Genomic DNA, 129,352 nt, shown 5'->3' on the forward strand with positions numbered 1-129,352 from the left:
ACAGAAAAAACAGTATTAGTATTGGCCAGGCATAGTTATACTGACCATCACATTCCTCTTCTCTTCATCGGCCAGTTGCCCTTCCAGATTTTTCAGCTCACGCCTGCTGTTCATCTTCTCAAGGTGGAACTGAGACTCTGGGAGCTCACGGTTTTGGCCCACCTCTGACAGCTTTGCCCGAATATCAGACAGAAGATAGAGGACCCGCCTTTGGAATTCTGAAAGTCAAATTGGATTGAAAAACATTTGTCCCATTTGCAAAAACATTACTTTCAGTTAGAATATGAGGTGGTTTACTTACTTCCATCATCTAATGGAAATAGCTCTCCACCCCTCTGTGCTGGTTCCCCCTACCTGGTCTTTGGGACCACTCATAAGAAGAGCTGGAGCGCTGATGTGGAGAGCTGTCCTGTGGGCGTGAAGAGCTGTGGCATGGAGTGTGGGACCGCTAGCGTGGAGTGTGGAACTGCTGGTGTGGGGTGCTGTGGGTTGGAGATTGGGACCGGTGGCGTGAAGTGCTTTGGCGCGGAGTGTGGGGCACCTGGCATGGAGTGTGGGACATCTCGCGTGAAGTGCTGTGGTGCGGAGTGTGGGACCGTTGGTGTACAGTGCTGTGGCGCAGAGTGTGGGACCGCTGGCATGGAGAGCGAGAACTTTGGAGCAGAAAGTGAGAATCATGGAGTGGACTGCCGGACCTGGATTTAGAATTATTTTCTTCTGATCCAGATACTTGGCTAGACATTTCTCGAATCCTTGGTGGTGTTGGAAAGGACAGACCTGAGGGATGAAAGTCAACCAAATGTAACAATAAGATGAAGGATTGGCAGCAAATATATACACTGTTTTGGATCTGGATATTGCTAATTATACCACACGTCTGTTGAGTGCTTCATTCTGATTGGTTGACAAACGTTCTATGGGTATGGCTGGGCAATGTGACAATGTTATCGTATATCGCCGATGTCTTGCAAATATCCCGATGCCGATTACAACAGAGAGATACCAGACGATAATTGATAATAATGGAAAATACGCGTTATAACATTATCATGCGATATAGGCTTTAGCGTGAACGTTAATGTTCATATGCCCAGGCAGTCAGTAACAGTGGCAGAATTCAGGAAACGCTGTTTTGTTGAATGTGCTGCTGTTTTCTGCCGGTTGCCGCAGAGATAGACCAAGAGAAAGACGAGCTGTGTCGGCAACAAAACCTCACACTCGCGTGGGCTGTACCGGTGTTCGAATTGTCTACCCTGTCAGATTTTCCTACCGCAGGCAAAACTTTAATCTAATCTACATCGACAAAATAAACAGGTAGGATGATTTCACAATGCAAAATACCCTGTCAGATAGTCCTACCATCTTAAAATACAAAAAAATTAACTCAACTCTCAACTCAACTTTATTTATATAGCGCTTTTACAATTTTCATTGTTACAAAGCAGCTGTACATGAGACACATTGACTACAAGCAAAACAATCAAAGTTGTACCTGCAAAAACAAGAAAAGGTTGAAAACACAGAAGACAGACACACCCACACACAAAACACTCCACACACACAACACGCACACACACCAACACACACAGACACACACACACACACACACACACACACACACGTACGTACACAGACAAGTACGACACACACACACACGCTCAGTGAGAGCACACATTTAGGATAAAGGAGAGAGAAGCACACAATTAACATTGTAAATAACTGTCAGATTATCCTACCAGCATAAAGAAACATGTAGACTCATTTACAGCGCAACACAAATCAAATTTACATAGTATAAATAATAGTAGAATGATTTAACAACAAATACACAATCAGGGGGCGTGGCGATGCAGGCAACCGAGTAGCGGTGTTTGAGTTAGGCTCCGGCTTAATTGTTGAAAGTTATCCTGATCTAAATTGATTAACAGTCATTGTTTTTCATAAAATCACGTTATATAATATTTTCATGTCACTCGAAAACTTTTGGGGATCGTCTTTGGTTAAAATGCCAGAAAAAAGCGCAAGGAAGATTGCAGAGAAAAAAGATGGCGCGGCTCCCCATGAAGACGACCAGAGTGGTGATCAAGCTGCCTTAACTTCGCGAGTTGCCACTGATTTAAGTCCGGAAGCTAGTAAAGTTGTGGAATCTTTGACGGCTAACATCGCAAAGATGATTGATTCTAAACTAGAACTGATTTTAGAGAAAATACAGGATGTTTCCAAAGAAGTGCAAAGCACTAATAACAGGGTGGAAGAAGCGGAGCAGCGAATCTCAGGTCTTGAAAACGTGGCTACCGGAATTGAGAGTCGAGTTACGCAGATTGAGAAAACGATTGCTTCTTTAACTGAGCGACTGGACGATCAGGAAAACAGGGGGCGACGTCGCAACCTGAGGATCATCGGCCTTCCAGAGAAGACAGAGGGCCAGGCTGCGGTAAATTTCATGGAGAAATGGATTCCTGACATACTCTGCCTAAAGACGAAGAACGGACGAGTGAAGTTGGAACGAGCACACAGGATCGGCGCTCCGGGCTCCGAGAGGTACACCCGTTCTATAATTGTTCGATTTCACAACTTTGTAGATCGTCAGCGGGTGATGGATGCAGCGAGGCAGCTAAAAGAGGTGCGCTTCGAGGGGAAAAGAATCTACTTTTTTCAGGACTTCTCTGCAGAGACACAGAGGAAACGCCGTGGATTTGACGAGGCCCGTAAAAGGCTTCGGGACATGGGACTTCGCTACTCCTTGACCTATCCGGCTGCTTTGAGGATAACCGCTGACAACTCTGTTAAGGTATTTAACAGCCCGGAAAAAGCCATGGCATTTATTGACGCTTTGCGCTGCCCAGCTGCTGATGCGAGCGATGTTTCGGTGGCTTGAACACTGGATTCATATTTATCTTCGAAAGTGGCTATGCTCATAGTGTCTACTAGTTAAGATACTTTAGTAATGCGGCTGTTCTTACTTATCTGAATGCCGGAGCAGGAACAATGTACCTGCATACACAATCAGGTTTGGTGTCTTTTGACACCATGACAACCGGATGATTACTCCCCTTCTTTTCTTTTCCTCTTGGTTTCGGCTTATGTACTTTGTTTTTTTCCGTTATGTATGTTTGTGTTGTTGGGAAAAATATCAGTCTTGTAGTTCAAAAAATCTCTCAGACAAAGAAGGTCCGGGTGTCAGGGAGTTAACTTTATTTGCTCGAGCCAAACAAAGTGAGATGTTCCAAGTCATCTAAAAACCAAGTGTTTTCAGTCTACAGTTATAGTAAAATTCTGAAAGTGGTCCTTTCTAAAACCAATCAGGTAGATTCCCGTTATCTCTTATTTTTATTAACCAATTGTTATTTTCTGCCACCAATATATCCCAGGCAACAAGGTGCGTATTTATTCGTGGTAGGCTGGCTATTACCTAATTTTTAAAATATATTTTTATATATCCTCGCCCACCACAATTATGTAATGGTCATCATGACCTGTTTCCCCTTCTTCACCTCCTGTGGTAAAACTGTGGCCTTGCTCAATGTAGATTATAGTCATAGTAACGGGGCGGAACATGCCCAGATTTGGTCATACTGTAGGGTTGGGGCCGGAAAAAGTCCCCAGATTTATAAACACTGCCAGACATCAAAAACACAGCTGTGCAGGGTGCTTTTCAGAATCTCATACAAATGTGTTTAAAACGAAGAGCAATACATAGGTGAATAATGATCAAAAACATAAAGACAGATCAAAAACATAAAGACATATCATGAAATTCCTCCATATTATTCAGTTAGCACAATATCAAAAATTAAATAGTATGGTTATTTCCTTAGATGCGGAAAAAGCATTTGACCGGGTTGAATGGGAGTTTTTGTTTTATACACTGAATTTATTTCAATTGGGGAATAATTTTATTCGATGGGTAAAGATAATGTATGATAGTCCAATAGCTGCAGTTATTACGAATGGTAGGAGTTCAAAGAATTTCAGTTTAGAGAGGGGCACCAGGCAGGGCTGCCCTCTGTCGCCCTTGCTTTTTGCAATGGTTATTGAACCCCTGGCTGAGGCAGTGAGATGCAATCCACATATTTCTGGCATTCTAGTTAATGGTAAACACCATAAAATCGCTTTGTACGCTGATGATATTCTTATGTTTGTTACCCGACCGGAGGAGTCTGTTCCAATGATTATGGAGGTCATCGAACAATTTAGTGAGATTTCGGGTTATAAAATTAATTTTTCCAAATCAGAGGCTATGCCTCTAGGGAAGCAAAGGTCTCTTACCCCTGCAGCCTCTTTTCCTTTTAAATGGGTGAAAAAGGGCTTTACCTATCTTGGAATATTTGTCACTCCGATGTTACAGCAAATGTATAAGACTAATTACGACCCGTTCCTACGACGAGTACATGAGGATCTGGATAGATGGTCTCCCCTGCCGATGTCCATGTTAGGAAGAATAGCTCTTATTAAGATGATAATCCTGCCCCGTTTTCTGTATTTATTTAAAATGATCCCAATTCTCCTAAACTCAATCACGGTCAAACACATAAATGGCTGGTTCAGCTCGTTTATTTGGAGTCGGAGGAAACCAAGATTGAAATTTGCTAAAATGCAACTACCTGGTAACAAGGGGGGCTTTGCGGTTCCGGATGTTAGGTTGTATCAGCTTGCCTCCCAGTTTCGCTATATTTTTGAGTGGGTGAGAAATGACCCGGAGTCAGTATGGTTAGACATTGAATCACTCAACTTAGTTGATGGGCTGCCAATCTCACTGGCCTCTCTTCCCTTTGCTCTAGATGTTAAAAGAATATCTGGCTTAGGGCAGAACAGAATTGTCAGTAATACTTTACGAGCGTGGAAATTAATCAGGAGTTGGGAGGGAAAAGCTAAAACTCTGTCGTCTATTACTCCGGTGCAAGGAAATTTTGATTTTCAGCCAGGGATAATGGATAATGGTTATATTTTGTGGAGGGGTCTTGGTATAACCACTATAAAAGATCTGTTTGAAAAAGAGGTGCTATTATCATTTGAACAGTTGCGAGCTAAGTTTAAATTACCCCAAAATATTTTTTTCAGATATTTACAAATTAGGAGTTTTGTGATGAAGAACATCAGCCCTGAATTTTCCAGCTGCCCAACCCCAACAGAACAGGTGCTCCTGAACAATAGCTCAAGGAGGTCAATAATAAAGCAGTGATATGAAGCCCTCCTACAAGGAGCAAAAGTCAATACTGAAACAACCCAAACTACTTGGGAGCAGGATTTGGGGATTTCAATTGATGCAGATAGTTGGACACAAATTTGGCAGCATGCTGGCAATATATCAATCTGTAATAGAACTAAAGAACTGCAGTACAAACTTCTACATCGACTTCAAATTACTCCTCTGCGTAGACATAAGTTCAACTCAAATAATTCACCTTATTGTCTAAAGTGCAAGGTCGAAGAGGGTGACTTTGTTCACTGCACATGGAAATGTAGATATATTGGAGCTTACTGGGTACAGATTTGTAGGAGACTAAGTCTGATATTTAATACAGAATGTGACTTCAATCCACTGTATTTCTTGTTAGGTATTACTGATAATAATATAAAGAGTACTCCAAGCAGAAGGTTATTTAATGTCCTTACTTATGCTGCCCGTAAGAGCATTTTTCTTAAATGGATCTCTGATAAACCACCGACAGTTTCAGAGTGGCATAAAGTGATATTTGACTCACTACCACTGGAATATATTACCTATTGGTCAAAAGGGAAAATAGATATGTTTTACCAAATATGGACCCCCTTTTTTAATTATATAGGTCCCAGGAACTCACACATCATCTTGCAAAGTATTGGCAGGTCAACATAAACCTAAATTGTTTGGTTGTGAACTTTTATTATTATTATCTTTTTATTTTTTTCTCGAGAATGTATGCATTTATGATGTATATTGGAATGCACTTGTGATCTGTGGTCGTTGTTCTATTGTTCTATTGTATTATGTTCAAGAATAAAAGGAAAAAAAGTAAAAAACTAACAATCATATTCCCGTAGCAGTATAAAATAAACAGGTAGAATGATTGTATAGCGCAAAAAAATGACGTAGGATGAAATTTCAGGACACCTGCAAAATTTTTCTACTGCATAAAAGCTATGGTTTATCTACGTGCTTTACCTGACGAAAGAAGTCATTGCAACACTGGTTTGTGCGCGTGCCGAGCCTGTGTGTGTGTGTGTTGTGTGTGTGTGATTGTAGTGCTCCTCTGCCCACACTTCAGGACCTGTACGATTCCAGAGTGAAAAACAGGGCAAGAAAAATCATCATTGACTCCACACACCCAGCACACAAACTCTTTGATCTGCTGCCCTCTGGCCGGCGCTTTAGAGCACCAAACACCAGGACTTCCAGACACAGAAGCAGCTTCTTCCCCCAGGCAATCTCCCTCCTAAACAGATAACTGCTCCTTAAGAGCAATATTCCACTTCCACTACTCCTATAGTGTGCACTATAGTGCCTTATTATATCTACATCTTATGTATACATGATATAACACTACCTCTACTTACTAAATTATCCATTTGCACAAGTGTACATACAATATGTTTATTCTACTATATACTACCCTGTACAATGTCTCTTATATGTTATTATCCCCCATTTTCTGTAAAATAGTCTTTATTTTATATATGCACAATTTAGAATCTTTTGACTGTAAATCGTATTATATTGTATTGTCATTGTGTTGAATGTCTGTACTAGAAGCTTCCAACACCAAAGAAAATTCCTTGTGTGTGCAAGCACACTTGGCAATAAAGCTCTTCTGATTCTGATTCTGATTGTAGAAATGGAAACTACTATGCAAGTCAATGTAGACTCGATGGAAGCTGGTGCACTTCTTCCAGCCAATTAGAATAGAGTATTCAGAGAGATCATGGTATAAGTAAGGAATAATTGATGACGGGCCGTTCAATTATACTCATATAATGCACACTCGAGGTGGTAATGCTGCCACGACGCACATCGAGTGTGCATTTTAAGTATAATTGAACGGACAGGAGTCAATTATTCTTCATATACCATGGTTGCCACACCACAGGACATTGTTCAAGTGTTTAATTTCAGCGTTTGTCCGGTTATCGTCTTTAAAATGCTCTTAACGGTAGGACTACTTTCTTGTGCGTCTCATCTAAAGCGTCCGTGAGAGCGTAACGGACTCTGCTTGAGCCATTGATACGCGGTGTGAGTGAGAGACCGCACGTGCACCTGCGTGTTTGCAGTAATGTGACAGAAAGCCAGTGATAATGTTTATTTATTCCTCGTATTGTTGCAACCTTTTTTAAGAGCAGGTCCATCAAAACATATTTGTGACCCTGGATCACAAAACCAGTCTTAAGTAGCACGGGAACATTTTTAGTAAAAAACAAAAATACATTGTGTGGGTCAAAATTATCGATTTTTCTTTTATGTCAAAAATCATTAGGATATTAAGTAAAGATCATGTTCCATGAAGATATTTTGTAAATTAGGGTTAGGGTTAGGGTTAACCCTAACCCTAAGGTCAATGTAGACTCGCTGTCACCGGAAGCTGCTGATTTGAGTTTGTAACTTTTGAAATATGAATATTTTTGTTACAAAAACCCACCGATCCACTTCATCCTGCTTTCATCCTCATCTGTGTATGAGGAGAAACAACAGTATAATTACCATACATAGTATCACAACATATATTATCCTCCAGCACCAGAAACTATGGTCCTGTCAAAATGGGCAATTATTCTGTACCTAAAATAAACCCTGGATAATTTTTTTTCTTTGATACCCTCTTGACAGGACCACATTCTTCCTCACTGAGCTCTGCAGTACTTGTTTGGTCTAATGTCTCACACACTTCCTGATTATCTGAAGTAAATAGAAAACAAACAAGCTTTTAATACCTTCATTGACTTGATTAGTAGAAAAAACGTAATTTTGCTTTTAAAAATGGATGTTAACTCACTTGACTTGAATTTGATTTTCAGCAGTGGAAACATTTTCCAGCTACTTGCTGGCGTTCGCATCTCTATAGCTGCTTTAGTTACATTAGCCCCTGGTGGCCAGTGTACCATGTTGTCCTTCACCCAAACCTCTGGGATGACTCCCTCCTCCTCTCCATTTGGCTCTTTCCAAACCGCCCTGACCCACATCATGAGACCTATACAAAAATCAAAACAAATCAGTAGTAATTGAGAAGTGTTTTTATTGCAGTTGTAACAACTAGGCAGCTTAATCATTCTCTGAACATGCTGCATGCAATCTATATAAGGGCAGCATTTTCCCCTCCACTCTCAGAACAAGCATCATATACAACCTCCACACCCTCACAAAGATAATGGAAAAGCAGTTAGAAACATTAGTTGATACCAGTGATATACTTACAATTCAGTTACGTTCTATTTCATGCAACATGGGGAACAAAATGAATCCTGTGTCAGCTTCACCAGGGTTGGCTGGCAGGCAGACAACTTTACGAATTAACTGATGTTTACTGATCAGTCGACGTGTAGTTCTACTGATATCTCTAACACGGATGATGTTGAGCAGTTTAGAATCACACGGATCAGTGAAGAAACTCTCTGTGTTGCATTGGCGTAGCACATCGCAAACCAAGGTGCCTTCTTCATGCATTTCCTTCACAAAGACATAGTCCTTGTTCTGAAGGATGAAACAACAATCTCTTGGCCTTGTGGATATGCGAGTAAAGCTCTCTTTGGTAAAAGGCCTAGATTTTGTAGAATGTTCTAGTTCTGCTAGACGCTTGGCAACTTGGGCTATAGGATTGCGAGATTGTCTGACCATTTTCTTTAGAGTCTGCAGGTAGTTCTCAAATGGAAAGCATGAAATCCCATTCAGTGAACAGTTGAAGTGTTCCACATCATCTGGTAAGTGAATTAGTGAGTGTACGTTGTATACAGCGAAGGTGTTTCCATATATAGCCTCACACTTCTTCAAATAGTACATGAGTAGCTCTCGGGCATAGTCTAAGTGTTCCTTACGCTCTGCATCATCTGAATTCAACAGGACTGACACCCCAACCATCAAGGAAAGAAAGTGATTGTATATAGCATGTGAAACCACTTTTCTTAGAACCACTGGTCCAGTATAAAGGAGAAACTGTCTAAGTTCTGTAGCCTTCCATCTGTCTAATTCCAGTAAAGTCCTAGGTTGCCGTGCAAACTCACTAGGTAGTTCTCCATTCAATGCCTTCAGTTTATCTGAAATGTCACTCCTTTGCTGAAATGACAGTCTGCATGTGTGGGGTCCTCTCTGCATGTAGTGAAGCATTCTCCTAACTACACCCAAACACACCAAGTGCATGTAGTCCAATGCAAATGGCCGAACACGTGGAATTCCAGCTAGTGTCAGTGGGGATTTCCTAATTTGATGGTCTTTGTAGGCAAGTCCTACTGAATTTTGCTTCAGACCTTGCAACAACACCAGGCGCTGTAGCACCAAGAACAACTCGTCCCACATAGGTGCCTTTAACTGTGCAGCGCTCACAAGCGAAGTAGCTATTGTGATTCTTTATGCATTTCAGGAATGATCGAGCTGGTGCATCACAAACAAAGGCTTTTACAGTCACTTGCAGTGCTTTCTCTACTATGGACTATGCCATCTTGCATAAGTTGCTGCAACTCCTATAGAAAATCAGAAAGGTAATCTTCAACTGGGCTGGGTTTTGCTTTTCCACAATAGAGTGCCACAATGAAGGGTGCAAAATCATGGAAACTGCACAGGATTGGCCACATTTGCAGACTTGATGATTTAAACAGTGGAATACCATCAATGTTGAAGCACATATCTATTCGGTCTTCAGGGAAAACAGGATTCTGGGATAAAACCTTCAGAACTCCTGATGCAATACCAAAGTAGGCATATTGTCCACCACACAGTTCAACTACTTCCACTCTTTTAGGGGTTTTCAGCAGGGTTCTGGCATCCTTGGGGAGGCGATGTCCTTGGCGCCTTAGAATATCTAGTAGTTCATTTAGTGCAGACCGCTTGCATTTGTTGGTAGCTGCCCAAGCTGCAATTTCCTCACCCAGATCAGGAGCAGTTTCCTCTGCAGAATCATCGCACAAATTGTCAGCAACCTCAGAGTCAGTGTCAGAAGACAGCACTAACGCATCAGAGTGATAATCTGAAATGTTGCCATCTGCTGAAGGTGACAAAGAGGCAGTTTCATCCTCACTGAACTGAGCCCTCAGTAATCCATCTGTATCACTGCTATTTGAATCATCAGCTGCAAGAGACAGCACTTCAGCATGACGTTTCCTCCAGTTTCTGTGGTATGTCATCATTTAGCGTCACAAGTAGCTGCAAAATAGGAGGAGTCCATATGCATCTCTAAAACATTTACATATATTTACAAAAATGTTGTGGAATAATGACATGCATGGGCTTTTGTTATATTGTTAAACATGAAAACAAATTCTCATGCATTTCAGCAGTAAGGAATACCATTATTCATCATTCACCATAATCGTAATCGTATTTATGGGTTTGGTGAGGGGAAAGATGTGGAACTCGGTCCATTGTTACGCTAAACAGCACATATAGGCTGATCACATTGTATCTGTGTTTTATGTGTTTTTATTTAGGCGATAACTGTCTGTGCTGTTTAGCTTGTTGCGTTTCTTTGTCTTTTGTAAACGTGATGAGCATTACTTGGGAAATAACAGTAGATACATTACCTAACATTACTGTGGTGTGGTTTTTTTGGAGGGGGGGGATAGGGTTGTCGGGGCACGCACGTCATACTGGTCATACTTGGTCATACTTTCAGGTCTCACATCAGACGAATTTATACTGTAAAATATTACTGATAGGCTTTAAAAAGGCTTACATCTTTTAAAACTGGCCTTAGACGAGTCATATTACATTCATAAGGTGTATTCTCAGGGTTTTTCCTGGCTCAAAATGAGGCGGAGGTGGTGCCATCCTGATCTTGGCTTGTGTACACACACACACACATACGTAGGCCTACCGTACCTTTAAATGGCTTAACCAAAGTGACTTCAACATATTATAAGTTATAATAAAATTAGATGAAAATGACAATTATTAAGTTATATAAAACATTACTTTTATTCAACCAAACAGGAATGTTTTTTTAATCAAATAAAGCTTTTTATCACTTCAACAAACTTTTCAGCCCACAATGGCCAACTTTAAATGATTCAATGATCTCTTATATTCGCTAGTGACTGAAAAGTTCAATAGTTTAAATGAATCGGTTCAAATGAGTCATTCGTGTGCGAGTCGTTCTGAACGCAATGTGCGTTCACACTGGCTTACTCGCTGTGTACAGTATACGCTGATTCAACGATCTAACTGCACTGATAAAGACATTACAATTATGTATGTCATGTTAATTTGAGAAATTTCAAGAAATTAAACGTACTTGGAAGCAAAACAAACAGCCGTGAAACACAACAAGCTCTTGTTCTGCAACTCTTTTTAGCTCCTCAGTGAGCTGATAACGAAATAGCGCCACCACTGTGGCGTAATGCCACAACTGCAGTTACAAATGACAGTCTTGTGAAGACACCCGACATAATTTTGGCGAGAGTCTGAGACGGCACGACATTTGACGGAGGAGGCCGCCTTCAATTTCTCGATGCAGGAAAAACCCTGATTCTGATTTGTGAAATATTTCACAGGTCCGTTTTGCCTACTGATCTTTCTCAATGATCAAATTACGTGCTTGCAAATTTGCAGCGTTTTGCTCCCCCTTTAGGTGACCTTTGCAACTGTTTATGAGGAAATTTACTGTAGCTCATGGTTAAATTTCACTTTTTCGCGATGGGGTGCGACAAACCAATAAGAACAATATGTATTTGTCGCGTCGCATCAGAGTGGACAAAATTTTGAATTATAATGGGTTATGTTGCGTTTTGTCGCATTCAAATGAGGGCATTTTTATTAGTCCGAACAAAAATTGTAAAACTAACATTACTCGCGACATTTCAAAATCGTTAGCTCAACAATAGTTACATGCTTAATGGATCTAACTTAACTCTGTTAATATTACCTCAGAAACCTTCGCAGTACTATAACTGGCGGGAAATTTCAATTCACCAAAAAGAACAAAATACTCATTGCAACGTCAAATATTTCATCAAAACACAATCTTCTAAGTTTTCAAAGTTACCCAATATAACTTATGTTTTATTTCATGAGATGTTACTCACCTGATAAAAAAGCGCCAACCTTCTCGAGCTGCTTCGACTTCACCGCACAGAGCGCACTGGCCTTTACGCAAGACGTGATGACGTGCGTTTCAACGGTCATCAACGTCGTAAATCCTCCAAATATTGTTTTCTTAAATTTTTTACGTGTATACATGTATAACATTATGTCATACTACATTTGCATCAAATTACACACAAAAAAAGAAATTAATTGTTGTAGTCCATTCACTAACTTCAGTTGCTGAGAAACCCGGAAATGTGAAAAAGCTCATGGCGCCATCTACAGGTGGTATTAAGAAATAGAGAATATGAATGGGCATTGTAGGCCCTACATTTTTTATAATTAAAAATTAAGAAAAAATGGAATTTGTGAAAAATAAATTAGATTTTTTTTAGAGCCCTAGCATTGCATCTATCAGTTAAAACCAAGAAAATCTAAATAATTTTAAAATTTGTAGCCTGTTCACTGTGAAAAATTTAGACTAATGAAAACTTTACATAAATGAACATGTAGTTGTAATACTGTATATATGGTACTTACATTATAGGGTATTACAATTTTATTATCAATTACAGCAAATATATTTTAATTTTACAGTATATAATATCACTATAAATAAAAAATAAGGATGGGGTTACAGCAAAAATGCTGCATAAGTTTTTCATTTTTTAATTGTAAGCACATCAGTATATTTTTTGTAAAATATAATAATTACTGTTTACCTCTTATTTCATTATCAGTAATGAACATACTTTAAATAGTTTTTTGTTTATTTGTTTTTAACCACAGAAGTCCATTTTCATGCAGAAATCCAACAACTACATATGATTCAAAAGATGTGCCAAATGGATGCATTTTGAGGCCCCAGTTAAGAAAAAAAAGCTATTTAAACTTAACATATTTTTAATTTACATTGATATCAATGTGATGTCAATATGACATCAACTGAACGCCTATAACACGAAGTTGATTTGACGTCAACTCAATATCAAACATATTGGCCTATACTTACATTAATCAATTTCAGTATGGGATAAACCTCATATTTTCACCAATTAACCACCGGAAGAACTTGATGTATGATCTGAATTTGAAATGATGCTTTGCAGCATCATGATCAAATCTCGTCTAATATTTGACGTCAAATTGACATCAAGGTGCCCGCTGGGTTACCAATGATATTTACTAATGATATGTCTGGATTGATTGCTGATGGAATTCTTAATTAGCAGCACAAGGTTAAGTCAACGACCTATCTCCAAACTCAATAGGATGTCAGTGACTGGTGGTCAATACTGAGTTATCAATTGAAAAGAATTATATTAAGGACCCATTTCTGTAATAGGAAGAGTGCAGCTACATGTGCAGAAGTCCTTTTTTGTCTGCGTGTAGGTTTTGCATGCTTGGTTTCGGCTACATGTACTCTGCTCGCCTCTTCAACCGGCTTCTAAATCGTGATTGGTTGTATTTCTGTTATTTATTTCGTTTTGTTCCTTTTATACTGTTTTTGTTGCACTTATAGGCCATATATTAAAACATACACACAGATATTGCATCCAGTATTTGTGCCTTTTCATGATATTAAATTAAAAGGGATATAGTCTTTTTAACTGTATTTTATATTCCTTAATGCATTACTTTACCCAAAAAATTGCTCTCCAGTACATCGAGATGTGGGTGGCATTGTTTTTTCAAGAATATATTTCTGAAGATATTTGGTTGAATTAATTAAAGTTAAATCAATAAAAGTCAAAAACGCAAATACATTCAACACAAAAGTAATCCCTGCCCCTTGTGACATTAAATTCGCATCTTATAAAGCGAGTCAATTGATCTGTGCAAGAAACTGAACGCTATTATCACATCTTCGGGTGAATTCCGATCGCATTCATGTGCCCCACGCACTTATAGGGCAGATCCTTTGTATAGTGCGAGTTCTGGGGGAGATGAACAGCTGTTTTTCGTAAATATAGCCATTATACATAATGAATGCAGTAATAAAAGATAACCGTTCACGTGGTGTACCCTTCCTACAGTTAGCCTACTTTCAAGGGCACAAAACGCGTTTTAGATCGCGACCCATCGCGTGCGCAAACCGATTGCCTGTGGCTGTGCAATGCATTACTGATTATAACGTTGTAAATAACGTTACGTTTCTTGGACTGACCGATCAAATCGCTTTATAAGACGTAAATCATTATGAGCCGCGGGAATTACTTTCGTTTTGAATGTAGCAGCGTGTTGGGCTTTTAAAGATGTGGCGTCTCAGGAGGACGTGCATTAAAGCACACCGTTCTGTGTATTAACTTGAGCAGCGCGCGTCCCTTCCCCCCGCACCAGGTGACCGCTCAGAGAAAGACAAAAGTAATCGACCCGGATCAACTGATCCAAAACACTCAGTAAGTTACCCTCTGTATTCATTGTCAACATATTAGAACTTACACAACATAACATACATGGAAAAATATTGTATTACTTTAGTATTTACTTAATATACATAATATAATTTCTCCTCTGTTACACAACTCAACATTATGTTTTCCTTTTTTTCTCATTCTCTTATGACCACCACAAGAACGCTTAACGTGATATTCACTTTATCCGCGGACCAAGAGCTCGTTCTTTTGACAGCAGCATGTGTTTATTAGAAGTAAAATTTGACAGAAACTTGGTTTTCCTTTATCGCTGTTTAGGTACGTTAAGCGTTTTTCACGTTAAGCGTTTTAGAATGTCCTACTAAAGGTCGTCAGGATTAACAAAAACACCTATGTTTGCTCCAAGGTAAGAGCACGCTAATGTTAGCTAGCTAGCTATCTCAGCACATCATTGCTTGGAAATAATGACGGTTCTTTGTTCATAATGCATATATTTGAACGTAAAATAAGATGATTAAAGGCAAAAATTACTAATTATCTCCTTGGGAATGTCTGACACCGGTGCATACTGTAATACACTTGCCAGGCGTGAAAGCTTGACAGGCGTAGCAACAGTAACTAAGGAGGGCTGGGCTTAGCGAAGGGTAAATTTTAACCCAGCTGGCTGGGTTGTTACAGAAATGACCCAATGAACGTCAGAAATAACCCAACAAAACGACCCAACATCTCTAACCCAACTATTGGGTTACAAAAATAACCCAACGTTTTTTAGATAGTATAAATAAACACCTGAATAAGAAGAAAAGTGCTTTTCACATTTGTTCGTGTGATGCTGTTAAAAAAGAAGAGTATTTACAGTAAGCATGGACTGTATTTCAGTGCAGTACTTTAAAAAACACACAAACTCGCCTCATACGACAAAAACTAAAACCATGAAAGCCGTGAGCTCTATCACCGAGCTACAGACACGTGAAGAACACACGAAACATGACAGCACTCAATGTGTTGATTTATGGCGCCTCCCATCGGTTAGTTTTACTCATGACATCTAACAGCAGAACAGCCGAGGTGACTTTCTTTTGCTGTCTTATTTGATATTTTCGAAAGATCTAGCATTAGATAGAGAGTTGGTGCGTTTAAAGGCTTTATAATAACACATGTGAATAAACTTCTCTTCATCAGCACAGTCATGAGTACAGCACTACAGAGAGTCACAGGCGTATAGATGCATTGGCCACAAAAGACTGAGAGGACTTTCAGGGGACAACATTTATTTTCTAGCAGTGCTTTTGTTTGTTTCTTCTGAGTGATTGCACATCACTGAGCACACAAGCTGAAAGCTTGACGCTATTTTTTGACGCCTTATTTGTTATTTGCCTTAAGTAAAATAAAACTCCAGTGTCAGATTAATATGTTTTCTTATCTTGTGTAGACCTTCCTTTTTACACTGGGATTAGTTACCCTATACATTTTTATTGTATGTGTTCCCTTGGATACAGCGTTTGCACTGCTAGTGTAATGCTCTACCACTGAGCTATACAGGTTACTTAGGTTATTACTACAGCTTATGGGGAGTTGTTACAAGAAATAACAAGGAAAATACACATAGCCTATTATGTGCCTAAATTCTTTAATTTACATTTCCAATTGACATTCATGGGGATTACAAACTTCCATAAAAATAGCATGCTATTCACGTGACAGGTGCTTGCTGCATCTATGAATTAGAAGTGCAAATAAAACAGTAGTCTATATCAATACCCTATTGCAATTTGAGTAAATAAGCCATTTAAATAAGTTTTTTAAACGTCTCGTTGATGTGTTTTGCATGATTATATTACATTTGTATGGACCTTCAAATTCGCACGGTTCAGCTGACAGGCAGAACGGTGCCGCCATATTGGACCGGGCAAGGGTGTCCTTTAAACACACAGAAGTGACTTATGATTACAACTCTCAGCCGATTATCTACCTGAGCTACAAAAACGTTCGAATAATGGCATTAAAATACTTACTGTCACGAGTAATTGTGAGAACTTGTCAAGCACTTAGATCGGTCGAGAAATGCAGACAATAGGTTGATTTTTTTTATCCAGTAAAACCGCATCACCCCGTTCACTTATTGCCCGGTCCAATATGGCGGTGACATTTAGTAATTACCGTAGATTTATGAAATATACGATCTCGACGTGTCAAAAGCTTCAAGTAGACCTGCTTCGAATGGAACGTGATGTCATTTCGAAACTTTACGGTAATTACGATACGGTTTCAACGCAGCAAAGTGGTTACAAGGTGAAGGAAGTGAGAGAGAGAGAGAGAGAGAGAGAGAGAGAGAGAGAGAGAGAGAGAGAGAGTAAGGCAGATTTTACTGTTAGCTTTGCGAACAGCATCTTTTATTATAAGTCACAGGAGTTGCTTTGGGTTTAGTTTTTAACTTTAGTGAATATTTGCACGTATTTCTTTCAGTCTCGTCTGAAGGGTAAAGCGGTTTTAGACTGATCCGTTGAGACAGCGGAAATGAACTCGCTGTGAAGGACTTTCGTGTAGAAATTGAATGTTTATTCTGTGTGTTTTTATTTCTTTATCGGTATCATCAAGACTTCAGGATGAGTGAAGAGAGACCAGAGGTCGAGCTGTTTGTGAAAGTGAGTTTCATCATCACACACGAGTTAAAAACAGCGCTTATAACAACACTGCTGCTACGTTAAAAAGAGCATCACGTTTATTAATACGTTTTATAAAGTATCGTTTAGAGCTAAAAAGAGGGAATCAAGATTCGGTACGTGTCGTAATAAATAGATGTACACAGCGTATATAGTTATAAATAGGCGTGATTCATTCAGTCATGTATATGTGATATATTTGAGTGTAGTTTATGAAAATAAAGAAGACTTGAGGGCGTTGTCCCTCGAGCCTTCCGCTTTGTGACTAACGGTGCAAATTTACAGTTTTACATGAGTTAAATGAATTATTATTTTGTTTTCGTGTTTTTGATTACATTTTGAATTTTTGATAAAGTTGGTTTTGACTTGAAAGCATGAAAGCTGCTTTTGTTTGCACGGTTTACTTCCGTTAAGGCGCGTTCGTGTAACCTGTTGCTTCCGCGCGCTCCATGCAGGAGTGAGTGAGTGAGTGAAATGGATGGAACTTTTGTATGCGTCTAACAGTATCGTGTGTGTGTGTGTGTGTGTGTGCGTGTGTGTGTGTGTGCGTGCGTGCGTGTGTGTGTGTGCGTGCGTGCGTGCGTGCGTGTGTGTGTGCGTGCGTGTGTGTGTGTGCAGGCAGGGAGTGATGGTCAGAGTATCGGGAACTGTCCGTTCTCTCAGCGGCTCTTCATGGTTCTGTGGCTCAAAGGAGTGACGTTTAATGTCACCACAGTTGACATGAAGAGGTTTGTGTTGTGTAGTTTATACGCAGAATACGTGCTCACGTGTTTCTGACTGAAGGAAGTAGTGACTTCCTCTCTTCTATGTTTTGTAGGAAGCCAGATATTCTGAAAGATTTGGCTCCGGGCGCTCAGCCTCCGTTCCTGCTGTACGGCAGTGAGGTGAAGACAGACACCAACAAGATTGAAGAGTTTCTGGAGGAAACCCTCAGCCCTCCAAAGTACCTCATCCCTCCATCACTTCATACTGTATCCATCCATCCGTCTGTGATGTCGGTTTAACCGTCTCTTTCTCCCGCTCATTCATCACAGATATCCACGACTGGCTGCGCGTAACCCAGAATCCAACACTGCAGGACTTGATGTGTTCTCCAAGTTCTCAGCATACATAAAAAATTCCAACCCTCAGATGAATGACAGTGAGTGTGCTTTCTCATTTTCACCTTCAGGATTGTTTATTTGCCACGAATAATGCTCATTTTCACTCAGATTCTCATTACAGTAAAACAAATCCCAGAGACAGGCGTTTCAGCTAAAAACTCAACCGTTTACACTACGGCGACATTTTGGGGGACTCAAAACTGTCACGGTTTTGAAAACGACAGTTCTTGTTTCCATGTAAATTGTGAAAACACAAAACGATGACAACACTGTTCATGTGTATTACATGTTCAGTCTGTAGGCATGCATGAGTATTCACAAGATACGTTACATTCACATTTATGCATTTGGCTGATGCTTTTATCTCAGCGACTTACAGATCATTTAGACTATACCTTTAATCTGTTCCCTGGGTAACAAACTCACAACCTTTGCACTACTAACACAACGCTTTACCCACTGAGCCGCAGGAACACTAGCAATGACAGCATCCAGTGCTCAAACTGAGAGCTACTTCATGGGTACCGAGTCATACGAAGGGCTACCAGTTTGATACGCTCTTCTGAAATAACAAATTTGCTCAGTTTGCCTTTAGTTATACATTATTAATAATACTCATCTATGTGAAGACACTAATCATGTAAATGATTTCTCACAATAATTAGCAACAATGACAATAAGGAGGGAAACAGATATCATTATTCAGCACTTTAATCTCAGTAATTGTTACATTTTTAGATGATGACTTACATCACTACATTTCATAGGAAAAATGTCCCATTTTCACTAGCCACGGACAATCCCTTTTAACAAATCATGAACTATGTTGTTTCAAAAAGTTATCAATTATGTAATGTTAGAAAAATCAATTTACATATTTTTAAATAAATCTTGTCACATTTTGAACTAATGACCAAATCTGTGGCATTTTTTAAAACACTTTTTAAATTGAACACAATTCTTCATTATTTTAATTCAACTTCGCCATGGCACTGCCATGTTGCCACTGACAACATCTGGTATCTGTTTCTTTTTTAGTGGGAAGACTGGCATTGCATGCTGTTCACCAGTGTATTGTAATCTGGTGTGTAACTTGACACTGCAACTGCGAGTGAGTCTTTCAGATGTGCATCAGTGAGGCGTGTTCTGTGTTTGTTCTTGATGTAGTTCATGTCAGAAAACGCTGATTCACAGAGATAGGTTGAACCAAACAGGCTAGCAACCTTCATAGCTGCTGTGCATACTCCTCTGTACTTCTCTGTGTCAACAAGGGACCAAAAGTTCGGTGCAGCCTGGTAGGCTTTGAGGTGGAGCTCATTTTGCAATGTTATGATTTCAATCTCCACCTGTCCACCATCCAAGTTGAACGTTGCACTTAGTTGCTCAGCAAACCATGTTGTGTCCACATTCATGAAAGGATTGGAAATGAACGACACACATGGCTCAAGCTGATGAAGGTCACAAAACCTATTCTCAAACTCTTGCCCAAGTCTGTTTATGACTTCGCAGTACTTTTCTGCAACTTTGTCAAATGTCTCACTCAGGAAAGTGCAGCACCTTTTTTCTCTGTAAATCCACAGAGAACACGTAGTGAAGTGTCTCTCCACATTGTGCCGCTTTGCCGTCGCCACAGTCGCCCCGCAAATGAGACACGCAGGTTTCTTTCACAGTCGTAAAAAAGAATTCCTCCTCCCATTCGTTGTGAAAGTGATACGTTTTCTTCCTTTTTTCTGTCATGTTTTTGCGGCAAGAAACTGCATTCAGCTACCATCTTCGTCGCGCGCCCGCTAGCTTACTCTCCACGAGCACAGGTTTTGTCTCGCGCAAAATACTTTTGAACTAGAGTAGGCCAGAGTTCACCTAAACTTATCTAAACTCATGTATAATGAACATATTTTTAAGATATTGTCATTTTTAAATATATATAAATGCAAGTGTGATTAAAAAAGAATAGCAACAGAATAAAATTTAATTTCAGACACAGCTCACAAGTGCTATTTTTAGAACAGGCCTGCGGGCGACTCGTGTGGTCCTTGGGGGCGACCTGGTGCCCGCGGGCACCGTGTTGGTGACCCCTGGTGTAGATGTTCTACACCACCACGACTCTAAACACACACGTACACCAACAGAGGCTGTTAAAAAGCACTTTTGACTTAAAACTGGGAATGTGTATGTGCGCAGACACGTTGTGTTTCTTGAAAAGCGACATCACCATCCGCTGGCCTGGCATGCATAATACAGCTTTTTGCTTGGTTTGTGTGCAAACACAGATCGTTTTGACAACTTTTAAAAACCCCAAACGAAAGACTTTTCCATTTTCTACTCCATGGTTATCGTGTAAACGAGACGTCATTCTCTTTCATGGGAGAAAGCATTTATTTACTAGTACTACCATAATACATACAATTTGAGCTTTTTTATACGTCATAGTAATATGCGTTTTATTGTCTTTAGTTTATGTGATGCCAAAAATCATCTTTAAATGTTCTGTTATTACTTTCATGATTGTTGTGTACAAGCTGAATGAGCCGCTGGGGTTCTTGAACACATTGTTAAAGAGGGAAGAAAAGGTGTTTGGTGTGAAGTGAAGGCGTGTGTTGTGCGTTCAGATTTGGAGAAGGGTTTACTGAAGGCCCTGAAGAAGTTAGATGATTACCTGAACTCGCCTCTCCCGGATGAGATCGACGAGAACAGCTCTGATGATGTCACTTCCTCTAGCCGCCCCTTTCTGGACGGTCAGGAGCTCACGCTGGCCGACTGTAACCTGCTGCCCAAACTGCACATCGTGAAGGTAAGAGCGTTAAAGCACATAAACCTCTAGAAGTGTGTGTTTGAGTTTGATGATGTGTGTGTCGCGTACAGGTGGTGTGTCAGAAGTTCCGAGGTTTCTCCATCCCTCGCTCTCTCGCGGCTCTCTGGAGATATCTGGATGCAGCGTATGCACGCGAGGAGTTCTCCTCCACCTGCCCCAGCGATGAGGAGATCCACATGGCTTACTCCACTGTTGTGAAGGCTCTTAAGTAGAAAAACGCACACACACACACACACACACACTCTCTGTCCACATTGTCCCGTGTGTTTCAATAGTTGCTTGCATTTCTTCAGCACCTGAGGCTTTATGCATTGGTGAGGTCCTGACGTCTTATATCGACTGAAAGTTTTGTATTCCCTAGTTTTTGCACACAGAATTATGGTGAGCATGATGTGTTCTTCAGACCACACACACACATCATCTGTACACGTGAAAACATGCAGCAATCGTTTATAGTGTTTTTCTTTCATGATGTGAATCAGCTGGTCTGGGATTGGCAGAGAGAAATGGCCTCTATCCCTTTTTTAATTATGACCGTATTTTTCTCTTCTAGGCCTCTTACAGCCAAAATTCTTCCAATTAAAACTGTATTGACTTCATGTAGGTATTTGACATGCTAAGTGTTTAATGTGGTCAGATAAAGGGAAATGATGCCCCGATGAAGTATTGGCACTTTTTAACAGATATAAACCTGGTTTCTGCATCTCTGTGTCTCATTCTGCTGCACAAGCCCATGTTTTTCATACATAAACATCGCTCCATATGACCTCATATGTGCTATATTTGATATAAATATGATAAAACACATGAGGCTTTGTGTGAGAAACAGCCCTGAGTTCTAAATCTGTAACATGTGCAAATCTCTGCATATCACTCTTCACTTCAAGCCTTTTAATGTGTGAGATGGTGTTTGCAAAAGATAAAGTCAGTAGCAGGCAGAAAACCGCATGGGTTGGTTGATATTTAACACAGGAACATTTCACAGTGACTTTATAAACTCCTGTACATCAAACTGATCGTGTCTTTACTGTCTGAGTGCTTTTACAGGCCAGGTCAATATCTGACAAGACGTCTGACAGAGATTATTTTATAAGGGACCATAACCGTTAGATTGAAGTGTTTCTTATGTTTCTTGCTGTTTAAAGTTCTTGATGAGGTCTGATTCCAAGATGACAAGCTTTCTAAATGTTTCTCAACAGTTTTTCTATGTTTTTTACATTCGGTATATCGTGTCCTGTATTTTTCTGGTTTCATACATTTCATAACACAACTGTTACTATATATATTCAAGTGTTTATGTGGAATAGAATAAATTCAGGGTCAGTAGAGTAATGATATGCTCAAGTAAACATGTTTATTCATTTGCACTTAATGAGAAGCACAACACAATGTTTGTATTGATTTTTTTATAGATTGGATGAAGGGTTGACAATAAAATATTTAAGGTCTTGTTAGTGTTTTAATTTCTTAAATTGTTACCCAGCAATAAAAAGAACATAATAAAGAATAAATGGGCAATAAATGCTGAGTAGTTGTCTTCAAAATACTTGTGATGTATTTCAGCACTTCTTATTCAAAGTAAAATGTAAAAACTGGAAGAAAAAAGGAGAGAGTTAACTGTCTGTCTGTGGATACAGGTTGAAGTCTGTTGATGTGATCATGTGACCTGTTGTGCTGTTTGGATATTAAACAGTTCTATTTGAAAAAGTTAATGACACAAGAGTCGCACAAATAAAAATAAATGTTCAACAAATAATAATAATAATAATCGATAATGTTATACCATTGTGTGTTTGAATACTGTATTCTGATTGGTTGGAAGGTGTGCATTAAAACCATTTGATCGACGTGTGAAATTAACTGACAAAAATAACTCATTTTCACCTGTCTGATCAAAAATTACACTATAAACATCAATAACAGCTTTAACTTGGCAAATGACCATGGTATAAGCGCGATAATCCACGGCTAGCTGAGCATTCGGTTCTTGGCACGGCCCCTTCCGAGTTAGCCTCGGGGGGGGGGGGATGGGGGCCAAAACACATTGGCTGCCCCACCGGAAGCCATTCATCTCTACCTAGAGCTGTGAACATGACAGAGGAGAAGATGAATATTTGTACTCGCTGCTTACACAAAGTTCGCCGGATTACAATAAACTACAATAGACTGTCAGCTTCCCCCCTGTCTTGTAAAATGGAGAAGTACTTTAAACTATACGTTTGAAAATACATGGACAGCTTGGATACGATTGCTATTAGCATGTAGCACGTAACGTTAAGGCTGGATAACACTGAATGACATCATCTTTATACCGAGTTTATCAACGATTTTCATCCCTTAAAAACCTTTACCTTTAAACAACAAATTTGTATGAATCTGACCAGATATCAAACACACAGTTCCCGGTAAGACACATTTGTTTACATCGGTCATATGGCTCTAATATGCAGGTTTGCTGTAAAGAAACAGACATCGCTTGGCTTTTAAAAGGTATACAGTAAATAGTGTTTAAATACTGAATCGGTTTTTAATTTGTTGTGTTAAGGTTAATTCTCCTTTAGTTGATGACATTGAAGTTTTTTTAAATAAATTATAACGTTCTCACTTACCTCCCATTGTTATGTTATGAGTGTGATTTTCAAATCATTAATACTAGGCTATATGTATATTCTCAGCTCCCAGTCAGAATCAGATGACAGAGAAGATCAGGGAGAAGATGACATGTTTCAGAATTATGATGAAGTCAGAGAAGACACAAAGGCCAAGAGCAGAGATTTGAATTGGATGTGAGTGACTATAGGGAGCCAGTGCAACCTAACAAAGAGAGGAGTGACGTGCGCTCTATTCGGCTCGTTGACGACCACTCTTGCAGGCTGCATTATGGAACATCTGAAGAGGTCTGGTTGTACAAGCTGGAAGACCAGTCAGTAGAGCATTGCAATAGTCCAGTCTGGACAGGACAAGAGCCTGCATAAGAACTTGCATAGCATGCTTTGACAGGAAAGGTTTAATTCTCCTAATATTGTAGAGGATGAATCTACAGGACCAGGTGCTGCTGGCAACATGGTCTGCGAAGTTCAGCTTCCTCCTCAATTTCTGGCCGTTCTGGAAGTAGTAATGGTTGATGAACCTAGAGCACCTTTCCACCATCGCGCCGAATCGTTCTCGTTGCTTAATCGTTCCACTCCGTGCCGATCCATGCCAGCCGGTACGTAAATGGTTTCATTTTCCACCGCAGGGCTGATAATGGACATTTTTAGAATGTAAACCCAAATGCGTCCGCGCTGCCTCGGTAACACAAGAGACTGAGCTATAACAGCTCTGCGCGCATTCATTAACACGATCCGTGCTGAAAATTCCGAGCCGAGAACAGTTTGTAATCGTGTCGTGTCGAACCAGGCTCACGTGGAAAATAACTGTAACCGTTTCAGACTGTGCTTAGAACGATTCGGCGTGATGGTGGAAAAGCGCTCCTAATTGGATGGAAAGGTCGTGCTAAATTTTTGGGTCAGCCGGGATCACGAGCAGTTCAGTTTTTGCAAGTTTCAGCTGCAGGTGATGGTCCTTCATCCAGAGTGAGATGTCATTCAGGCATGCCGAGATGTGCTCAGAAACCGTAGGATCATTAGGCTGAAATAACTGGTTGAGCTGTGTGTCATCCGCATAGCAGTGATAGGAAAGCCATGTTTCTGAATGACGGAACCTAGGGATGTTGTGTATATGGAGAAGAGCAGTGGTCCAAGCACTGAGCCCTGCGGCACCCCTGTACTGAGATGCTGGGACTCAGAGACCTCACCTCCCCAGGATACTCTGAGTAACCTATCAGAAAGGTAAGACTCAAACCACCGTAGCGCCGCTTCAGAGACACCCATAGTCTTGAGGGTCGACAGGAGGATGTGGTGGTTGACAGTGTCAAAAGCAGTAGATAGATCCAGGAGGATGAGCACAGATGATTTAGAGGCCGCCCTCAGGGTTTCGATGACAGAGCAGTGCAGTCTCGGTGGAATGACTGCTCTTGAAACCAGACTGGTTGCAGTCCAAGAGGTTGTTCTGTGTGAGAAATGAGGAGAGCTGGTCAGCTACCACACACTCAAGGGTTTTTGCAATGAAGGGAAAGAGAGATACTGGTCTGTAGTTTCCTAGCAGTGCAGGATAAAGGGTGGGTTTCTTCAGCAGAGGGGTTATACAGGCCTCCTTAAAAACAGAGGGAAATGTACCAGTGGTGAGAGAAGAGTTGATAATGTAGGTCAGAGCAGGGACAACCGATGGAGAGATGGCCTGAAGTAGATGGGTGGGAACGGGATCTAGCGGGCAGGTAGTCGGGTGATTAGATGCAATGACCTTGGAAATGTCAGCTTCAGACAGGAGAGAGAAAGAGGGGAGCGAGCAGGCTTTGGGAGTTCGTGCATGTTTAGGCGGCGGCGGCGCAGTGAACTGACTGCTGATGGTTGTAGTTTTCTCTGCAAAGAAAGATGCTAAATCATTTGCTGTTAAGTCCGATGAAGGTGGGGGGCAGGCGGGCAAAGAAGAGCAGAGAAGATTTTAAAGAGGGTACGAGGTTTGGGAGAGCTGTTGATTTTTGAGTGGTAGTAGTGAGTTTTGGCAGAGGTGACGTCAGCGGAAAAAGAAGAGAGGAGAGACTGTTAGAGACAGAGGTCAGCAGGATTATTTGATTTGCACCACTTCCTCTCAGCAAATCTGAGTTTGGCGCGATGCTCTCGGAAAACATCGGATAACCAGGAGTAGGGTTGGGAATCGAAAATCAATTCCAATTTGGAATCGGAATCGAAAGGCTAGGAATTGGATACTGGAGATTAAAATTTGAATTCCTCTCATCAATTCCTGTGTGCATATTTTCAGAAAAGTACATGCGTTGCATGATCTGCTGATATCTCAATAAAAGCCCTTATGAAAAGTATCGATATTTTTTACTATAGTAAGCATAGTTTAGCTATAGAATTTGCATTAAAGCACAGGAATCACAAATTAACCATAGTTGCATTATAGTAACTGCAGTTTAACCATGATGTAGTTCAACTATGATAATACAAATTGTAATAAATCAGAAAAAGTGTGTTTGTATGTGTAAATATACACAAAACTCTTCTCATAAATATATAAATATATATTGCAAACAAGTCAATAAGCAGGCTAAATGACCATACAGGTTGATATCTAAATGTTTTACTGCAACTGTGGAATCAAAACTGGGAATCGATAAGAATGGAAATCGATAAGCAGAATTGGAATCGGAATCGATAAAATTGAAACGATTCCCAAGCCTAACCAGGAGGCAGATGGGCTAGCACGGGCTTTGTCTAGATGTAAGTGGGCATAAGCTGTCCAAGCAGGATGTTAGATTGTAGCATATAGTGTCGGTGGCGCTGTTCATATTCAGTAGAGAGAGCTGTTCAGGGGGGAGGGAGCATGGAGGAGACCTCTGAGGATAAGCGAGAAGGAGAAAGTATGTGTAGGTTGCGTCGGAATGCGACCAGTGGGGAAGGGTATGTTACATCTGGTGAATTTAGGTTGAGATACAAAGTGATGAGGAATTGATCCGATGTGTGCAGCGGGGTAACCTGGGCGTGATGAGTGGAGCAGTGGCGTGAGTAGATAAGATCCTGCTGATTACCAGTCTTGTGGGTTGATGAAGTGAGTATAGTCCATGCGTCTCAATTTGAAGGCTGCGTTTGTTGGGCACATACGTCATTATTTCAGGTTTTATTTCAGAAAGGCAACCATTACATTTCAAGGTAAGAATTAAACTACAATGATTACGTCTTAGGAGAAAAAAAAATTCATTTTAAAATGTTAATTTTAAATGAGACAACCTCGATGACGTATGCGGTAGACGGTGCGTTCCAAACAGGATAGGGAGAGCGCACCGAGCTCGAATCCAGAGCGCACCCCAAAATGCATTTTACGCAGGACAGCAGCCGGTTGACGTATACCCCCCAACGTTAGGCTTAAGGCTGTGGAGGTGGAAGGAGAGTTAAGTCTCTGAGGGAGTGGAGGGCAGAGATGCAGGTTCTTGCTGACGAAGGCTAGGCTGCGGTAACTGAGGTGCGGGTTCCTGCTGGAACTGTGCTTGCTGCGGTCAATGGAGATCGGGTTTCTGCTGAGCGTTTTCTACTGGGGCAGCAAAGATGAGATGCGGGCTCTTGCTGGAGCGGTGTTTGCTGAGGCTGTGATTATAGAGATGCGGGCTTTGGCTGAAGCTGTGTTTGCTGAGGCTGTGGGAATAGCTATGCGGACTCCTGCTGGAGTAGTGCTTGCTGGGGCTGCGGTGATAGAAAAGCAGGCCCTTGTTGGGGCGGTGCTGTTGAGGCTTATGGTAATGGGGGTACCGATTTGCTGTTGGAAAGGTGGCTGCTGGTGTAGCGTAGAGGGTGTGGATGGTTTCGTTGTGGTGGTACTGGCTTCTGGAAGAGAGGTGTCTGCTGCGGCAGAGGGAGATGGAAGCGCAGGCCCCTGGGGGGGGGGCAGTCACTGCGGCGATACTGGCTTCTGGAGGGGAGCTTTCTGCTGCGGCAGAGAGGAGAAGGATGCGCTGCTCCTGTGGAGGTGGTTGCTGCAATGAAGTTGGCTTCTTGAGGAGAGGTGTATGTGGTGGAAGAGGAAGATGGAAGCGCTCGCTGCGGCGATACTGGCTTCTTGAGAAGAGCTGTCTGCTGCGGCAGAGAGGAGATGAAGGCATGGGCCCCTGTGGGTGGTTGCTGGGCGATTCTGGCTTCTGTAGGGAGGGGGGGTGTCTGCTGCGGCAGAGAGGAGATGGAGGTACGGGCTCCTTTGGAGTCAGTTGTTGCAGTGAAGGGGTACGTGTTGGAAGCATGGGCCCCTGCGGAGGCGGTCGCTGCGGCGATACTGAGGAGAGAGGGAATGGCGGCCGCTGGAGCTGCCCGCGGAGGCAGCCTCACGCTGGTGGCGGCTTCCAGGGCGGGGGCTATAGGGAAGTAATATGGGCTGTGGCCGGGGGGAGGTTGGCCGTGGGCCTGGGGGAGGGTGGGTAAACCGGAGGCCGGGGCCTGAGTCGCTAGTGGAGGCAGCCTCACGCTAGTGGTCGACTGTGGTGCCGCTGGCCAAGGGCCTGGTTTGGGAAAAGCAGGGGGGTAGGAGTATGAGTAATCCGGGGCCTGCAGAGGAGATGTACTTGTTCCGACGGGGCGGCCGAGTGTGGATTGTAAGTCCGGGGTGGCGCCATCGTGGGCTGTGAGCTGGCCCGTTGAGGAGTCCGGGGTGTGGCCTAGACTCGCCGAAGGCTTTGGGCGTCGACATGGCGACAACCCGCCTCGTCACGTGGAGGTGGCGGATTGCCCGGGCCTGGGCATATGGAGAGCCGGGAGCTGGGCACGGTTTGGTGGCAGCAATCAGCTGCGGAGAGAACCTCGGCAGAGGAACTCCGGACTGGAGCGAAGCGTAAAGTCCGTAAAGTTCTGCTTTGTTCATCTTTCGGCTGAAATGGCCTGGTTGGTGAGGGCCTGCCTTAGGCTCGCGACTGTCCACTTTGTGATGTCCGGGATGGTGGGGAGAACTGAAGCGTATGAAGACGCTGGAGAAGAGTGTTGGTTGCAAGGCGGTGTTTTGCCTCGGCGCTTTGTGGCGCGAGTTGCAGAGCGGAGAGCCAGGCGGCCTCGTAGCTGAGCCGCAGTCTCGAGTTCTGCATCCTTTTCGGGGCTGGAACTGTGGGACGCACTTGATGACGTTGAAAAATCCTTGGCGGTATGCCTGTCGTTTTTTGGAGTCTCTGACATTCTTAGCTTGTAGAGATGGTGCAGGTAAGACGGCTTGTCTATTTATAGGAACGCTGCTTTGAGCTGGTAGGTCGGATGCAGTGATTGCTGATTACGGATCAGCCGGGCTGATTATCTTCTCCGGCTCCTCCCGAACTTTGTTAAATTAAACATATTAAGAGATACAATTGCGTTGTTCCTTCTAGAGTTTACACATCAAGAGCTTAACTCTTCGAAGGGAGTATGGCATAGGGATGATCACTTCTGAATGGAACGCAGGGGTGACCTCCGGAGGACGAGACGCAGCTCTTGGCTGTTTCCCAATATGCGTTCTTGTCTGTATCTGTGGACTTGTGAAATGTCATCAGTTGCAGCACAAGTACTGTTCCAATTCAAAGTTCACATCTAGACAAGAATGGTTTAAATCCCTGGATGTGTCCTTGATCCGCCCCTTTTATTGAGGATGCATTGGGAGACATCAAGGTTTCTTTCATTTCACCTTTGATTCCCAGAGCTGTGCTGACGAGACATCACTGTCCTGCGGGACATTCCTGAGGAAACTTCAGACAGTCTAACGGAGAGATGGCCGGGAACACACACGTGTAACATGTCAAAGACAACACTGAGAGAGTCAGAGAGAGAGAGAGAGAGAGAGTCTGGTGAATTTTCAATGTGTTTTTAATTCTGTTTTAATATGAGTCTGATTCAATGTGAGTCTGGTTCAATGTGACCCTGGTTCAATGTGAGTCTTGTTCAATGTGAGTCTGGTTCAATGTGAGTCTGGTTCTATGTGAGTCTGCTTCAATGTGAGTCTGGTTCAATGTGAGTCTGGTTCAATGTGACCCTGGTTCAATGTGAGTCTGGTTCAATGTGACCCTGGTTCAATGTGAGTCTTGTTCAATGTGAGTCTGGTTCAATGTGAGTCTGGTTCTATGTGAGTCTGCTTCAATGTGAGTCTGGTTCAATGTGAGTCTGGTTCAATGTGACCCTGGTTCAATGTGAGTCTGGTTCAATGTGACCCTGGTTCAATGTGAGTCTTGTTCAATGTGAGTCTGGTTCAATGTGAGTCTGGTTCTATGTGAGTCTGCTTCAATGTGAGTCTGGTTCAATGTGAGTCTGGTTCAATGTGACCCTGGCTCAATGTGAGTCTGGTTCAATGTGAGTCTGGTTCAATGTGAGTCTGGTTCAATGTGAGTCTGGTTCAATGTGAGTCTGGTTCAATGTGAGTCTGGTTCAGTGTGAGTCTGGTTCAATGTGAGTCTGGTTCAATGTGAGTCTGGTTCAATGTGATTCTTGTTCAATGTGAGTCTGGTTTAATGTGAGTCATGTTCAATGTGAGTCTGGTTCATGTGAATATGGTTCAGTGTGATTCTGGTTTAATGTGAGTCTGGTCCAATGTGAGTCTTGTTCAATGTGAGTCTGGTTTAATGTGAGTCTGGTTCAATGTGAGTCTTGTTCAATGTGAGTCTGGTTTAATGTGAGTCTGGTTCAATGTGAGTCTGGTTTAATGTGAGTCTGGTTCAATGTGAGTCTTGTTCAATGTGAGTCTGGTTTAATGTGAGTCATGTTTAGGGCTGAACGATTAATCGAATCGCAATCGCGATGTGAGACGTTGCGATCTGCTAATCGCAAGAGGCTGCGATGTGGAAACGATGTGAAATATAGGAAACGGGTCTGTTCCAAGCCCGCTTTGAGTGGCATTCTTGCTAACCAACAGAGTGAGCGCACCTCCGTTATGCCTAATCAAAAAAAAAAAAAAGCGGGAGAGAGAGAGAGTGTGTTATTATGGCATCTGCAGAGTCAGATCGATCATGTTAGGCAAATAAATACTAAAGAACCATCCAATTCAGAAGACCGCACACACAGCCTGTGTTATACTCGCTCTCTTCCCCGCGTTGCGCGTCTTGCGGACGAGCCGTTTAAACTTGATCCGCACACATAGCCTGTTTCATACTCGCGCGACTCTTCCCCGTGTTGCGCGTCTCGCGGACGAGCCGTTTAAACTTGATGCGCACACATAGCCTGTTTCATACTCGCGCGACTCTTCCCCGTGTTGCGCGTCTCGCGGACGAGCCGTTTAAACTTGATGCGCACACATAGCCTGTTTCATACTCGCGCGACTCTTCCCCGTGTTGCGTGTCTCGCGGACGAGCCGTTTAAACTTGATGCGCACACATAGCCTGTTTCATACTCGCGCGACTCTTCCCCGCGTTGCGCGTCTCGCGGACGAGCCGTTTAAACTTGATGCGCACACAGCCTGTTTCATACTCGCACGTCTCTGCCCCGCGTTGCGCGTCTCGTGGACGAGCCGTTTAAACTTGATGCGCACACACAGCCTGTTGCCTTGACGCACGCACCCTGTGTCAACTCACGCCTAGCTCCGTGTTTCAAACAAATGTAAATTCTATCTAACTGTTTTGCTAATTTCACTTGGATGAAATTAAACATTCAGCACATTTTCTACTTGTTTTAAAAAATCACACATACTTAAAAAATAGTAAATCAGCCTATGTAACCTATGAACTATTTTAATAATTCACTAACACAATAGAAAATGTTATGGATTTAAGGGTTACAATGGGAGTTGTATTTGTTTTAATGGAAACTATAATAGTGTACACTGGTATTTGGATTCTATTGGTGTGATGTAATCTTGAAGCTGGGAACCAATTGAACAACAGTAAGCCCGATTTGAATAATGCCCAAAACACACTACAAAAATGAATTTTGTAATGGTTTTAATGGAAACAATTAAAATTTCTGTAATGTTTTTTTGTTGTTTTCTTTCAGCAGGGTAATTATACCCATACTGTGCTCCACACAACAGCATTGAGCTGAAGCTTGAATTAGAAAAGTTAAAATCGCAAATCAAATCGCAATCGCAATGTCTGTCAAAAAAATCGCAATTAGATATTTTCCCCAAATCGCACAGCCCTAGTCATGTTCAATGTGAGTCTGGTTCATGTGAATATGGTTCAGTGTGATTCTGGTTTAATGTGAGTCTGGTCCAATGTGAGTCTGGTTCAGTGTGAGTCTGGTTTAATGTGAGTCTGGTTTAATGTGAGTCTGGTTCAATGTGAGTCTGGTTCAATGTGAGTCTGGTTCAATGTGAGTCTGGTTCAATGTGAGTCTTGTTCAATGTGAGTCTGGTTCAATGTGAGTCTGGTTTAATGTGAGTCTTGTTCAATGTGAGTCTGGTTCATGTGAATATGGTTCAATGTGAGTCTGGTTCATGTGAGTCTTGATGGTGGATGTTTTACCTGTTGAAGGCAGACAGCAGAGGAGGATGAGCAGGAGTCCATTAGACTTCATCACGATGACAGTTTTCTCTTCTTGAGCTCAGTTGTTTTATGTTTTATGCTTCAGTTGTTTTATCTGATGCTTCAGTTCACTCAGCAGCACACATCAAGCAAAGTGTTGTGGTTTTTAACACCTGTCACTGAATATTATTGAGTGAAATGAATCAGAAATTTGTTTTTGCTGTACTGTTATCCGGAGCTGAAAACACTATGATACTGAGTGAGCTTTGACTCTCCACCCTAACACTTTCATTTCATTTAGTAGTGAGCACATGAGGGCTGAGCTGGAATCAATGCTGCTGTCACACTGAATTAAATAACAGCAATCTTGTGACACAAGTGTGACACAGTAAACACAAATGCTTCACCGGTGATTATAACACATACACACACACACACGCTTTGGTTGACTATCCCTGTGGGGACAGTCCATAGGCGTAATGTTTTTTATACTGTACAAACTGTATATTCTATCCCCTATCCCTAAACCTAAAGATCATAGAACACTTTTTGCATTTTTAGATTTGTAAAAAATATTGTTCTGTACAATTTATAAGCTTTTGTGCCCATGAGGACCTCAATTTTGGTCCCCACGGTGACACGAGTCCCCATGTGTTGGTGTGTATTCAGGTTTAGGTCGCCACCGGGATATACAAACATGAACACACACACAGGATGGGGACTTGTCATAGACTTAAATTGTTTTTATACTGAGCTAAATCATTGGTATTTTCCACCCTCTACCCCTACACTTACATGTGGTTTTAACACAAATAATACTATGGTTACTGTAGTAAAATTATGTTTTTACCAATGGTAATCTACTGTATATGCCAAAAACATGGTTCCTTCGCAAATAAACTCATGGGGTAAACCAAAAGCCTGACACAGACCTTACTGCACACATATAAACAGTGATGCTTGTTGTGTTTTTATTTTTGTTAGAGAAAAGATTAACAGATGGTCTGTTCTTAATTCTCTCTCTCTCGTCGAATGTTAAACTCATTGTGAAAGACACTCGAAAACGGAGGTAGTTTTACACATTTATGTTTGTAATTGTAACTGTAAATTGAGTTCACTCATGCGCTTTTGGTGCTGTTCCTCGTGAGAGGTGGAGACAAACTTCAATGCTGTAGTGTAGAGGGCACTTTAACATCTGTGTTTTCACTCTGATCATTCATCACGTGTGTGTGTGCGCGTGCGCGGTTGACCCACATATCAAACGGGAGGATTAGCGAACAGATGCAGGACTGGATTAATTTATTTATTCTCTCTTTAACTCTAGAGTGAGGAGAGAGATAAAAGGCCTGAGGCGCTGCGCAGGACAATCGGTTTATGATACCAAAGTATCGCGAGAGAGATTCGAAGGCTGAGTTCTTTCCGATCGCTCTCGCGATACTTTGATGTCATTGGCCGATCGATTTGCTCATCGCCAAACTCCGTGAAGAGCGAGAGAGATGGAGGTGTGGCAGTGAGAACAGGACGGGTGAGTGAGTGGAAACACCCTGTTAGACGCGACTCAAGTGTGTATGAGAGTTTAGTTGTGATATCACAGAATAGTGTTGAGGTAAACAGCAGAGTGAATTAAACTCGCGGTGAATGTGTGTATGTGACGTTTAACGCGAAGAGTTCGTCCACAGACACGCGCAGGACGCACGCGGGGGGGAGGGGAAGAGTTTTAGTCGAGTGGAATAACGGCGGATAACGAGAGAAGAAAACAGTCGAATCAAGCGATAAAAGTGAAGTAAAACTGAGTTCACTCAAATCGTGAGGTAAGACATCTACATTTGCGACTTATTTCAACAGGTCGTCCACTTTAGCCTGACCGAAACTCGACTTTCTCCAACAATGATTTCACAAAAGATGATCTGTTTTAACTTATTCGCTGATGTGATGTCAGTCAGACGTTAAATGAAATACCCTGAAAAATACGATTTTGTGGCTTTTAAAGATTTATATCCTCAATATGCGCGTAAATAAACCAGGATTGAGAGAGAGAAGTAAGTAAGAGTTTGCCGCGGTAAATCTGATGTTCGACAGTTTGTTCACGTTAATGTTTCATCAAATGTGTTTTTAGTGGAACTGACGGAAGTCAAAGGGTCTTCAGCTGTCGAGAGCTCAATGGTGTGTTTGGGGTTATTTGGGATTTCTAGGGTTCCAGAAAGAAACAAACACATGACCCTCACAAAAACACGTTTGGCGTTTTTTAGTACGGATGAAGCTAATATGAGTGTCATGTCTTTGCATTTGAATTGTTTGTGGTTCTGGGCCTGTGTACTCCAGAAAATATCGTGGAATTGTATTTTTGATCAGATTTGTCCTCGCTTAAGTATTTACTCTCAGTTAGGACGTATTCTTTGTGCAGCAGTCTAATATTTAGCCTCCTTTATCACTTAAAGGGACAGTTCATCCAAAAATCACTCTTTCTTCAGTAGAACACAAAATAATATATTTTGAGAAATGTCTCAGACACACACACATTACTGTTGTGTGTATGTTTTCAGGTTGATCCTCTCTCATGTCAGTTGCTCTGTGATGATGCAGCGCTCTTTAAAGGGTTACTCCAGCGTAAAATGAAAATTCTGTCATGGATTACTCACCCTGAAGTGGTACGATTACCCTACGACCTCCGTTCATCTTCAGAACACAAATTAATATTTATTCAAGTTATCCATATTTCTCCTGTTTCAGCTGCTGGTCCTGTAACTCTGCACAAACGCTTATGATGTTAATCTCCATAAGATAATAAAAACACACATAATGGTAAATAAATGTATAGATTAAATGCACTGTAAAATGTTTGGATAAAAGTATCTGCATACATAAAGATTTTACTGTGGTTTAAAAATGTCACCATAACGAAGAAAAGAATGATGCAAACATAAAAGCACAGCAGAGAGTATTATACTGAACATCAGGGGTTTGGACCTCTGAGCCGGTTTAGGTGCTTCACCAGGTAGGTTTAGGATTAGTTTGCGCTTTAATCTCTTACACGAGCAGCAGATCTGATGTAGATGAGCGCAGAAACACTGTTACTCTGTGCATGAAATACATTTTTGTATTCTTCATATTTACACATGATTATTTCCTGAGAAACAGAACTATCTATCCATGTTGAACGTGATTAGTTGTATGATGTGCTGATGTCACTCGTTCATGTGCACACAGTTTAATCGTAGCTTTAGGATGACAGTCTGAGTTGATTCATGGTACAAACAGTCAAAACTAATCCTGTAAGCCTGAGAGTCAAGCTTCACTCATGGTACAGGCCCCAGATCAGCACTATCAGACACAACAGTGGTTAACATTCATTTTATGAAGTGATGACGAGAACACGTGTCTTCATTTGTTTTCTGAAGACGAATGGTCGAACGACAGGGTGAGTAATTCATGACAGCATTTTTATTCTACAGCATTTTTATTCTGCAGTGAACTATGCCTTTAAATTGTAGAGAATTTTCAACATCCACCTCAGATTAGACAATAAACAGGAAAACTGATGACGGAAGAAATGATGTTTTCTCCTCTTGTCATCTGTAAGAGTCAAGTGTTTATTAATTGTTCTTATTGAGTAACGTCTCGAGTGTTTTACTGTCAGCTGCTGCTGAATCCATCACAACCTTCAAGAATCAACTGAAAACACACACACACACCTGTTCCACATTCACCTGTCTGTCTTCTTCTTTCTCTAGCGTCAGCTTTAAGGGCTCAGCATACTACATTCGAAATCGAAAAACGACTGTCTGTGACCTGATTTCGAACAAAATCTGGTCCAAACAACAATTCGATTCACTAGTTCGCCGCAGCAAACCAAACAGAACTCTCCGGGAAAGTTCGTGTTGGCCAGTAAAGACCCTCGAGCCACCATTGGTCCATGCTCATTACGTAATAGGTGGGTGTGCTGTTTGTGTGGCCACGTGCGCAGAAGCTATTTGGATACGTCATGTAAACCCCACCTCCAGAAACAAAGGGGTGTTGGATTGTTCGAAAACACTATACCGTCTCTCAACGTTTTTAAGCTTCGTTTTACCCCAAAATGCAGAACGAAAGCACAATTCGCCTGGACTATGCTGAGCCCTTTAGTCCTTCAGGAAAACATCTTTGTAAACGTTTGTCTCTCTCTCTCTGGGGCACTAATAAAGGAAATAATGTTTTAGTGGATTCTGGAAGGACTGAAAAGATTTGCTGACAGTAACTTGCCGTCCCTTCCACTCAAAGTGTGACTCAAGCGCTCTTGTTTTGCTAGTTTCTGATTCAGACACGCACAGTAAAACAGCTATACACAGTCATCATGGCCAACATTCATCCGTATGGCTGCTTCACTCATGCCGTGGTCAGAGCTATCCCAGAATCCTTTGGGAAGTTGTCCGAGGGTGGAGATGGAGTTGAGATGGATCTTGCGAAGGCTCAGCGTCAGATGGGGGTTCTTACGGGAACGCTGAGACAGAAGGTGGGACTCCAGCTCATCGAGATCCCTGCAGATTCAGAGCTGCCCGAGAGCTGGAGGATGGAGGACATGGCTGTGATTCAGGGCGACACGGCGCTCATCACTCGACCCTTTAAACAGCAGAGACGCAGTGAGGTAAGAGACTCGCTCACACGCGTGCAGGAGACCTTGAGTTCATTTACACTCGTGTGTGCTTGTTTGTGTTTCAGGCCGAGGCGGTGCGGCGGGTCATGAGCGATTTGGGTCTGACGGTGGTTGAGATGGGTGATGAGGAGGGAGGGTCTGGCGGGGCGACTCTAGAGGGAAGTGACGTGCTCTTCACAGGAAAAGAATTCTTTGTGGGCATTTCTAAACACACAAATCACCGGGGAGCTGAAGTTCTGGCCGACACCTTCAGGGTGAGTCCAACCCATCACACCTGAACAAACACACACATTAGAGGTCTGCACGGCCTTTTAACGGAAGCCTCAACGCGACGCTTCTTGTCTGGTGTCCTACTCCATTAACTTACATGCCGCTTTGTTTGTTTACGTTGCACTGAAAGCTCAACTGTCACCGCTACAGCCTTGATGGTGAATGTACATGTAAGATTGGCTGTTTGGTCTCTCTGCCAGAGTTAATCTAGTGTGTGTCGTGGCCTCTGTGTCTCTGATAAGCACGGCTCTTTAAGCTGGTGCACTGCTGGTGTAACTTTGTTTTCAGTTTGTGCAAGTTGCAACGTTTCTGTTCCGTGCAATAGAAACATGCGGTGTAACGGAGCCTTTACACTTAATTAACCGTGACATTTTTAGGCGTGGTAAATAGTGAAACTCTGTAATCGCTGCATCCCCAGTCACAACACAGCAAACATGCAAGCGCACGCAAACTATATATTTTTTAGTTACAAACCCGAGGCTATTCATTAAACATTAACCAGACCTCTAATACACATGCACACAGACTGACTGATTTCTTTGTTTTTTATTTTTCATTTATTGCACTGGATTTAGTCTGAGATACAGTCCCTTGCGGAGCTGAGCGGTGAGAATTTCCGCTCACGTGGGTGTTCGCTCCCCACGCTCAACCGCTCAAAGTCGCACCAGACCGCTTTGCTCAATTCCGCTCCCCGCTCAGCTACAATTTCATCCCGCTCCGGTGAAATCGCTCCACGTTTGCTCCAATTAAAAATTCCTCTGCATACCTAACATGGTTTTCAACCGAAGCCTTACCCCTCGTTTACATTGCACGCATCTGCGGCAAGTAGTGTTGTCACGGTACCAAAATTTCAGTAGTCTGTACCAATACCAGTAAAATTCCACGGTTCTCGGTACCAATTTCGGTACCAAAGCAAAACACCAGTACATGCTAATTGAAAGACAATTTTATTAATAAAGCTCATTATTCATATAAATGTATAGAAAGCAATGCCATTTTGTATACATGAAGTAAACAAGTTAATTGTTGCTGAAACGGTTGTGTGCTCACTGGGGTCTTTCAATTCAATTCAATTTTATTTATATAGCGCTTTTCACAATATGCATTGTTCCAAAGCAGCTTTACAAGAGCAAATTAGAAAAACACAGAAAGGTAAAACACAGCACAGTGCATGGTGTTTATAGACCAAGCAAGATCATTATAATAAATAATATCTAATAAATAAATGAATAAATAAATGCAGTCTCCCGGTGAGCAAGCCAACACTGCACTGCTCTGCTGTGGCGAGGAACCCAAACTCCAATGCTGAATAATGGAGAAAAAAAAAACTCGGGAGAAACCAGGCTCAGCCGGGAGGGCCAGATCTCCTCTGACGTGTCATGGCTGCACTCAGTGACCCCGACCAAAGCCACCGAGCAACGTCCACGAAGAACAGGGAGAGCCCACGAGCCGCGACCCAGGAAGCCCCACCCGCCGAAACCGTGCAGGTCCAACCCGGTCTCATTCCGCGATCAACAACAGACAACAGAGGAACAACCAGGGAAAAGTAGTAATGGCATAATTAACTTTATTCCTCTGTTGTCCGACATCGACCACAAAACAAGACCAACCAGACCAGACCCACACAGTCCCAACAAATGAAACGCCCCGAACCACAACCAACAAGCCCCCCCACTCCCCACAACACCCACCCAGCTACCTCCAATCAAAGTCACTGAGTGCAGCCATAACTTCAAACTGCTGTCATGTGATGTAAGTTTAGCATTAAATACCAAGTATTGTAAATTTAGCATTTATGTGACAGGTAGTCCGTCTTTGCTCTCGGTTGGGGATGGAATTGTCTGAGCTGGGCCGGCCAGATGGTCGCCTTTTTCTTGGGTGGTGATGGAATTGCCTTGGATGGAGCTGGGATGGTCAGTCAGTCCGCAGGCTCTCGCAGGAGGATGGCACGGGATTTTCCGATGTAGCTGGCGTAATCTCTAGTTGTGGATGGGCATATGACGTTCATCTGGGCCTGGCGGAATCTCTCCCTACCTCGGGATGGGCATCCCGAGGCGAGGGCAGAAACAGAAAGAGAATAATTAGCGTAGCTGCTGTTCATTAGCTATGTATTAGTGAATGCTTGGCTGAAAAGATGTGTCTTTAATCTAGATTTAAATTGGGAGAGTGTGTCTGACCCTCGAATAGTATCGGGGAGGCTATTCCAGAGTTTAGGTGCTACGTATGAGAAAGCTCTACCCCCTTTGGTGGATTTAGTTATTCTAGGTGTTATCAAAAGTCTGGAGTTTTGAGATCTTAGAGAGCGTGATGGGTTGTAGTGTGGTAGAAGCTCTGTTATGTAGGTAGGGGCTAAACCGTTTAAGGCTTTATAAGTAATTAAAAGAACTTTAAAGTCAATACGATACTTAATGGGTAACCAGTGAAGGGTTGATAACATTGGGGTTATGTGATCGTATTTTCTGGACCTGGTTAGAACTCTGGCAGCTGCATTCTGAACTAACTGTAGTTTGTTTATTGATGATGCAGGACAACCACTAAGCAGTGCATTACAGTAATCAAGTCTTGAGGTCACAAATGCATGAATGAGCTTCTCTGCATCAGCCACACATAAAATATTTCGCAATTTGGCAACATTTCTAAGGTGGAAGAAGGCTGTTTTTGTGACATTTGAGATGTGATTTTTAAATGACAGGTTGCTGTCTAATATAACGCCAAGGTCTTTAACTGTATTTGTTGGAGTAACAGTGCAGCCTTCAATTTGCAGGTCATAATCCGAAATATTCTGCTCACGTGTCTTTGGTCCGATAAGTAATATTTCTGTTTTATTAGAATTTAAAAGAAGGAAATTACAAGTCATCCAATGCTTTATATCGTCGATGCACTCTGCCAATTTGGATAGTTGGAAGGAATCATCTGGTCTTGATGAGATATATAGCTGAGTATCATCTGCATAACAGTGGAAGCTAATTCCATGTTTTCTAATAATGTTTCCAAGGGGCAGCATGTATATGGAGAATAGCAAGGGTCCTAAAACCGATCCCTGAGGTAATCCATAATTTACTTGCGTTAGATTTGATGATTCCCCATTTAAATGGACAAATTGATGTCTGTCTGATAAGTAAGATCTGAACCATTGTAGTGCCTGTCCCTGAATACCGGTATAATTGTGTAAGCGATCTAGAAGTATTTTATGGTCTACAGTTAGGGGGCGATATGGCAAAAAAGTAAACTAGATAGTTTTTTTCTATATTGATCGATAACGATATTTATTTCGATATATATTTAATTAAAAAACTGTATTAAAAGAATCTATTTTAAATACAGTTTATTAACAAAAGTTAACCTTTATCCAGTTAAAATTCAATTAAATTAATGCACTGTTGCAACACAGAGGATATTAGGCCATAAACAACATGTACCAGTTCATTCAGTCTCATTTTGACTCAATTGACTCGTTAAGTAAAGGGAGTGTTCATTCAGTACATTCAACCAATGAAAGGGCTCCGTTACTGTGTACATTCGAACGCTATTGGCTCAGCACCTGCGCACATACATAACGCTGCAATAATGTCTTGCTCGAGTAGTGGGATTCATTCAATGCATTCAGTGAACCTTAGTCTTTCAAAAAGACATCTCACATAAACTGTAGTACATTTCTTTAATCATGCAAGCATCTTACATACAAGGTTCAATATTTTAATGTGCACACAAACTCACTTCATTACATCTCTATCTGTACAGGGCAGCGCTGGTTTGTTTCATAAGCACCAGCTCATGTTAGCAGATATGTTAACGATGGATATAAAAACGTTTGTGCTTGAGTTTCGAAGTAACTCGCTTGCAATTGCGCCTCAAGTTTGTTTTGTTTAACCGGCGATTGCGAAAAAAAATAAGACACTTGATAAACCGCGTGATGACAATTCGAGGTTAGTTTCACTTTCGTTTCCGCTTCCAGTAATGTTTTCCTCCTCATGTCGAGTTTTCTTTGCCAAGTGCAGTATGAAATGGACTTTGTACTTTGACGCGCATGATAAAAGCTGCACGCTGACGCGTTGTTGCGTTTATTTCTGCTTTCTGTTAGACTGTATGATTAATCCATATCGAGTCAAAATGCCAATAGTTTATCATCGTTTTTGAAATACATTTTATCGCGATTCGATATGATATCGTTTATCGGCACAGCCCTAGTCTACAGTATTGAACGCAGCACTAAGGTCAAGCAGGACTATGAGTGAGATGTTACCTTTATCTGATGCTATAAGCAGGTCGTTTGTAATTTTAACGAGCACAGTTTCAGTACTATGATGCGGTCTAAAGCCTGACTGGAATTTTTCGTGTATGTCATTATTTTGTAAGAAAGAGCACAACTGAGTGGTCACTACTTTTTCTAGTATTTTAGACAGGTAAGGGAGATTTGAAATCGGTCTATAGTTTCCTAGTTCATTGGGGTCTAAGTTTGGTTTCTTGATAAGAGGCTTAATGACGGCCAGTTTAAAGGCTCCTGGGACATGGCCTAGATTAATTGACGAGTTGATAATGTTATAAATGGGCTCAATTGCAACGGGTAATAACTCTTTTAATAATTTAGTTGGTATGGGTTCTAATAAGCAAGTTGCTGATGAACATCCTCCTCAGTCTGCTGCTGTAGAAGACAAATAGAATAAACTTCAGTAAGTCAACTGACTGAACAAACATGCATATGCAATATTAAAACAAACCTCAGTTTTTATACTGCATTTACACAAGATTACTTACATTAAGGTAACTGTATATTAAAATAATAAATGCAACAGATATATTTTTCTTTAGTTTAATTGTGGCTTTTTAAACCTAATAGAGTTATCTATCCAAGACATACACATTGCTAGTCATACAGTTAGTATGACAGTTTTCTAGCACATCGATTTCAGATAGGCCTATATAAAATGGGTACTGTAAACCCCATCCTGTCCTCCCATTTATTTTACCCCATTACAGTTATAAAAGCATTAAATGGTTAATAAGGACACTTGACTGGATTAGCATTGGCGCTAACAAATTAACACGCAAACAGGGACGTTTGTTTTAACGTAACCTTTAACTTAACATATGCTACAACATTCATAATGCAAACGCGAACAGAATTTGAAACTTACCGCTTGAACTTGTTCAAATAAATCCGGACGTTTTCTCATTTCACCACAAAACTCTGTTCGTTTTCTTCGTGATACGACTTTAATCTGAAGTATTTCTGTGCGCATCTCTTGTGGATCGGAGCCGCGCTTATCCGCTCATCACGTCTTATTGCGTCTATAAAAAGTTTCTGACTAACAACCTGTCAGACAGAGCATCAGTACCTGGTTTACCCGGTACTTCGGTACTACCGGGTCTTATGAAAATTAGGTACCGACAACTTTTTTATTTTTAGGTACCGACTTGGACCCGAATTACCGGTACTTTTGACAACACTAGCGGCACGTTACGGCTCCGACGCGGCTACCGGAACTGATCGCTGTCATTCTAGTCTATGCTTCAGCTGCGATCGGTGCCTCCTCTTCAGGGGAAGCTGGAATTCAAAATACGTGTTCAGCGCTTCACGTGAACCTATGTGCATCATGTCAAAATACGTGCCTGCTGCAGACGCGTGGAAAGGGTTTATGATAAATGAGACGCAAAGTAGACTTACTTAATGGCCTGCGTTCGATGAGGGTGGTCTGACGCATGCCAGGCGTAACACCTGAAGTTGAAGCTCCAACAAATGAATGCTTTGCGTTAAGATGATACTTAAGGCTCGAGGTGCTTCGGTGAAACGAAAAGTCCTTCCTGCAGTGTGAGCAAACCACAACATGTGTGTTTACTGTTCCATCTTTGTTTTTTTTATACTCGAACTGTCCATCCAGAGGGCCAACGGGTCCTCCATCTCGCTCGTGTCAGCCATGCTGTTTATGCGACGAGGAATGAACGCGGCGGGGGTTGAATTGTGGGTAAAACAGGGCGGGAATGCGTTAAAAAAATTATCGCCTTTAATTCCAGAAATTAATCATCTCGCGTTAACGCGTTAATTTTGACAGCCCTATTAAAAACCCTTTCGACGCGTCTGCAGCAGGCACATATTTTGATATGACGCGCCACACACATGACAGGGCTAAATAAATGTTTTGCTGAGCTTCGCGCATTACTGCTTCCCCTGAAGAGGAGTCACGGATCGCCACTGCTATGCTTGTGTTTACACCAGACATCTCTCCTTCACAACAAACGATTTTTGAAGTGTAGGCTGACAGTTTTGTTAATTGTTGAAGGCACAGGTGAATTCTGGGTGGATTTGTGCATGTCCTAGACTCGTGGTGTGAGCGGCATCGGAGCGGCCTTTGGATAAAAACCTGCTCCGACTATATTTCACTCGCCCGCTCCGCTCACATGCTCTGGTCCCTTGGCAGGTCACCGTTCACAACCTCTCACACAAATAATTCATGATTGATATAAAAAATATACACTCATACTTGTCAGAGCAATAATAAACGAATACATTTTATAAAGCATCTTTTCTCACTAGTTCGTCTGTCCATTCAGTCTTAAAACTTAATGGTAAACAAACTTAGCTTGCTGTCCTCGAAGGGGGCTCGAACCCAAGGCTCCAAGTTTAATCCCCCTTGTAATAGAACTGCACAGAGGAAGAATAACAGGGCTTCCGCGGATCCTTAAAATGTCTTAAAAAGTCTTAAATTCCACAATAAGGCCATTCAAATGTCTTAAATCTGCGTTTCCAAGGTCTTAGAAATGCAGTCGAACCGACACCGTAAAGAAGATTTTATTTTTGTTTTAAAATCATGTACGTCTATTTGTCACGCAGAACAAAATAGGCAGAACCAACTAACAAATAACACGTTCGTGGGGGGTTCGTTAGGTGAGTGGACTGGACATTACCACATGGAGAAAAAGTTGGAGCTTTAGCCATGGGGAAGTGCAAAATTGTTGCTATGAAATTGGTCTTAAATTTCATTCTGCACGGTTTTAAAAAGGTCTTAAAAAGTCTTAAATCTAACTCTCAGAAACCTGCAGATACCCTGAATAAGAGCAAAGTAGGAGGAGAGATGCTGGAAGAACTGACGCTGGGGCAGCACAGAGACTGACGCTATATACGCTCATGATGATGATTGACAGGACTGAATGTTCTAGACTCCTCCTGATCTTCTTAAGACAAAAACATCTCAATATTTACAGAGCGGAGGGGTTTTGTTTTAATAAATGGTGTGGTCGGATGATGGCTTTGATGCTGATGTTGCGTTTTGTTCAGGATTTTGCCGTGTCCACTGTGCCGGTGTTTGGAGGTTCTCGTCTGAAGAACATCTGCTCTATGGGCGGTCCTGATACCATCATCATCAGTGACAGTGATGGAGCCAAAAAAACCCTGCGAGTGAGCATCACAGACACAGTTAAAGAGTTGTGTTTCATCTCTGTCATAGTGTACGTGACGTTTGTAATGTTTCATGTGGAACAGATGATGGAGCAGCTCACCGATCATCACTATGACATCTTGTCAGTCTCTGAAGATGCAGCTGCTAACTGCGTGTACATCAGAAGTCCAGCTAAAGTGAATTATCTCCTTCATCCCACAGCAGACGAGTGTCCCAACAGCATCCCTGTGAGTGAACACATCACACTCGTGATCTCATCTCATTCTCACACAATCACACACAAGAGTGATCGGCATCCACTCGCTGATGTCTTAATATCAGAACACAGGAAGCACATAAAGCTCATCGAGTCATAGACCACAGTGATGTGATACGGATTAAACTTGCCAAAGGCCTCTTGTGGGTCAGACAAACGGCTCCAACAAACAACTGTTTTGATTTGACCCAGTGATCCAATTTCTTAATATGACGACTATTTTGATGATTAATGTAACAATAACACCACGCCGACTCTCACACTTTTGCTTAAGTGAATAAACTAAGAAATATAATTAAAACAAATGATAAGACTGCATTACAGAGCTGCAACATATAAACACAAAATAGTTTCACAGCTTGTCTAAACATCTTCAGTGACCATTTTAACCTTCAGATGATGAAAGCAGCTGCTACATCACTTAATATCACTTATATTAAAACCATCATGTAATCTGTCTTATAAAACTGTTGTTCTGGTCCTTGATTCTGATCGGTTGTGCCGTGTTCTCACAAAACACTCAAAAACACAACGGCTGACTGCATTACATACGTGTCACTGCGCCACTATATGTTGCTGCATTTTTTTCTGTTTCTGATAAACTACATTGTTTGGTGGTGCAATAATAATTTTATTTTTAATGTCCTTATATTTTATTTGCTGTGTTTTATTTAATGGAATAGCTGATTTAATAAGCCCTGTGAAGCCGTGGTTTACTGTGATTTTAGAACAGCTCAGGCAGTTTATAACTTTATGCTTCATATCATGCCTAACAACTAGGGCTGCACAATAAATCGAAAATAAACCGTACGCGATTTGGCGGTTGTCTGTGATTTTATTTTTTTGTGCAGTTTGTCAGTGAAGTATTGGTTAAATGCTGCTGCATCTGAAAGCCAGAGGGTGCTCTCGCGCAGAAACTCCAAATAAACGCCGCTAGTGATTAGTGGTGCGGGAACAATTTGATTCTTAGATGCATCACAATGCAGACGTGGACGATTTTGAATCGATTCACATAAGTCCAAAAATCTATTTTTAAATGTATTAATAACGTGATGTTAGCGGAACAAAAAAGGCAGAAGTCATTTGCGGGTGCGGACAGTTTAGAGTGCGCACACCTCATGCACAGCAGTAAAGATACACAAGCAGTAAAGATAGAGAAAATGATCCAGCCCCCTTGGACTAAACAGCAAGATAAACAAAGTACATTTAGAATGGTCTTTCTCTGCAGTGAGCGGAAGGTAAAAGCAGCGCATTTACTTCACTGTGCCGCAGCATACTTGTCACTAAATGAGTGCAAATAGCGTTTTCCCAAAACCTGTCATTAACTGTTAAGACATAAGAACATGAACATACATCTGTAAATATGCACAGTTTGTTACCAGAGGTGCTGGGTGCACTGCATCAGATGAATCCACTGCTCCATAGGTGTATGATGATTTTGTAAGGCTTATATACAAAATATATATTTTGAATACTTATTCCTGAACTTACTGCCGACTAATTAATACTACATGTTAACCGGTGTCAGAATTTTTCATGACACTGGTTAACATGTAGTATTAATTAGTCGCGTTAATTACTATATTATACTTATTTTAACTTCTGACAAGAGAAACAGAAAATATGTAAAGACAACGGCTTCACTGGGCAGTTTTGCATTATAATACAGAATGTGACAGTTGAGAGACTAGAAGCAAAAGTGCCAACGCTAGTCTGACTCTGAGCGTAAATGTGACGTAATGACGTCACAGATATGCAAATTAGCACATCGAGAATCGATTCTAAAATCGAATCGTGACCCTCAGAATCGATTCTGAATCGAATCGTGAGGGAGCAAAGGATTCCCACCCCTACTAGTGATGGGAAGTCTGCGAAACTGATCTTTCAAAATAGAATAGAATCGTTATTGTCACTGTACAGCAAAATTGGATGCAAATCTTTCTGTGAAAAAAGAAACAATTATAAATTACTAACAAGAGCTAAAGGGAGTAAAAAACACACACATTTTCGCAATTGCACGGCACATAAAAAATTGCACATGAAGTAAAATATATGATTTATATAGCAGCATTTAAAGCGATGATGGCATTTGAATAAAAACGTAATTCTTAAGTCTTAATTGTTCTGTATCTCCTGCCCGAAGGCCGTAGTTCAAACAGAGAATGACTAGGGTGAGATGAGTCTTGTAAAATGTTCCTTGCTTTCTTGAGGCAGTGAGAACTGGACAGTTCTACCAGTGATGGAGCCAATGATCCTCTGGACTGTGGTAATAACTTTCTGGAGTGCTTTCTTGTCCGCAGTTGGCAAACCAGACACCTTCAAGTTCTAGGGCATGTTATGTTAAAATGCTCTCTGCTCTGGCAGTGTGAGTTAACGCCCCAGGACGGGGCCTCCTCGATGTTAATGCCCTGGAACTTGAAGGCAGCCACCCTCTTCACACAGTCCCCACCAATATACAGGGTCGCAAAGTCTGTTTTGTTCCTCCGGTAGTCCACAATTAGCTCCTTGGTCTTAGTGGTGTTGAGGACAAGGTTGTTGTCTCCTCACCACACAGAGAGCCGCTCCACCTCATCCCCATAGGAGGATTCATTTCTCCCGGTGATGAGCCCCACCACTGTGGTATTGTCAGCAAATTTGATGATGCCGTTGCTGGAGTGGATGGGGGTGCAGTCATGAGTGTAGAGCAGGGGGCTCCGCACACAGCCCTGTGGGGATCCGGTGTTCAGGCTGAGGAGATATGGGAGCCTATTCTTACCCTCTGAGAGCGGGCCGTCAGGAAGTTCGAAATCCAGTAGGAGAGTCCAACACCCTCTTGTTTTGACAACAGTCTGTGAGGGCAAATAATATTAAAAGCGAGAGCTGAAGTCCACAAACAGCAGCCTCACGTAGCTCCCTGGCGGCTCCAGGTGCCACAGAAAAGTGTGGAGAGTAGTGGCGATAGTGTTTTCTGTGTGACTGGCAGTGACTGTTACAACAGATCCAATGTATTTAGGGAGTTGGGGGATTAGACCACTAGGTGGAAACCTTGAGTCATTTAAGGCTATATAAAACAAGACGGAAGAGAATAAGAGGGAGTTCTGAAGCTGCTGCATGGCAGAGTTTGGTTTGCTGCCTACAATCCCTTTTGAGAAACTTTGGAGTTTGCTGCTCAAATGTGAGTTTATGTTCATATCTTTGACTAAGTTTGTGACGTAATGTCTTAGCAGACTTTAACAATGGTGGTGGATGTGAAAGATATGTGCTTATGTTTGTTTATGTACTGTTTCTTGTAGGGGATTTTGTGTGGTAGGGTGCTTGTAATAGACCATAGTTACCTTGTACCTGACCTCAGGAGTATATTGTCGAGTCTACACCTTATGGAATATATGGATGAACTTTAATGACTGGAAGTACGAGTGCAAGTTACTACTGTGACTATCATCATTTCTTCACGACATCAGTTGGGATTTAATTGATCATCTTGAGCGAAGTCTATGTTGATACATGTGGACACTTGAGACACTGGGACATTTTCTAAAGGGGTTGATGATGTGTTAAGAATTATCTTGAATACATGTTAATCAAAGAAACCAACTGTTTGTTTGTACATTTTAATGGTTATCAAGTGAAGCAAAATCAAATACCAACTCATTTACTGGCAAATCTCGAGTCCCCTTGTTCTTTATTAATTTGATCAGTGCAAAGTAGCTGAGCAGGTTATACTGTTAGTCTTTTATGCAAACTTGTGTCCATCAAAGGTAGATAGGAGGCTGGAAATGATGCGACTACGGACCAGTTTGTCAAAGCACTTCATAATGATTGGAGTGAGTGCCACTGGTCTGTAGTCATTAAGGCTGCTGATTGTGGATTTCTTTTGGCAAGGGAACAATTGTTGAAGACTTAAGGCAGGGTTGGACAGTAGACTGGATTGGAGGCTTATTGAAGCTCTTGGTAAAGACCCCAGCCAGCTGGTCTGTGCAGTCCTTCAGAACACGTCCAGCAGCTTTTCTTGGATTAACAGCCCTCAAGTGTGCGCCTCACCTCATGCTCCTCCACAGTGAGGGGGGTTTCTGTGGGCAGGTGGGGGGCTTTCAGTGGGCAGGTGGGGGTAGTGCAGCTGTCTCTGGTAGCTCCACCTCGAAACGGGCAAAGAAGTAGTTAGGCTCCTCTGTTAGTGAAGGGTCCACGTCGGCAGCCATGATGTTTGGTTTGTGATTGGTGATGTGCTTAATCCCCTGCCACACCTGCCTTGTGTTGTTGCTGTTTAACTAGTCCTCGATCCTCCGTCTGTAGTCCAACTTGGCCCTTTGGATGCCTTCCCCTACTATTACCTTAGGGGGGGCGCCCTGCCCCTCCAACGACTCCCCCCGCCCCCCTTGGAGGTCAAGTTAATTTTATTTTCTATATAGCGCCAGATCACAAGAGAAGTCATTTAAGGTTACCTTTCCTACAGAACGTGTATACCTTGTTCTTGTATTAAACAGTTCAGTGATCACCGTATGACAGGTTTTCACCCAGCTAGGCTTGGTTCTATCCGCACTGCAAGTTATAAAGTTATAATAACCATCAAAACAAAACATTTATGTAGTTTAAATTGAGCAGCACGTCTACATAACTGCGCTGTACACATCACGCGCACTCAGGGACATTTATGTTGATAATATTTTGCTGCTAGATTTTATGTCATTATTTAGCACCAAACGCACTTCATTTGATCCCTTTCCGCTCCGTGAGCGCTGCTTCTCCAGCCAAAGACGCCAAAGACTTTATATGGTGCATATAAAGACCTGCAGACACCAAGAGCAGGTAAATAAATGGAGACTTTTACTGTAACGCATTTACAAGTAAACGATGAAATTAAATGTTAATTCTATATATACATATTCGAGAATATTTCTTATTCAAAAACGTATTGTCCAGACGCAGCTGCAAAGAAAATATAGAGACCGAACCCCCCAAAGCCATAAACCTAGGAGAAACACTGGGCAGTGCTATATTTCTCCACGTCGCCTGACCTGAAGGCTGTGTTTCTCTCCCGCAGCAGGTACTGGACATCTCTGGTCATCCAGGGTTTCTGATTGGGATAAACCCTGATACATCTGTCCACCGTAACAGTCTCTGTGCAGTGTTTAAAGAAGCACAGTACAGCTGCTGTGTGCTCCACCAGGTCTGAGTGTTCAAAAATGTCCCAGTTGGTTCTTTCAAAACAGTCCTGGAGCTGGTGAGAGGCACCTTCAGGGCAAGTTTATAGTTTTTATTGTGGTAAGAGCCTGTTTCCTGAGGGAGGTGTATGCTGGTGCTAAGAGCAGGGACATATGGACCGACTGGCCCAGGTGTGGAAGCTGTATAGCCCTGTAGCCATGCTTGATATTTGAGTAAACCTTGTCCAGTGTCTTCTCACCTCTAGTGGTGCATTTGGTACATGTTGGTAGAATTTAGGGAGCACAGTTTTTAACTCGGCATGGTTAAAGTCTCCGGCAATAATATACACAGCGTTAGGATATTTGTTTTGTTGGCAAAAGCCCCAATGCTAAGTTAGCATTAGCATCCGACAGAATGTACAGAGCGGATACCATGACGACAGTAAACTCTCTAAGTAGGTTAAAGGGTGTGCATTTAACAGTAATGTACTCTAAAACTGGGGAGCAATAATCCTAGAGTTAGTGCACCAGCTGTTGTTAACATACAGTATATGCATAACCCCCCTCCTTTGCTCTTTCCGGCTAGCTAGCTCGATAGCTTCGTTCAGTATAGTTGAATGTAGCCATGTCTCGGGGATCAACAAAACACAACAGTCCTTGACGAGCCTGTTTGTTGCCGCCTGGAGCCTCAGTTCATCCATTTTGTTGGCAAGGGATTTTGCATTGGCAAGAAAAATGCTAGGGAGCAGTGGCATGTTTGGGTTCAACCGTCACGCCGGCTCGACAGCCTTGCTTTTGTCTTCTGTCCCTTCGCCGCCTGGCGCTTCCTCCCCGCAGGGATAGTAATCCACGGAGAGCCCGGGGTCCAGGCTATATCCACCGGTATGTTGTGAGAACAGAAAAAGTTACCACTCTGTAGTCCTATCTTTAAGAGCTTGTACTGGCTGTAGATGTTTTTCGCTGGGTAGAATGTGCTCAAATCGAGTAACAACACATACATAAACATCAAAACAAAGAGCTCTAAAGGTGGAAGTATGGTCCGTCTGTCCGCATGACGCAATTTTCTGTCAGTTAACACATCATTGTCATGATCTGACAAGTTTCTTACAAGTTTTGCTACTAAAGATCCAAATACAGGCACAGTGATGTGCAAACTGATATTTTAAGTCTTAAAGATGTAAAGTGTATAAAATTAATCTTCATCAGTGTTTTATAGAAACTATATGCAATGTCTGTCTTCTGAGCGAGCGAGTTTAAACTAACACATACATGCAGACAATCACAATGGAAGCTGCTGGAACACTTTATATTTAAGATGGATGTTTATACACCTCACTGTTTTCTTTTTACATGCACTTTAATGGACATAATTCATTTTGTCTAGTAGAGTAAGAGTTAGAGGTTCACATGCTCTTATCAGAAAATTGTGTTTTAGGTTCAGCAGACACGAATGAAACTCAAACCGCTCAGACATAAGTTTGTGTGTTTCAGGTTTTCCAGCGGTTGACTGACTACACTCTTCTGCCCACGGCCTGCAGTGAAGCGGTTAAACTCAGGGGGGCGCTGTCATCTCTCTGTCTCCTCATCAACAAGAAACATAACTATTAAACAACAATCACATCATCATCTTTTACCTTGTTTACAGATAACGCTTTAAACTCAGAGACAGAAATATGTGGAACATGTTTAATGTGACGTGTTCAGTTTAAATATGAGCGTGGCCTTTTAAAGTTTGATAATAAACAGACCTGTGTAGTGAGGTGAACACACTCTTGATGTGTTTAGTTGACAGCTGGTTAGACATGATGTGGTGCAGCAGAATTCGTCTGCACTATAGTGTTTCAACAAACAGATGAACCATTACATGTTATATTCAACGCCCATATTTCTGATGTTTTGAAAGCATTTTCAGTATATGCAAACATGGCATTCATTCATGAGAAGTCTTCCGGTTATGGGATATAAACATGCCATGTTTTTTTTTACTATAACGTCATATATGAATGATGTCAGTAATAAGACAATACACAAACCCCCACCGACAGCAGGAATAAGGTTGATGAGGCTTTATTTGCATGAATGACGATCAGCTACAGTTGAATCATCATGCAGCATCATCGATCACATTTATAAAACTGACAGATCATTCAAAATGTTTTCTAGATTCTTCACGAGGACAACCGCTACTAGTGGGCTTTTCAGTGATCCTAGATGGGAATAAAACTCTTTTGTAAGCATCACCATTCTGGAATAAAGCCAGCGGTGTTTTCATGTATTAAGATTTCATACCAAGTCGGCGCTTGGGTCTGTGCACTAACCACACGACAAGTTTGATTCCTGTCTCAAATGTCCTTCACTTTCCTGTCTGCTCTCGTCTACCCTGTCCCAATAAAGGAAAAAGCCTCTAGAATATAACAAAGATTGTACATAAAAACTGAATAAAAGCAATGAATCATAAACGTTTATGGTCAACAGCTCTTCCTGTAGGTTTTATTCAAAATTACTGAAATGTTAAACAGTCTCATTTTTAAATGGTCAAAAATATAAATCACCGCACTATACCACACCGATATATATACACAGGGTTGGGCGGGTTACTTTACAAATTACTTAATCAAAAATGTAATAGTATCATAATATACAAGTAATTTATTACGACTGCTGTTGGATTACTTTAGGTAAATAACATGATTTAAAAGTCTTTTCATTTACACAGAAGCAAGACGGCGTCGAAATAGTCTTGAGGTGGCTCAAAGCACAATATCAGATGAAAGAGATCAACAGGAACTTGCTGCTAGATTAAAATGAAATCACTTTTTATTTTAATACTGATTATCAATGTCAATTAACACAACACACTTATTTTTATAGGCTATGTACATAAAAAAACAAGCTGAGAAGCGATATAGAAATTGGTTGCACATCTCAAAAACACCTTACAATTCCACATTTAAAAACAATTACTTTAGTTTTGAAACTATTGTAATCCTGATGGTAAACTAATTGTAACTATAAACAGATTATTTTGTTTTCTCATGTAACTGTAACGGATTACAATTACTAAATTTTTGTATCCCGATTACTGTAATCCTGTTACTCCCCAACACTGCACACACATTACATCACCTACAGTCTGGTAGTTGATGCTCGATGTCTTCAGCTGCAGTTCCTTCATTAACATCTAAAAACATTACAGAACATCCGTCACATCACCTGACAGTCACACAGAAACACATCAAAGGTTTAGAATAAACAAAACACTAAACGCACGTTTTAACTCTTCAACCTAAAGTTCCATATTTAGAAGCTGTGAATTTAAGATGAAAGGTTTCTCAAGAGCAGCTGAATGAAATCTCACTCTCATAAACACTTATGTGAAATACTGTTTTTCTAGAATCAGCTGAAGGTCATGTCATGTATTAATGCCTTCAGAAGTCTTGTGTACCTTTGATACAGTTTGATGTCATTCCTGCATCATGTGCAGAACACAGACTAATATTATACACAGGGTTGCACAAGTGGTGCGCGACCAAAATTCAACATGGTTGAAACCTTTGATGCACAATCACTGTTTTAGACCGACTAAATGTAATACTGGATAAGATTTCCGTTTGTACTGAATGCTGCTAAAACTACTGATATCTCTTTTGTTCCCGGTGATAAACGGGACCTGGGTGTAAATGATGAAAAACGGAGTATTGGTAGCGCTGCCTTTGTTGGTTCTGCTTTCGTGACTAGAGAAGCACGCGGGCGGCGCGCGCAGCCTCTGTGAATGACTGGAACTGCGCTGCGCTGCGCGTCTCCCAAAACACCGCTTCTCTTAAACTTTCTAAGAGGACAAGCTGTTTAAACTTGACACTTGCACGCATCTTGTGTTTCTCTGCTATACTCGATCCCAGCTCCGCACCGCAAGTCTCCATGTGCGCTCGCAAGGGCACTTCCCAGCAACCTGCCAAAAACCAAAAAGGTTGTCGTTTTAGGTTTCAAAATTGGTGTAGAAGATTAATATTTACTAATGTAAAAAGAAAAACAAGAAGAAATACATTATCATTGTGTTTTAAGTGTAATATAAATATAGTATTATCCCACTTTATTATTTTGTTTATTGTTCATTAAAAAGTAACTACTTTTTTTTTTTATTGGTACATATAATTTGTCACACTATGTGCAATGTGAGCACCAAACCGAATCTCCAGGTGCTCTCTTGAGAACCAGATAGAAAAACTTATGTGCACCCTTGACTATACACATGTCCTTCATACATTTAATGCATCTTTTAAGAATGCCTTTCAGAAACCATACCATTCATTTTAGCCTTTGAACAAACGTGTAAAACATGTTTCTGAGCTGGTGATTGGCTGGGCAATGAGAAGCAGCAGCCAATGAATAAGCAGAGAGTTCATTCTGCGAGGACTTAAGCACACCAGGACAATCACAATATCAAGATGTGACTCTAGTCTCGCTTCACTTGAGCACAAACACACAAGTGTAGAATAGAACGAGACCTTCGGTTGATAGCTGCTCACCTGCAGAGGAAGTGATGTCACCGGACTGCACGAGTAATGTGAATGACCTGCAGGAGATCTGAGGAAGCAGAAATAAACAGTCAGCTAACATTACCACAGGTTTAAAAAAACGACGTTTTGTTTCTGAGCTGGTGATTGGCCGGGCAATGAGAAGCAGCAGCCAATGAATAAGCAGAGAGTTCATTCTGCGAGGACTTAAGCACACCAGGACAATCACAATATCAAGATGTGACTCTAGTCTCGCTCTTCAACTTGATCATGACAAGCATTCAATGAAATCCCAGAAACACATGCGTGTAACATGTTTGGATACCTTCAGCTGTCAATCATGTGCTTCACTTTCTCTCATGATGCTCCACAGGCCACACGTGAACACTCGACAGGCTGAAATGAGGACATTTCCCACAATTCCCTCAAACATCTACGGAAACCTGAAAAGTCAAAAGTTCAGGTTTGGGCTCAGAGAATGAAAGACAATATGAGCACACAGACAATAAACAACATGTTAAATCTGGATGAAATGTGCTTTCAATGATGCTTCTATGACTCCTGTCATCTCTCTCATCCACACAAGAGTGAGAACACACTGCTGAACGAGTGTCAGTCCCGTGTCAAACGTCCGGCTTTCCATATCATGTCTCTTCAACTTTTTGCTTCGACTAAGTTTCCACATTTCAGTCTAGTTTCAGACAATCAAAACTGTAGACATTTGTGACAATATTACTCAATCTGAACCACACAACACAACCTTTTTATATGCTGTGTGTGTGATGACAGACTGAGTGTGTTCAAGCTTTTTCAACACATGCACAATGTTGAATATGTTTTCGTAAACTGCTAAAATAACACCGTTAGATTTATATGAAGAATATGATCTTAAAGCTTCAATCGGAGGTGATCCACGTCCAGACTGAAGGAAGGGTTTAGGAACTCATGATGTTATGTTCAGGGTTCACCACAACATACAAAAATTTCTCATATGGCCTTCCCAATTTTGATTTCATAAAGTCAAAAGAGTTCTGGAGAAACATTTATTGCATGGATCAAATGAGGATCAACCTGTTGACGGTTTGGAACATTCCATGATGTGTAAAACACAGTGGTTTATTGATGATGAAACAAGACAAGCAGCCACATGAATTCTGAAGTGTACAGAAATATAATGTCTGGGCTTCAGTCATTGCCTAAAAATTATTCTTATGAAAATATTCAAAATGAACAATCTATTTGATTAAACCGATTTATCCGATTATATTGAAGCCCCCTCCAAAATGGGGAGAATCAAACTGTGTATGAATATAGTTGCAATTGCTAAATGTTTTAAATAACATTCTTGTTTATGATCACCCCAATTCTACTTCATAATTTACTTATTTTCTAGTGTCATACAGACAAAAAAATGTATTTGTGCACACATACAGTATATATGCACTAAACAGTGTATATGGAGGGACATGTTTCTGAGCTGGTGATTGGCCGGGCAATGAGAAGCAGCAGCCAATGAATAAGCAGAGAGTTCATTCTGCGAGGACTTAAGCACACCAGGACAATCACAATATCAAGATGTGACTCTAGTCTCGCTTGATATAATAAAACATTACAGGTGTGAATTATATATTAGGTGAATTATATCAGCTGACCTGAAGAGAGAAATCCATCGTCTGAAGATCTGGGAGAGTCTGGACAGTCACACACTTCGTCATATTGAGAAATAAAACACAGTTTAAGACAAAAAAAGTTTACGAGATTTTGTCTATTCTCTATACACGTCATCATCTTCTGTTCTCCACAGACAAGAACACAAACTCCGTTTCCATGTAAAGTGTGAAATAAATTAGGGATGCACAGATTAGGATTTTCCATGGCCGATTCCGATACCCGGTTTTTTCCCCTTTAAGCAACAAACAAGAAAAAAACATGAGTATAAACATGTTTATTTGGTTTTTCACAGGCCAAACTGGCTTTGGCCATTGAAAACAATAACTGTAACCATCTTAAATTAAAGGCAGTAACAATAAGCACATTCAATCCAAAGACGGTACAGATATTTAGCATTTAGCTATTTTTCAATTGGGTTTAATGTTAAACATAAAACTGGCCTTAAAAATGAATACATCAACTGTATTCATGTGAAATTAAAAGCAACAACTGCATAGTACAACAGATTAAACAAGTCAACACAATATCAACAACCCGAACAGAGACGTTTACTTATCAGCACTCAGTTTAGTTTTTAAATTTGGTGTAAAGAAAAAGGGGTTTATCAGTGAAAGTAAATTAAACCAAAGTATATAAATAAATTATTACAACGTGTTAAATCAAATGAAGTTTAGTGCTGGTGCTTTTTAAATCAAAAGGCTATCATTTTAATGTAAAATAAAAACATCCATCCTTAACAGAACTGACGTTTATTTCCGGCTTTTTAAGAGTGAATGCACGTTCTTCTTTACAAAAAGAAGCATTTCAATTTTGTCACAACTTCGTCCGTTAGTTTCTCATCCAACACGTGAGAAGCCGAGCTAAACAAACGTTCGCGGTCCACGCTGGTGAAGGCGCAGACGGGTGTGCTCGCGCAGGAAAGCTCGCGCTCCTGTGTGTGCGCGCGCCATAATGTTACACCAACGGCTGTTCGCCTCCTCCAGCTGTGCCTCAGACACACAGTTCTGCTTGTCCAGCGCTGTGGGCCCGTGTCCTGAATCCTGCTGACAGATTTCGAAATACTTCCACGCAAATGACATGTTCGCGATTGATTCGAATGTGATCTGTGTATGCGCCGCACTTCCGGGGGAAAATCGGTCGTAAAAAAACTGTTGCGATTTACGGCCGGTGTTTGGTCAACCGGTGCATCCCTAAAATAAATCACGAGTGTGAATGGCACAAAAACCCTAAAACACAAACCTGATGAAATGTAGACTTGTTAAACATTTATATTAAAACACACACACACGTCTGGTTTACTATCTCCGTGGGGACAGTCCATAGGCGTAATGTTTTTATACTGTACAAACTGTATATTCTATCCCCTAACCCTATCCCTAAACCTAAAGATCATAGAACACTTTTTTGCATTTTTAGATTTTTTAAAAATATTGTTCTGTACAATTTATAAGCTTTTGTGCCCATGAGGACCTCAATTTTGGTCCCCACGGTGACACGAGTCCCCATGTGTTGGTGTGTTTTCAGGTTTAGGTCCCCACCGGGATATACAAACATGAACACACACACACTTCTGTGAATCGTTTGACTTTTAATGATATTACTTTGCACGCGTCTGCACACCGTAAAGATACATTAAGTTACAACTTTACTGATATCTACAAAATAATAACACAACACAAGTCTTGAAATTTGAACCATTCAAGTTATTAAGGTCACAGATTCTTTCACCGCCACGTGAACAAACTGAACACGTGAGCTTAACTCACAGACAGTTCTGAACACAAAGCATTACTCACAACAACTAAAGTCTATATTGACATCATACAAGCGTGTTAAGACCTAAATGTTAAATTCGGTGTTTCTCTAGTAAAACTCGAGCGTCAACTCTCACTTACATGCATCTGCTGCCGTGCACCTCGCACCCTCGAGACAGAAAGAGCGCGCAGGCGGCGCGTGGCCGACAGTGACGTCTTCTTCTTTACATGTTTTATGGCGAATGGCAAACTAGCTAAAGAGCTGCATTTAGCGCCACCAGCTGGACGGGAGGGAGTGTGAAGCGTTGACTGAAACCAGGCTGTATTTCATATGCATTAAAATACTGTAAACTAGGATTGATATGCGCTTTTCAGTTTGTTAACACCGCAACACTGCTTTGTGCGCGCGATTCAGAAACAAAGTCGAATTTACTTAAAGTAAACGGATGCGCGTCAGCGGGCTGTGATTAGATGACAAGTGTCGGTAATTTCATGCTCAAGTGTTTTGATCACCACCGCCACAGCTAACTTTTTTTTCTTATTAGCACGAATGTACCCCAGAGTAGCGTATGAGGCGCGGAAGTTGACAAAAGTAAAGCGAATACCGAGAGAGCGAGCCAACGTGCGCGAGAGGGAGCGAGTGTGCGCGAGAAAGTACGAATGTAAAATTTAAGTTTTATTAGAGAGCTTGCACATATTGAACCATTCTAACTTCTACTGTCTCGGTCATGGAGGTATCCTGCAATTCTATATATCTTTAAAATACATTTAATTCTTTTTATATTCTTTTTACAATGCACTAGTTGTCAGTGCAACAATGTTCAAAGATATTTTGCAAAGCTAAACACTTGTGTGACAATTTATGATGAAAGTATGCTATCCAGAAATTTTAACAGCATGGAGAATTGTCATAGGTTAATGGAGGAACACTGTCGTATTCTATCCAGGATGTTGGACCATTTGAGACATCATGTAATTGTATGCATAATTAAAGATATTATTAGATATAAATAAAAGATATTAGTTTCAGTTTAACACAATGTTTTTCATAGGATGATCAAGTAACGTCCATGCTATTGCTATCAAAGTTACACGACAGTTTCTCAGAAATATTATAATGCAACTGGAACTTCCCAGCTAACAGTACGTTCTGACAACGTCGCCAGTTCTTCTTTATTTGGTCACCGTGACATTATTTTGTGATTACATTCTGAGGACGTCTTGGCAACGTTCCATTTCTTAGAATTTTTGCTTACGTTCCAGAAACGTCCTAGCCACGTCCTCAAATAACGTCGTGAATTAATCCCATGGAGAACGTTGTAGCGACGTGATGTACTGGTCCTCAGATAACAGGGACACTGGTCATTTGATTAATGAATCTGGTCATTTTTGCTAACGTACAAGAAATGTCCTAGCCACGTCCTCAATTAACGTCGTGAATTAATAGCATGGAGAACGTTGTAGCGACGTGATGTACTGGTCTTCAGATAACCTGGACACTGGTCATTTTTGCTTACGTTCCAGAAACGTCTGAGCCACGTCCTCAAATAACGTCATGAATTGATCCCATTGAGAACGTTGTAGCGACGTTATCAAAGATGGGAAGTAACGAAGTACAAATACTTCATTACTGTACTTAAGTAGATTTTTTTGGTATCTGTACTTTACTTCACTATTTATTTTTCTGACAACTTTTTACTTTCTACTTCTTACATTTTCAAACCAGACTCGCTACTTTATTTTAATCTGTATTATTTTTTGTCATGCGTGCCTCGTCTTCGTTTTAAACACGAAGCCCGTTGGTTTATCGTTTCCCTGCTTATAACGCGCCACAGTCATACGCCAGTCAGTACAAAGCTAACACGCACGGAGCAAGGCAACCGAAAGCAATGGATGAGACAGACGGAGTTAGCAGTGTCGACGTGGTCGAGGTTAGAGTCACCCATTGCCATATATTTGGGAGATGTTTGAAATTGTCTGCATCAAAAAGGAAAAGAAGTCATTGCTTGGTCAGCTGTGAAAAAGGCGCTTGACATATGTCGTTTTTCCAGAAACGTTTTTTGCAAACACTCTTCACTCCATAGGATTATAATGTGCTACAGATGCTGGCAGCTTCAATAAAGAAGTCAAATGTGAACATAGCCAACTTTAGTGCAGCCTCATGGAAATTAACCATGTTTTTGTGGTAGCTTTTGTTTTAATTGAAAAATAAATGAACTTAATTCACCATCAGTAGAGGATGTGAGGTCCAGTTACCAGCGTGACACTAAAGCAGGTAGTAGTAATGGCTACTTTTTACTTAAGTATATTTTAGAGCACATACTTTTATTTGAGTAACAAGTTTAGTCAGTACTTCAACTTTTACCAGAGTATTTTTAAACACGAGTATCTTTACTTATACTTGAGTAAGGGATGTGTGTACCTTTGCCATCTCTGGACGTTATGTACTGGTCTTCAGATAACCTGGACACTGGTCATTTGATTAATGAATCTGGTCATTTCTATATGTTATTGTATGGAAAATTTATGATCAGAGTAAAATCTGTTATAATGTCAAGATGAATGCTATTAATCTGACTTCTGACAGCTATTAAACTGGAGTTTAATGCGATACCACAATTACAACTATTTATTTTGTGCGAGCGCGTGTGATATGTGCGTGCGCGTCTCCAGTGCTCGCCTTTGTTCTGCAAAGAGCTGCGCGCTCTCAACGGTCATTTCTTTTTACCTCACTGCCTGATTTTATTTTAGCGGTTTATTAATATTCTTTCTTTACTTTATAGCTTACAGATGTGAGAGTAAACACATATTTTATTGATTTTCGATCGATTTGGCGCGTTGAAATGAACGGACCCTGATGTTTGTGAGTGTGACTAAATAAGCTTTTGATTGTTGTTTCTAAAACGGAAAACCTGCTAAACTTATGTGGTAAGACAAGAATATAATGTTAATTCATCTCTGTCAATAAATATCGGCTTTAAAGGTGCAGTTCTTAATTAACAGCGGCCACTAGCGTTGTATTATAAATTTGCCACGAATCGCTCAGTCCAAACACGATAGTGGCCACCACAGCAGTGTTGCCAACTCTTTTCAATGGAAAGTAGCTAAAGCCTGCCCGAAAAGTCGCTAAATGTCGCCAGATGACGTCACGCGCATATCAGTGACGTCATCACGTAGTATCTGACAGCTAAGTGCTTCAGGTCTGCTTCATATCTCTACTCTCTGAGCGGTTGTATACAGTATTAAAACAATACACCCAAATGCACAATAAATAGGTTCTTAATGACTTATTTTTCTGTTTCTGTTGGCAGACAACAAAAACTATGTAATAGTGAGTGAACTCACCAATTAAAACTACACACCAGCAGTCACTTTCGTTGAACAGCTAAAATCCGTCTGTGTTCTTGTTTTTGCGTCCATACTGTCATCGCGTTTTTAATCATAAATGCTCAAACAAGGTCAATATGTGATTAGTTCTTGGAAACACTGTTTGTACACATGCGTATCTCATTGCGTCAGTGCGGTCTGAACTGAATGTGCTGCTTCTCCTGTCGCGCACTGAACAGAGTAGACACAGAGAGGCGGTGCTGCGCTGGGAAGTCAAAAGCTCGCTCTCGCGGGGCAATAGACGTGAAGCAGAATGTTTCGCTAAGCCGCCAAGGTTTATTCAGAAAGTAGCTAGAATTGTCGTTAGTCACTTTTTGAAAAATAAGTCGCTAACGGGGTCTGAAAAGTCGCTAAATCTAGCGACAAAGTCGCCAAGTTGGCAACACTGCACCACAGTACAAAAGATGTGGTTCTCATGTTGACGCAGGGAAGAGATTTTGCGGGTATTAGAAAGACTGTAGAAAGAGCGATGTCTTATGTATTACATAAAATAAAAGGTTTGTGGATTTTAAGTTTAAAAAAAAGGATAAAAGTCAGGCAGGAGCTGGACCTGTGTTAATATTATAAAGACTTTACAGCAGAGACGCGTTAAGACCCGTGGTACTGAGGCTTTTAGCAGAGATACTCACAGATACTCACAGCAGAGCGACGTTGGAGAGAAAGATCGTCTTAAAAATCACCTCCGAGGAGGGTTTTGAGCGTCATTGTTTATCTGGAACCGCTTTAATATTGTACTCGTCCAGGTACTGGAGAGAGTGAGAGAGAGAGCGAGAGAGAGAGCGAGAGAGAGAGAGAGAGAGAGAGAGTGCACTGGAGCTGAAACTGGAGAGAGAGCAAGAGTGCATTTTACTCTTTTACTCAATGATGAATAAACTTTCAGTTAATCCGCGGGTAACATGCGTTCTGCACCGGAGAGCACGATCCGTACGGATCTTCCTGTGATCCTTTTCACCACGATACCGCAGCGGAGAGGAAGAGGAAACGCGCGTTGTAGAGTTGTTTGTCCGTTTAGGGCTGCTGTACAAAACATGGCGGCGAATTCAGTGTCTGTAGGCCCGCTCTGTATGTAGATATAAACAGCTTATTCTAAGGTATTACAAACTTAATGGTTCATTACGTATGGTCTTTATACACCTCTGAAGAAATAGTTTTGTATATTATATTGCATTTCTGTCAATAGATCCTCCTAAAAACCCTGTATGGTTCCTTTAAATCCTCTATATTGTGTTGAAGTCTTTGATTATTTATGTCATGTACTATAGTATAAATAAAATATCTGATTGTGATGTACAGTACTGTGTTGAGTTTTATAATCGTTATACTGTGCTTTATACATATTTGAATAGAAAATTACTCCAATTGTGCATAAAATGTAATCTTTAACGCATAGATTAAATCACAAATTAATTGAATCCTCCATGTGAGGGATGGTAATTGTTTAAATTAAATAAATAAGAAAGATTTGAACAATGTGACTCTGTTTGGTCATTAGGACGTTCTCATCACGTCCTGTAACAATCAAAACTGTATTTGCATACAAGACATTATTGCGCAGTGTGCCCCTTTAAGAGTGTGGTCACACCTCCCTGTACGGCTCGCTGTGTGTGTATGGGGAGAAGGACGGTGTAACGAGAGCCGCGTTAGATGACAATTGCTCAACTCTGCTGTGTTAATTTTATTTATTTTATTTTGTGACGCTAAAGAGTAAAACCCTCATGTGTGAAAGGAGTGCGCTGTCTGTGTATCTGCCAATAAACGTGTGGGATGCAGACTTAGATTTAGATACTTTAAACTAAATGCTTTATCTGACATTTTTATATTGATTACCACGTGAAGGTCACGTTTTGGGTAACTCAACTGAAAACTGAGGAGTATTTTGCTTATTTTTGAAGGTGACGTGAGTGTTTTTTTTCTATCTTTAGGCCACAGCCTGATACTTTAGTTCATAAACACCTCGGAATATTGCCACGCGGACGTTTTTTTGTAGGCGTGTTTTGAACTTGACTATATTTGTTCGCAAACACGAAAGTTGAGCTTAATGGATTTTTTTTTTGCACATTAACTGTGTTTAACGTACTTTGAAGAGACTACGAGCCTTTTGGAACGCAGTTCTCTTTTTCTACTTTGGTGCACTACGATTCATTATTTTGGGGAGACTTTTTATTGTCACATTGGCATGCCTGTGTATTCATGAACATTATACTCAACACAGACACAACGTGTTCGCTTGCTCTTGGACTATTCAGGTAAAAAAAAATTCTTATTAAGCTCACATATTAAGAAACTGAACAAGTGTTTGGTATTAATACCATTCAATTTCAAATGCTATGGTTGTTATCGTGGTGTTACTTTGTTGTGGTTAACTGTGTTTTAATTATTGTGTGTGAATCCTAATAACCATCTTTATATTTCTGGGTTATTTTGTTATATTTTGCAATTGCACTTTTGCTGTATTTGTGAAGGCATTTGTAATGTTATGGCTTCCCACCCAGACTATAAGACTGATTTGACCTACTCAATGCCTGATTCTGCACCCAGACAGAAACAAAAGTCAAGTAGCAGAGGTGGTGTGAGTCTGGACACGCGAGTGGAACTTTTACAAGCTGAAGTATCAATGTTGCAACAGTGTCTCAGTGACTCTCTCAAATTGCAGCAAGGTATCCTGGAACGCTTTGGACCTCCTGTTGATGACTCCCCTACTGTGCCACATACACGGCTTTACCCTGTGGCCAGCTCAATGCCTTACAATCAAGCTCAACCAGACCAGGTGCCATCATGTGGTATGATCAGTGGAAATGTTCCATTTAGAAATGTGACCTGCCCACCTCAACCAAATTGTTGTGGTAATGCAAGCAGAATCCTTGCAGCTGTATTGTACCAATCTAAGATTGAGCCGCCTGTGTTTGCGGGAGATGGACGTCTAACTCCTGAAGATTGGCTTCAATCAGTCAATGTTTATAGAATATCCCTTAACTTGACTGATGCCCAAATTCTGCTCGAGTTGCCACGCTTTTTGGCGAAAGAACCTAACAAATGGTTCACTGTCCTTGACACACATGTTGTTACTTGCTCCCAATTCTGTGATTTCTTTAGGAAAGTCTTTCTTCCTTCTGACAGTCAGGAACAAATACTGAGAGGTATCCTGGACCGTTTGCAAAGCCTTGAAGAACCCCTTCCTACCTTTGTGGCCCACATGTTGAGTGAGTTCAAAAAGCTAAAATCCCCTCCGCCTGAGCAAGAACAAATTGACCTGATTTGTAAACATGCTCTTGAAAAGTACAGAGTCGCACTTTATGGAACTTCTGTTTCCTCTGTCATGGATCTTCTTCTGAGGGCTCATGAGCTCCATGTTGTTCGTGAACCGAGTAAATGTGTGACGAGGGAGGCGTGTCTAGAGCCGTGGGAGGAAGAAGCGAGGCCGGGACGTGATTGATAATGAGTGTCAGCTGGGCGCCATTCTGGCCTCGTATCTCTCACGGTGGAGCGGAAGCATAAAAGGACGAATGGCAGGAGAATACGTGTGTTGTTCTGCACTTACCAATAAAACATAAAAATACGTTTTTAATTTGTTTTAAAAACCACCGTCTTTGTTAGTGAAACACCCATATATGCAGGGCCGTTTCTAGCTGTTTGGGGGCCCTATGCGAGATACTATTTGGGGGCCCCTGTTTTTTCAAACTCTGAGGTAGAGATGAATCTGAATGAATCTGCGAGAACTGATGGCCAGTCAGCTGGATCAATTGGTTGACCAAAAACTGGCAGTAGTGCATCCAGGTCTGTAGGAGATGATGGTCCTGCTGCTTGCTGGTCAGAAGCTGATGAAGGTCCCCCTGGCTCTCCTTGAACTGGACCTCCGAAGTATTTCAAAATTGCTCCTGCAAAGACAAAGCTCCTTAGGTTACCAAGCAATCAGAAGCAAATATTCACATCATATAACTGCAGCTGTGTTGCACTATGCAAAACATTCTGAATCTGTTTTTATATTAAACATTACAATATACAGTACAGTGTCCCTGTTTAAGCATCTAACAGTTTTTTCTGTGTTTATCATCACATTATACTAGTTAATTAATAAAAATGAAGGTAAATGAGTGATGAGTACCATATGATATGAAGGGAATATGTTTGCATATATCTTGCAGTGCTTTACAAAGTGGACAACTAGCAGTCCTATGCAGTACAGGACACTTTAAATGTACAGGTTTTTTTCAAATTAGTAAACTACATTGTCACAATATATATTCTAATAAATTTGGCAAGGGGAATTCAACTAAGTCAGCAGATTTGTCCAGTAACCAAACCACAGTAAATAAAAATACAATAGAGCAAAGAATTGGATAATATTTCATAGCACAGTGATCATTTAAAATTCATAGTGCTATATGAATAATCCACTGCTATACTACTACTACTACTAAAAGTAACAATAATCAGTTTGATAATAATTGTTTTTTTATATAAAATAGTAGCACAGGTCTATGCTTGAGAAACATTTATTTGAGCCTTTTTGTAAAGCAAACTCTGGATAAAGCTGACTTTATTTACATACAAACAAACAATCATAGCCGTTAGCTGAGGTAGCTCACATTTATCTGAGGCTAGCTGAGCTAGCCAGCATGACAAAAGTAGCAAACTAACTTGTTCAAAAGTTGGCATTCTGTGTCCCCCTCCACCAACATCAAATGCCTTACCTTTATCTTGTGATCGTTTTTCTTCATCGGTTTTCTTCTTTTTGCGTTTCTCTGCACCAGACGCATAAGTACGTTTCGATGACATTGTAATTAGCATCTACCGTTATTCTCATCACTTCAGAGGAAGGTGGGCGGCTGTCAATCATCCCGTCAGACCTGTCAGCAGACGTCACTTACCACGTGACAGCCCAGCCCAAAGGTGATTTTGACCTGATTACCCCATGAACACTTACATGCTTTGCAAATGAATGCATGCAATACATGCAAATAAAGACAGGTACTTTTAATTCTCCAAAATATAATAAAATATGAGGCTGAACTTGCAGTTTGGGGGCCCCCTGGTGGCTGCGGGGCCCTATGCAGCCGCATTGTCCGCATATAGCAAGAAACGGCTCTGCATATATGCAACACAATAAAGCCCAACAACATAACTTAGGTCTATTTATTTGGCACCAAAATTCAGGATCAATGCGGTAATATCGCACACCACCCTAATGAGCCCCACAAAATCACTGCACTTGAAATTCCTTCACCCCGACAGCCCTAATTCAGAGCATTATCAATGTTCTCAAGTACCGTGGGACTTGAAAGAATATTATTAATGAGTCTCCTGGCTGCTTCAGACATCACATCACAAGTACAGAATTGGCAAAAATGAATAAAACCTCAAAATCAAAAACTAGATTTATCTCGCAAACAATTAAAGTATTTTCCTATAATTTGGTCATTTGCGCTCGCTCGCTCACTCACTCACTCACTCACTCACTCACTCACTCACTCACTCACTCACTCACTCATTTTGACTCTCCCTATCATACGCATTTGTTCCTCGTGCACACTCGTTCTTTCTCGCGCACGTTGGCTCCCTCTCTCGGTATTTGCTTACTTTTGTCAACTTCCGCGCCGCATACGAGGTAAAATTTCTCAGGGTCGCATTGGTGCGAGTGCGTAAATGCTTGTGATGAGTAGTGCAGGAAAGAGCGAGCAGAGAGTATGGTGGTTTTTCTAGACATATTATTGACTTTTCTTATATTCTAAATATATTACTGAGTTTTCTTATATAAAAGAATACATTTAGTTATTTATAGGTCTCATGTATTTTTCTGATATAATATGGGCTATGGGCCTCATGTATGAGTTTGAACACTTGAACACCTGCGTACACACCAAATATCTTCTCACACTAAGACAGGAACTGCACGTACACCACACACACTTTTGTAGAGAAGTTGAATTAAGAACGCTGGGTTGCTTATTCTTACGCTAAACAATGAGCTCATTTTTAATAAAACCACACACTTTTTGTAGAGGAGTTTAACTTATTTTTTTTAGATTTAGATTCAATTTATTGTCATTGCACATGTACGAAGGTACAAGGCAACGAAATGTGATTTCCCTTTTAACCATTTAACCCATCCAGAGAGTAGTGAACACACGTACCCCCGGAGCAGTGGGCAGCTATCACTACAGCGCCCGGGGAGCAAGCAGGGGTAAGGTGCCTTGCTCAAGGGCACCTCAGTTGTTACCCGCCGGCCCTGGGAATCGAACCGGCAACCTTCTGGTCACGAGTCCGACTCTCTAACCATTAGGCCACAACTGCCCTGAGACACACTGTATGCCCTGTATCGCATACAGCCAAGGACGCTGGGGTGCTCATTATCACACTAAACCATGAGTTCATTTTTAATAAAACAAATGTTAAATCATGTATCGTCCGAAAGCCCCCGGAAGGGTGTCAAGATAAAGAGCACATGAAATACGTATGTGTTGATTGAGAGGCGCTCCCTACGATTAAATCCTAATATGGTAGGCCGGAAATATAACTGTAGCGAGCGCAGGCTGAAATATAACTGTAACGAGGCATAAGGGGATGGACTAATAAAAATAAGTGATGTCATGTAAAACATGATTGGTTTGAACTGTGATAACAACTTGAGAACAATGTATAAAAGATGGAGTCAGACATGTATTCGTTGGACATCATCAGATGAACTCTGTGTGTCTCACTTTGCTTGCTCGAGCAAATAAAGATTAAACTCTTGGCATCTGGAACCCTTGTCTCTTAGATTTCTTTCTGCGATGGAAGGCCGATTCGCCACAACAAGAGCTCGTCAATGCCTCTGTCTCCAAATAAAGTGTGTGTTCGACTTCATTCGGTGTTGTGCAGACCGAACAGCATAAAAGCATCGCGGGACAGAGCGCTCCATATGCTTTTAAAACGCTCCCATGGAACATTGATGTCATATTGGTCAGGGTATATTCTGGCAAACTGTTTCCCGATGTTCTGCTGGGCGCTTAATGAAGTCGAACACGTCGGTTTCTGAGCTCTCTCTCTCTCTCTCTCTCTCTCACACTTTAATCAAAAGCAGGTCGGAAGTCAGAATCCATGTTTCACGTGGCGCATTCGGAGAATATTTTGACCTGAATTACAGCCGGGTGTGAATGTGCTCAAAAACATGTTGCCTTTTCTTCCCTGACAAGTGTTCCGCACATGCAGCTGACATAAAGGAAAAATCCTATCCAGTGAAGTGTTTTCTTTGTTAACTTCTATCTTTTGCGATGTCCTTACAGCTGTGAAAAACAAACTGCGCGTCAATGTCCGATTCGCGACCTAATGACTCATTTGAACCGGAGGTATTTCTTTACGTATGTGAGTTGTGATTCGGCACTGCTCAACTGCGCAGATGAGTCTGATGTTTTGAGTCGTGGCCTGTGACACTGGTGGTCACTGTACATCAGTAGCGCATAATAAACACAGATAACATGGCAGATGATATAACACGAAACAAATAAGAACATAAACAGACACAAATAGCGCAAATGGAGCAACCAACACTGTCGTTTTGACCGGGAGTATCCAGTTTTGTTATTTCTCATGGAAACTCCCGTAACACGAACCGGACAGAAGATCCCCGAACGCGGGTCTCAAATCCTGACAGGCACGGTCATAAATCATTATACACCATACAAAGCCTTGCCATCATATCCGGGATATAAGTCCGCAAATTTAAGTAAAATCACAGGCTTCACTTGTCCGTGCTAATTCGCGCCACATGAAATAACGTACAGATGTGGTGAGGTAATTTCTAAATCACACGAGCAGTGGCTGAGCTAGAGTTTTATATATGGGGTGGCCAGGGGGTGGCCAAGGCTACTTCAGGGGGTCTACAGACCATTACAGAAAATGTGTGTTTAACCCTGACCTGGCATCAAATTATAAAAAAATAAATCCTAGGATTGCTGATAAGAGGTACAAGTGATAATTTACTTCTAAATGTATGTAGAAGAAATAAACAATAAAATATAAATAATGAAAATGTTGAAAACATAGTTTAACCCCGATAACTTGTTTAATTTAAACAGAAACAAAGCAGCACCAGAGGTGTCTTTAAACTGATGTGGATCAGAGCAGCATATATCTGATAAAACATAAACTCAATCCATAGGACTGCAAGATTAAAACAAAATCATTGATGCTGATTATTGCCCTTGATGTTGTCATCTTGATTATTACTTTCAGATATTAGGATACATGAACACTTGTCACACGCTTTACACGCTACAAAACAAGCCGAGAAGCGTTTATGAATTATTGTATTGCTGTTTTATTGCTTTTTTGATTCTCTAAGGAACATAAAAAGCAGTTATTCAAACGGGAAATATGTAGAAAACAAACAAAGAACATCCAACATCACTAAAACACTCAATGGCTTCAGGTAATACAGTAAAGAGTCTGACTAATGAATCTCTTTCTTACATCGTATCTGTACGCGGTTAATGATAAACTTTTTGAGCGTGATGCACTTCAGCACAGCTCTTCTTCACCGGTGAATCATTTAAACGCCTCTGATTGGTCAGAATATTCATACCCTGAACTTGATTGGCTGTAATGCTCAAAGCTGTAGCAGAGCAAAGAAGCGGTCATCCACATTTGTTGATTTTCACCTAAATCTTATTTAGATTGCGACTGCCATATCTAGTTTTTTATTATGCGTGGACTATTTTTCCTCTTTTGTCTTGAACTTGGAGAGCAGATTTGTTCACCTTGTTGTCATTTTTTCCAAAGCCTCTGTTAATTTCCGACCCTGATGTAAACAATGTATGTTATGTTGGGAACCGATTTACTATCTGTTAATGGAGCCTAACATAAACTTACACAATGAAAAGTTGTTTAGGAATCCTAAAGCCAAGGCTAAAGAGGGAAACTTATTTCTTCCTTCTAAAGTTTGTATAAAGTACACCTGCTTAGAATGTTAAAAGAAATAGAGGATCTCTCCCAACACTGTTTATATTTATCTAAGGTTAGAAAACGCTGGGAAAACTTTACATTTACGCAACATTTAAAAGTGTAACGTTAGAAAGTAGGTAGATAACACTATAATGGTATGGTTCAACAAAAAAAACGTACCTGGCTGGGTCGGACTTGAAATGGCTAGCAAGCATCGGGTAATTTTGAATATTCCATTTGTTTAGCAAATTGCAGCGGTCCATTTGCTTCTTTTCTCTCTTTCGTCAGTCTTTAAAAATAAATCTCAGATTTCGCGCTGTACATCGCACAACTTTTTTCCGTTCTCATTCTCAACTAGACTTGCTTGAATTTCGTGTGCGGTGACGTCACGTGCAAGCATGGGCCCCGAACTTCAAAATAAAAGCGTTGTTCAATGAAAGGTGTAATCAGATGTCAATCAACATAAGTAGTGAATCAAATTTTGGGGTGGCACCCAGGGTGGCCAATTGGACGTCAGGGGTGTTCAGTGCCACCTTGGACCCCCCTCTGGCTCCGCCACTGCACACGAGGTCCCCAGATAATACTAATCCCGGGCGAATAGGGCTTAAATTACATTTATCATAATGAACATAAAGAGAGAAAGAACAACCGATGAAACTGTACCCTTCTGTATTAACACAACAAGTGCGCTACGGTTTTGGTGTTATCTATTGAAATGTCTTACCTGTTCAGAAGAAATAAAGCGATGTCTGCATCTGTTTACAATCCTTTCAGATCACGGAGTTCACGCCACCTGTGAAATGCCTTGCCAATATTAATTCGTGTTTTCGCACGAGTCCGATCACATTCCGTTTCTTTGTAAACCGTCATCAGTTCGTTCTTTCTTGTTTTTCACAAATGATGAATCCCCAGATGTCAACACTGCTTGGCGTTTAAAAGTAAAAGTACTAAACGCCGCCATAAATAATACCAAACGTTGTATGAAATCCTACCCAGCAGTTGTGAGTACACGCTATAAACCGCCTGTCACTCGCATCCACACGCGGGCTAACAGCCGGATCCTCTTCGTTCTGTGTACGAATGTGACGAAATGACGCATAGACGAACGACACGGCCTCTGGGAAAGTCGACCCGACAGGGCAAATTACAAACCATTATTACAAGCTTTCCATGGTGAATCCAGCAAGGGTAATGACAGTTTTAAACACCGTTCTTTCATGTACATGCTCAATAATTGGTTTGAGCTAATTTTTACTCAAAAGAACTTGCAGGCTGCCACTTTAAATATCCTAATTTAACTAAGGCCTAGTCCTGATTTAAGATAATCCTTGTCCGGGAAATTAATTAATGTTTAGAATGTTATTGCAGTGTTACTCTAATGTGGCTCGTGAAATCCACATCCCTGCCGAGTTTAGCCCTGATCCATATAAAACACACCTGAATAAGTGTAATCAAGGACTTAATGCTGCGCTTGCGCAGATTGTTTGTGTTAAGTAATGCGAGAGTGATTCAAGTCCAGACCACTCCGTATGCTTTACAATCGCTCTCGCGATACTTTATTGTCATATGCTAATTAATCTGCACTGTGCCGCATAAAGACATTGATTACGCTTCTTCGGGTGCATTTTATTTGGGTCGGGGCTAAACTCGGCAGGAAACTGAATCTCGCGAGCCAGATTTGAGTAACACTGTGTTAGTGGAATTTAGTAGTTTACGTTGTTTTCTGTTTAGTTTCTATTTACCCACTATTGTATTGATGTCTTGTTTTTTAGGGAGAAATTCATTCCTCAACAGAGCCACCTCACTGGATGGAAATGAATTTTCCATGTCTAACGCCAGCTTCATACTGGATGTGTGATCAGAGAGTACATTCACATGAGCAGCGTGGAGGGAGAGCGGTTGCAAACCAATTGTCCTTTCACACTGGCAGCGTTTGCTGTGCATGCCGTACTGTCTGTGTACCAGTGTAGGTGAGGGTAACATTTAAGATGATATAAATCTTTTAAATGTTAATGTTGTTTGGCCAGCAACCTTCTGAAAGTGTAACATGTGTAGACTCTAAACGATTGCTGCCTTCTGCTTCAGCGCTGCTCCTATCGACACAAGCATGACCTGCTCACATGTAATTGCTCTAATCTTTTAACACGGCCACTGAAAAAAATATGTGACTATTGGATTTCAAACTATTGTAAGCTTTTGTATGTTACCACGTGTCCCAGATGTGTGTACGGCGATGTCATCAACAACTAGTTGTTCTGTTTGGTTCCATACACTGATATTTTTCTTCTGGTGGTTGGCTCAGAAAATGTTGCATTGTTACAGGTATGTGAATACTCTTCTGACAGTTTGTGACTTGATTTGTAACGGGTATGAATTGTTTGATTTTCTTGCATGTCTTTTGTTTTTCTGTGAGACCCAGTTGAAGACATCAAGAGATCAGATGTTGGCCTACAGTACACCACAGTGACTTCACTGCTGTGCCCTAAATCACTGACTACTACCATGTTATTAAGTAAAACTAAGCACCTGTGACAGTTTGTGGAGTTTGTAGTTGTAACGGGGGTATAAAGTGATGCCAGATGGGCATTATTATTAAACAGGTGGTCTTTAACAGGAAGACAGATAGGTTTAGAGTGACTCCAGAGGGACCAGCACCACTTCCACTTGTAACACGGCTTGAAGAATTTATCTTCCAGAATCTGACAAAGTTTTGGAATTTTAAATTAATCTCCAACTCTGACAGGTTTTTGACTTGAACTGGTGCTGGTCCCTCAAAGTCACCTAAATAAATATTTTCTGTGTGTTTGTTTTTGTGGAACGAAAAAGAGAGTCACAATCCAGTTTGGTTAGTTAATTTTATAGTAAAGAAGCAATAATAATAGTGAACCATGTCTGAGGATGTCAGTCTCTTAATGTCCTGCCTTACATCCCCTTTTCTGCCTCACTGAATATACTAGACATACACAGTTGTTACAAAATGACCAGTTTTATTCTTGATAAAATATTGCACTTAATTTGTAAATTTTGACTATTTTGTAGCCTATTGACTTTTATACCTCTGTGTGTATTTGAGAGTAAATTTATATTAGTCTTGCATAGAAGGTTTGTATGCTCTAAATATGTATTTGTAAATGTATATTTTGTATAAATAATAATAAGCAATGTAACAGAATGTGATGTTTAATAAATTATTACATACACAAGCTTATGTATCTATTAGTTTTAAGTATTTTGATATGTTCATGTTTAATGTCTATTATGTTAATTGTTAAGTAATTTCACCGACCTGAAATCAACATTGATTCAATGGTGTGTAAGCAAACAAATTGCGTCGATTTCGTGTTGAATATGTGTTGATTTCTAACGTCGTTTTTCCTGAGCTGAAATCAACATCGAATCAATGTTAGATAAGTGAACCAATTGCATTCAGCTATTTGTAGATATTGATAATTAGCTATTATTATTTAATATAGTACTTGTTTTGTGTCTAATTAGAACGGCAGCTTTAGCAATTATCTAAACTCTCCAAATAAATATCTATAAAACATCAAGCAGATGTCCCACAGATGTAAGACTCTAACATTAACGTCTGCTATATATCAGGTGTGTGTCTGTCGAATGTCCGATACGGATGTCTATACTCAACTCAACTCAACTTTATTTATATAGCGCTTTTACAATTTTCATTGTTACAAAGCAGCTGTACATGAGACATATTGACTATAAGCAAACCAATTAAAGTTGTACCTGCAGAAACAAGAAAAGGTTGAAAACACAGAAGACAGACACACCCACACACAAAACACTCCACACACACAACACGCACACGCACCAACACACACAGACACAGAGACACACACACACACAGATGCGCACGCACACACACACACACAACACACACGTACGTACACAGACAAGTACGCAGACACACACACGCTCAGTGAGAGCACACATTTAGGATAAAGGAGAGAGAAGCACAGGTCAAATATAACAGATAATAAATTCCTATATGCAATATTAATTAAGTAAAACTTTAAAATTCTAAAGCAGCCCCCCCGGTCAGGCAGATAGTGCAAAAACAGTATGCAAACGGTGGCGAGGAACCCAAAACTCTAATCGAGAAAAAAAACCTCAGGAGAACCCAGGCCCAACCAGGGGATTCCAGTTCCCCTCTGGCAAAAGCTGCTGCCTCTGCACAAGCTCCAGAGAACTTGCACAACAAGGCTAAATAAAATAAATAAACTTAATAATAAAATAAATTATAGTTTAAGATTATCATTAATAATCTAATAGCATTTGAAATTTTGTGGTGAAGACATGTCAAGAGACCGCGTCCTTCTTTATCCAGCTCTATCATCTCAGCTCTTGTCAGGTCCCCACTTCCCATTCTCCGCTCTACCATCAGGTCAGGCCATGAACTGCATCCTGCTCGCTGTGGTAACCTTGGAACAATGAGACAAGACTGGCTGAGAGTAGAGTACTGTTCTGTACTCTTTGATGCAACAAGTACATCAGTTGTGTTTTTGGTTCCGGTTGATCTAACTAATGCAGCCTAAACCCTCTGAAGATTTATATTATGGAAGAGTAGTGTATGCAAGATTAAAAAGATGCGTCTTTAGTCTAGATTTAAACTGACAGAGTGTGTCTGCCTCCCGGACAGTGCAGGGAAGACTATTCCAAAGTTTAGGCGCTAGATAGGAAAAGGATCTACCACCTGCACTTGATTTTGAAATTCTAGGTATTACCAACTGACAGGACGCCTGAGAGCGTAATGCACGTGAAGGACTGTAATACAAAAGGAGTTCATTCAAGTACTGAGGAGCTAAACCATGTAAGGCTTTATAGGTAATAAGCAAGATTTTAAAGTTAACGCGATGCTTTATAGGTAACCAGTGCAAGGTTGACAGAACCGGGCTAATATGTTCATACTTTTTTGTACGTGTAAGAACTCGAGCTGCCGCGTTTTGGACCAATTGGAGTTTTTGTAATAAGCCTGCAGGGCAACCACCTAACAGTGCATTACAGTAATCTAGTCTTGATGTCATGAATGCATGAATTAACTTCTCTGCATCTGAGATTGACAGCATATGACGTAGTTTAGATATATTCTTAAGATGGAAAAACGCAATTTTACAGGTGTTGGCGACGTGGCTCTCAAATGACAGATTACTATCGAATAGAACGCCAAGATTCTTTGCTGACGACGAGGGTTTTATGGAACATCCGTCAATAGTTAAACAGTATTCTTGGTTGTTACTTATAGCAGTTTTCGGTCCAATAAGTAACACTTCCGTTTTGTCCGAGTTCAGTAATAAAAAGTTGTTACTCATCCAGTTTTTTATATCGACTATGCATTCCATTATTCGATGGAACTGCTGTGTTTCATGAGGCTTCGAGGAAATATAAAGTTGAGTATCATCAGCATAACAGTGAAAGCTAACTCCGTGTCGCTTTATTATATCTCCTAGAGGTAGCATGTATAATGCGAAGAGCAGAGGCCCTAAGACTGAGCCCTGTGGTACACCGTATACGACGTAATTCATAAGAGCAAACGCTGGGTGGAAGCTGACTGTTTTAAGAGAGAGTGACAAATTAACAGAACGATTCTTTCTCGGGTTTGACATACCTCACATTCTGAAACGGAAAACCCAGAGTTTCCACGAAACCTCCTTTCTGAAATGGGCCCCAGGGGCGTGTTCAAGCTCAAATCGGTGCGCAACGTTTTGCTACGGTTTCCGGGTTGAACGTCACGTTTCCTGGAAACGGTTTGCAACGTGTGCAACAGGGTTTGAGATACGTTTTCTCTTGTTTGGTGGGCGTGTCAAGAATGTCGGCCCAATCAGCAGCAACATGTATATAACCCACGCGGTGTTAAAGAGACAGCTCGCACAATGCGACCAAGTAAAGTCGTTTAAATGTGTCCGCTGCAGCTCGGTATACACAACAATTGAAGATATTAGAAGACATGTATTTTGCAGTATTCAACACGTATTTATAGCGATTTCATCAGGCTCCGAAAATTGTTCAAAAAGAACACAAAGAATGGCCTTCTCAGCTGCCATAGTTCAACTCTTGCGTCATCACAACAGGGTGTTCACCCGCACCACCGTTTCCGTTTAAACAACGTCTTGTCGGGGCTGAACGCTGGTCTGGTCTGGTCTGGACAAAGGTGGGCTTGACTACAGCCCTGATTGAGACAGTCAATGTCACGAAGACAAAGTCTTATATAAACCAGGGTTCAGTTCGGTCAACCTTTTTGATGAATGTGTGTCATGTTTTCAGCCATTAACAAGGTTGAACCTTTACTAACTAAAGATGTCAATAAAATCTAAACTTGTGTTGTCTACTGACTTGAGATGTTTATTATGAAAATAATTCTCATACAGCAGTTTCATCTCTGCACTTTGTACAAGAGTACACACACACATCAACATTTAAGAAACAAGTTCAAAAGAGGTAAAAACATGAAATATTTACATCATCATGTTTTAAGTCTACTGCTACTAATATTACTACAGATACATCATTTTGTTGATTATTTGCACTACAGATTAACATTGCCAAATGAGATGTGATTGAATAAACATGAAACGGATCAAATCATGACTGTTGAATGTGTGCAGCTGGTCATGTGTTGGAGGTTCATCTGATGTCGGCCGGTCTGAGTTGTCGTTCTCCTTCAGCTAAGAAGATCTGCATTGTGCGGTAAAGCAGATGAACTCCTAACTCTCTCTTCCTCCGGACGGGCCAGGTTGACACCACACCGTAGTAATCTCCTCGTTTCTGGTTAGTCAGCATCTTCAGACCTTAAACAACACAGATGAAGACGTGAACGTCAATGACACGCGAGACCTGTGCTGCAGAGAAATCTGAGCGTCTCCTCACCGACAGCATCCACCATACAGGCCTCACGCGTGTACGCTTCCACAGCGATGACGTTCTGAAAACAGTGGAGAGAGATGACACCATTCCCACTGTTCCACACCTGAAGAATGTGCTGCACTTTTGAACACAGCTTCTGCAGAAACAACAACACAACATCACATCAACACGATTGTGTGTTTTCAAGTCTGTTCAAGACATTACACACAGACAAATGATTTCAGTCATTTCATGAAGCCATACAACCTGCTCGAGCAAAATAAAAGCACAATATTTCATTAAGCCAGACTTAGAAATGACATCACTGACAGACACTTCTAAAGAAAGCCAAGCGTGAGTGCAAAAGAAGAACACACAGATGTCCATCATGGGTCCTTTCATAAAGAGACACGTTACCTTTGAGGTCTTATCTCCTTTAAAATATTCCAGAGCTTCATAGAGATGACTGTACGGTCTGGAGCGTTTGCCTTTGCCGATATAAAACACAGCGTTGATGAAGGTCCGAAAACACTCTTTAGGGCTCATGGATTGACTTCGATACGGCAGATTCATCGTCACGCTATAAAAAAAAAAAACACAGAGAGAAGTTGAGTTTCTCTTCATGTGTTGATAGGAAAGCAGCAGAATGTGAAGTCATACACACACCGTGGGTCCAGAAGCAGATAGTTAAAGCTGGATTTAATAAAACCTTCACGCCATCTCTTATTCTGATCGGCCTGATCAAACTGCTGACACAAGGCCAGCTCATCCACCTGACAGTCAGGAAGAATAAACCTGTCAAGAGCTTTCTCCAGCTCTCCACTGTAACCTGTAACTGACACACACACACACACACACAACGCTTTACTACTGACAGCTTTTATTTATTATATACAGCAAAATCAGTCATTAGAATTATATTTTAAAAAACTACTCACGTGTGACCACACCACCAGACTAAACATGTGATGGTATCCAGTGTTGGGGAAAGTTACTTTTAAAAGTAACTAGTTACAATATTGAGTTACTCTATAAAAAGTAACTAAATACGTTACTTGGGTACTTTTTGTGGAAAGTAACAAAGTACTTTTGCGTTACTTTTCCTCACCTAACTGATGCTCATGCTTTTCCAGACTTTGCTGTTCTTTACTGTTTAACACTGTAATGCATTTATCAATCCTATATACTCTATAACACGCCTTTATTTTCTTTAAAAAACACATTTCAAATATTTCCTGACCAGTAGTCCTCCACCTCATCAGAGCTCTGCCTACTGTTGACACTGCTAACTTCGGTGTCACTCCATATTTATTGTGTTTTGACAGCTCGGCTAGTTGCACAAGATGGCGCTGGTGAGCTTTAGGGACGGCAGAGTAGTTTCCGGTCGTATAACACTGTGTGGGAATAGGAGGATTTTTGGCCGGCAAATATGGGTGGGTTTTTTTTAGATTAAAAAAAGTAATATATAAGCGATATGACAGATCCTCTATGCATTGCTGAGCACTTCATTGAGCTAAAACAACTCTATAGTGTTATACGAAATTATGATTAATCTAACATATAATATATTACTAATACTATATAATATGTTTCCTGTTTCCTGCATCGCTGCCGGCAGCTTGTTTGTATCAGTGCGCTTCCCACTTCGCTCTAATATTAGTGTATTTTATTATATTATTATTGTCGTTGCTAACTTATCCTGATATCTCAATAACCCTGTTCCTGTTATTTACTTGGAAGAGTCTAAACCAAAAGTGATAGTTAACTTAACGCCGTTAGCATAGCAATAGCGTGTTAGCTTGCTTTCTGTTCACACTGTGGAATATCATCTTGCCTCTGGTTTGTCNGATTTTTGGCCGGCAAATATGGGTGGGTTTTTTTTAGATTAAAAAAAGTAATATATAAGCGATATGACAGATCCTCTATGCATTGCTGAGCACTTCGTTGAGCTAAAACAACTCTATAGTGTTATACGAAATTATGATTAATCTAACATATAATATATTACTAATACTATATAATATTATTTGGAGGGGAAAATGACATTTAACATATTATGTTGTATATATGCTGGTATTTGGCAAGGAGACTAACAGATGACAGTTGTTTCCTCTCTTTCTCCCATGCTCCGCCCACTCCCCAACCCTTCTTCTAACAGTGACTACGCCCATTTAAATCTGCAGATCTGTCTGTGCGTGCAGCGCCACAAACAGTCGAACACAGCTTATGTTTACATTCACGAGGCATGAGACCCATTGATTGCTGTTGCGTGTCATGACTCTCGCTAATTTCACGATCTGAAAGTTATCTTACAAACATGTTCGGCATTTGCAGGACAATTGATTGCTGTTGCGACTCGTGACTCGCGCTAATTTCACGATCTGAAAGTTATCTATTGAGCATGACCGGCATTTGCAGTTTTTTCGTCCATGGTGGCGAGTGCGGCCACACTATAGCCGCATCTGAGCTCTGGCCTCCCATTGCTGTGTCGAGGGTTGCCAGATTTGCGTAACAAAAACGAAGCCGGAACACTGCAGCACTGCAGACATGGCAACACTGCCTATGTCTGACTAGCAACTGTTTCTGCGCAAGCATGAGCAATCATGTCTACACTACTTTTAATTCAGAATTTCACTTCTGCAGTTTAAAAAATATTCATATAAATCAATGATTAGATTGAAAAGTAACTAGAGTTACTTGAAAAACAAAGTAACTTGAGTATTGATATGTAAGTTTATAAAGTAACTGCGTTACATTACTCGTCACTTAAAAAGTACTCTTATTACGTAACGCACGTTACTTGTAACGCGTTACCCCCAACACTGATGGTATCATGACTGTATTCTCTGAATCAGAAAAAACATATTAAATTAATCTTTTTTATTTCATACCGTTTATTTTTAGTATATTTACTATATTACTTTTTATCATCTACAGTATGTTCATTTATATCATTGTTTTCCTGTTGCTTTGAAACGTAGGGCTGTTCAACGATGAATCGCATCCAGAATAAAAGTTTGTGTTTACATGATATATGTCTGTGTAGCATGTTTTAACATGAATTATACCATGGTGTGTTTGAATACTGGATTCTGATTGGCTTGAAGGTGTGCATTAAAACCGTTCTAGTCTGTTTGATCAACATTTGAAATAAACTGACAAAAGTAACTGTACTTTTCAGCAAAATGACACTGTAAACACCAATAACAGCTTTATTTTGACAAATGACCATGGGATTAATCCATGCGGGATAATCCACGGCTAGCTGTGCATTAAAGGATATTACGGGGTTTTTCGGACAAGACGCGTTACCTGTGAGATGTGAAGCTGGACTCTGTGATGTGTGTGACGTGCGTGTCTTCTGAAGAGATCTCTTGTATTTCTGCAGATATAAGGGTCGAGTTTGAGTGTTTATGGGTCCTGGATCTTCTCCCAGTTGAACGAGTTTGTTTCGGAGTTGTTGGTCAGTTAATCCGCTCAGCACGTCGTCATCATCATGTTTATCGTGGTGATGTTTGACTGGATTGGTGTTGGTGATCTGTAGAGATCTCCAGTCATACAGCAGCGTGTCTTCAGAAGAGCACAGAGAGCTGTTGGACGTGACGGGGACGTGAGTCTCGATGAGTTCGTGACCTTCTTCAGAGTCCGTGTACAGATATTCCACCGGATCGCTGCATGACGTCTGTCCGCTGATGACAGAGATGTCGGCCAGCGTCCGGCGTCTCGTGTGACCCGACAGTCGACTCATGCTGTATCGAGGCGTACAGCCCGTCAGTCCCGAAGAGCCGCACACGTTCTTTCGCATTTCAGGAGATTCACAGCCATATTCTGGAAGCGATGCGGTGGAGTTGCCGGACTCCGTCCTCCTGCTTTCCTCCGAAGTCAAATCTCCCATCGCATCCGTTTCTTTCTGACAGCTTTCAGGAATGATGACGGTGTCAGCCATGCTGTCGGGTAACAGATGCGTGTCAGCTTGACTGTCTCCGTCAGACAGGTTCAGAGAGCTCATGTCAGACGTTTCTTCACAGATGCTGTGTTTGGACGGAGGGCATGGTGATCTGAGGGTGTTGCGGCGTGAGCGGGTGACGTTGGGAAGTGTCTGATCAAAGAGAGAAGAGCTGGAGGATAAACTGGAACTCATTCTCTGTGAGCAGCGGCTCTGTCGCGAGCGCGTCCTCCCCGTCACAAACGGACTGGGAATGAAGTGGAGTTGGGTGACCTGGTGTCTGTGTGAATGTGATTCGGCGTCTGTTCTCTTCCCGTCATCATCACTGGCTGAGGGAGGTTTAATGTTTTCAGTTGAAGTTTGGGTTGGACTGGTGTAGGGGACGCTGTCACAGCTGTTGTACTCACTGGATCCGCTGCTGACGGGAGGCTGAACGGTGCTCTTAAACTTATCATCATCATCATCATCATCATCATCATCATCATGGTGGTGGTGTAATCCCGGCCCCACAACAGTCTTTTCAAACTCATCCTGCAGCTCATTGGCTTCTTTAGAGAAAATGAATACATCATCAGGATACGTGACATCGATACCTTGATTTTGGAAGACTGTAGCCATGCGCTCTGATCCCAGGAACTCGGAGTAGTCTGAAAGATTTAAGGTTACGTCAGCGGAGCGATCGGGAGACCGCTCTGGACTGGACGCTGGGAAACAATCTCGTGGTTCTCTGAAGGTGACGCTCTTTCTCCAGGGACATCCGTCACTCTTATTGTCCAGTACAGAGACTGATGTACTGGAGAGAAGGGGCTGTGCATCAGACTGACAGAACATCTGACTCTCTCTGCTCATCCTGCTAGACAGACGTGTGCTGCTCAGAGGTTCAGGATGATCAAACACGCTGGAAACTTCCAGACTGAGCGTGCTGTCGCTCACAGACGGGCCTGACAGAATGGCTGCAAAGAGAAAATATGAGAGCTTTATTTCTGCTGCCGAGCGGAACACTAAACTATAAATCTATAAATCTTCAGCGTAAACGCGTACAGTATTGGAATTTGGGCAGGTCGTGTTCCTCCAGTGACGTTTGTGTTTCATACTCTTGAAGCAGACTGGCACATTTACTGTTCTCCTCCTGTTCTGCAAGATCTGACGGTTTATTGCCATCCTGAAACACAAACAAACCATTCCTGAATCCATCACTTCAGACGTCTTCTAACGGAATGAGGTCCAGATGTCTCACCTGATCTTTGAGGTTTGGGTCTCCACCGTTTCTCAATAATAAGCGCAGATTCTGAAAACAACCCCAAGAGGCAGCGATGTGTAACGGAGTCAAATCCTCGCTCGTCCTAAAAGACACGACGCTCAGATGTCATTTGGAAAAATAAACACGTCAATGAAAATGCTATGTTGGATTTAGTTTTGTCAAAAGTCCCGGTACTTCGGGTCCAAGTCGGTACCTAAAAATAAAAAAGTTGTCGGTACTTAATTTTCATAAGACTCGGTACCACCGATGTACCGGGTCAACCAGGTACTGATGCTCTGTCTGACAGGTTGTCAGTCGGAAACTTTTTATAGACGCAATAAGACGTGATGAGCGGATAAGCGCGGCTCCGATCCACAAGAGATGCGCACAGAAATACTTCAGATTAAAGTCATATCACGAAGAAAACGAACAGAGTTTTGTGGTGAAAGGAGGAAACATCCGGATTTAAGTAACAATTCAAGCGGCAAGTTTCAATTTCTGTTGCGTTTGCATTATGAATGTTGTAGCATATGTTAAGTTAAAGGTTACGTTAAAATAAACGTCCCTGTTTGCGTGTTAATTTGTTAGCGCCAATGCTAATCCAGTCAAGTGTCCTCATTAACCATTTAATGCTTTTATAACTGTAATGGGGTAAAATAAATGGGAGGACAGGATGGGGTTTACAGTACCCATTTTATATAGGCCTATCTGAAATCTATGTGCTAGAAAACTAGCATACTAACTGTATGACTAGCAACGTGTATGTCTTGGATAGATAACTCTATTAGGTTTAAAAAGCCACATGTAAACTAAAGAAAAATCTATCTGTTGCATTTATTATTTTAATATACAGTTACCTTAATGTAAGTAATCTTGTGTAAATGCAGTATAAAAACTGAGGTTTGTTTTAATATTGCATATGCATGTTTGTTCAGTCAGTTGACTTACTGAAGTTTATTCTATTTGTCTTCTACAGCAGCAGACTGAGGAGGATGTTCATCAGCATGAAAGACCCCAGTGAGCACACAACAGTTTCAGGAACAATTAACTTGTTTACTTCATGTATACAAAATGGAATTGCTTTCTATACATTTATATGAACAATGAGCTTTATTAATAAAATTGTTTCAATTAGCATGTACTGGTGTTTTGCTTTGGTTCTGAAATTGGTACCGAGAACCGTGGAATTTTACTGGTATTGGTACAGACTACTGAAATTTTGGTACCGTGCAAACACTAGTTGGATTGTTTGGAGATTTAGCATGTTTCTCTTTTAAGCCCTCTAGCGCCACCAGCACTTCAAAGTTTCCCTTATGTTTATGCTCATCACTTTTGATGTTTAACTGATAGAGACGAATCTGATTTCCTGGCTAATGTTGATTTAACATCATTCTGAATCTTCCAGTTAGCACAGAATTTGGTCTACAGGTTTGGGTTTTTGACATATCTGATGTGTCTGCTGGATGCTACAATCCATCTACACATCTCCAGGAACACACATGACAAAAAGTTATTAAAAGCTTGTACACCACATCAATGAATGTGATGGCGAGAAAGATGTGAACTGTTTGCACACTGGCTGCACTCGTTTTGCTCGCCGGGGGGACTGCTGACAGCTTTAGAATTTTGTACTTGTTCATATTATTTTAAAATATAACAATTTGGGTGAATTATTATTACCCCACATAGGAATTTATAGTCTGCATAATATATTACCTGTGTTTCTCTCCTCTCTATCTCTCTCCGTGTGTGTGTATGTTATTTAATGTATTGCCTATAGTTAACATGTTTTCATGTACAGCTGCTTTGTAAATTTAAGTCATTTTGGGCGTCTGCCATTTGGAATTTTGTTGTGAAATGCACATTTTCTTTGTATCGCTATGAAACTTGCTGTTTGGTAACTTGATGCTGGAGCCCCAAAAATCCTCTTAACTTGATCAAACTCCTCTTAAAGCATTTGCTGATTTACATGAAATTTGATGGAGAACATCTAGACGAGATGATGATTCTCATCCACCGTGTCTATGAATTCAACGATGCTGTGTGTTTCCGACACAAAGCTTTTCATCTGAATCATAATGTGAGGGTACATGCACAGTTTCATCAGATCTCTGTTTATTTTTGGTCTCAGGTGAGCAGTACTCCTCGGTTTTGAGTATAAACCCCACTGAAGGGCTTGTACGGTGCGATGATGATGATGATGATGACGTGAGTCACCTGAGGTTTGCGTCAGCACCGTGCTGTAGAATGAGTCGCAGACATCTCAGTCCTCTCTCAGACTCTTTACCTGCCGCTAGTTGAACGGCTGCCACACCGTCCCGTGTGATCGTGTTGGGGTTCGCACCCTGACACAACAGAGTGTCCACACACCTGGAAACAAGACACCATTCCCCCCGTTAACAATTCATAACACTCCAAACATATTACACGTCGTGAACTATCAAACAGAGAAAAACAAGCTTTACTGACACACGTCTGTATAACTGCTGATATATAAACTCTACACCAAACACTTGACAAGCACATGCGGTACAGTAACGGTAAATTACACTACAGTGGATTACAGTGCAGCGCAGCAGTAGATCTGGAGTGACGTGCTCTTTTCTCACCGGGCATCTGTTTGATTGACGGCTTCGATCAGTAATGATTCGGCCTGTGTTCCGCTCATCTCTCCTCAGGAGTTGATCACTTTCATCTCTCTGAGGTTTACATTTAAACTCACAAGTCTCTCTCACCGTCTCGCACACACAGCGGCTGGATGTCAACAACAATGAAATTTCCCTCCATCCTCCGTTTTCCGCAAGTGCAGCGCGACACAGCGACACCTGCTGTCCGGGCGTCGAGCGGGCACGAGCGTTTAGCGCAGCGCCGCCATATTGAAGCGGGCAAGACCTGAACCGCAAAACAGATGCAAGGAACCTGCGCAGGTTTATCTACATCAAAACATACAATAACGATTTATCAACCTGTCAATGGTTCATTCCACGCAATGAAACATACAAAGTACCAAAACTGATGTCGTAATTGTGTGCTACTGTGTTGTTTTTACCACAGGAGATTGTGGTACGGTAGGCTAGTATTCCTGTCACATTTTCAAAACTGTTCACACACTGTGCATCTCTGCAAAACAAAGGGCCAAGCTGTCAGTCATTTTTCATTGGTTTCACACAACATGCATTTAACATCTTCCAAACACTTTTGTCATTCATACACACCGTTTGTTCTTTCAACACATTTGTCAAATGCTAACACACTGCTGTCAAAATTGTCTAAAGCATATAGGCTATTCAAAACAAAACGATGACAACTTTGATGCGTTTCTGCAGTCATTATTTTGAAAACTAGAAAATGAAATAATAATCATTTCAAACACAGTTTTATTGTGATTTCAGATGTTTTATAGCTATGTACAGTACTGTAGTGACATGACATCAAAATGATTGTTGTTTGTAAGTATGAATCAAAAAAGGAATGGTTGTAGGCCTACTGTACCACAAACAGGAATAGTACAAACAAATGAGAGGAAGAGTGAGTGTGATGATGATCGCTGATGTTGTCAAAATTATTCATCATGTTGAAAACCATGTTATTGTGAAACAAGCTTATTTTGTGAGAAATATGAAAAGTGTTTGGTTGAATCCAGTGAGTTTCGCAGGTGAAATGAAGTATTTGGCCAAGATGCATGTTGGTAATGCAGACTGTATGAAGAGTTATGTGAAAACGTGACTTCAGAATTGACCGATGTTAGCAATATTGTAAAATTGTCTTGTGATTTAAATGTTTGCCTGTATGTTTTCTATGCCAGCATGCACTCACTGCATTATACTACATGTTTAAAAAATGTTTTTTAGGAAATTAAGACAATTTGGCATCAGTTTAACAAAGTTGCTCATGAGTTCCAGATGACTGCTAAAACACCTTAGAATCATATTTGAGTGATGCTCTTTTCATCATCTCAGGTTTGATGTCTTACCCACAGCTCTTGGCTTAAGTGATCATTGAATGGATGGACTACTGCAATGCACTTTATTCAGGCCAAACATCCAAAGACTGCAGCTGATTCAAAATGCTTTTAACCCGCACTATATTACACAACTTCTTGCTGCCCATCACTGGTTAGCAGTGAGTCTTGGAATTGATTTGAAAACTTAATTGTCTGTTGTTATGTGCCTCACTGCTGTTTGAGATCCTCTGGTAGGGCCCTATTAAAAGTTCCAAAATCATGCCCCCAACTTGTGGAACTGCCGACCCGATCTTATTGTATTGTATTTCTTAATTTTTTGATACCCATAGGCCCTTATTTAAATCATCTGTGTACTGTATTCTATTGTGTTATGGTCTCTGTGTACTGTTGTTGCTGTTTCTGTGTACTGGATGCTGTCATTCTTTTTGAGCTTTGAGGCAGAAGCATGACAGACCCACATGTTTTGTGTGGAGAGAAGCATATTATTGTCTGTCACGGCATAATATTTGTTCTCTCCGGTGTCTCGTCTCTAAGTCCCGCCCCCTCGTTCCCTTCCCTTTAGTGTTTGATCCCTGTCACCTGCCCGTCACCCTCCCTATGTAATCATCCCTCGTTAGTGTTCCCCTATTTAGAAAAGCCCTGCCCTGCTATTCTTGTTTCGCCCCCTAGAGGGAATTTTTTTGTTTGCCTTTTGAGAAGTCTTTGTTTATAGTGTTTGTTCCCCATCGTGGGTTTTTTGTTTTATATTTTAATAAATATGTGCGTTAACCCCTTAATTGCTGCCCGCGCTTGGGTTCTTCCCCCAAACCCTGACGGGATGCTCCTGTCACCAAAACAAATTCCATATGTGCAAACATACTTGGCAATAAAGCTCTTTCTGATTCTGATCTCAAGCAGGCAAAACTGACTCTTCTTTTAAATCCCGTTTTAAGACTATTTCCTCTGTAAGGGCTTTACTTCATTTTATGATTCGTCACTTAATTCATTTTTGTATTATTGTAGCTCTGTATTTGTTTGTTCTGTTACAATGTGTTTTTTCTGTAAAGCACTTTGTAATCTGAAATAAAATGAAAATGTTAGTTTTTCATCCATTGTGTTTTCAGTCTGTTATAGTGATCTCAGTTATGGACGTTTTAAATTAAACTCACAGTGGTCTGGATTTTTGTATGTTTTAAGTTTAATTCAACTTTATTTATATAGCGCCTTTTACAATTTTCATTGTTACAAAGCAGCTGTACATATGACATATTGACTATAAGCAAAACAATTAAAGTTGTACCTGTAAAAACAAGAAAAAGTTGAACACAGAAGACAGACACACCCACATACAAAACACTCCACACACACATAGACACACACGTACACAGACAAGTACGCGCACACACGCTCAGTGACAGCACACATTTTGTCACGAAACAGAAGGACTCAAATGCAGGTTCTTTTCAAAACAAAGGATTTATTAGCCAGAACCAACAAAGGCCGAGCCAAAACAAAACCCAAACAGCAGGGTCGAATATAAACAAACAGAAAAACGGTTCAAACGGAGAAAAGGACGTGTGCTTCGAGCACTTGTGTCCACCGTGAAGGTAGTGGAATAGAACAGCCGGACGGGTACCGGCACTCTCCTTAATGCCACACCGCCCGCAGCCGAAAAGGCTTAACTCTAAGGATGGGTTGCTCGACACCCCGTGTCGACACACTAGTGCTTCGAGTTCGAAACAGTGTTCCGGAGCATTGCTTGAAATGAGTCTGTCACGTGACCTGAGGAAACGAAGCTTCGTTACCTCACTGACACGTCACGCAGGGATCAACTCAAAGCGCGTCGATTGCGCTGAACCATAGGAATGTTATAATTATATATTTAATTTTGTTAATTTTATCATTTTGTATTGTTAATTAAAGTACTATTTAAAACCATGACATGTTAATTCTGTTGTCAAAAAGTAAATTGCAGGTTTAACACTGTTCCCAAAAAGTATAAAAGTGTTTCTTCAACCACAAACTGGTTTTCTTTTAGTAAAGGCCGTCCTCGGTTCTCTGCAGCTTACACGTGCAGAAGTGTGTTTGATCTTTAAATGGAGAATGCACGCAAGAGACCCCGTTCTCAAGTGTGGGAACACTTCAGTCTCGACACTGCTAATAAAGTGTCATGTCTGATATGCGAGCAAACTTTGTCTTATTCCAATAATACATCCTCAATGCTTCGTCACTTACGCTCCAAACACCCAAACGCCCTGGGCAACTATTCTCAAACAACAGAGCACCAGTCTGCCCCATCTGGAGAGGGTAAAATACATATTTATAATAAAGACATTTCCTTTGGGACAATAAAGACTATCTATTTCCCTCAACAAATGAGCAATAAAGTAATTAAAATGCAAGAAAAGTCACCCGTTTTGATTTTAGATTTTCATATTCTATTCCATTTTTATTTGTTGTAATAGATTACACTATTTAAGAACACAGAGTACTTTAGTATCCATTAGTTTGGTGGGTTAATCTATTGTATTTAAGGTTTACAGGATATGTTGGATTTAAGGCCAACACCAACCAAACACTTAAAATTGTGTCCACATTCACACTATATTATTATTTATTATATATACAGTATATATATATATATATATATATATGAAGAGTTTGGTTCCAAACTTTTTTTATCATGTTTTTTTGTGTTAGATTGCGCATTTTTCGAGTTATTATGGCTTAAACCAACTACAGTTTAATTGATATTAAGTGGAATGCACCATAAAAAACATATTTGTTAAAATTTTGAAAAACTGAAATTTAAAAAATCTAATTTTGGAAGTCTTCATATATATTAAATTATTATTCATGTTACTTAAGAACTGGATGTGCTTATTTTTCTTTGTTACTTTGAGTTCTAATCTATATATTATTAAATTATATATTAAATATACAAATAACTTATAATAACATTTCAATGAACAAAATATCTGAGTGACACAGTGGTGTAGGAATTTTTATTGACACCAGATGGCGAAGTAGAGCACTGTGTCAAAAGCTTCGAAGCCCGATCACTTTTGAAAAAGCCTCATGATTCAGAAGCTTCATTCGGCACATCCCTACTTAACTCCTCGAGCACAATCCTGAACAGAGTGACAGGCATACATCACACAGGTCAAAACCAACAACCTTCACATACAACGAACCCACACAGCATGAGGACAGGAAGAGAGGTTTAAGTAGGAAGAGAAACGAGTGTCAGGTGTGAGTTGATGAGGCACGCAGCGCCCTCTGAGGCTGATTGCTGTGAGCAGCAGGGGGTGGTGACCACAAAAACAAAGAGCCACTGTAGCTGACAGCACAGCTCATGGAAGAAGAAAGCAAAACAACAATAAGTGCAAAACAAAATAAGACTGTGACACATTTAAGATAAAGGAGAGAGAAGCACAGGTCAAATATAACAGACTATAAATTCCTATATGCAATATTAATTAAGTAAAACTTTAAAATTCTAAAGCAGCCCCCCCGGCAGGCAATAGTGCAAAAGACAGTATGCAAACGGTGGCGAGGAACCCAAAACTCTAATCGAGAAAAAAAACCTCAGGAGAACCCAGGCCCAACCAGGGGATTCCAGTTCCCCTCTGGCAAAAGCTGCTGCCTCTGCACAAGCTCCAGAGACTTGCACAACAAGGCTAAATAAAATAAATAAACTTATAATAAATAAATTATAGTTTAAGATTATCATTAATAATCTAATAGCATTTGAATTTTGTGGTGAAGACATGTCAAGAGACCGCGTCCTTCTTTATCCAGCTCTATCATCTCAGCTCTTGTCAGGTCCCCACTTCCCATTCTCCGCTCTACCATCAGGTCAGGCCATGAACTGCATCCTGCTCGCTGTGGTAACCTTGGAACAATGAGACAAGACTGGCTGAGAGTAGAGTACTGTTCTGTACTCTTTGATGCAACAAGTACATCAGTTGTGTTTTTGGTTCCGGTTGATCTAACTAATGCAGCCTAAACCCTCTAAAGATTTATATTATGGAAGAGTAGTGTATGCAAGATTAAAAAGATGCGTCTTTAGTCTAGATTTAAACTGACAGAGTGTGTCTGCCTCCCGGACAGTGCAGGGAAGACTATTCCAAAGTTTAGGCGCTAGATAGGAAAAGGATCTACCACCTGCACTTGATTTTGAAATTCTAGGTATTACCAACTGACAGGACGCCTGAGAGCGTAATGCACGTGAAGGACTGTAATACAAAAGGAGTTCATTCAAGTACTGAGGAGCTAAACCATGTAAGGCTTTATAGGTAATAAGCAAGATTTTAAAGTTAACGCGATGCTTTATAGGTAACCAGTGCAAGGTTGACAGAACCGGGCTAATATGTTCATACTTTTTTGTACGTGTAAGAACTCGAGCTGCCGCGTTTTGGACCAATTGGAGTTTTTGTAATAAGCCTGCAGGGCAACCACCTAACAGTGCATTACAGTAATCTAGTCTTGATGTCATGAATGCATGAATTAACTTCTCTGCATCTGAGATTGACAGCATATGACGTAGTTTAGATATATTCTTAAAATGGAAAAACGCAATTTTACAGGTGTTGGCGACGTGGCTCTCAAATGACAGATTACTATCGAATAGAACGCCAAGATTCTTTGCTGACGACGAGGGTTTTATGGAACATCCGTCAATAGTTAAACAGTATTCTTGGTTGTTACTTATAGCAGTTTTCGGTCCAATAAGTAACACTTCCGTTTTGTCCGAGTTCAGTAATAAAAAGTTGTTACTCATCCAGTTTTTTATATCGACTATGCATTCCATTATTCGATGGAACTGCTGTGTTTCATGAGGCTTCGAGGAAATATAAAGTTGAGTATCATCAGCATAACAGTGAAAGCTAACTCCGTGTCGCTTTATTATATCTCCTAGAGGTAGCATGTATAATGCGAAGAGCAGAGGCCCTAAGACTGAGCCCTGTGGTACACCGTACTGGACTTGCGATTTGCGTGACACCTCATTGTTTATTGCTACAAATTGAAAACGGTCGGATAAATAAGATTTAAACCATTTCAAAGCTATTCCCTTAATGCCGACATAATTTTCGAGTCTATGTAGGAGTGTGCTGTGGTCAATGGTATCGAATGCAGCACTAAGGTCTAGCAGCACCAATAACGAGATACAACCTCGGTCAGACGCCAATAGCAGATCATTTGTAACTCTGATCAAAGCAGTCTCTGTACTGTGACATGCTCTAAATCCAGACTGGAATTCTTCATTGATGTCATTCCTTTGGAGGAAGGAGCATAATTGAGTTGAAACTACTTTTTCCAGAACTTTAGATATGAGATTTTATATTCAAATAAATCTTTCATGGTCATACAAAGTTTTTTTTTTGAGTGCATTTTCTGCCTGTTTCAATGAAATAATGTCATCTTCATTCCGGATTACTTCACACGCGTTCACACACTGAACACTTGATTCTATGAATGATTCTGTCGTCATGGTACTAACGGTGTAATGTGAATGTGCTGTGGATGGAGAAGTTCATTGATCTGTGGAGGTGGGGCATGTCAGCACTGCGGTCAGGCCAGCTTCCACCTTGAAAACGACGGTCAAGTGAGCCCTCACGCGGTTTTGTTGTGCGCGCTTATATTAGGCATTATGGTTAAGCGTGAGAGAGGAGCATCTGAGCGTAGTGAGATGGTTCTTAAGGCGAACGCGGTTTCTCTTTAAATAACCAATTTTTGTATTTTAGGCTTTTGCTAAATTGTTACTAAATGATATGAACTGCCATATCTGCTCTCATGTCCGGAGGGCAAAACGGATCTGAAAAGAAGCGGAATTCGACAATTCCATTAATCTTGGAAACAACACAATGGTGAAAGTGTTGATGTGTTGAAAAAACAAAGCATAAGAGACATTTCATGGGCTTATAAAAAAAACTCTGCTTTATATCGTCCTGATATTGCACGTCGGACAACCTGAGGTGGTGCTCTATCACCCTGAAGTAGAATGAGTCTGTGGAAACACAGAGATTTCTTTTAAAATCTTCTAGAAACACAGCATACAAGAAACATTTTATGATTAGCTAAACAACAGCATATATAGCACCACCTTACGTATGACCCGGAACACTCTAACAAGAACCAGAATAGCCCAGAAATAGAGCTTGGGAATCTACATCATTGTGCATTGCACGTTTGACACGCACAGCAGCGTAAAATGACAGCAAATAGAAATCACCTGAGTTAAAAACGCCTGTATTTACATTAACATTTTTAAGAGCTGTTTGCACTTGTTTAGAATATATGGAATAACATTTTAATTCCTTTGTTTATTGAAAGAAGCGCTCCCTGATGGACACGGAGTTATAGCAAAGAGCTTTATCACAAATGACCTTTCTAAACGTATTTTGCACATTTCTCATGGTGTGAGCACTCATATATTCAAGCGGATCAGAAATTATGAATCTGTAATAATAAGTACACATGACAAAGCCACGTTTGACCAAGTTATTTATATTTTATTAAGTTGCACTTTCACCATTGTGTTGTTTCCAAGCTTAGAAACATATCGAATTCCGTTTTGCCCTCCGGTCATGAGAGCAGATATGGCAGTTCATATCATTAAGTAACAATTTAGCAAAAACCTAAAATAGGCCTACACAAACTGGTGATTTAAAGAGAAACCGCGTCCTCTCACGCTTTTACCGTAAAGCCATATGCGCGCACACAAAACCGCGTGAGGGCTGACTTGTCCGTCGTTTTCAAAGTGGAGGCTGGCCTGACCAATAATATGGCGGAACACTAGTGTACACATACACCAGAGAATACGGCTGTACACGATGAACACTAAACAGTGCGCACGTGTAGTGTCCACACCCGATCTGCGTGCTGCAGCTCACGAACTTCAGCCGATCTTTGACGACTAAACAAACGGAACCAGTTGGTGTTCGTGCGCTGGTGCAGAGGTGAAGTTGTTGTATGTCTTTGAGATTGATGAAGACTCAGAGTGTGTGTGAAGTGCACACTTGCACAAGTTTACAGTTTCGGTGTGCGCTCCAAACACAGCGATGATTTTAAAGAAACTTCCGGTCAAATCATCAGTGTTGATCCTGCGCGTGAGTAACGTTACACTTCGTCTAACATCAAGTGTTATTAGTCAACACATTGTGCGCTGTTAAAACGAGCTAGTGTTTATAAAACAGCGCAGTCATGAATGATCGGGGTTTGAGTTTGAAGTGAATTGCCGTGATCGGGTTGATCAGACAGTGAAGGTGTGCTGTTGTTCCGCAGGCCGGGCTCAGACGGGTCCACTCGGTTCCGCCGCAGCCGGTTCCTCCTCTCGAGCAAACGCTGCGGCGATACCTGCGGGTTCTCGAGCCGCTCTTACCCGCCGATGAGCTCGACCACACCCGCAAGATCGTGCAGAAGTTCGGCAGTCCCGGAGGTTTGGGTGAAAAACTGCAGAAAGAGCTGATGAAACGAGCCAAACATTCACACAACTGGGTCAGAAACTCACTCAAACACAACACAACACACACGAGTGTTTTACAGAGTGGTGATGATGATGTGTGACTCTGGTCACTGATGTGTGTAGATGTCAGACTGGTGGGTACAGTGGGCTTATCTGGAGTGCAGGCAGCCCTTGGCAGTTCACTCAAACCCGGCCATCTCACTGCCCAAACGAGACTTCACAGATTGGAGAGGTCAACTAGTGTATGTGACACACACAATAACACACGCACGCACGCACGCACACGCACGCACGCACGCACGCACACACACACACACACACACCTGTCTGGTTTACTATCCCCTAAACCTAAAGATCATAGAACACTTTTTGCATTTTTAGATTTTTAAAAGATATCGTTCTGTACAATTTATAAGCTTTTGTGCCCATGAGGACCTCAATTTTGGTCCCCACATTGACACGAGTCCCGTGTTGGTGTGCATTCAGGTCCCCACCGGGATATACAAACATGAATACACACACACACCATCAAATTATTCACTGCAAATGATGAATTAACATGACTGATTTTAAAGTCATAAAATAACTGCTTGTTTGCATAAAATTCAACATTCAATAAAACTATAAAGCAATGATATTCTGTCACTGGTGGTGTGAATATGACATGAAAACTTTGAAATTTGATTATTGGAGCATTTATTTACATTTGTCATTGTTTTTATTTGTGTGTGTTGTGCAGGTTTGCATCAAAGCTCATAGCAGGAGTGTTGGATTTTAAAGCAAAGGTGGACAGGTTTGTCTGATGAATTTATTAACTCACACAGCTGTCTGTTCATACGCCTGCTTTGTTTTATTTAGTAAGTCATCTGGAACTCAATTCTCTGCTTCAGTCCAACTCTTCACTTATTTCTAAATATATCATCACACTCTTACTGTCTGTCACACAGTGATCTTCCCTCTGTGTGTGTTTGTTGTGTTCTCTCACACTGTTATTGTGTGTAACTCGATATAGATATATATGAAGAGTTTGGTTCCAAAACGCGATAAACGCCATTTAAAAAAAAAAAACGAGTTTCCGCCAAAATCAGTATTGTGTCAGGTCGGTATTGAAAAGTCACCTTTTAATTTTACGCAAAATGCGATATCCGCCGTGTTATTCTGTCATGTTTTCGCCCTTTTTTCCAAACCACAATATACGCCAGTCTCTGTATATATTTGTATATTTGTATATATATATGTCTATATTTCTCTGGTGTGTGTGTGTGTTCTCACAGTTATTGTGTAACTCACTATAGATGTCTATATTTCTCTGGTGTGTGTGTGTGTGTGTGCGTGTGTGCGTGCGTGTGTGTGCGTGCGTGCGTGTGTGTGCGTGCGTGTGCGTGTGCGTGCGTGCGTGTGTGTGTGTGTGTGTGTGTGTTCTCACAGTTATTGTGTAACTCACTATAGATGTCTATATTTCTCTGGTGTGTGTGTGTCCAGCGGTGGGCTGGCGGTGGAGTATATGCGGGGTCAGGCGTTATGTATGGAGTTGTATCCACAGCTCTTCTCATCGTGTCGTGTTCCAGGACCCAAACACGATCATGTGATTCATTACGGTCGTCCGCGCCGCGGCCCTGCTCACATTACTGTGGTCAGGAACTATCAGGTGATCATATCATCATCACAGCAAAGCATTCATCATCCTCACTGACCTCACACAAACATTATGAGCAAAACCCTCTGTGTGATTCTTAGACCAAAAGGACATACACCTGATATTATAATACCACGCGTGTAGTAAAGAATCATTTGAATTCATCATGATGCTGATGTTTGATTGCACAGGTGGATCCAAGCTTTGTCCACATGTCTCTGATCATGGACTTTGTTTAAGGGAAGACTAAATGATATCTTTGATGTGTATGTGGGCATTGACCTGTGATCTTTAATGCAATAGGTCAGGGCTTCATGCAACGCTCTACCAACAGGAACTGTTCATAACACAAGAAGATCCGAGACTTCACTAATGATCCTTTTGACTTCAGGATTGTTGGAAGCCAGACTAGAAATTGAAAATGGATTATGATTGATTGCACAGCCCTTCCCAAAATTAGATTTGATTCTTCACTTGAAACTGTGGGGTTGCTGTGGCTCAGATCGTCGTTGCAGAAGGTTGTGGGTTTGATTCCCACAGATCAAATGTATAGCCTGAACGAACCGTGACTCACTTTAGATAAAAGCATCTGCCAAATGCATAGAGCAAAAGCTCGAGAGGGTGTGTCAACAGAGCAAAACTCTTCTGATTGGCTGTTTTATGTGGTTGATTGACAGAAAAAGCTGTGACGTCATATTTGGCTGTAATATATGCCTGTGAATGCTTTTCTCTTATAAAGTCCCGTGGATTACTTTCATGAGGAATATTTGTGATATTTAGGATGATCAAGTTGACGGCATGTGTTTTGTCTTCAGCAGAGATGTAGCTCATGAAGTAAAGACAGCTGAATGATGATGATGATGATGATGATGATGATGTGGTGTGTGTAGTTTTTTCAGCTGGATGTGTATAACAGTGATGGAACAGCATTGACAGAGAGTCAGATTCATTCTCAGCTGCTGCGGGTTCGCTCACAGTCATGGAAAACCGATAAAGAGCCGGTGGGGATTCTGACCAGCGAGCATCGGCACACCTGGGGTCAGGCTTACACCCGTCTGCTGCGAGGTAGAGAACGAAAATCTCATTTCTCCAGACATTATTTGGGACGAATCTGTGGTTGAAAAGTTTGATTCTCTGGATTTGTTCTGTGTGTTGACATGTGATTCCTGCACACATTTATCACACTTCTTTAAGTGTGTGTGCGGGCGTGGAGTACCCGAGGCTCACAGGTGAAACTGTAAAAGTCCACCCACTGGCCCAACGACGGAATCCAATGGTGTGGTTGAAGGGATCTTGTGTTCTGCTTCTCCTCAGAGATTCTACATGAAGTTATTTAAAAACTGTTACAATTTAGTTCAATTTACATGACCCTGTGGTTAAGACCGATCTGACTAGTTTTTTATAATATCATATAAGAATAAAATAAAACCACAAAGTTTATCATACCTGGCAAAATCGAGACACACAATTGCGGTGTGGGAAGTTCTGGTTACAGATGTTTCCCACACTGCAACTGTGTGTCTCGATTTGGAAGCATCTGTAACCTCGATTTTGCCAGGTATGATAAACTTTGTGGTTTTATTTTATTCTTATATTGATCATCTTTGTCTATTAAGTTTGGGATTTTCTTTGTGCATTCTATGACGTAATTAATGTTGTACCTGCCTGACATAATAAATTGTTATTGTTGATTATATCTGAATTCTTCAGAGTCTGTTATGACCGGTAGATTGAAAGGAGCCTGTTCTGTTAGCGCAAAATCAATATGTCAGGATAGGATGGACTGGAGTTTTGATTTAAACTCAAATGGGGCACATCACATGTACCAGAATTCCACCTATCACCTGCCTTAGCAAGTTGCATGATCGTGACTAAAATAACTATTGCTATGTTTCTGAGCAAGCATTGGGCGGCCAGACTTAATGATATTAGTTTACCCGGCAACCTCTGACGAAAGGTCAGATCTGACAGTTTTGTGACAGTGAGATCTGTGATCCGGCCTGCGTGAGACTCTGTGCGACTGCAGGTCCCAAACGAAAGGATAACTATATATATATACAGTATATATATATATATATATATATATAAGTATGAAGATTTACAGATAAAATTGACTATGATCAACAGATACATTGGAAATGTCCTAGAACTTATTTGACATTATAATAAAACTGGAGTCAGATCGGTCTTAACCACAGGGTCATGTAAATTGAATTAAATTGTAACAGTTTTTAAATAACTTCATGTAGAATTTCTGAGGAGAAGCAGAACACTAGATCCCTTCAACCACGCCATTGGATTCCGTCGTTGGGCCAGTGGGTGGACTTTTACAAAAATAACCCATTTCTTCTGTCAGAATCCTGACACTGCTACAGTTTGACCTGACAGAACTTTTGTCAGCTGAAACCCATTCATCAGTGCAATGATCATCCAATCCTACACACACACACACAGTGTATATTTACACAACACAATATAAACGATCTAACAAATCCTCGGGTGGTTTATACAGATGTCATAATACACATCATCATCATCATCATCAGTGCTCAGGCTAAACTCACAAACACTGTCTACAGTCCAAACATCTTCAGTTGACCGTTTACACATGAAATGTAGCGTCTATGCAGTGTTCAGTGTGTGTGTGTGTGTGTGTGTGTGTGTGTGTGCGCGCGCGTGTGTGTGTGTGTGTGTGTGTGCGCGCGTGTGTGTGTGTGTGTGTTTTCAGATAAAATCAATAAAGAGTCTGTGAGACTGATCGAGAAATCTCTCTTCACTCTGTGTCTGGATTCTCCTGTCATGAGGATTTCAGATGAGAAGTAAGGATCTCGGTACACGGCTTCATTTGGTGTGTTTCTGTTGTTGTTGATGATGGTGTTTTTTCACACGATGAATGATTGACAGGTATTCTAGTCGAATGGCGGCACAGATCTTACACGGGGGCGGGACTTATTCCAACAGTGGAAACCGCTGGTTTGATAAGACACTCCAGGTGATGATGTATATGTGATCTTCAGCTTTAATGTTGTTGGACAGAGTAGAGAACCACTGAAATAAACACAGTCAAGTGTGGCTGAAATGTCTGTTCACGATGTGATCTGTATATGATGATATGATATGGTACTGTATGATGATTCATGTGTCATGTATGTCAGATATGATGATGTGTGTTATGGGTTTATTTTGGTCAGTTTGTAGTGGGTGAGGACGGCTCATGGGGTCTTCTGTATGAACACGCCACAGCCGAGGGTCCGCCCATATCAACACTGCTGGATCACATTCTACACTGCTGGTATTCACACACACACACACACACACACACACACACACACACACACACACACACACAGTTGTGTTTAAATCACTGTCTCATGATCATACTTGCGTGTGTGTGTTTCAGTCAGAAACCGGAGCGGGTACGAGCTCCTTTAGTACCTCTGGCCATGCCAAAGAAACTCTACTTCTACATCGACTCTGACATTAAATGGGACATTGAGATGGCCAAACAAAACCTGGATATGTGAGTCCAGCTGCCTGTTATTCACACCAGACACCAGTCTTCTGTGTGAAAACACATAGACATATCAGTATACATTTACAATGCTCAACAAACATATTAGACCACCTGTCCTTACAAAGAGAAAACACGACTATTTTAGGAATCTGTCAAAAACTAAGCATATTTATGTTTTTATACCCAAATCTGAGCCGGCACATTCACACTTATTTTTCTGTTAAAGAGTGCACGTAAATGACTGAATTAAAAATAATCAAATGCCTTTCTGTTTTTGTCTTGTTGAGAAGTAAGTTCATGCAAAGTCATATCTAACAACAATAAGGATATTTTATGTTTCTAAATAGTAAAGATCTCGCAGATAGTCATTACACAAACATGAGAAATGATTCTGGTCATCATCACTAATAATGTTAGTTTACAGCAGAAATCTGCTGGTCTCATACATTTCTTAAACACTGACTGTATGTGATGTAAATGTCCTTAAATGAATGACTTATAATATAACACTATATATACAGTAAATATAGATTTATTTAACCATGTAAAGTCTTCCATTGTTTAGTCTTGCAGATTAACGATAATAATGTTGTAACGTTAAAGGCTTAAATATGATTGAAATGAGTGAAAAAGTGATTGATAAACAGCACATACACATTTACCGTCAGACATGAATATATAAACATACAGTTCTCCTGTACTTCTCAATCAAATCAAGTCCAATCATGAAAGGTGAAGCGTCAGGGGCCAGAGAGAGACTACACGTGTTGTGTTTCTGAGGGGTTTGTGTGATACATAACCTAACCTTACATTACACAACAGACATGTCCTCTTCTCACAATAACAGCATCGATCATTCCTGTCATTTCTCCTGTCAGTCTCATCAACGATCTGGACATCAAATGTTTTAACTTCCAGCGGTTTGGAAAAGAGTTCATCAAACAGATCAACCTGAGTCCAAACTCCTTCATTCAGGTGGCCATACAGCTGGCGTACTACAGGTGACGCACTCACACATTTGGAATACTTGATTCTGATTGGCCACTCGCGACATTCCAAGGTCTGATATTGCCAGATAGCAGCCGCTCAAAACTAATAACACAACCAGATTGACAGGCACAGTTTAATAGAACCCGAAAAATGAAATCTAAGTATGTCCTTCATTGTATTTACACATGAATAAACCAAATCGCCTGTTTGAAGCTTCTGAACGCCGTGTCTTACCTTCAATTAAAAGGGGTTGTCCTCGCCAAAGGTCTGTGTTCATTAAGAATGAGCTAATCAAATATTTCAAATCAATACTTCATCTTCAATAACTTCCTGACGAGGTAATTAGCGGCACGTTATAACCGGGATAATGCACACAAACATTAACCTTACATGGCTGTTGTGTTTTAACATTTACACATACAACAACAGACATTTTATTCTCTTTGAAGCTTTCCTTTCCATTTCTCAACTCAGATTTCGATGATGTGAAGCAGGCGTGTTGTTTGTGTGATCTCAGAAATGTAAACAGTGTTGTGTTGTGTTTACAGGGTTCACAGTGAAGTTTGTGCGGCTTGTGACATCGCCTCTCTGCGGATGTTCAGAGGAGGACGCACAGATTACATCCGCTCTCCGACCAATCAGATGCTGAGCTTCATACAGGCCTTTGATGATGACTCTGTGTCTGTGAGTACTGGTGAATCACAGAGACACAGAAGACAACGAAGAGCACTGATGAGAGTTGTGTGTGTGTGTGTTTCAGAGAGAAGTTAAAGTGGATCTCCTGAGAGAAGCTGTTGATGCGTACAGCGTCCTCACAGAACAGGTGAACAGAAACAAACTTGCACACTGCTCCAAAACCAGAAATCACTGCTGTCTCACACCGCCGGACACCTCACATCCTCACAGACAGATAGACAGATGATGATTACACTGACTCAAATGCATTTCAACATGATCTTAACGCTATAGTATACATGTCATGTCATCACAAATGAACACGACTGTAACTGCAAATATAGAACATTTACATTTATGCATTTGGCAGAAGCGTTTATGTAAAACGACGATAAATGGCGAAGTGCGGTAGCTACACAAACACTGAAACTGAGAAAAACGCCTTGAAAGTTTTCACACCAGCCAATCATTGCTGCCACTTACCTCACTTTTCACCCTCTTGTTTCTCTGAAACGGGACAAAAGTTTAACAAGGAGACTGAACAGATGTCACAACAAAGCCTGATCTGAATTTGGACCAAACGTCTAGTTACTGCACTTTGCCTTCGTAGGGCAGCATACTGCACACTTCTTTCTGAGTACGTTCAGATTTCTAGGATCGAACCCATGACCTTGGTGTTCCTGAGTAAAATTAAAATGTGAAAATAAAAAAAACATTCGAATCCATCAGTTTTGTAATGAAAATGTCAAACAAGTACGATGAATGTGAATAATGATCAAACTTGTGCGTATGTACACGAGCATTCAGTGCGCTGAACTTCAGTTTGTTTGGTTTCATAATGATGACGATCCGTTCATTCGTGATGTCACGCACACACCACATGTCTTGATTGTTTGAATAAGGCACTGATGGGACAGGCCGTTGACCGTCATCTGTTGGCTCTCAAACTTCAAGCCATCCAGGAGGGACTGAGTGTGCCCAGAATATTCATGGACACGGCGTATGGTCTGGCCACTCACTGGAAACTCAGAACAGGACAGGTAATGCCACCAGACGACAAACACTTCTTCATCTTCTCATTGTCCCAAACAGGTCAAGTTAATAAACTGAAGAAAATGTTCGCACTGGACTTCAATTCAATTCGATTTGGTTTATTTCACAATGTGCATTGTTCCAAAGCAGCTTTACAGGAGAAAAGAAGAAAAACTGAAAAACACAGCACAGTGCATGGTGTTTATAGAACAATCAAGATCATTCTAGTAAATAATATCTAATAAATGCAGTCTCCCGGTGGTTTATTTAGCATATTTTGCATTAAGTGAATGCTTGGCTGAAAAGATGTGTCTTTAATCTAGATTTAAATTGGGAGAGTGTGTCTGACCCTCGAATAGTATCAGTAAGGCTATTCCAGAGTTTAGGTGCTACGTATGAGAAAGCTCCACCCCCTTTGGTGGATTTAGTTATTCTAGGTGTTATCAAAAGTCTGGAGTTTTGAGATCTTAGAGAGCGTGATGGGTTGTAGTGTGGTAGAAGCTCTGTTATGTAGGTAGGGGCTAAACCGTTTAAGGCTTTATAAGTAATTAAAAGAACTTTAAAGTCAATACGATACTTAATGGGTAACCAGTGAAGGGTTGATAACATTGGGGTTATGTGATCGTATTTTCTGGACCTGGTTAGAACTCTGGCAGCTGCATTCTGAACTAACTGTAGTTTGTTTATTGATGCTGCAGGACAACCACTAAGCAGTGCATTACAGTAGTCAAGTCTTGAGGTCACAAATGCATGAATAAGCTTCTCTGCGTCAGCCACACATAAAATATTTCGCAATTTGGCAACATTTCTAAGGTGGAAGAAGGCTGTTTTTGTGACATTTGAGATGTGATTTTTAAATGACAGGTTGCTGTCTAATATAACGCCGAGGTCTTTAACTGTATTTGTTGGAGTAACAGTGCAGCCTTCAATTTGCAGGTCATAATCCGAAATATTCTGCTCACGTGTCTTTGGTCCGATAAGTAATATTTCTGTTTTATTAGAGTTTAAAAGAAGGAAATGACTGGACATCCAATGTTTTATATCTTCGATGGACTTGCGATGCAGATTTAGTGTACGGCTGAAATAACACGGGTTTGGTATGTCTGACAGGTGCCCACTAACACGGACAGTGTGATGTGTTTCGGGCCGCTGGTTCCAGATGGATATGCAGTGTGTTATAATCCACAGCAAGATCACTTCCACTTCTCCATCACTGCCTTCAACTGCTGTGAGGAAACAAACGCTGAGAAACTGTCTGTGATGCTGGAGCGGTCGCTCTGTGCTCTTCAGATGTTAGTTCAGCCTCCTCTATAGAAGCAGAAACATCGTGTAATGATGATGACGACGGGTCATCTCTGAAAAAGGAAATTTGTTTGTCTGGTTTGTCAAATCTTTTCAAGTTTTTTTTCGGCCAGATATTTCACTATGACATTTGTGTGTAAAATGACAAACAGTGTTATATAACTGTTACATCTCCTGAATAAAACTCTGTGTTTGTCATTCGGTGATAATCGAGTGAACTGGTTTTTAGATTTGTGTTGATTCTGTTACGCTTTTCTTCAGTGTGTTTCGATTTTAAAGCCACTCAACAGAAAACATTCAACACCATGTCTGTAAGTGTGTATTCATTAGAAACACTTAAGAAAAGAATTTTCTTTTCGCGACTTGCACTACTGTCCACCTCTGGTCTCACGTCACTTCTGTGTGCACACTATGCGTTCTTTCAAGTCATTTCATTGTCAGTTTGAAATACTCTGTAACGTTTCCCCAGACTTGTTTGTAGTTCTTTCTTCATGCAAGTGCAGATAGTCTAGGCAGAAATGCATATTATGTTCCTTATTGTCTTCTGTAAACACCATTGAAGGGATTATTTTCCTCATTTAGATTATATAGATAGATATATTAGCCTATATAGACCCATACTAATACAAAATTACTCAGTTTAAAGTTAACTAATATTAGCAGCTTTTAATAAAAAACGACACAAACCGTCTTTGACAATACTACTGACCTCAGATCGAAACACAGCAAGTTAAGTAGGCCTAATGCCATACAGCAATGAATCGCAAAGGGGAGTATGGAGGAAACTGAAGGTTTGCAGTGACAGAAAGATTAGGACTTTATTCCACATGTAACCAAAATCGTGTATGTTCATGTAACAACTCCTTTATTATTTTGGATTAGCAACCACGTAAACACATCTTAATTCATTGCGTAAGTTACATTAAAAACATCAAAATAGACCCGCCGTGAACTGTTTAATGAAAAACACAATGTAGCCTACAAAAACATGCCGCCAGTTGTGCCGCCCGCCTGGCCGTCAAGCGTTTCATCGCATGCTTGCGTGATGCCAAAAGTGTAGGGAAATCGCGACGTTTTCTAATACGTAATTACGCGCATGCGCAGAACGGATCGTGCACTGACTGACCATGACGATGTTTTGTCAAGTGTAATTCAAACGGACACACTGTGACACATCAGAGAGATCTGCACTTCTGAGGGAGTAGTGCATGGGGATGTTCACGTAGCCTATAGTGACTGTAAGCCTAATGCTGCCTTCAGAGACCTCGGATTTGGGATCCTCAACCCGGAAATTATTTATGGAACTGCAATCCAGATGCTGTGTTTTGTGCAATTAAGCAGGGTTCGAATTGAGGGGGGGGGGGCTAGGGCGGTCCCGGACCCCTCATAAGCCTTAAGGGGCGTCTCTTATAAGGTCTAAAATAGTGAACTTGGGGGGTCACTGGTTTTTCATTAAAAATAGACAATTAAGATCACAAAATTGTTTTTTTGTCAAATTATCATGCTAAAACAAAACACTTTTGTCCATTATTTGTACAAATTTCATAAAACTAAATGTTATTTTTATCTGAAAAATCCATGCATGCTCAAGTGCGCCACACAGTGTTCAATGAAGACATGTACAGAGTGTCTTGCTGCGTGCGGATCCTCTCGTATTGAAAGCGTTTATCTTAAAACTTTACAGTTAGGCTAGTATCATTTTGATATGCAAGTCTTTCTTTATGTCCGATGTTATCTCACATTGTCAAAACAGATGTGACACTGACCCACTACAGGGACATGTGGTGGAAAAATAGGAAAGGGGGTGAAAATATTTTGCTCTCCTCCCCAAAAAAGCGTTCCTTTGCAAAACTTTTGCGTTTCCGCAAGAATGTTTTTCTTTCCCTCAGAAAACTTTCGCATTCCCCAGAGATTATTTTGCTCTCCCTTCTGCAAACATGAGCTCCGACTTTGACGAGAAGGCCTTTGCCCAAAGGAATGACATTCGTTTTTCTTATCCTGCATGTTCATATGGATTATTTTCATATACTTGATCTACATTATCAGGAGATGAATCACGTTTAAAACGCTCATACGCTTCTGCAAGAGGTGACGCGTCCTTTTCCCTCACTGGCTCCAATGATTTTTATTAATATTCCAAAAAAGGGAACAGCACCGCATTACAATAATATAAAGAACAAGAATCAAAGGACAAGAAAAAATAAAGAAAATAAGAGGACAGGAAAATCTCAATTAGTAAGAAAATGTTATCATACATTTTGAAAAACTTGTTATTCATATTGCTATAAATAAGTTTGAGATTTTACAATGAGTGAAATGCAGTGCTCCGACATGTGGCGCGGTTGCGCATCGGGCGACCCGGGTTCGATTCCCGTCTCGTGGTCCTTTCCTGAACCCTCCCACTTCGCTTCCTGTCCTCTCTAACAATAGCTGTACAATTAAAGTCAACAAAAAAAATCTAGGCTACAATGCAAAATAAAAAAATTACAGCAAGATCGATAGCATGGTCACTGCAAAAAAAATATGTCTTTTAATCTCTCCCTCATGTGGATCTCTTTTAATGGATTATCAACATGTTAAAGACATTTATGCGTGTAATGTGGTCAAATTACTAAAATGATCCAAACTATCATGTGATTGATGCTTGTACTGGCAGCTCCGTTTTTTTTAAGACTGGTTAGGGGACCCCCAAGAGCCTTGACACAATTCGAACACTGCAATTAAGTACTGTATTGGTACTATTATTGATGAATAAAAGAATGGAGGTGGGAAATATCCCGAATCCGATATTATGTATTGAACGCAGCATTTATATTTCTGATTTGGGACATTTCCCACCTCAAACCAGAAGTGATTTCTGAAACAGCGCTCTTTTAATGTTAATAAACACTTGTAGGCCCGGTTTCACAGACAGGGTTTAGTTTAAACCCGGACTAACCCTTAGTGAAATTAGGATATTTATAAAAATACCCTAGTAAAAAACATTACTGGTGTGCATCTTGAGACGAAACAATGGCGCTGACATACTTTAAGATGTTTTAAGGCTAGTTATTTTCAGTTAAGACTGCTCAAACATTCATTTTAGTCTGGGATTAGCCTTAAACCTTGTCTGTGAAACCGGGCACATATGTTTTAATGTTAAATTGTTGGTTGGCGACCCGCCATTAAAAGAAAAGAAGAACGTTACGTCACGACAGGCGGATATGACGTTTGTTGTTGTAACGCACCAACCGGAAGCAACACAAGCGGAGATAAACAAGTGAGAGCGCGCTGAGCGGTTGTGTGTGAGATACCTACAGCGCTCGAGTTGTTGTTCGGTGTTATTGTGTTTAACGTCATCGGTAGATGTGTGTGTTGTGATGATGAGAGTTGCGTTTTGTCTGCTCGCCGTGTGTGTGTTGTGTGTGTGTTTGGCGTATAAACCGGTGATCATCGTTCACGGACTCTTCGACAGCTCGTCAGATTTCAACATCCTCATCAGATTCATTAATGCGGTAAAGACGTCACACTCAAGAGTCTTACGATTATTGGCTGCCAGTGAAAGTGACGATGTCTCGTGATGAAAGTAAACGCACGTGTGTGTGTTGTGGTTAATGTCTCTTTTGTTTCTGGTGATGTGTCAGTCTCATCCGGGCACGAACGTGTCGGTCATCGACCTGTTTGACCGCAGTGCCAGTCTCGAGCCGCTCTGGACACAGGTGGAGGGCTTCACACGGGCCATCTATCCCATCATGCAAAACGCTGCTGACGGTGTGCACCTCATCTGCTACTCACAGGGTCTGTAGTACACAAACACGACTGCTCGCTGTCATTCTGTGTCGTGTCGTGTCCGCTCGAATACTTCAGGCTGAATAATCGTTCAGTTAAGCATCAGAACACAGACTGTGAAGTGCTGCAGTCATGTTTATGTCACAAAAACACAATGAGATGACGTACTGCACACTATCAGCCGATCCCAGTTTGAGCGCGGATCCTGTTCTCTGTCTCTCTGTCTCTCTCTCTCTCGAAGTGATGACAAAACTACTTACAATACATGTCAGTGGGGTGTGGGGTTGCAGACTCTTCCTCTTAAGTAGATTCAGTGATTACATTTTACAGTGTAGGGTCTGATGCGCTTGTGAGGTATTCTGCTGTTGCTTGTGTGACGGCTTCTTGTGGTCTTTTCACTTTGACTGATGCTGCAGGTGGATTGATCTGTCGAGGGATTCTCTCCACTCTTTCGGATCATAATGTTCACTCGTTCATCTCGCTCTCTTCACCGCAGGCGGGACAGTATGGAGGTACAGCTTCTGATGCTCTGAACACACGTGTCCATCCACAGACGTCCGACTGAAAACATTTTCCTCTTTTTTTCCAGACACAGATTATCTGAAGTATCTCTTCCCACAGTTTGTCAAATCCAATCTGTATCACGTGTGCTACACTTCAGTGGGTCAGAAGATTTCCATCTGTAACTACTGGAACGGTGGGTGAGGAGACTGATGAAGGACACATGTTGTGTGTGCGTTCAGGTGATATTTGTGTGTGTTTTGTGTAGATCCTCATCACAGGGAGCTGTACGTTAACAGCAGTGATTATCTGGCCTTATTAAACAGTGAGAGGACAAACCCCAACTCTACCGGTAACACAACTAAACACATGTGCAATTGACTTGGTGTTTTTCCTCCGAGCGATGATGTCATATCCTGTTCACACAGCCTGGAAACAGAACTTCCTGCGCATGAAGAAGTTGATTCTGATTGGAGGTCCAGATGATGGAGTCATTACACCGTGGCAGTCCAGGTTCGTTCCTCTCGTCAGATTTGTGACGCGATACAGAGATTCAGACAGGAGGAGCTTAGAAACATTTGTGTTTAACCAACATATTTTGTCAGTTGATTCTCGTTCAGATCTGAATCTTCAGATCAAATAAAGAAATCCACATCAATCTGATCAAATTGAGCAGTGGAATATCAGACTTCATATCTCTCTTCTGATCTGTGTGATGTTAAGTTTGCTCGATTTAATCGAATAAAATTGTAATTCGAGAAAAGAGGAAGACTTTGGCATACCGTAGAAGACTTTGTTCGGTGATGTGGTGTAACATGATGGTGATTGTGAAGAGATTTGAATGCTCTTTCATTCTCTCTGTTGTTTAGTCAGTTTGGCTTCTATGATGACAATGAGACGGTTGTTGAGATGAAAAACCAGAAGGTAAGAAGAACTCTTGTAGTTTCTACGGCTACATGAAAATGTACAGCTATGTTTTAAACACTTCATCCATTATTATTGTGACGATGATGATGATGTAATTGAGTGCAGTACATGCCAACACACACACAGGCAGTATAAAGTGAGTCAGAGTGCGGTTGTGTGTTTGTTTCAGCTGTTTCTCATGGACACGTTTGGTCTGAAGACGCTGTACGCTCGAGGAGATCTGATGTTGTGTTCTGTGCCTGCTGTTGCTCATGTTTACTGGCACTCCAATGAGACGGTATATAAAACCTGCATAGACAAGTGGCTGACGTAAACAACAACAACAACACCTCATTTACTTCCAGTCTGATCATTATCGTCAAACACACATACATGACCGTCAGTGCCTGAATCATCTCACATCCGCTGTTTACATCTTCTCCACACTGCTTTGTGTTGTTTTTAATGTGTTTATGTTTTTCTTTGTTTTAAACGAGTGACGGATGTGAACGGTTCAGGGCTTATGTTTGTAAAGGGACAGTAAAGAGGGACTTGATGTTTTATCTTTTAACTCAGTTTAACTTGAAACCTCTTGAGAGTTTTAGTTTTAATGAATGAATGTCATAAATGTGATGAATGTGATGTGTTTTGTACTCATTGAGAACTGTGGGGTTACAGTAAGCACAATGTGATGATGATGATGATGATGATGTGTTTACACATCCACCGTCAGTATTGTAGAAAACATTTAGTCAGATTTATTGATGTCATAGCAGTGTTGTTTGTGGATGGTCTGGTTTTATCTGCTTTTAAGCGAATGAAGTTTATTGAACTACATTTTCAGCTGAAACTGAAAGATTTTGTAAAAGAATTGTGCTGCTTTAATGTTTTTACATTTTATGTCAAGGTTAATAAAATGCTAATATTTCTAACATCACAGTGTGACAGATGAAGTCTTCATTCACTGAGTTCATTTTTAAAGTTCATCATAAACTGATCTGACTGGATTCTCTCTGTCTAACAAACGTACAGCCTGTCAATCACTGATGGGGTTGTGCTCAGTTTTCTATGCCAACGTTTCTAATGAACTGAAACCGGCTTAAAATGATATTGGAAGGAGATCTAGAGGCTATGAATGATGAAATATGGAAGCAGGTGTATAAAAGTGACAAACTACTGTTCATAAAAATAAATCCCAATTAATTCATTATATAAACGCTCACTATCGGACAAGATTTCAACTTTAAAGAGTGACTATTACAATGTCCTTAAAAGGACATTTCATGCAGTGTGTAATGTTGCTGTGTGTGAAAGGCAGCAGTCGGTGAGTCGGTGAATATATAACAAAGTTATTGGCCTGGGGAAAAATGAGTCGACTCTGAATCGCGCGAAAGAGTCGTCTGTCGTTCTCATTTCAGTTCCGGGTCAAATCTGCGTCACTCCGTGTAATGCCCACCTACGTTCCATTTGTGACGCTGCACGCGGTAGACCAATCACAGCAGACTAGACCGTCTGACCAATCAGATCAGAGAAAGGAGGGATTAGACCGATGAATCGCCGAACGAATCATTTGAGAGTCAGTCAAGAAGTGAGGTAACAATAACTGCCTATTGTTGGACACTTCATAAACCAAAGTAGGACCTTAAAAATGACAAAATATTTCAACTTTAAGACACTGCTGATGCAGGATCTATGGTTCATGTGTTATGTGAATGTGATGTGAGTGTTTCGAGCGCTCGGGTACGCTGATGACACAAGAGTTCAGTTCACTCTGAAAGGAGAACAGCATCACATACAACCGTCAATAAAACCAAAGAGCTGCTGGTGGATTTCAGGAGACAGGACTGATGACGATCTCACTCACGAGTGCCACATCTTCAGATCAGCCTACAGCGGCACTGTGAGAACATTCTGACCGGCTGCAGTCCACACGAGCAGACTATATGACCACTCAACACATAAAACTGACATGAATACTGCACACTTCAGACTTGAACCCAACAATCACTTCTGTTCATTTAAACTACATTGAGTTGTCACTTTCTCAGGACACAATATTAATCAATTCATTTGACAACATTGTGTATCATGTGTATAATCTGTACATTGCAAATCGCTGCTGTCCTTCTGAAACCTCGTATCTCTATATTTCAGTATTTTTATGTTTTGTCATTATTGTGTAATTTCTGAGCACATATGAACACAAACAAGATATATTTTACATGTATTGAGCACTGTCATTCACCACAGTTATTATACAAATGAGAAATACCTAAAAAGTGTTAAGAAGTGTTCATAGGAACATTAGTAGACATAGATGGGTTAATCTGGAATCACATTTAATCAAGAATGATTACATATAAGTAGGTTTATGATGATGATTTGATTATTTGAAGACAAATTGATGTTTCAATTATACAATTTGTACCTGTAACCAATGATCATTCATATAAATGCACTTGATGTCACTTTAAGCATGTTTAAGAGCACATTTGAGCACTATGAACCATTGAAAAATCCAGTAAGGCCTCAGTGACCTGTGGCCTTTGTTACGACCCCTGCAGGTCGTATGTGTGCGTTTCAGGTGATTCTCCAGGTGCCAACCTGCTTGATGAGGTGCACCTGTTGCCGATATAATTGAAGACTGCATTTAGTCGTGTGTGGCCGATCCTTGGCTCCTTCCCTGCTGGACAACTTGTTTTGTTCTTATTTTGTTTATGTTCTGTTAAGTTGTATTAATTCATTTATAATAAATTTTTATTATGGGTTCGTTTGCGTATTTTCCCTTTATTTTCACTTCTTCTGAGCCGGTTGTGACACCTTCAAGAGTTGAGACCATCTGGACCTTGTGTAAAAATGTTTTAATAAATCTTAAGATAACGACCAAGGTCCAGTGATTCTTGATCATTTCAAGGAGACCATCTGGACCATTGAGTAAAACTATATTTTAAAAAAAATGAGGTAATAGCCCGCCTACCACAAATAAATACATATCTTGTTGCTTGGGATATATTGGTGGCAGAAAATCAAGAATTGGTTAATAAAAATAAGAGATAACGGGAATCTACCTGATTGGTTTTTAGAAAGGACCACCTTTCAGAAGTTTTACTATAACTGTAGACTGAAAACACTTGGTTTTTAGATGACTTGAAACATCTCACTTTGTTTGGCTCGAGCAAATAAAGTTAACTCCTCGACACCCGGACCTTCTTAGTCTGAGAGATTTTTTGAACTTCAAGATCGATTTCTTCCCCATCATCATAAATCATTATTATTATTAGTCACCCTTTATGTTTGTCACTGGGCAAATATTTAACCAATACACAGTATGCTTTTCACCTTAAACAACACAGTGCCCGATCATATGCCAGGCGCAACACAAATGTTTTTGCTAGTTTCAGTCTGACGCACTAATCATTTTTCATTGTTGGTGCGTTGCTGTTTTGAGTCAACTAAAATAGATTGCGCCACTGACCAACTGAAACCTGGTCTAAAGTCAATGCTGCAGTATTTTTTATTTTAAAGGCATGTTAATATTCACCTATAGGCGGGTGCACAGCACGTGAACATGCTGCTTATTACACAGACGGGGATGCGCAGCAGCACACAAACATGCCAAATTTTAAACATTTACGGTGTAAAAGATTTTGTAAATAAAGATAAAAATCCGGCTTGTCCATGTAGATGGTCTGAACTTAACCAAGACATCTTCAGAAACGTGGTCACAGAGTAATGTCACGTTGACCAAATGACGACGTCTTCAGGACATACCGTGTTTGCTGGGGTGTGCATGTCTCTCTTCCTCGTGCAGATTAATGTTCCTTACACATGAAGAAGAGCATGCATCGGTGAACATAACGGTACACCACAAGCTAGTGTCTGCAGTTACTGAAATTGAGAATGCTTTGAAAGGAAAATCTCCAGGTACAGATGGCTTCTTTGATGAAATTTGCTTACATTTTTGGTAAATATAATATATAAATAAATATAAAAAAGAGACTTCCACAATGAAACAAGTACTTATTTGTCTGATCTCCAAACCTGACAAGGACCCGCATTTAATTGACAACTGGAGACCAATGTCACTTTTAAATATAGATTATAAATGACTTGCTTCATTATGTGCTGCACATTTCAAATCTGGCCTTGGAAACATAACAGGGGGGTATTCCAGAAAGCTGGTTATGTGACATACTCGGGTAAGTTTAAGGGTTAGTTAGCTGATAACCTCAACTTTCAGTTTCTAAAAACGGAGGTAACTTTCTGGGTATGTAAGTAACCATAGCAACTCACTCTCTGAAGAGCTCACTCTCCGGAGCAGGTTATAGTTCATTTAAATGGAAACGTTACTAAGCTTCAGAGGTTGTCTGCGCATGTGTGCGCTTTTAATGAGAGTCAAGTGGGCGTGGAAGCACAGATTACTTATAATATGTTATCATCATTTTACAGTATTACGAGGATTACATTTCAAGACTCAACCATTACGAATGAGCATTCACAACTGATTTTGTGATTTGGAACCTTTTAAAATAAAATAAAAGGCTTTGTGTGTTTACATTGAATATCATATAAATCAGGTTTAATATCATTGGAATAGTGTTGGAGCCAGGTATAGTTTTATTATTTAACACATTTTTTTGGTCACTTACGCTGATTACGGCACCTGGTGGTGGCGGAAGTAAAAGTATATTGTGTATATTGTCTATATTGGAGAGAGGGGGTGACGGGGGAAGGCTCATTTTTGCTGACCACTATAAAGCTTCTAATGCAGTTTATCATGACTTTTGGACAGTGGTGTAATGTAGTGGAGTAAATGTAATTATTTACTGTACTTAAGTATTTTTTTGGCTACTTTGTAGTTGTACTGAGTATTAAAGATTTTAGCAACTTTTACTCTCTACTTGACTACATTTTTGAATAAGTATATGTACTCTTTACTCCACTAATGCAATTACACATTACATTTTGCATGGCACCTATCATTTTTTGCAGCAGTTTATTTTTGCTACAGAAGAATTAATATTACCTGACAAGGACCCGCATTTAAGGGCATTGAACGTACTATATCTTATGGATTTTGCCCTAACTTACTAAAACTTGTCAACATGGCTTCTTTATGTCTACATTATCAGGTAGTTGTCAATCACTGGCGGTTTATATGTGAAATGAGGACATGACTGCAGCCGGCGATGAGGCCAAAACCAGCATGTCCAGTGCAAAAAGGCTTTGACTTTTTCATTTTAACATTATTTTATTTATCCTTTTTGAAGGAGTTTGGTTTACTTATGAGCACTTGAGCTTAAATGAGACTTGGGTGTTTGTAATAGACGTAGGTTATGGTGTCGGCCATGATTTGTTTAAATTTTGAGGTGTTCAGTCTTATTATGATTTAAGAAAATAAATGCGATTGCTCTCCTCACGAATCAACTGTGTCTTGTTTTTTACCAACATGTCTGACAAGTGTTGAGGACTAGTGATTCTTTAAGCCTACATTCAGTATGAGTAAAATTCTCAAGTACTGTTAAAATCAGATACTCTAAGACAGGGGTCTTCAACTACTGTTCTTTGAAGGCCAGATTCCAAAAGTAGAAATAGGATGCAGGCCAGTTTTTTCCCATATCATAATTTCTTGTTATTTTGTCTTTCCGTTATTTATTGCATTTACTTCCTTTTATACTGTTTTTGTGTTGTTACTTACAGGTCATATATTAAAGCATGCACACAAATATTGCATCCAGTATCAGAGCCGGCCCTCCCTAGAAGCGAACTAAGCAGCTGCTTAGGGCCTCGCCGCCACTAGGTGGCCCCCAAGTGCATATGAAATTGCAGCTTTTTTTTTATTTATTCACGACACACATCCCTTTTCTCAAGCCGGGCCGTACCCACTATTTTTTCTGTGTGTGTGTTCAAATTTGTGAAATGACTGACTAAACGCAACATTGAAATATCAAAATAAGTGAGGTGGCAAATCAAATAAAAGGAGGTGGGAATTACTGGTTACAGAGCCGAGCAGTGACCAAGCTACTGTAGCTACTCTTGCTGTAGCTCAGCAAGACGCTTCAGAATCAGTTTTTAAGTTGAATGAGTGCTGTGCAACACACAGCATACTGTAAGTGACTAAACATTCAACATTTGACAAGTGTTTAGTGTTTAAAGATAGAAATGTTGAACATCCGACAGTATTCACTGATGCAAATGACAAAATGCTGATTTAGATGAAAAATGTGTGATTTATAATTATCTGTCAATTCTGTGTTTTATTTGGGATAAGGTGAATAATAATTGTGTGCATATTGTAAATGAATTTAATGGTTATAAAGTAAATACACTAAATATATATATTTTTAAATAATCCTCAAGGGCTATGTGGGGTGGGTTTAAAAGGGTGTTTATAGGTAGGTTAAACAAAAAATTAAAATCTTTGTAAATAGTTAAATGCATTGAACAATACATTTTAATACCTTTGTATGATTAGTCCCTTTATGGTCTGTGCATAAAATTTAAAGGGACGGTTCAGCTAAAATTCGAAGTAATGAAATTATCAAATGTTGACAATCACAATACACGTGTAATGCAAGGTTTATGTGTTTTTGTTTTATGACATCCCAAACACAACTACAACTAATACAACTGTTAGATTTAAAGTGTGCGTGCAAATAATCAAACATTGACAATAGTCGATTGTATTGAGGGCACAGGGGGACCCCCAAATAAAATTCTGCCTAGGGCCCCGTATAGGCTTGGGCAGGCCCTGTCCAGTATACAGTATACTTATTCATGGTATTTAATTAAAAGGGATATTGTCTTTTTAATTGCATTTTATATTCCCTAATACACTGAATGAAATTGTTGTTAATTTACTCTCCCCCAGTACTTCCAAGAGCTGGGTGGTATTGTTTTTTTTTCAAGAAGATATTTTTGAAGATATTGAATTAATGAAATTCAAATAAAAAAGTCAAAAACGCTAATACATTCAGCACAAAAGTAATCCCTGCCCCTTGATGTTAAACTGGCGTCTAATAAAGCGAATCAATCGGTCTATGCAAGAAACTGAATGCTATTATCGAATCACATCCAACAACTCTAGGCAGTTGATATGCCCACGCAGGCGGGGACCCGTCCATCGCCCCGACACTGCGTGCCCATTGCACACGGCACCCCAACCCTGCAAGGAGGCGTCTGTCATCACCAAGACGTGCCTCGTGACCTGCCCGAGAGGGACCCCCGTCCGTAGAAAGGTCATTGAAGACCAGGGGTTAGGGTGCATCGGCAGAGAGGCGTAATCACCATCCGCCTGCTGCCGGTGTGCCACGCTCTCCAGGGAACTCGACTTTGTAGCCAATGTTGGAGCGGTCTCATGTGCATCAACCCGAGGGGTATCACCCCCGCTGAGGATGCCATGTGCCCAGGAGCCTTCAGGGGGACCGCTGACTGCTTGAAATGTTCCAGGCAGTTCAACACTGACTAAGCGCGCTCTGTAGTCAGTCGCGCTGTAATGGAGACAGAGTTGAGTTCCACACCAAGAAAGAGGATGCTCTGCCTCTTTTCTCGGTTGACCTGTAGTCCCAATCGATCTAGGTGCTGAAGCACTAGGTCCCTGTGTGTACATAACAGATCTTGCGAGTGTGTCAAGATGAGCCAGTTGCCGAGAAAGTTTTAGTACCCACACACCTCTCTCCCTGAGGGGAGTGAGAGCGGCTTCCACGATCTTCGTGAAGACTCGTGGGGACAGGGACAGACCGAAAGGGAGGACTCTGTACTGTCCGACCCTCGAAAGCAAACCGTAGGAACGAGTGATGACGAGGGAGAATCGAGACATGAAAGTAAGCGTCCTTCAGGTCGATTGCCATGAACCAATCTTGACATCTGATAGACGTCAGGATGCGTTTCTGCATGAGCATCCTGAACGGCAGCTTGTGTAGGTGCCTGTTCAGGGTACGCAGATCTAGAATGGGGCGCAACCCCCCGTCTTTTTTGGGGACGATGAAGTACGGGCTGTAAAACCCGTTGAACATCTCTGCTAGAGGGATGAGCATGATCGCTTCCTTCGCCAGAGGGGTGGCGACCTCGGCCCGAAGCATGGGAGCATCCTTGCCTCTGACTGAGGTTGAGAGGATGCCCTGAAACTTGGGCGGGCGTCTGGGGAGTTGGATCGCGAAGCCGAGACGGATCGTATCTCGTAGCCACCGTGACGGTTTGGGAAGCTCTTGTCAGGCTCCCAGGGCCCGAGACAGGAGGGCTAGGGATACGATCTGCTTCATCGACCTCCCGGGGGGTGGTTTGATGGCTGGCAGTGCGGATCCCTCGCCGTGGGGGGGCCCCCGGAGAGGAGATCGGCTCTGCTGATTTACCTGCCTGGCAATGATGTAGCACGACGCACCGTCGATTGAGAGTGCTGAGGGCTGCTGATTATCCTCGACATTGGGTCTCGCCGTGATGCAACGTCGAGTTGCCGAACACCGTCGTGTAGAGGGTGAGAGCGGCTGTGATAAACACCCAGAGAGAGAGAAAAATCTTAGAAGTGGGCTGTTGGGACGGGGCAGGAACCGTCCCGGATCGACCAACCAGCGATGGAATGGCTGGGGTCGGGCCCGAAGGTATTCTCAATCTCCCTGGGGTCTTCCCATGAGGGCCGCTTCGGCTTCCGCCATGGCTGCTGAAGGGGTGGTGGTCTCCTCTTCGATGTCTTCTTCCGGGGGGCCGCCTGAGTGGGGGGCGCCGAAACTGGAAGGCGTCGAAGAGGACCAGGGCTGCTGCGAAGTAGTGTTGTTTTTGGCGGCCTGTTTTAATTTTAGTTTTAGTCTAGTCTTTGTGTCAAGCTGTCACTTTAGTTTTTATTAGTTTTAGTCACGTTCATACTCTTTTTAGTCTAGTCAAGTTTCAGTCGACTAAAAGTCTGAGCATTTTAGTCTTACTTTAGTCAGAATTATCCATGACTATTTTCGTCTAGTTTTAGTCAATGAAAATTGTATTTTAGTCTCTTTTTAGTAATGCAATTCTATGTAACCCAGTCAGTATAAGTACCTAGTAGTATAAACGAAACCAAAATTTTATTTTAGCCAAACCTATTTCAAACAAGGTTATCTTATTATATTATTGTTACCTTATAAACTCAGAATACATCCATTGCCCTGTAGTAGCATACAGAATGCAGTAAATTAATGCAGACTTTTTTGCACATAGCACTGGAGCTAGAGAGGTTTAAAGTTATTATAGTTCACTAAAGTATTTTTTGTCTGAGTGTTCAATTTAACAGGACTTTTATTTTGACGGGTCTTTGGGAAGACGATTGAGTTTTTGTGGTTGCCGATAGCTTCACTCAAACAGTAAATGCTCGTAAAATAAACTCTAAGAGCAACTGTGGAGATGAAGTTCATATGTTCATGTCCTCATACAGTGCAGCACAGATAAATCCTCGACCATCACTTGCGTTGTATGTTAAACTGTGCACATAATTCACTCAGACACGCAGAACAGCCAGATGACATTTAAATAACAGGATTCCGCTCCACATCTAGGTTAAAGCATCAGACGAAGTAACGTTATAACATTTCGTCTCATCTTGTTTTGGTCAACGAAAATGAAGAGACATTTTAGCATAGTTTTTATGTTGTAAACCACATTTAGTCTTGTTTTTATTCGTCAACAATATTGCATTATACATTTAATTATAGTCATCGTCACATGACCAGCATTTATGTTGCGTCTCATCTCGTTTTCGTCATGTGATAAAGGTTCGTTGACGACCATATTTCGTCATAATTGTCGTTGACGAAAGCAACACTACTGGGAAGCAGACGGTGCACGGGATCTCGACGGCCAGAGGGCGGCCGAATCGCGGCGGGGGAGGATATCTTGATATCCTCTTTCTGCTTCTTTACTGTCGAGAACTGCGGCTCGACAGTATCACCAAACAGCCCCCCCTTGCGAGATGGGTGCGTCGAGAAAGCGGACCTTCTCGGCGTTACTCATCTGTGCAAGGTTCAGCCAGAGGTGTCTCTCCTGGTCCACAAGTGTGGACATCGCCCGACCCAGGGCCCGCGCGGTCACCTTGGTCTCCCGTAGAGCGAGGTCGGTGACAGCGCAGAGTTCCTGCATAAGCGCTGGGTCGGTCTTACTCTCGTGGAGCTCTCTCAACGCCTTGGCCTGATGGACCTGCAGGATGGCCATAGCGTGGAGAGAGGAGGCAGCTTGGCCTGCAGCAGAGTAAGCTCTCGACACCTCAGATGCCGAAGAACCTACATGCTTTGGACGGGAGTCTAGGTCGAGCCCCTGGGGGACATCGACGTATCCTCTAGCTGCCCCACCATCGAGGGAAGAAAGGGCGATGGAACTAGTTGATGTGCACGTGCCGAAAGGGGGGCATTCCAGGTCGTACTAAGTTCCTCATGCACTTCCGGGAAAACACGGCACTGGGGGCGAGGGCGGCTTGGAGCCGCTCTCAAGCCCGAGGTACCATGTATCCAGCCGCGAGCGTTGGGAGAGGCAGTGCGGTGCACTGCAACCCAATGCCGGCGGCCCGGGAAAGCATGGCTGACATTTTGACGTCCGCTTTTTCCTGGGCTCGACCCTCCGATGCTGCAACGGACATCTCATCATCACGCACCGTTTCCGAATACGTGGTTGAGGAACAAGATGGTGGGACCGTCTCATGGGGAACGGTCAGACGAGCGAGACGAGGTGCGAACGGTCCGCGAGCCAGTGGCTGACGGATTAGCGCTCACAGTAATCCTCATATCACCCTCGCAGCTCGCCGTAGCGGGCGGCAGGGCCGTAGTCACGGAATGGGAAGCAGACGAGGTGGTGGCTGAGTCCCGTGGCAACACAGCCACCCGTGACGCAATGTCTGAATCGTCAACCGCCCGCAGTGTGGGCAGGATGTATCCACAAGGGCTTCCCCAGCGTACTGGAAGCAGACCTCGTGTCCGTCCGCCTCCTCGATGAGTGTGTTGCACCCACGAGAACAGCGGGACATGCCACGCTGGAGAAATGTGCTCTTTTCGAGAAAAAAACTCGAACACTTCTGGAACCGCCGAGACGCCCAGGGGAAGTCACCGCAGGAAGGGACAGTCCGCTGCACCACGTCGTAGAGCCGGCAGTCTTGTAGTTGCTATTTGTAGCGAAGTCTGTTGATCATGAGCGAAGGCTCCGAAGAACAAAAGGTGAATGAATGAGGCACACCGTCTCCCTTTTATACCGGATATCCGGGGGCGGAGTCTGGCATGCAAATTTCATTCGCCAATTTCATTGGCCTTTTCTAAGAAGTCGGAAGCGATTGGTTCTCAGGGACGAACCCCATCTGTCGGCTCGACACAACGTCGAGAGACCAACAGAAAGGGAACTAACGTTTTAAAGCGCAATTTGATCATAGGAAACAAACGTTATGGTACAGTTTACATCATTTTTAAATTTTGTTATTAAATATGTTGTTTAATTAGGATTTTAGCCGGCGATTGTAGAAATATCAATATTCCCATTCACATCTTGTTTGAATTACGTAATAACTGCCCGGAGGCACGTTGCAAAGATTTTTTTGAGCACTATCTGCAGCAGAGTGGCACAACTTCCCCAAATGATGTTTTATTAACAAAGTTCTCTGACATGTTGCTGAATACTGCGAAAATGTAGAGAACGAGATAATCCACCAGCTACGTCTCACAGCAGGTGCAACAGGCTGCGATGCCGCCTCATGCATATTTGATGCCCGCTTTATATGCCCTGTACAAAAGTCTGCAAATAAAAATGCTAGATTTTACCTATCGACTCAGGTGAGAAACATTCACTGATCTCTTGAATTGTCACAAAACCTTGACACTAACTTCACAGAGTTTTTATTGTCCGGTCTCACACATGGTTTTAATCCCGGTGTCGAAAGCCTCCCATCCGAGAGCATCATCTGCGCTAATATCCAGTCCGCTCTTGCTGAACCAGAGACAGTTGACCATCTAATCAAAAGCAAAATCATTGCGAATTTCATGATCGGCCCATTTTCCGAACCCCCTTTGGTGTTTTCCGTATCAGTCCCATAGGCATTGCAACCAGAAAATTGTCTGGTAAAAACGCTTAATAATCGACCTCATCACCGCATAACTCAGCATTTCCAAGCATTAACAGCCTCATTCCGCTCGACAAATTTTCTCTCCATTACCACATTCACGAGTTTACCTGCGCAGATAACAGTGATGTTGATAGGGAAATAATGATAGAGCGTGGTTATAAGGTTATGCGTATTTGGCGTGCTGTCCGGGAAGCGGGCTCCGAGCTCGCCAGATCTATCCGAGCCCGAAACACTCTACACCTTGGTCAGGGTGAGTGCGCCGAGCTCGGAACCGGTTGAGCCCAGAGCACACCCCCCGGGGATAATGAGTTAGGGAGAGGAGCCGGGGTGGAGGAGGGATGCTTAATCTTAAGAGATAGAGCAGGTAAGATGTTTTCCCTATTTATAATGAGCTCGCTAGGGCTGATTGTGTAGTTGCGGTGATTGCTGATAGTAGACCACCCGTGCTGATTATATGCTCCGGCTCCTCCCGAACTTTGTTAATTAAACATCATACATCGACCAAGCCATAATCCTGATTAAAGAAGCAGGTCGCAGCGCTTGGCTAGCCAAAGCCATTATGACATCTGCTTTCAAAATAATGCCCATTCTCCCAGATTTTGGGCATTTATTCGGCATACGCTGGAACAATACATTTTATTTTTCCATCCGCCTGACTTTTGGCTGCCGAAGCAGCCCAAAAATCTTCGACTTGATGTCAGAAGTGATCTGATGGATTTTATCCAACAATCCCCCACATCATTCACCAGCTAGACAATTTTCTAATAATATCTTCCCCCAACTCCATTCCAGGCGCACACCTCTTAACGGTCCAAAAGCTTTTCACCAATCTCTGGATCCCTCTCGCACAAGAAAAAACCATGGGACCAAGCACATCCATAGAATTTCTAGGCGTTAATTTAGATTCATCTAAATTCCAGGCTTCTCTCCTTAAAGAGAAAATCCACAGGATTATTCTGGTTGCCACCTCCCTCATAGATAATCCTAACTGCTCCAAACGCGAGTTGCTGTCTATTCTCGGTCATCTGAATTTCGCCATGCGTATTTGAACAAGGCACCGATCCCCCCAACTGCTCCTCGGGCACCGCTGCAATGGCTGCTCACTGCTCTGGGTGCGTGTTCATGGTGTGTGTGTTACTCACTCACATCACTTTCACTATACCGCAAGGCCGCCCTTTCATCTTCCACCTTCTCTCTCTCATGTCCTCAGTCCACGCACTCGAGGATCGGATATCCCTGACCGACTCGTGCTGCAACGAGCTGAGTTTGTGGATAACTTTCCTGAAACAATGGAACAGACTAGCTTTTTTTTATAATGACATGGTTTAACGTCCAGACGATATGCAATTATTTATTGATGCTGCTCCATCCGTCGGTTTCGGAGGATATTGTCACGGCCGGCTCAAAGCCGTGGCAAATAAGGGAGACTACGAGCACAGGTTAAAGTAGAAAAAGGTTTATTATACAAAATTAAGATTAAAAAACATAATTAAATAAAAAGTTATATTCGAAATAAGATAATGTAAAAACATAATTGTCATAAAACAAATTATAAGCAAACAAATAAGCTAATCCATAAACAAAATAACTAAACAAAACAAAAGGCCAGAACAGAACAAACCAAAGGCCAAACAAAGGGGCAACAGACAAAATGTGCCTGGTCTTCGGGAAGCTCCCATTCTGTCTCGAATTCTCCATACAAGAAAAATCCCACCCCTTCCGCCGACTGAAGAGGGACGGTCCACAGGCACGTCACAATATTATCAAGGTTGCTGGTTCGCATCCACATGGACCCCTCAGCTGTTAAATCTTCCTCAGTCTTCCCCGTCCTCGGCACTGTTCGAGCAATACCCATTGGTTATCGCAGCCTTTCTGTTGGGGAAAGAATGGTCAACCAACAGCATCACAGTTCACTGCAACAACGAAGCAGCTGTGCAATGCATCAATAAAGGCCGTTCCCATTCCCCCGCACTAACTCCTTTGATAAGACGACTAATTTGGATATCAGCGTGCAACCAATTTATCTTAACCGCAAAACACATTCCCGGGTCAAAAAAACAAATAGCTGACTCTCTCTCCCGTTTTGCTTTTCAGAAGTTCAGGCGGCTGGCACCAGAAGCGAACCAACTCCCCACCCCAGTACCTCCCTATTCGGAAATAATATTCCCCTAAACCACCTGCTGAAGCCCCTCCTCGACATCCATATCATCCACTCCGTCTCCCCCAGGACCCTACAATCGTACCTCACAGCTTGGAAATGCTTCAAGTCTTTCCACGCAGGATACATCCTAACATTCCCAGATTTTTCAATGCTACCAATCACTTCTTTCATCTCTCACCTTATCACTTCAAAAAACCTCCAAGCCAGCTCCATTAAAGGATACCTAAGCAGATTACAATTTCTCCACAAACTCATAATCGGATCACTTTCACCCCAAATAGCCAGTTCACAGACCTCCATGCTCAAAGGCATTCAAAGAGCCCATCCCTCCCGCCTGGACCCCAGAAAACCCATAACATTAGAAATCCTAACTAAGTGCATTTACACTCTCCACCGAGGCTACCACTCCATCCACACCACCCGCACACTCGACGCTATGTTCACATTAGTTTTCTTCGGTTTCCTTAGATGTTCAGAACTCACCATCACATCCAAATTCAATCCAGATATCCACCTCACCGTCTCAGATCTCTCCGTGATGGACCACGATACAATATTTTACTTCATTAAACTAGTAAGACAGACCAAACAAAGAGAGGCCATTTAATTTACATTTTTAATTTACCATCAGCTCTCCAACCATACTCAACTCAACTTTATTTATATAGCGCTTTTACAATTTTCATTGTTACAAAGCAGCTGCACATGAGACACATTGACTACAAGCAAAACAATCAAAGTTGTACCTGCAAAAACAAGAAAAGGTTGAAAACACAGAAGACAGACACACCCACACACAAAACACTCCACACACACAACACGCACACGCACCAACACACACACACACACAGACACACACACACACACACACGTACGTACACAGACAAGTACGCACACACACACACGCTCAGTGAGAGCACACATTTAGGATAAAGGAGAGAGAAGCACAGGTCAAATATAACAGATAATAAATTCCTATATGCAATATTAATTAAGTAAAACTTTAAGATTCTAAAGCAGCCCCCCCGGTCAGGCAGATAGTGCAAAAACAGTATGCAAACGGTGGCGAGGAACCCAAAACTCTAATCGAGAAAAAAAACCTCAGGAGAACCCAGGCCCAACCAGGGGATTCCAGTTCCCCTCTGGCAAAAGCTGCTGCCTCTGCACAAGCTCCAGAGAACTTGCACAACAAGGCTAAATAAAATAAATAAACTTAATAATAAAATAAATTATAGTTTAAGATTATCATTAATAATCTAATAGCATTTGAAATTTTGTGGTGAAGACATGTCAAGAGACCGCGTCCTTCTTTATCCAGCTCTATCATCTCAGCTCTTGTCAGGTCCCCACTTCCCATTCTCTGCTCTACCATCAGGTCAGGCCATGAACTGCATCCTGCTCGCTGTGGTAACCTTGGAACAATGAGACAAGACTGGCTGAGAGTAGAGTACTGTTCTGTACTCTTTGATGCAACAAGTACATCAGTTGTGTTTTTGGTTCCGGTTGATCTAACTAATGCAGCCTAAACCCTCTGAAGATTTATATTATGGAAGAGTAGTGTATGCAAGATTAAAAAGATGCGTCTTTAGTCTAGATTTAAACTGACAGAGTGTGTCTGCCTCCCGGACAGTGCAGGGAAGACTATTCCAAAGTTTAGGCGCTAGATAGGAAAAGGATCTACCACCTGCACTTGATTTTGAAATTCTAGGTATTACCAACTGACAGGACGCCTGAGAGCGTAATGCACGTGAAGGACTGTAATACAAAAGGAGTTCATTCAAGTACTGAGGAGCTAAACCATGTAAGGCTTTATAGGTAATAAGCAAGATTTTAAAGTTAACGCGATGCTTTATAGGTAACCAGTGCAAGGCACAACCGAACAGAACCAAATCAGAATAAACCAAATGATCAAAGAAAGTCAAAAGTCATATTGAGATCATTGGGAAAAGGAAAGTAAAAACCAAAGTAAACTAGAATGCTATCGGACCCTAAACAGAAAATACAATGTGTCAGATGATCTCTACACTGTTGGAGATGTGAAACAGAGACGGATCCTGAGCGAATACAGACTCAGTGATCACAGTCTGGCCGTAGAGAGAGGCAGACACACACAAACATGGAGTCTGTGCACACTGTGACACTGGTGAGGTGGAGACTGAGACACACTTTCTCCTTCATTGTGATCAATTTAAAGATGTGAGAGAGAAACACTTTCAAAAAAGGTCAAAGGTCATGCCAGAGTTTGATAGGTGCTGAGAAACAGAGCGAATGCAGATGTTAGTGTGCGAGAAGAGACACACATCAGCTGCTGCTTCATTCATCTATCAGCGGCACAAACTACTGCCTTCATCTGTTACAATCAATGCACATCTACACTCTTGACTTCATTACATTCTCATGTTTCTGCCTCACATCTACTGTTGATATTGATATTTTATTTCCATATTTCATTGGTTTACTTACATATACTCTATTTTATATTTCATTCTATATTTATGCCTTACTCAGCACCTTAGTTTAATTTTAATCTCATGTTTGTACTTAATGTATGTCTTTTGTTATATGTTCAATGCTTTGGCAATATTGTAAGAACACGCAATCATGCCAATAAAGTACCTTGAAATTGAAAATTGACAGAGAGAGCGAGAGAGAGAGAGAGACTTTTTTTACTTTTACATTTCTTTTATTTACAGTCACATTTACATAAACATTAATTAAATATTAAAAGTTAAAAATTAAAACTTAAAACTAAAATAGTTGGCCACGCAAACAGGAAAGAGGAAGAGCAGTTTTACTAACATTGAACTTTCAGACAAAAAAATGCAAACAATCATCATTATCAATTTCACATAAACATTGGTTTATACACCATTTGAATCTAAAACTATCCAAGTCGTCAATGGACTTGTAAAAAGCATACTCGATGTTAATGCAGGATTTTATCAATCCCCTAAAAACCAAAACAACATCTTTTAATCCTGAGCCCAGTAGTTTCTTTTTACGTGACAACCAAATTGCTAATTTTGCTTGCCCAAATATAAAATTAAGTAAAACATGAGCTAGCATCCTGGTCCTTCTGTATTTAGGTCCGTAAATGAAAAGGATAGGCCTAAAAACCTCCCCCAGCGCTTGACAGTATCCTTTTATTTGAAGCAAAAAAGCTGCAATCTTAAACAATTTAGAAAAAGGTGAAACACTGTCTCTTGTGACCCAAAAAAAGGGCACCCCTCCCCTACCTGTGGATCAAGGTGTGCTCTGTGTCTGTTTGTAGCTATTATACCATGCACTATCCTCCACTGAAGGTCTCCAGACCTTTTCTCAATAGGAGGTTTGTACAGGGTCCTCCAGCAACCTTTAGGGGAAGCTCCTGAGCCAAAAATGTCCTGCCACTTGGACTCCTTCAGGTTTTCAAGCATTTGAAAATAAGTCACTTTGATACACAGAACATAGAGAGCCTTCTTTCCCGTATCACCAAAAAGCCTAGCTGAGGTGTTGTGAAAGAGAGCAGTCCACCCTGTATTTCCTGCCATTCTCCCATATCAGCTGAGAGAGTCCGTTCTGGAAAAGCAGTAGTATCCACCTTCGATGCCTCTAAAGATAGTCTATAGTCTCCTGGTAAGAAATCCCTTATTTGAGTTATCAGTCTCTCTGCCACTCGAACTGACCTCATGCCCAGTTTTAAGGCTAAGGCCTCAGCAGATATCCATCCACCCTCAGAGATTAAAAGTCCAACTTTAGTGATCCTTCCCGACCACAAGGCTTCTCTGAGGGAATCTGATTTTAAAATATCCAAGTCCAATGAGGGGTTAAAAAACAATGGTTCTTCCCTCAGCCAAAATCTCTGTACACCAGTGGCTTCTCTAGAGAACTTAAAAAGTGACCATTTTCACAGCACAGGTTACTCCAGACCAACTTACATCCTCCCCATAGAGTAGTCTCTGAGCGGTCTGAAGTCTAAAAGCTCTTACTCTGGATCTGACATCGACGAGTCCTTGCCCTCCTTCCTGAATGGGCAGATATAGCACTGATGCCCTCAACCAGTGCTGCCCTGACCAGAAGAAGTCCACTAGCTCTTTCTGGATCTTTCCCATCAGGTTCTCCGGAGGCTCCAGGATCATCATCTTGTGCCAGAGGGATGAGGCTACTAAATTGTTGCAGATCAGGACTCTCCCCCTGTAGGACAGCTGGGGTAGCAACCATTTCCAGTTAGACAACCGTGCACACACTTTCTCCACTAGGTCCTCCCAGTTCTGTCTCTTAAAATCCTCTGTGCCTAAAAACACCCCTAAATACTTAAAACCCATTCTCCCCCACTGCAAACCACCCGGAAGCTTGGGACAATTAAGAACCTCACCACACCACAGAGCATTGCTTTTATTCCAGTTCACTTTAGCTGAGGACGCTTTACTAAAAAGTTCTAGAGCTTCTTTTAAAAAGTTAACATCATTATGACTTTTAACTAACACTGTAACATCATCAGCATATGCAGAGATCTTAGTAGGCTCTTGAGGTTCCAGTTCAGTAACCCTTAGGCCTGTTAACTGGCGTCTTAGTTTACACAACAGAGGCTCAATAACAATGCTATAGAGTTGACCTGAAAGAGGACAACCTTGCCTAACGCCTCTGTGAACATTAACAGGAACACTGAGACCTCCAGCAATTTTAATCATACACGTGGCCTCATTGTAAAGAAGCTTAATCATAGAAATAAAGTTGTCTCCAAAACCAAAAGCCTTTAAAGTTTCAAAAAGAAAAGAATGGTCAACACGATCAAAAGCCTTTTCCTGGTCTAGAGACAAAAACCCAAGATTAACATTATTATCATGAACAAAGTCATAAACATCTCGCACTAAATGTAAATTGTCTATAATAGACCTTCCTTTTATACAGTAAGATTGATCCTTGTGAATAATTGTATGTAATACATTATTTAACCTATTTGACAAACATTTAGACAGAATTTTGTTCTCGGAACACAAAACTGCCACAGGCCTCCAATTCTTTAAAAGGGTTAAATCCCCTTTTTTTGGTAACAGAGTTAAAACAGCCCATTGACAACTCACATGAAGAGAACCCGTGTCAATACACTCTTTGAGCACCTCAAAAAAATCGGGTCCTAATATAGTCCAAAATTTTTTATAGAATTCAGAAGACAGTCCGTCTATTCCTGGTGTTTTTCCTGATGAAAGACCCTCCACAGCAGTGGTAACCTCTTGAAACGTGAGGTCTGTTTCCAAAGGAATTTTGTGGGTTGAAGTTAAAGTGGGAATATCCTGTAGCAGTTCATTTCTGCATTGTTCCTCAATTGTTTCAGCAGCAAACAGGTTCGAATAAAAGTCTACAGCAAGCCTGCGCATCTCCAAAAAAACAACACTCAGATGCTTTATCTTTATAAACTCTGACAATACGTTCCTCTTTTTTCCATCCCTCAAACCATTTATGTTTAGGGAACCCACACTCAATACTTCCATAAAGGAGAGAGAGAGAAAAAGGAAACAGTAAAGGAGGAAATAAGGACACTTAAACATCATGATTACTTAGTTTTTCCCCTTGCTTTAATCATCTTTCTACCGGACCTTATAATAGTCAAGTACTTTTTGAGACGAAAGCGCTTTTGTTGCGACAGTTTGGTGTTGTTGCTTTTTTTTCTTGCCACAATTACAGAAGCGACAAATTTTTCAATATCAGGAAAATGAGCACTTATCTCAACACCAGATTTTCCTTTTGTTTTATCAAGAAGAGAGTTAATTTGCTCAAGGGTATATAAATCATTGTCAGCCATTTTTTCACCATCAGACCATTGCCCCTCATCATCTCTTAATCCATCATCAGTGTACTGTGACAAATCTTCCATTTCATCCACCATATTTTCCTGTGAACCACCAGTTTTTTCTACACCACTGTCCGCACGCACATCATCAACATTATTCTGAACTTCATATTCATCAGCCTCGTCACTTTCATTCACATCTAACTCAATAGCAGTACTGCATCCAGGTATCTCCACATCACCAGTATTAACAATAGGCTCACTCACCTCATCCTGCCCCTTCGTTTCGTCTGTATCTCCTTTACCCCGCTCTTTAGATATCGGTGTTACACTTGTGTCGGCTCGCGATGCGGATGCTCGTGGTTTATCTTTGTGCGGACATGCAAAGCGTTTATGGCCCAGTTCTCCGCAATCGAAGCACCTCATGCTATCAGTACTAGCATACACCATGAAAGAATTGTCTCCGTGAATGACACGGAAAGAGACTTCCAATGTTCGTTCAGGGGAATTTAAAAACATGTAAACCTGCCGTCTAAAAGAAAGATCATGTTTTAGCGCGGCATTTTTACATCCGAGGGGAATCGTTTTTACAGGGCTTGCGATCTTACCAAACCTCTGAAGTTCTTTCAGGATAGCTTCATTGCCAACAAAAGGTGGCACATTAGAGACGGTAACTTTAGTTGACGGAGCAGTTTGCGGGGTTACCGGTACGAACGTTTCTTTTATCCATATTCCGCTCACAGTCAACTCATTTACCAGAGAGTCGGAGTTTAAAAATACAACTACGGCTTTGTTCATAAGTGAGGCCGAATCGATGTTGTCAAAGCCAACTTTTTCTCCGATGACGAAGAGCATTTCCTCTACTGTTACCCCAGGGTCAGGTACACACCTGCACCCATTGCGGAGTGACAGAGCCGGTGCTCCCCGCAATCCAGCACTTGCCATGCCCGGCGACTGCATCGCGCGCACGCGAAAAAAGAAAACCTACACTGTCTATGCAAGGGGGAAAAAAAATGTGTAAAAGGAAAAAGAAATTAAAGCAAAAGACACGATCACTCAGCCACGCTCTCACAAACACGCTCTGCCTCACCTCGCACTCCCAGCATGCACCAGACAGAGAGAGAGAGAGAGAGAGAGAGAGAGAGACAGAGAGAGACATAACTACGATTATCTCGGCCTAAAAATCAGCGCGTCAGGTGGTTTTGGTCTGGCAGTGAATGCACTGAAAGAGAAAGCTAGACGTGCGTTTCACCCAAACACATATTCCAGTTCCAGTCTGGTGTAAAATCTTTGATAGTGTGATTATGCCTATAGCTCTATATGGCTGCGAGGTTTGGGCTCCACAGTGTCTGACAGATTACTGCAAATGGGATAAACACCCCATAGAATCCCTTTTATAAAGATTTATAAATCTTTATTTTTTTACATTTCAAACCTCATACATTTCTACACATCACTACTATATAATCCCACAGATGTACACAATAAAAAGCAATGAATTAGTTAAAAATTCAGAACCAT

At 41.2% G+C, this 129,352-nt stretch overlaps 6 protein-coding genes, 1 long non-coding RNA gene and 3 other non-coding genes across 13 annotated transcripts; 4 read left to right on the forward strand and 6 right to left on the reverse strand.

Annotated features, from left to right (window-relative positions):
* Positions 1-7,536: 7,536 nt before the first annotated feature.
* LOC130567232 (uncharacterized) lies at positions 7,537-10,075 on the reverse strand. The gene is made up of 4 exons (XM_057355199.1): positions 8,387-10,075; positions 7,968-8,162; positions 7,754-7,870; positions 7,537-7,643 (listed from the first exon to the last, which is right to left on the reverse strand). The coding sequence occupies exon 1, from the start codon at positions 9,479-9,481 to the stop codon at positions 8,390-8,392; it is 1,092 nt and encodes a 363-aa protein (XP_057211182.1). The 5' UTR covers positions 9,482-10,075; the 3' UTR covers positions 7,537-7,643; positions 7,754-7,870; positions 7,968-8,162; positions 8,387-8,389.
* A 6,707-nt stretch (positions 10,076-16,782) lies between these two features.
* Positions 16,783-22,605, forward strand: clic1 (chloride intracellular channel 1). 2 transcript variants are annotated; one of them, XM_057355466.1, is made up of 7 exons: positions 16,783-16,828; positions 17,176-17,222; positions 17,859-17,968; positions 18,058-18,183; positions 18,275-18,381; positions 20,953-21,134; positions 21,206-22,605. In XM_057355466.1, exons 1-7 carry the CDS (start codon positions 16,798-16,800, stop codon positions 21,365-21,367), a joined length of 765 nt encoding a protein of 254 aa, XP_057211449.1. In that variant the 5' UTR covers positions 16,783-16,797; the 3' UTR covers positions 21,368-22,605. The 2 variants fall into 2 exon arrangements, with proteins under 2 accessions (XP_057211449.1, XP_057211450.1); XM_057355467.1 differs by lacking the exon at positions 16,783-16,828 and adding an exon at positions 16,846-16,869.
* Positions 22,606-30,003: 7,398 nt separating this feature from the next.
* ddah2 (dimethylarginine dimethylaminohydrolase 2) lies at positions 30,004-53,763 on the forward strand. Of its 2 annotated transcripts, none has more exons than XM_057355465.1 (6): positions 30,004-33,670; positions 36,431-36,766; positions 36,841-37,029; positions 44,319-44,438; positions 44,523-44,666; positions 51,307-53,763. In XM_057355465.1, exons 2-6 carry the CDS (start codon positions 36,476-36,478, stop codon positions 51,421-51,423), a joined length of 861 nt encoding a protein of 286 aa, XP_057211448.1. In that variant the 5' UTR covers positions 30,004-33,670; positions 36,431-36,475; the 3' UTR covers positions 51,424-53,763. The 2 variants fall into 2 exon arrangements, with proteins under 2 accessions (XP_057211448.1, XP_057211447.1); XM_057355464.1 differs by lacking the exon at positions 30,004-33,670 and adding an exon at positions 33,677-33,956.
* On the reverse strand, positions 44,318-50,695 carry LOC130567402 (uncharacterized). The gene is made up of 3 exons (XR_008964581.1): positions 49,690-50,695; positions 44,540-44,664; positions 44,318-44,432 (listed from the first exon to the last, which is right to left on the reverse strand). It is a non-coding gene; the product is annotated as an uncharacterized LOC130567402 (long non-coding RNA).
* Positions 53,764-54,149: 386 nt separating the features above from the next.
* LOC130567551 (small nucleolar RNA SNORA3/SNORA45 family) lies at positions 54,150-54,279 on the reverse strand. Its single transcript, XR_008964600.1, has one exon. It is a non-coding gene; the product is annotated as a small nucleolar RNA SNORA3/SNORA45 family (small nucleolar RNA).
* Positions 54,280-54,456: 177 nt separating this feature from the next.
* Positions 54,457-54,586, reverse strand: LOC130567553 (small nucleolar RNA SNORA3/SNORA45 family). Its single transcript, XR_008964602.1, has one exon. It is a non-coding gene; the product is annotated as a small nucleolar RNA SNORA3/SNORA45 family (small nucleolar RNA).
* A 1,207-nt stretch (positions 54,587-55,793) lies between these two features.
* On the reverse strand, positions 55,794-55,923 carry LOC130567552 (small nucleolar RNA SNORA3/SNORA45 family). Its single transcript, XR_008964601.1, has one exon. It is a non-coding gene; the product is annotated as a small nucleolar RNA SNORA3/SNORA45 family (small nucleolar RNA).
* A 20,484-nt stretch (positions 55,924-76,407) lies between these two features.
* ankle1 (ankyrin repeat and LEM domain containing 1) lies at positions 76,408-84,893 on the reverse strand. Of its 2 annotated transcripts, none has more exons than XM_057355449.1 (9): positions 84,717-84,893; positions 84,325-84,477; positions 82,105-82,210; positions 81,909-82,029; positions 80,234-81,820; positions 77,588-77,750; positions 77,339-77,501; positions 76,946-77,078; positions 76,408-76,866 (listed from the first exon to the last, which is right to left on the reverse strand). In XM_057355449.1, exons 1-9 carry the CDS (start codon positions 84,773-84,775, stop codon positions 76,703-76,705), a joined length of 2,649 nt encoding a protein of 882 aa, XP_057211432.1. In that variant the 5' UTR covers positions 84,776-84,893; the 3' UTR covers positions 76,408-76,702. The 2 variants fall into 2 exon arrangements, with proteins under 2 accessions (XP_057211432.1, XP_057211431.1); XM_057355448.1 differs by having other exon boundaries at positions 77,588-77,756.
* A 7,967-nt stretch (positions 84,894-92,860) lies between these two features.
* Positions 92,861-102,884, forward strand: cratb (carnitine O-acetyltransferase b). Its single transcript, XM_057355463.1, has 15 exons — positions 92,861-93,162; positions 93,338-93,550; positions 93,642-93,760; positions 94,258-94,311; positions 95,001-95,166; positions 96,045-96,219; positions 97,883-97,973; positions 98,059-98,146; positions 98,346-98,446; positions 98,555-98,674; positions 99,547-99,669; positions 100,207-100,342; positions 100,419-100,481; positions 101,236-101,373; positions 102,476-102,884. Exons 1-15 carry the CDS (start codon positions 93,115-93,117, stop codon positions 102,677-102,679), a joined length of 1,839 nt encoding a protein of 612 aa, XP_057211446.1. The 5' UTR covers positions 92,861-93,114; the 3' UTR covers positions 102,680-102,884.
* Positions 102,885-105,878: 2,994 nt separating this feature from the next.
* ppt2b (palmitoyl-protein thioesterase 2b) lies at positions 105,879-108,779 on the forward strand. The gene is made up of 8 exons (XM_057354804.1): positions 105,879-106,161; positions 106,291-106,444; positions 106,852-106,947; positions 107,025-107,132; positions 107,205-107,288; positions 107,365-107,449; positions 107,806-107,860; positions 108,033-108,779. The coding sequence occupies exons 1-8, from the start codon at positions 106,027-106,029 to the stop codon at positions 108,174-108,176; spliced, it is 861 nt and encodes a 286-aa protein (XP_057210787.1). The 5' UTR covers positions 105,879-106,026; the 3' UTR covers positions 108,177-108,779.
* Positions 108,780-129,352: the final 20,573 nt, after the last annotated feature.

This window comes from Triplophysa rosa, linkage group LG16 (assembly GCF_024868665.1).
Source record: "Triplophysa rosa linkage group LG16, Trosa_1v2, whole genome shotgun sequence".
NCBI classification, from domain to species: Eukaryota; Metazoa; Chordata; class Actinopteri; order Cypriniformes; family Nemacheilidae; genus Triplophysa; species Triplophysa rosa.

Coding starts and splice junctions, on each gene's coding strand:
- ppt2b (XM_057354804.1), top strand. CDS start 106,027: ATGATGAGAGTTGCGTTTTGTCTGCTCGCCGTGTGTGTGTTGTGTGTG. Junction 107,133..107,204: donor CATCTGTAACTACTGGAACG/GTGGGTGAGGAG, acceptor TGTTTTGTGTAG/ATCCTCATCACAGGGAGCTG. Junction 107,861..108,032: donor TTGAGATGAAAAACCAGAAG/GTAAGAAGAACT, acceptor TGTTTGTTTCAG/CTGTTTCTCATGGACACGTT.
- clic1 (XM_057355466.1), top strand. CDS start 16,798: ATGGAACGTGATGTCATTTCGAAACTTTACG. Junction 16,829..17,175: donor TGTCATTTCGAAACTTTACG/GTAATTACGATA, acceptor GGTATCATCAAG/ACTTCAGGATGAGTGAAGAG. Junction 17,223..17,858: donor AGGTCGAGCTGTTTGTGAAA/GTGAGTTTCATC, acceptor GTGTGTGTGCAG/GCAGGGAGTGATGGTCAGAG.
- ddah2 (XM_057355465.1), top strand. CDS start 36,476: ATGGCCAACATTCATCCGTATGGCTGCTTCACTCATGCCGTGGTCAGA. Junction 37,030..44,318: donor TTCTGGCCGACACCTTCAGG/GTGAGTCCAACC, acceptor CGTTTTGTTCAG/GATTTTGCCGTGTCCACTGT. Junction 44,439..44,522: donor GAGCCAAAAAAACCCTGCGA/GTGAGCATCACA, acceptor CATGTGGAACAG/ATGATGGAGCAGCTCACCGA.
- LOC130567232 (XM_057355199.1), bottom strand. CDS start 9,481: ATGTGGGACGAGTTGTTCTTGGTGCTACAGCGCCTGGTGTTGTTGCAA.
- cratb (XM_057355463.1), top strand. CDS start 93,115: ATGATTTTAAAGAAACTTCCGGTCAAATCATCAGTGTTGATCCTGCGC. Junction 98,147..98,345: donor GGTTTGATAAGACACTCCAG/GTGATGATGTAT, acceptor TATTTTGGTCAG/TTTGTAGTGGGTGAGGACGG. Junction 99,670..100,206: donor ATACAGCTGGCGTACTACAG/GTGACGCACTCA, acceptor TTGTGTTTACAG/GGTTCACAGTGAAGTTTGTG.
- ankle1 (XM_057355448.1), bottom strand. CDS start 84,775: ATGAGCGGAACACAGGCCGAATCATTACTGATCGAAGCCGTCAATCAA. Junction 82,211..84,324: donor GGTGCTGACGCAAACCTCAG/GTGACTCACGTC, acceptor CGTGTCTTTTAG/GACGAGCGAGGATTTGACTC. Junction 81,821..81,908: donor CCTGCCCAAATTCCAATACT/GTACGCGTTTAC, acceptor TTCTCTTTGCAG/CCATTCTGTCAGGCCCGTCT.